This window comes from Rattus norvegicus, chromosome 2 (assembly GCF_021556685.1).
Source record: "Rattus norvegicus strain SHRSP/BbbUtx chromosome 2, alternate assembly SHRSP_T2T, whole genome shotgun sequence".
Classification (NCBI taxonomy): Eukaryota; Metazoa; Chordata; class Mammalia; order Rodentia; family Muridae; genus Rattus; species Rattus norvegicus.
The window spans coordinates 161,306,487-161,450,665 of record NC_141535.1 but is presented as its reverse complement, the minus strand read 5'-3'; the positions used below and the strand labels follow the sequence as shown (position 1 = coordinate 161,450,665).

At 36.2% G+C, this 144,179-nt stretch overlaps 1 pseudogene; it reads right to left on the bottom strand.

The window, feature by feature from the left end:
- Positions 1-99,307: 99,307 nt before the first annotated feature.
- Positions 99,308-99,410, bottom strand: LOC120101354 (small nucleolar RNA SNORA17; annotated as a pseudogene).
- Between the last annotated feature and the right edge of the window lie 44,769 nt (positions 99,411-144,179).

Genomic DNA, 144,179 nt, shown 5'->3' with positions numbered 1-144,179 from the left:
GTTTTTAATAGCTAAGTAGTAATTCATTGTGTAAATGTACCAAATTCCTTTATCCATTCCTCTGTTGAATGACATCTAGGTCCTTTTGAGCTTGTAACCATTATATATAAGACTAATATGAACATGGTGTAGCATGTGTCCCTATTGTATTTTGGAGCATATTTTGGTTATATGCACAGGAGTGGTATAGCTAGGTCCTCAGGTAGTAACATGTCCAATTTTCTGAGGAACCACCAAACTGATTTTGAGAGTGATTGTACCAGTTTCCAATCCTACCAACAATGGAAGAGTGTTCGTCTTTCCCCAAATTATCGACAGCATCTGCTGTTACCTGAATTTTTGAACATTTCATTCTCACTGGTGTAAGGTAGAATCTCAGGGTTGTTTTTATTTGCATTTCCCTGATGACTAAGGATGTTTAACATTTCTTTAGGTACTTGTCAGCTATTCAGTATTCCTCAGTTGAAAATTCTTTGTTTAGCTCTGTAGTCCATTTTTAATAGGGTTATTTTATTTTCTGGAATCTACCTTATTGAATTATTTGAATATTAACCCTCTATCTGATGTAGAATTGGTAAAGATCTTTTGATTGCCATTTTATCCTAAAGACAGTGTCCTTTGCCTTACAGCAACTCTGCAATTTTATGAAGTCCCATTTGTAGATTCTTGATCTTAGAAAGTAAGCCACTGGTGTTCTCTGTTCATGAAATTTTCCCCAGTGCCCTCTTTTTCTTCTATTAGATTGAGTGTATCTGGCTTTATGTGGATATTTGCTTAATAAAAACGTTTTAGTTAGTACTTCTTGGACAAGATAAGTTGGGACATTCCAAGTTAAAGGTCATCTGACCATCTCTCAATTAGAACTGCTAATTACTGAGAAAAATGAAGATTTGTATAAAGTAATAAGTCAAGAACATGAAGAGTATTTCTACTTTCACTTCCTTGGAATATGTCAAGGAGGTATTGTAAACATTCAAGGACATTGGTTATCTTCCAATTCATAGAAAGTGGGACTGTCCTAATCTTGGATACACCAGTTTTACCTAAGACCATGTAACAAAGGCTATTTCTCAGTAAAGAATATATTCTGTATTATGTACATCATTACTTCAATCAATACACGTGTATTGTACTTAGGCTAAAACATTGTGTTCTATAGTATGTAAATAAAATTAGTTGCAAAGGAGTTAGGGTTACTTTGTAAACTATGTAAATTTAAATAAACCAGCAGACACTTCTTTATTTTCTTCATACTTAACTAAGTTTTATATTGAATTACTCATACCTTATATAATGTAGACAGACGTGAATTGCAATGTTTTAGAGTCCAAAACAATTGAAGATTGCTGTCTTGTAGGGAATTGAAATCCATTTAAAAAATTCTACATACTAGGCAAAACATAAAATATATGGTCAGAATGGAAAGAGAAGGATGATATAGAATGTATCTTATATAATAGAATAATTCTCTTAATTTTTGTAAAATATTCTTGAAAATTTTCTGCATTCTTCCCTCATAGAATAAATCCTGACCACATTTGCCCGTTCATTCTCTCCTATCCTTTCAGTACCACCCCATCATCTCTTTTCTCCCCCAGATCCATTGGTATTCCTTTCCCCTTCAGATGTGATCAGGTCTTTCAGGGATATCAACCAAACACACTGTCATAAGATGTAAAAAGACTAGGCACAAACCCTAATAGCAGGTCCACTAGGAGGAGAGTTACAAACACAACACATGTGAAAGAGTCAGAGACACCACCATTCCATTTGTTAGGAGTCACACAAAACACCAAGCTCATTTGTTGAATTTTCAGAGTACCTAAGGCAGACCCATGTTGATTCTGATTGCTGTATCAGTCTCTAATAGCCCTTATAAGCCCTGCTTAGTTGATACCCTAGGCTGTGTTCTCCTGTGGTGTCCTTGACCTCCATGGCTCCTACAGATTTTATCCCTTTCTTTAATCAAGTTCCTAAGCTCCGAGTAGTGGAACACAATTGAGATTTCCAATGTTGGCTCTCTACTAGGTTTGGTTGTTGGTCTCTACATTTACCTGCATCAATTGCCAGCTCTTCTGGTGATGATTGTGCTAGGTTCCAATATATGAGTTTAACAGAATATCATTAGGAAATATTTTATTAATTTTTTATCCTTGGTCTCCATGATATCCAGCTTCAATTCTTGGTCACTCAGGTAGTGTTGGGCACTGGCTCCCTTTCTTGGCATAGGCCTTCATTTCTTAGCCCATCTTAGGAGTGCGGTAGAATGTAGGATGAAAATTTTGTGCTACAATTGTTGTCCCAGTCTAACCACTGAAATATTCTGGATTATAGAAGATGGCTAGGTCAGGCTCTGTATCCTCTATTATTAGGTGTCTTTGATAGAGTTACCCTCAGAGAATCCTGGTAGTTTCTACTGTATTGAGTTTCTACATTGTCCCCAAATGCCCTCCAATTCTATTCATCTCTTTTTCTCATCTGTCCCTCCATTTCTTCTCTTTTGATCCCTCTTATTCCTATTCCCACCTGCCTCCAATCCACTCACAAAATCTATTTTGTTTTTCCTTCCAGGGAGATCCATGTATATCCCTCAGAATCCTCTTTGTTACTTAGTCTTTCTGGTTCTGTGGATTGTAGTGTGATTTTTTTTTATGCTCATATGAATAGATTTGGTTTCTTTTAGACAGGTTATATATCCATTCTTGTATCAAACTTGTGATCCCTATCTTCATTTTTCTGTCTCTTAAGTGCTATGTTATAGGTGTACAACACTACATGTAGATATGAGTAGACAATTTTCTTCAATATATTTAAAATTATTAAATTAGGATTTTAAAATACCGTCACGCTTCTATTTTAAAAATAGCATGTACTTTATCCTTCCTAAGAGAGTTTTTTGTCAGTGACATGAGCTGTTTTACTTACTTTCTTCTTCTTTTTTTTTTTATGATACTGCTTTTCTTTAAACATCCGCACAACCCTTCAAACCATAATGTTACAGCAAGCATTGTAGGGGAAGGGATTGAGCATTGGACTTTTGCAATGAAAGTGAAGATTACTGTGGATTTCTACCAGTTAATGAAAAACATTCCTGGGCAGGTAACCTGGAGTAGTGCCACTATGGTGTAAATTAATAGCTGGTATCATCAGCTCTTAGTTGACAAATGAATAGAGATTCTTTGGTGTACTGTTTGCAAGAAAGATGATTTATTCTTGACTCACGGCAGTTTAGCTGCTGGAATTTTATGTATGAAGGAAATTTCAGTATTTTACTTGCCAGTAGAACTATGTCTTAGATTGATAGCCAGGCTATATAATCTCACAGAGTGAATAGTGACAACAAAATTACAAAACAAACAAATAAAAAACCAAAAATAACAAACATACAAACAAACAGAAAACCTAAACAAAATTGTTCCAGTTAATTCTTATATTTTAAACAAATTCAAGTTTCTAGCTCAATTTGAAACGTGTATCATGTCTTCATTTACATCAGCCATTGCTGGCTAGCTTTTCTTGGCTATGATAGAACTTTTGCTTTGGTGGCTTTAGGTACTGTGCAAACTGAGTTAATAAAAGGCCTCTCTTAGGAAAAGGCTAAGATTTGTGTAGAGGCCTGAATGTTAATCTTTCTAACTCAGATCATCAGTGGGTAAATAACTATCTAAAAGCAAAAAGAATAATAATCTTCTGAAAAGTGCGTGTTTCAAAACAATGAACATTTTCTGGTAAAAGCTCTGATGTCAAGCAAGCTGATGGCACAGGGACTGTTTACATTCCATTGTTAAGTGCATTTTCAACCTTATGCCAAGTCATCCCATTTCCAGACAGACTTACATTTAATCCTTTCTCTAAAGAACTTCACAAAGAACAACTGAATGAACTTTCAACCCCTCACTCTGTCTTTTTGCTTATAGGTGATACTAATTTTCTATTTGGTGTGCTGAAGTTAAAATGAGTTTTGGGAATACGAGAACTTCTGTTTGCTTTTGGAAATGAAACTAATTCAGGAAACTCCTGTAAGCTCTAAAATGATGCTCTTGGTAGAGTATGTGGAAAGCTAATAACACCTTAGTGAATAAAAGCTCTGCTCTAGCACAAAATTTAACATGATTGGTGTCACGTTTCTTAAGTTTAAAATAAAATAAGTTTAATTTAATGTAGCTTTCATCAGATATTTTAAGAGTACCTTTTCTAATTTTCTTATTTGTGTTTGTGTATGTGCTTACATGCACAAGCATTTGCATTGACCAGTAGGAATCAGAGACTGAAATTAAGTTTCTCCCTCTATTTCTCTACTTGATTTTTAGAGACCTAGCCTTTTTGAAACTTAGACTCAACCTTTCAGTCAGACTAAGTGATCATCAATCCTCAGGGATCAGTCCATCTCTGTCCCCTTGGCATCGGTGTTACAGATGTCCTCTCCAATGCCTGGCTTCTTTATGTGTGAACTCAGATCCTCATATTTACACAGCAAACAATTTAGCCACTGAGCCATATAACCACTCTCTCTAATTGTTTAAAACAACTTTACAACTTTTGGGTTGGGTGTAATTCATATCTCTCCTTAGGCCACATGGGACCTTGGGTTGATCAAGCCTGACAAGCTAATTTGGAACTTGTTAGCAAACAATTGTTGACTGACACTTCCAAGCTTCCCAGAATCTTCCAAATTCTAGGATCACAGGCATATACTACCACACCCAGAAAAAAAATCACTGAAGAGTTTAGGCTAATTTTTTGGTTTGCTTTACTTTGATGGAGGAAAAGTCATACTTAGCCCCGAGCTGGCCTTAAACACACTCTGTACAGTAGTATTTGAATTTAAAAAATATATAAAATAAAAGGTAGAGGACATGACTAGCCGTAAAGTATGGAGAAGACTTTTATTGTAGGTACAAAACAAAGGCAGAGGGAAGAGTCCAGACTGAACATGGCCAGCACACTAAACCTGACCACTAGAAGAGAAAGAGGGAGGGAGAAAAAGAGGAGACTCTGACCAACCTACCAACCTGGAGTCACTTAGGGTCAAAAGATCAAGAGCTCACCAGATCTTAACAGGTTAGAATAGCTTGCTGTTTGTTACTGCCAATAAGAAAGCAGTTGGGGACTTGAAGGGCACTTTTTATGTTCAGAAAATATCTGCTATGTTCACAGTGCTATATCATTTATTGCATTGAGTTTGTAGATGATGAATACAACAAAATGAACCCTAAATTGATTAATATTGCACATTAGAATGCCATTAATTTAGTACAATGGAACATATGTCTCCCGAATCTGATATCTGCTAAAACTCTTCTTTCTTTGGGAATAGAATATTAAGAATCCCATAATTTTAACATTAAGGGTGAAATAATAGGGATTATAAAATTATTAAACCAAAATTCAACTAAACAACAGACATTTCTGTCAATTTTTAGTAGCTGGTAAATCTTTAGCCATGCCAGATTAAGTAAACCTTCCTTGAGAATCAGATCCCATTTGCACAGAAGAATGTAATATGTAAGATAGTCTTAGGTATTTATTTATTAAAATTTAGTAGATAAATGAAAAATTCCAAATACTTATTTGCCTCTTCTTGCCTCTAATGTCTTTATGTTTGATTTTAGAATAAAATTATAGAGCAGAATGTAACTTTATTTCCTTCACTTATATTCAGTTGTTTTATATACATTGGAGACTACATATGATGCAGACAAAAATCATTCTAAACATGGAAAAAGGCCATTTTTATTTATTGCTAATTAATTATGCTTCTTTTTTCCCATCTGTAAAATATACATAAAGGTTGAAATGGCCTGTGATTAAATGGGGGTCACATTTGTAGAAATAACCAAAATTACTATTAAAACTGAAATGTGTATTTAATAAATTGTTAGTTGAATCTGAGTTCATGCAGTTTATTTCTCCAGCATGTTAAATAAGAACATTATTTTTCAACTCATTCTGACACTTTTTCTCTTCATACATTTACTATGTCAAATAGAAAACAATTTCAGAGGATCTCAATTCTCGAAAAACCCAGTTACCCATGTAGATGCTTAACTTCAGTAAAATCTATGTTGATCATTATTAAATTTACACAGAATAATTTCATTTATGCACAATGATTTATAATTTCTGATGCTAAATTACAGATATATCCAGTTCTTATGGTCAATACACTGTATCTGGTGCATCTGGTTGATGGCAATCAGTTTTCCTTATGACTTTCTACATCATCATTCCATAAGTTCCATAAGTTGTCTTTCTTTTGCCATGAAAGCAGTATTACTATCTTAAAAAAATCATCAGATATTACAAGTCTGGATTATGCCAGTTCATACCTGCTACATTTTACCTCAACTACAATGGGGCAAAAAACAGATATGAGACTGTGCCTTGTTCTAAACTTTGACCCGCACTAGAAGTTATGCATCAAGAGCAGTTATGTCAGAGAAATAGGGCAAGAGGACAAATGAATGATGTAAATCACCATAGTTTATGCCCAAGACATTGGTTGAAAGTCAAATTCAATAATCTGTTAAATCTAATCACACATTTATAAATGTGAAAATAGAAAGTTTGTTAATAGCAATTATTACTTTGATGCAGTGAAATTAACAAAATTTAATTCAACCCTATGAGGGTGGCTGACTATAAATTTTTAATTTAGGAAAGAAGTTTGCTTGAATTCTGTTTTCTAAAAGATTTGGGAATTTTTCTAGATGTGTTACCTAATAGGAGTGATAAATTAATTTGTAAATATGTTCTAATAAAGAAATATTTGATTTTAGAAGGAAGACTATTTAGGAGATTTGTGAGGGAAGGGCTTATTTCTCAGATTGACATGGGACTCAGACTTGTCTGAGAGCATACTGATGATTTGGGGGAAAAAAGGATCATGTCTGAATAAAGCTCCTGTCTTTTTGCTAAGTAATGTCATATGAAATGGTGAAGTCATAGCCAGGGTGCTGTAAATACCTCCTTGAAAGTTTGAAATTAGACAGAAGAAAGTTCATTCATGTTACCACATTATTTTTCTTTTTCCCCCTCCCCCACATTATTTTTCTCAACATTTGTCAAAATCAATAAAGTTTATCTCAAGAATGTACACATGCTGAAGAATAGTCATGCTGTACTATTTAAGAAACTCGTAGTAATACCATAAGTACATTGGAAGTACCAACAGAAGGGCACAGTTACTAGCTGAAATAAATAAAATGCCTGCTCAGGAAAGCCAATACCTGCTTGAAGAAGGAATACGCAAGTGCCTGGTGGATTAGATGCCTCTTGGGGTCATGTCGTGTCTAATACTGTTTGTGGTTTTGCTGTTATTGTTTTTATTAGATGCCTCTTGGGGTCATGTCGTGTCTAATACTGTTTGTGGTTTTGCTGTTATTGTTTTTGTTTGTTTGATTTTAAGAAAAAGAAAAGGAAAAATTAGCCAGGTATAATGATTCATGCCTTAATCCCTGTACTTAGGAGGCAGAGCAAGGTGGATAGTTATGAGTTTGATATGTGCCTGGTCTATGTGGTGAATTTTATTCCAGCTAAAGCAAGATGAGAGCCTGTCTTGAAAGAATCAATGAAACAAACAAAAAAGCACAGCTAATCAGATGAAGTAATTAAAATAAAATTGTGCAGATGGGTTAATTAGCACAATGTTTGCTATGCAAGTATGAGGACTTGAGTTCTAGCCCCTAAACTCAGATAAAAAATGCTGGATTGGTGGTACATAATTGTAAACCCAGCGTGGAAATGGAAGATATAGGTTGATTTTTCAGAATCTCTGGAAAACTAGCCAGTATAAACCAGCTGTCTCCAGGACAATTTCAAAACACAAGAAGAATTGTGTTGTGACTGACTTTTGGATTCTAAATATACATCTACACCTATACATACATCTACACTACCTGTTCAGCCCCACATGAACATGTACACATACACACATAAATGGAAAATTTTAAATGGTATATAACATTGTCTGATTTTTATAATGTTCCATGGAATGACCTAGTTGATTAATGTGCAAATTAATTCATATAGTTATGATAATATTTTACTCATAGTATCATCATCTACCAAGAATATAATATAAATTAATCATATTCTTAGCCCTAGTTGCTTTATTGTCCAACAGGTTTTGTGACATTACTCTTATTGTATAAATGGAAAATTTTATCCTGTAATTAGTAGCTCTCAACCTTTGCCATTCCATCTCTAGTTTATAGTAATCACCATCCAATCCAATGTTCTTTCCTATGAGAAAAACTTTTGTAGATCTAGTTTAAGATTAAGGTCCTGTGCTATTTGTCTTTGGGTATATGATACATTTCACTCATTACAGTATCTTACATATTTTTTTCACATAAGTATGAAAGGCTGTCTTACTCCTAACACACAGCAAAGGCTAAATAACATTCTTTACATGTGTGCCTGTAGCATTATTTCTTTATCTACTCATCAGTTAATGAACACTAAGATTAATTATAATCTTGTAATAAATTTAGCTGGTGTTGTAATAAACATATTTCTACTACTGACTTCATGCTTTTGTATATATTACTAATGGTGTGGTAAGTTAGATTTATTTCTTTAAAAAATAACATTTTTAAAATTGAGGTTTAGAACTCTCAAGTAATAGATTTACAATTTTAATAGTAGTGTGCAAGTGTTTTTTTCCCCTTTACATTCTAACCAACAAATATCCATTATCATTTATCTTTTTTTATTGTTTATTCTTTTTTTACATTTCAAATGTTATCTTCTTTCCCAGATTCACATCCATAAACCCTCTATCCCATTCCCCCTCTCCCTGCTTCTATGAGGGTGTTCCCCCACCCATGCACCACTTTTTGCCTCCCGATTTGTCTTTTTATTTCATGAAAACCACTGAAAGTGATTCATGTTTAGAACTGCAGAGATATTTGAAGATTCTTTTGTAGGCTATGCTTACTTAGAAAGATTGTGGAGGAAATAGCAGCCTTCAAATATAAGCTCTCAATTGTTTCTCAAACAATGAATTTGAAAAGGAAACTGTGGAAAGACCTATAATATCAACTTTATGAGAAAATGTGTATTATATGTGAAAAGCTTGTACCAGTGACTGACACACATCAAGATTCTATGAGCTTCAGTTATTGTTTTACCAGAATGTTTACTGTATATATTTGTAATATGACTAGAAACTTGTTTCCTGGTTTTCTGGGTGAAGTATGGCAGGACATTTATAAGTTGGATGAAAACACAGGGAGAATTGTTTTGGGCATAGTGCAGTGTAAATGGCTTTGGGTGTGGAATAGTTATGAGGATATTGGTGCCATTGGTGTTATTTGAGTCTAGTAATGAAGCTGTTGGTACCATTGGTGTTATTTTGGGTCAAAAAGTATAATGTAGAAAAATAGGTTATAAATGTAGCATCTCCAAATTTAATTTAATTTTTACCTTCAACAATATCAATGTAAAAGTTAGTTTTCCAGAAATCAAGATGTTGAACTTAGTAGATTATAGACCTGAAATGACCCTACGTGAGCTGGAGATAATAAAAAAAAAGTATACCGAGCATTAAGATCCAGTGAAACTATGTTTCAAATAAATAGGGTTTTTGAAGACAGTGTGCATATTTTCTTGAAAAATATTACTGGAATATACTAAATGTCAGGTGATGAAAAAGCTGTTATTTGTACATGAAGATGTCCCTGCATCACTAGAATGCTTTTCTAATATTACAGTTGTAACATGTTGTGAATACCATTCTATGTTAATATTATTCTATGTCAAAAATGGATGGATCATGAAAATATAACCAAATTATTTTTTGTTTTCTTTTGTTTGGCAGTAAGCATGTTACTTTATAACTGGATTATAAAACTGTACTTGATTTACATACTTGTCTTTGGGAAAATGTCATGACTTATAAATTTTACATGAAGGACTTCAAAAAGAAGCTAGAGTAAATTGGAAACTAGAGTCATAAATTAGAGTCCAGAAGGAATAATAAATTAGATATAAAATTGAAAATGAATTAGAAATACAAAAGAAAACAGCAAAATAACAAAGTGAGAATTATTTATTTGGGCAAGAAGAGATTCTTTTCCTTGAAATCTAGGGTGTCATTAATTTTCATGGGAAACTAAAAAATTAAAAAATGACTTAATTATTTATATATACACATAGATTATTGGGTTGTATCTTTGTTAAGCAGACTGTGAAAGAACTGTTGATATCTGCTGAATATGATTTTCTAGGAAATTGCAGGGATTGGGGCTCTGTGGATCTGATCCTTTACAACCAGTAATTGACTCTCAAAGCACAATAAATCTTTTAAATCTTTTGCCTGACTTGTTGGTTATTCCATGTTTGTGATGATAGGATTTTTTTTTCTTTTGCTCTCATTCCTTATCGCAGACTCCATTGTATTAAGGCATGTATTTATATAATAGTTCTATTAATCTTTACACCTGAAATATATGAAAGCCAATTGTGGCTCCTCCAGTATAAAATCATCCTACACATCTCAATTCACTCCTGACTCCTGACATGGGTCTTTGTTAAAAAAAAGTTACTGGTGTTTATCTATTGTGTTATATCTATTGAAAGATGACAAGGATGTTGCTGCTGAGTGCTCTCCCATGACTCACAGACAGAGTTGCCTAGTAACTATCCCAAAATAACATTGCTGACATACATCAAAACAGAGCATCCTGGGTTTCTGTGTCTCAGAATGAAAGGCACACAGTCAGTGCCTTCTTTTTCTTCTCATTCATTGTAACAGTTTAGAAATGCTGTGACCTTCAGTCATTGGTCTACATAGAGAATAAAAATTTGTAGTACATAACATTAAATCTGTCAGCTTCCTCTTTTTTTCTTCTATCACTGTGTGTGGTATATGCTTTGCTAAAGTTTTATCCAATCATGAATGGCCAGAGAATTACATTGAAGCCAGAACAACGAGTCATCTCAGTAGTTTAAAGTAGAGCATGAATTTTTCAGGTTTTGGGACGTGAATTGTTTTCTATTTTATTACTTACAGAAATAAGACCTGTCCATGGTTCATGGATGTAATTTAAAAGTTCCATTGTTATATGATCTCCTGTACTCTCTGTATGTGTGTGAAATGGTACTAAAGATACATTCAGAGACAGAGAGATTGTCACACACACACACACACACACACACACACACACACACACACGGGGGGGTGAAGAAAGCAAATTAGCCCATCAGTCAAAAACTGTTCTTTGAAGATCTTGGTTAAGAAAGGGACACATTAGAACAAATCAGTCTAGTCAGGGAATCAGGTAAGCAATCTTCACTTTCTCACCCTACCTCTAATACTAATCCCTTGTCCCACCCCCATATGTATACCTCAGTCAAAGGAAAAGTTAAATATGGAAAAGTTCAGGCACAGAAGCCTCTAGTAAATATTGGACAGTATGAAAAGAACAAATCTAAAAATAATAGGAATAACAGACAAAATCAAACCACAGAAGAAAATTCCTTCATCTTAAAGTGAGTATGCCTGTTCAAGTACAAGAAGCATAAAACACACCAAGTAGACTGGAATCAAAGTTAAATTCCACCACTCCTCGAAAAAACCCATGATAATTAAAACACTAAATATATTAAGCATAGAAATAATATAAAAGCTAGAGAGTAGAAAAGTAAAAAAAAAAAACTCCACAAAAACATTACATATAACAAGTAGTATATTATATACTACACTTGATCTTAGCCAAAAGGCCAAGAAATGATAAAAATAGCATATTAGAATAACACTTAACTTTTCAATGGGAACTGTAAAAGCAGAAGGGCTTGGATAGATGTCCTACAAACTCTAAGTCAGTACAGATGCCAATTCAAACTCCTATACCTAGAAATTTTTCCAAGCATCGTAGATGAAAAAGGAAAGTCATTCTACAGTAAAAACAAACATAAGCAGTGTCTACTACTAATCTAGCACTTGAGAAAGCTCTAGAAAAAAATACTTCTTTTTTCTGTTTTCTTTAAATTTATTTTTCTTGGATAACTTATGTATATACATTTCAATGTTATCCCCTTTCCCCTCTCTCCCAAACCCCCTTCCACCTCCCCCTGCTTCCATGAGTATGCTCCCACTCATACCCACTCATTCCCACCTCAATGCCCTGGAATTCCCCAACACTGGGGAAACAAGTCTTCACAGGACCAAGAACTTCTCCTCCTGTTGAGGCTGGACAATGCATGCTCTGCTACATATGAGGTTGGACCCATGAGAGCTCTGGTTTGGTCTGGTTGGTTGATATTGTTGTTCTTCCTATGAGGGTTGCAAACCCCTCTAGCTTCTTCAGTCTTTTCTCTAACTTCTCTATTGGCTTTCCATGCTCAGTCCAGTGGTTAGCTGCAAGCCTCCCTATCTGTATCAGTAAGGTTCAAGCAGAGCCTCTTAGGAGACATCCATATCTGGCGCCTGTCAGCAAGTATTTCTTGGCATCAGCAATAGTGACTAGGTTTGGTGGTTGCAGGATAGATGCTCAGGTGGGGCAGTCTGTGGATGACCGTTACTTGAATATCTGCTCCAGTTTTTCCCTGGATTTCCTCTAGTGAGTATTTTGTCCTTCTTTTAAAAAGGACTAAACTAATAGGAGAGAAAGTGTGGAAGAGCCTCAAACATGTAGTCACAGGGAAAATTTCCTGATCAGAACACCAATGGATTATTCTCTAAGATCAAGAATCGACAAATGTGACCTCATAAAATTAGAAAGCTTCTGTAAGGCAAAGGACACTGTTAATAGGACAAAAATAGCAAGCCACAGATTGGGAAAAGATCTTTACCAATCCTACATCTGATAGAGGGCTAACATTTAATACATACAAAGAACTCAATAAATTAGACTCCAGAGAATCAAATACTCCTACTAAAAAATGGGGTACAGAGCTTAACAGAGAATTCTCTTCTGAGGAATATGGAATGTCTGAGAAGCACCTAAAGAAATGTTCAACATCTTTAGTCATCAGGGAAATGCAAATCAAAACAAGCCGGCTGGAGCTAATGATTTCATAAACAAAATGCATCTAATACATATAGAAACATTTCATCAAAACTCTAAGAATATAACTTCTTCTCAGCACTTCATGTAAGTTTCTTCAAAAATGACCACATACTCAGATACAAAGCAAGTTTCAATAGATAGAATAATATTGAAATAAGGCCCTGTATCAATTTATTTTCACAGATTTAAGCTGGATATAAAAAACAACATTATAAACAGAAAGTTTACAAACTCTTTGAAGTTGGATAACTCACTAATGAATCAAGAAAGAAATTATAAAATTAAAATCTTTACAGAAACTAAAAATACAGTGTACCCCAAATTATGAGACAATAGAAAGGCAATTGTAAGGGGCATATTTCATAGTAGTTGTGTGTCTTCATTAAAGATTAATAGACAAGAAGGACAACAATATATGCCATCCAGAGCCCCCAGAGCTCCCAGGGACTAAACTGCCATCCTAAGATAACAGAGGGATGGACCTGTGGGTTGAGGACCATCTCCTCCCTCAAATTTTAGAACAGCTATAATAATAAATGTAGCAAATTATTGTCAAAAATAGGCAAGTTGAGCAGTGAAATCAAATTGAAAAACCAGAAATAAATCAATACACCTACAGACACTTGATAAAAATGTCAGAAATAGACACTAAGGGGAAAAACAGTATATTCAACAAGGGGTGCTGGTCAAACTAGAAGGCAGCATGCAGAAGAATGCAGAAAGATCTATAACTGTCATCCCACTTAAAACTCAACCCCAAATGGATCAAAAACCTCAACATAGGCCAAATACATGGTCTGGAAGAATAGAAAAGCAGAACACTAAGTCCTTAATTAAATGTTTTCATTAAATCTCCCCTATCAGGGCTCAGGAAACCTGTGAACAAGGAAGCAGAAAAATTTTACCATCTATAGTTGATGGAAGACACCATGGAAGCAGGCCATCTAATCACAGTAGATCAATCTACGTATGAACACACAGACACTGTGGCTTATTTCATGAGTAGGAAGAAATTGTCTCAGATTTTTTGTTACATTCCATTTAATGAACCATAATAATTACAGAGTAAAAATCATAATAATTGTTACTATATTTATAAATTGCAGCTGATACTTTATTTAGTAGTGAAAATAAACTCAAAATTAAATTTTAATGAGTGGTGCTTTTGAAATTCAAATTGAATATGAGATATGTCAGGAAATCTCCTGAGAAGAGATATAAAGTAGGTATATACTAATGGAATTGAGTGAAAAAACAAGACTGTTTCCATTGATCCCTGACATACATTTCCTTATGTGAAATACATATAAAGTTGTGGGGAAATAAATAAATGTCCTTATCAATCCATATCCTGAAATCAACATAACTGAACATTAATAGATTTCCCCAAATTTCATATTCGTGTTCTAAATATTTATTTTAAGGACCATGATAAAATGTATGATTCAGAGTGATAATTTTTAGCATTCATTTCATCTTAAATTCAGAATTTGTCTCCTATAAATGTCACATCAGGAAGAAATTAAATCATGGTCATTACAGAATGTCAGAAGTTTAGGAGCTCAGACAGCAAGAAATAACCACCAAATTGTTTCATTCAGAAGCCTCTTTAGGATCTGGCAGCACTTTTTTTTTCAATTGCTGTGAAGTTTGACAACCAATGACTTCAAACTAACTTATTTTCTCGAATTGTCTAATTGAAAGGGAATAGTTGTAGTGGGGTAGTACTTCCTTTCCAAGGAAGTTCGATGTGCCTGGTCAGTGTGAGTGGTGTCCACCTTGCTCTTCATTTCTTCCATGTAATATTGGAACAATACTACAAGGACAATCACAATCACAGGACAATCACCAGGTCAAAGAACTTAAAACAAGTCAGTATCTACAGTGACCATGTTTTAGCTTTAGTGGTGTTTCCCTATTCTTTGTACATCTGCCTGACAACATAACGGTCTCATAATCTATAGTAGATGACAGAAAATAGCACTGCCACATCTATCACTTTAATGACATATATTTGATAGGAAAATAAGATATTACAGATGATTTTTTCAACTAAGCAATGGAACATAAGAGTAAAAATGAAACCCAGATGATCATAAAAACTTCCAGTGCACTAAACTATTTCTATTGCTTAATGGCAAATTTTAGTAATCTTTAGCTATACACCTCACCATTACTTCCTCTCTCATTGAAATCCCTGAAAGAAATACTATGCATAAGGAACAGTTACTGTTAAATTAACTGGCTTAATTCTCTGTCATTTGTAAAATACTTACATTAACTTTCTCAATGTGCTCTGTGAAGTGAAAGTCATGTAACATCATGAGATTTTTGTTTTTCTTGTTACATAAGTTACACATTCAAATGTGCGGCTAAAATGACCTTATTTGTGGATTAATTCTATGTTCTAAGATTATATATATATATATACATATATATATATATATATATATATATATATATATATATATATATATATATATATCATGTTTTTCATGTGCCAATGAAGCCCCAGTAAAACATGAGACTAACTCATCCTTTTTTCTGCTACTTCTTCATTCCCTATAATATTTATTCCTTCAGAATTAGAAGAACCTGGAAATAACATCAAAAAAACTCTATTACTTTGAGTATTCATCATCTTAGAATCCTCTGTAGAGTTCATTATCCTAGAGTAATGTTGTAAATCCCCCTAGATCATGTGTCAAAATAGAAGAGCTATTTCTACCTGTATAGCATAGATGTAGCACTTTATTTTTAGAAGAAAACCAGGAGTAATTTCCCTCAAGCTTTTTCAATGTCTCTCTAGCAGACTTCTTTCAATTTTGACTTACTACCAGGCCAAACCTATATCAATTTCATTAAAAGTTATGGGGTTTATTTTTGTATTTCTTTGCTGTAAAGTAAAATAAATGTCAAAGTGTAATTAAAAGTGACTTTTCAAGAGTGTGTGCTGAGTGACATCAAAGGAATTTTATTAGAGAAGAATCATTTCATCTCACTGAGTCTGGGACACCAGTGTTGAATTTTTTGAATATATATATATATATATATATATATTACAAGAATATATGTATGCTAAAACAAAACCAATAAAACACTCTTTTCTAATGCACTAGGATTTCATATCAGATTCCAAAATGGAGAACCACTTCTTGAATTCAACTCATAGATAAGGAGCATGTATTTAAACATAGTAATAGATAACCAAGGGATGAGTATAGGATTGGGTGCCAGAGTATCTGAGTGAAAATGCACACTGCAAAGAACTTTATGCCATCAAGGGAACATAAGAACAATTATATTTAAATTGTCTGGTATGTAAACAAGGAAAATACTTAGAAACCATGGGGATTCCCAATGAGCATTAAACTCCTTATCAGTTTGAAAATATCTCTCATTTGGAGAAATCAGTTGATGAGTGGTTTTGATTTATTGCTCAATTTTCCTTACTTTTTAAAAAGCCAACACTTAGGAACACATTTTCAAATTAGTCTTCTATAAATCAAAGATCTTAAAACTCATTAAATTTAAAGACTCAAAGAAAACACAAATTACTCTGAAACATCATGGACAGAGTTGTTTCTTCCAACTAGAATGAAACATGAGTCTTTTGGCCAATGGTAGAGAAGGCTTTTACTAAAGGCTTATTTTTAATGCAGCTTGAGAAGAATTATAGCTATCATTGTTGTGTGCTATAACTTATGTACAACACAACCAAGTTTTGTAAAACTTTTAATTTATTAACTATAAGTAATCCTGAGCTAGGGATAAAAAGGATTCTTCTGAAAATAATCCTTATTTGTAAATAATATTATTCTATTCTCCCATAAACCAAGGAAATTGCTAATAAGTTCATGAAGCTATATATCTAGCCTTGGTTGCTTACCCACAGTTATGTCCTACAGGCAAAGAGTGAATGGATTGTAGTTTTTATAAGTTATTGCTCATGTAATTTCTTTGCTTAATATTATGTTGACATAAAAATTCGTACACAGATATGTCTATTTCTTATTATTCCTTTTACTATCCTTTCATATAAACTTTCAATGGAAGATACTATGAAATACTAGATTTTTTTTAGAAGAATTAAGTCACAGGAGTCTCTGTCCTTGCCTCAAGCTTGTGCATGTAAATAAATTGCGATTAGATTTTTGATGACTGAATAAGATAAAGATGGGATAATCTAAGTGACGTTGAGTTACATTATCTGGTAAAATTTTATTATTAATGTCTTGGGCTATTCATAATTATTTTTTATGTGTTTGTGTGAAAAATAACAGAAAGTATAAAGGTATAAAATTTTAAGTATGCTTTTCTATCCACTTATTTTGTTTTGCAACTTTTGTTAAATAATTTATTTTAACCTGAAAAATTTTCAACATGTAAGGCTTACTTGATGAAAAGTACTGAAAAACATAAAATAAACTTTAAATGTCTTTCAGTTTTTTTTTTACTCCTCTACAACTCTGGGTATTTACAGTGTATTTTTTATATTACTTTCAATTTGTATTTGCAGATATGCACATCCTGTTTCTCTGTATATCTACTTTTATTTCATAAATACCATTTTGTTGTACAAATTCTTAGTTTCTCATCCTAAAAACTACTCTATAGTTATCTTTACATCTTCATTAGTAATGGTTTTTCATTGCTTTAACAAAGTGCCTGGCAAAGTAATTTCAGAAATGACTATTTAGCTCAGAATTTGAAGTCAATGAGAACAGGAAAGGATTAGTGGTGAGGATAATAATTTCATTTGTGGTGGCCAGGATTATGAAACAATGTTCACATTATATCTATGATCAGAGAGGAGAGTGTGAGAAAGGCTGGTCTTCAGCTTGCTTTCTCCAGTTTGTTCATTCCCATAGTCAAGCTCACTGAATGAGAGAACCATCTCATCTTTGGTAAACATCTCTGGAATCATGCACATCAGATAATTTATAACTATATGCACACCTTATAATTTATAACTATAGCAAAATTACAATTATAAAGTAGCAACAACATAATTTTATGTATAGGGATTCACCGTAACATATGGAAATGTATTATTGGTTTTCAGCACTAAGAATGTTGAGGACCACTGTTTTTTATAGCTTTGTGTCCTTGGTAATTCTGAATCTCAAGGTGACACTCAATATTTATTATCACATTATGTGAATCAGTTGAGGTGCCTTTGGCAGTTCTGATAGATACTTCCTATTACAATTATCAATGGTAAAACTATTATTGTACCAATAACACTTTCTTTTTTTTTTTTTTTTTTGGTTCTTTTTTTCAGAGCTGGGGACCGAACCCAGGGCCTTGCGCTTCCTAGGCAAGCGCTCTACCACTGAGCTAAATCCCCAACCCCAACACTTTCAATTTATGTGATTATGACAGTTAATGATCCTCAAAATCATGCTATACATGTAGAAGCCCTTAAAGAGGAAAGAAATATGGGAAAACACAAGCATACAGGTGAAGGAATTGCATAAATAGTCCAAGACATAAAGTGGAAGTAGAAACAATAAAGAAAACACAAATGGAGGAAATGGAAAACCCAGGAAAGAGGACAGGAGTTACAGATGTAATTATTACGAACAGAATACAAGAGATAGAAGAGAGATTCTCAGGTGTAGAGGATAGTGTAGAAGAGATTGACACAATGGTCATAGAAAATTTAAAACATAAATAACTCCTAACCCAAAACATCCAGGAAATTCAGGACACAATGAAAATACCAAATCTAGGAATAAATGGAATAGAAGAGAATGACGATTCCCAGCTCAAAGGATCTGAAAATGCCTTCAACAAAATAATAGAAGAAAGCTTCTCCAGCCTAAAGAAAATATTGGCCAAAAAGGTTCAAGAAGCCTACAGAAGACTAAACCAATGGTACAAAAAGAAAATCCTCTCATCACATAATAGTGAAAATACTAAAATAACAGAATTAAGAAAGAATATTAAAGTCACCAAGGGAAAAGGTCCAAGTAACATACAAAGGCAGACCTATGAGAATTAAACTAGACTTCTCAAAAGAGACTGTGAAAGCCAGAAAAGCCTGGTCAGAGGACATGCAGATCCTAACACAATACAAATATCAGCCCAGGATACTATACCCTGCAAAACTCGCAATTAATATAGATGGAGAAACCAAAATATTCCAGGACAAAACCCAAATACAAACAGTATCAATTGACCAATCCAGCCCTCCAGAGGAACCTAGAAGAAAAAGTCCAATACAAGGAAGATACCTATACCAAAGAAAAGAGAAGATACTAAGCATCTCACAACAAAGCCAAAAGGAGAAAACCACAAGCACATGAAGCTACCTAAAAAACAAATATAACAGTGACCATAGTCATCTATCTTTAGTACTTGTCAATGTTAATGGACCCAACTCATCTATAACAAGACATGATCTAACAGATTGGATGTGCGAACAAGATCCAGCATTTTTCTGCACACAAAAAACAAAAATGAAAGCAGTGCTAAGAGGACTAAGCACTAAGTACACTGGTAAAGAAACTGGAGAGGTCTTACACTAACAACTTAACAACACATCTGAGAGATCTAGAACAAAAAGAAACAAACTTACCCAGGAGAAGTAGGCAGGAAAGAGTCAAACTCAGGGGTGAAATCAACTAAATACGAACATAGAGAACAAGACAATAATCAGCAAAACCAAAAGCTGGTTCTTTGAAAGAAACAAGATAGATAAACCCCTAGCCAAACTGACTAAAGGGCCCTGAAGCAATATCCAAATTAACAAAATCAGAAATGAAAAGAGAGACATAACAACAGAAATGGAGAAAATTAAAAACAAAAAAAACATCAGATCCTACTACAAAAGACTATACTCAACAAAACTGGAAAATCTAGATGAAATGGATAGCTTTCTAAATAGGTATCACATATCAAAGATACATAAAGAGCAGGTAAACTTTGTAAACAGGCCCATATCCTGTAAGAAAATAGAAGTCATTAAAAACCTCCCAACCAAAAATAAGCCCAGGGCCAGATAGATTTATTTCAGAATTCTACCAGAACTTCAAAGAAGACATAATACCAATATTCGTCACATTATTCCATAATATAGTAACAGAAAGGACACTACCCAATTTCTTCTATGCAGCCACAATTCCTCTGATGCCCAAACCACACCAAGACCCTACCAAAGTAGAGAACTTCAGACCAATCTTACTCATGAATATTGATGGAAAAATACCCCATAAAATTCTTGCAAACCAAATCCAGGAATATATCAATACTATCAGTCAGGATGATCAAGTAGGTTTAGTCCCAGGGATGCAAGGTGGGTTCAATATACAAAAATCCTTTAACATAATATACCATATAAACAAACTCAAAGACAAAATCACGTGATCATCTCCTTAGATGCAGAAAAAGCATTTGGCAAAATACAATATCTCTTCAACTTAAAAATATTGGAGAGCTCAGGAATTCAAGGCCCATATGTAAAAATAATAAAAGCAACTTACTGCAAACCAACAGCCAATATCAAATTAAATGGAAAAATACTTGAAGCAATCCTACTAAAATCTGGGACAAGACAAGGATGCTCACTTTCCCCATATCTATTCAATATAGATATCAAGTGGTAGCTAGATCTATAAGACAACAAAAAAGAGATCAAGGAGATACAAATTGGCAAAGAAGAAATAAAGGTATTACCATTTGCATAAGACATAATAGTATACACGAGCAACCCCAAAAGTTCTACCAAAGAACTTCTTCAGCTGATAGACAACTTCAGCAAAGTGGCCAGATAAAAAATTAACTCAAATAGATCAGTAGCCTTCCTTTATACAAATGATAAACAGGTTCAGAAAGAAATTAGGGAAACAACTCCCTTCACAATAGCCACAGATAATATAAAATATCTTGGGGTAACTCGAACAACATGATGAAATATATTTATAATAAGAACTTCAAGTCTCTCAAGAAAAAAAAAATGAAGATCTCAGAAAATCGAGAGATCTCCCATGCTCATGGATTGGCAGAATTAACATTGTAAAAATGGCCATCCGGTCAAAGGCAATATATAGATTCAATGCAGTTCCAATCATAATCCCTATACAATTCTTAAGAGACATGGAAAAAGCAATTCTCAAATTCATCTGGAAAGGCAAAAAACCCAGAATAGTGAAAAAAATTCTTAGAGATAAAAGAACGGCTGGGTGAATCACCATCCCTGACCTCAAGCTCTACTACAGAGCAATAGTCACAAAATCTGTATGGTATTGGTACAGAGACAGACAGGTTGATCAAAGGAATAGAATTGACAACCCAGAAATAAAACCACACACTTGATATTTGACAAAGAAGGCAAAAACATACAATGGTAAAAGAAAGCATCTTCAATAACTGGTGCTGGCCTAGCTGGCTGTCTCTATGTATAAAAATGAAAATAGACCCATATTTGACACTATGCATAAAGCTTGAGTCCAAGTTGATCAAGGCCCTCCTCATAAAACCAGATGCATTCAATCTAATAGAAGAGAAATTGGGAAAGAACATTGAACTAATAGGCATAGGGGAAAATTTCCTAAACAGAACTCCAATGGCTCCCAGTCTAAGATCAAGAATTGATAAATGAGACCTCATGAAATTGGAAAGCTTCTGCAAAGCAAAGGATATAGTCAATAAGGCAAATTAGCATCCTAAAGATTGGGAAAAAATCTCCACTAACCCCACATCTGCTATATAAAGAACTCAAGAAGCTAATCACCAAAAACCCATACAACCCAATCAAACAATGGGGTATAGAACTAAACCAAGAATTCACAACAGAGGAATCTCAAATGGCTATAGAGCACTTAAAGAAATGTTCAAAGTCCTTAGTGATCAGAGAAATGCAAATGAAAACGACACGGATACCACCTCAGACCTTAGGATGTCTAAGATCAAAACCTCAGGTGACAACACATGTTGACTAGGATGTGGAGAAAGAGGAACACTCCTCCATTGCTGGTGGGATTGCAAACTGGTACAACCACTCTGGAAATCAATTTGAAGGTTCCTCAGAAAATTGGAAATAGACCCACCTAAACGCCCAGCAATACCCCATTCTGGGGAATATACCCCAAAGATAGCTCACCATGTTGCACTATATTCATGGCAGCCTTATTTGTGATAGCCAGAAACTGGAAACAACCCAGATGTCCCACAACAGAAGAATGAACACAGAAAATGTGGTTCATTTCCACAATGGATGAGGAAAACCTGAGTTTTGCAGGCAAATGGATGGAATTAGAAAATATCATCCTGAGTGAGGTAACTCAGACCCAAAAGTACATGCATGGTATGTTCTCAGTAATAATTTGCTATTAGCCAAAAGAAAAAAATAAAGTATAGAATACCCAAGATACAGTCCACAGAACTCAAAAAGTTCAACAAGTAGAAGGGACCTAGTGAGGATGACTCAATCCCACTTGGGAGGGAGAAGAAAGGGTGGAGGGAGGGAGGTTCAGGGGAGGGAAAGGGGGTAGAGACAGGGGAGATAGGGAGACATGATCTAGTATTGGGTGGGGGAAAAGGACTGAAGCCCTGAGGGCCAGCAGAAAGAATGGAAACAAGCGACTTCAGGAGGAAGGAGGTTGGGATGACCCTCCAGAATGTACCAGAGACATGGAAAGTGAGATACTCTCAGGACTCAAAGGGTGGACCCTATAGTGGGGAGAGAGAACTTGTAGAGTCCACCTCCAGCAGAGAGGTATGAGAGGTATGAGATTGCTATTTCACAGTTAAAGCTCTGATCCATATTTCTTTCAGTCTAAAAGAAATGCAGAGAAGCCCTTGGTCCTGCCAAGGTTGGATCCCCAGTGCACGGGATTGTGCGGGGAAAGAGTGGTGGATGTGGAGGGGAACACTGTTATAGAAAGGGAGGGGGAGGGGAGGTGTTAGGGGGCATATGGACAGGAAACCTGGAAAGGGAATAACATTTGAAATGTATATAACACATATCTAATTTAAAGAACATGGAAAAAAAAGACTTAAAAAACCCACGAGATTATATATTTGCATAATATTCATAACTTCTGGAAGAATAGTAGGAATGTTGAATGGCTAGAATAATGGTAGAGATCAAAATCATACAATCACAAAAAAAAAAGGAAAAGAAAAAGAAATCAGAGATTGGGGAAGAGCCTGAGGAAAAGATGTTCAAGAGGCAGGCCCAAAGTAGTATCAAGCTCAAGGGGAGGCCCCAAGCCCTGACACCATTACTGGGACTATGAGGTGCTCACAAAAATGAACCTATTATGACTGCCTTCCAAAAGACCCAATAAGCAGCTGAAAGAGTCGGATGCAGATATGTGCACCCAACCAATGAACAGAAGCTGCTGACCTCTCAGGTTGAATTAGGGAAAAGCAGGAGGAAGCTGAGGAGGAAGGCAACCCTGTAGGAGGACCAGCAGTCTCAATTAATGTGGACCCCGAGATCTCTCAGACACTGGTTCACCAACCAGGCAGCATACACCAGCTGAGATGAGGCCTCCAACACATACACCGTAGAGGACTCCCAGCTCTGGGTTCAGTCAGGGAAAATGAACCTAAATCTAAAGAGACTGAAGGTCCCAGTAAGTTTAGAAGCCTGGTGGGGTGAGTTGGGTGGGCAAATCCTTGTGGAGGCAGGAGCTGGGAGGGAGGTGGTATGGAATGTTGAACTTTGCGGGTGGGTGGGGAGGGCTTGGACTGGTACAGGAATAAAATCTGGAGTGTAAAAATAAATAAAAAATTAAAAAGAAAAAAGTCATCAATTTGAAAAAGAACAAGGAGCATTATTTGGGAGGGTTTAGACAGTGAAAATTTAACCTGGATGGGAGTTTATAATTATAATCTCAGAAAATATATGAGGTAATAAAAACCACATGTATTTTTTCATTTATGTTAGTGTTTTTCCTGGATACATGTATGTGCACCCCAAGTATGTCAGACTACTATTATTGTCAAAGTTCATCAAATTCCCTTAGAACAAGAGGTAGAGATGGTTGTGAGTTTCTCTGTGGGTGCTGTGATCTCATCTAGGTCCTCTGCAAGAATAAGCTCTGTTAACTAGAGAGCCATCTTTCCAGCTACAAAAATTTGTCCTCTGAGCATTGGTTCAGTCACAATAGTCTTTTTTAAAATGTATATTTTTTTATTTACATCTCAAATGTTATTCCCTTTCTTGATTCCCCCTCCGGAAATCCCCTATCTCATCCTCCCTCCCCTGGATGCTTCCCCACCCACTCCTGTCTCCCCACCCTCGTATTCTCCTACACTGGGGTAAAAAGCCTTCATAGGACTAAGAGCCTCTCCTCCCCTTGATGTTCAACAAGGTCATCCTCTGCTACATATGCGTCTGGAGCCATGGGTCCTTCCACGCGTTCTCTTTGGTGGTTTAGTACCTGGGAGATCTGGGAGGTCTGGTTGGTTAATCTTCCTATGGTTGGTTGTTCTTCCTATGGGGGTTCTTCCCTTCAGCTTCTTCAGTCCTTTTTCTAACTCCTCCATTGGGGACTCCGTGCTCAGTCCAATGGTTCATTGTGAGCATTAGCCTCAATAATTTTTAGTCTGTGGCAGAGCCTCTCAGGAGACAGCTATATCAGGCTCCTGTCAGCAAGCACTTCTTGGCATCTGTTGTAGTTTATGGGTTTGGTGTCTGTAGGTTGGATGGATCTCCATGTGGGGCAGTCTCTGGATGGCCTTTCCTTCAGTCTCTACTCCACACTTTGTCTTCGTATTTTAGGTGAAGGATTTGAACAACACTTTCCAGAATCTAAGAATGATTCTTTCATCAGTATACCCAAACATATTCAGATAGAAACTTATAACCTCTCACTCTTTGAGGAAGAATGAATTAAGACAGTCCCAACCTTTATGGATCCCTTTAAATAATTGAGCTTGGGATAGACAGAAAGAGAAAGACAGATAAACTCTTGTCAAAATAAAAGAAATGTATACATTCTCCTTCCAGTAGTGATTTCATTTCTAATCCAATCAAGTTGCCGATATCTTCTTTCCATTCTGAGCTACAGTTCCTCAGCAAGATCAGTATTTCAGGGTTTTCTTGAACCAGACTTTGGGATCCAAGGCACATCAGTTGGAGACACATTACCTTTGATTATAATTCCGGGTTTTGAATTATTTAGTTGATCCGGCTGTTGCTTAAACCACAGATAAGTTTTTGAACATTCCACTTCAATCAGGGCCATTTGCTTTTGGCTGTAATCATAATGTCTCAAAGTAGTGTTTGATTTCAACAAGTTATAGGGAAGTTTTTCCAAGCTAATGAGATTAAAGCAAAATTATTTATAGATTTTTGAGTCATTTTTGCATTATAAGATGCATAAATTCAAGCCACAGTTAAATTCAATTTTGAGCCTTTGTCTTAGCTGCCAAACTGAGAGACACCTGGCACCTGTGGATTCACTGGTAACACTGTCCTGGGAATCAGTAAAACAAACAATCTATATACTTCCAGATATCCTTTCCAATTTTCTGGTCTCATCTCAGCCCTCTAGCAGACCACCTACAGGGCCTGGTATTGATTTTATGTTTTTATGTTTTCTCTATTTCCTGGTAAACTGGCAGGTCTTCATGGAAAACTCCACTTTTTCCCTCCTGTTGAATTATTTAATCCCACACAGCCAAGCCTGACTTCATAATGTGAACTTCCTGTGCCTAGAAATAAGTCCCCCCACCCAATAGCCATACTCGACAGGGATTAAGACGCATTCCCTATCAGCCAACCTATTGTCACCACACTCTACTTAGAGCCAAAGAGAGCAATGGAAATCAAGAAATGGAACACTAAACCAAACAAGACAAGACTACATATTATCACCTAGAACTACAACCATCCCAAAACCTTGATGCCTAGTTTTCTTTGTTAAAATAATATAAAATAAGAACAAAAATAATCAGTAAGAGCTAGGACATGTCTCCATGAGAACACAATAATTCTACTATAGTAGACCCTGTTAAATGCAATATAAATGAAGCAAAAAGCATGATTTTCAAAATGGATGCTAGGACTCTATTCAGAAACCTCTAAGAGGATACTGATAAATCTAGTAGTAAAACCTATGAAAATACACAAAGAAACAGTGGAATAAAATAAAGAAAAGAGTTTAAAACAAAGTATAAATGAAATCATTGGAGAAATATCAAACTGAAGGAAGACTGGAAATGAAAATTTTAGGAATCTGAACAGAATCCTCAGAGCCCCCCATCCCCAACCGAAAAGATGGGAGAAAAGAATATCAGTCAATGAAGAAAAGAGAGAATGGATACCTCAGTCAAAGAAAATGTTAAATGATGATGATAATGAGGACGAAAATGACAATGACCACCATCATCCAGGTTCAAGACATTCAGGAAATATGGATCATTATCTAAAGACCAAATCTAAGAATAACATAGGAGATGAAGGAAAAACCCATTTTAAAGGTGTAGAAAATACATTCAATAAAGCCTTAAAAGAATGATTTCCTAAGCCATAAATGGAGATCTTATCAAGGTAAAAGAAGCATATAGGACACCAAATAGACTGGACCAGATATAACTCCCTCATCATATTATAATCAGATCACTAATCATGTAGAACAACAACAAAATAAAAGCCTATTGAAAGCTACAAGTAAAAAGAAAATGTAACATGTAAATGTAGATCCATTAGAAAAATACCTGATTTTCTTTCATGGAGGGTCTAAAAACCATAAGAGGGTAGGCAAATGTTCTAAAAATTTGAAGACAGCATAGATACCAGTCCAGATTCTTATGGCGTGCTACAATTTCAATCATGATCAAGAAAGAAAACCTTCCACAATTAAACTATATTTTAGCATTATCTATTTACATATCCAGCTTTACATAAGGCTCTAGAAGAAAAAAATTTGAAGTGGATCTTTAACAACACCAAAGCAAACACAAGAAATAAACAAACTCAAACCAGTGAATCAATTTAGGGGAAAAGAAATCTTACCACAACAAGAAAATAACAATAATAATCAGATACCGGTCATTGATAATGCTCAGCATCAAGTATCCCAGTTCCCTAAGAAAAAGACACAAGTTAACATACTCAATTATACAGCAAGCTCGATCCTTGTGCTGAATCCAAGAAACATATTGTAATATCAAGAATAGACATCCTCAGATAATAGATTGAAGAAAGATAGCACAAGTAAATGGACTCACGAAGAAAACCAGTATGACAATGAGAATATCTGACAAAACAGAAATCCGAAAAACTGGGAAAGGATATTATGTCATCATTAAAAGAAAAATATACCATGAGGGTATTGAAATTCTTAATATGTATGTACAAAACATAAGAGCAAACACATTTATAAAAGAAAATCTGATACAGCATAAATTACATATTGAACTTCACACAGAAATACTGGGTAACTTCAGTATCTTATTCTCACCAACAGACTAGTCTTTGAAACAATATTTAAATAAATAATTGTTGAGCTATATAACCTCTCATGAGCAAAGCAGATTTATCAATTAACTATAGAACAGCTCACCAAAAAGAAAAGAATATATGTGCTTCACAGCACTTTATGAAACTTTGTCCAAAGTTGGTCAAATATTGGAGACTAGAGAAGTCTCAACAGAAGGAAGAAAACTGACATATGTCTGTGTATTCTATCTGACCACCATGTATAAAAGCTGGGCGTGAAGAACTATATTAGAAAGCTTAAAAACTCATGGAAACTGGACAATTCAACGGAAAAATGAGGCAAGACAGGAATTAAAAATGAAATTAAAATATTCCCATATTTGAATTAAAATGAAAGCACAATACCACAAATTTATGGAACACAATGGTGTCAGTTTTAGAACATAATTTTATATCACTGAATGCCTAAATAAAACCTGGAGCTATCATTCAGCCACTTAGTGGTACAAATGAAACTTCTACTACAACAGCAGCAGCAGCAAAAACAAAGAAATGATATGCCAAAGGAATAGATGGTAAGAGATAATCAAGCTCAGAACTTAACTCAATAAAAGAGAAAACAAACAAATATAAAACAAATAATCAGCGAAATAAAGAGTTGGTCCTTTGAATGTATCAATAAGACTGGCAAACACTTAGTCAACTTATCTAAAAGGCAGAGGGAAAAGGTTTAAGTAAAGTTTAAACCTAATTAGAAGTAAAAAGGGGACATAATAACAGAGCCCAAGGAAATCCAGAGAATCATAAGGACTTCCTTATGCTTCTTTAAAAATCTTAGCAATGTGGAGGATCTAAACAAACTGGATAATTTTGTGATACAAATTGCCATTTAAACAGACTAGTAACACCTAGTGAAATCATTGCAGTAGGTAAATGTCTCCCAACCAGAAAAAGCTCAGTGCCACATGAAAACAGCACTGAATTCTACAAGTGTTTCAAAGGAGAATCATGCCAATATTCCTGTACTTATTCCACAAAATAGAAACAAAAGGAAAAGTGTCGAATTCCTTTTACAAGGTCCTAGTTACACTGATACATAAATCCTATGAATAGCCAACAAAAGACAATTCCAGAACAATTCCCTCACAAACACGGATAAAAAATTTCTAATAAAATATCTTCAAAGCATATCTTAGAATACATCACAAATATCAAGACCAAGTATTATTTATCCTAGAGATCTACATATGGCTCAAATTTCATAAATCAATAAAAGTATTCAACCTTATAAATATATTGGAATGTGTCTTAGAATTTTACTGCTATGAACAGACACTCTGACCAATGCAACTCTTATAAGGACAACATATAATTATTGCTAGCTTACAGATTCAAAGGTTCAGTCAGGAATTCAAGGCCCATATATCTAAACATAGTAAAAGCCATATACAGCAAACCAGTAGCTAACAAATAACTGAACAGAAACTTGAAGCAATCCCACTAAAATCAGGGACTAGACAAGGCTGCCTACTCTCTCCCTACTTATTCAATATAGTACTCGAAGTCCTACCCAGAACAATCAGAGAACAAAAGGAGGTCAAAGGGATACAAATTGGAAGGAAAGAAAGAAAAATATCACTAATTGCAGATGATATGATAGTGTACTTAAGTGACCCCAAAAGTTCCATCAGAGAACTACTTAACCTGATAAACAACTTCAGCAAAGTGTCGGAATATAAAATGAACTCAAACAAAACAATAGCCTTCCCCTACTCAAAGGATAAATAGGCTGAGAAAGAAATTAGGGAAATTACACCTTTCACAATAGTCCCAAATAATATAAAATATCTTTGTGTGACTTTAACTAAGCAAGTGATCTGTATGAGAAGAACTTCAAGCCTCTGAAAAAGAAATTGAGGACAATCTCAGAAGATCAAAAGAACTCCAAAGCTTATGGATTGGCAGGATTAATATAGTAAAGATGTCCATTTTGCCAAAAGCAATCTACAGATTCAATGCAATCCCCACCAAAATTTCTACTCAATTCTCTATAGAGATTGAAAAAGCAATTTGCAAATTAATTTGGAATAACAAAAAACCCAATATAGCAAAAAGTATACTAGACAATAAAGGAATTTCTGGGGGAAACCACCATTGCTGACTTCAAGCAGTATTACAGAGCAATAGACAAAAAAAAAAAAAAAAAAAAAAAAAAAGGTATGGTATTGGTACAAAGACAGACAGATAGATCAGTGGAACAGAACTGAAGACCCATAAATGAACCCACACACTTATAGTCACTTGATCTTTGACAAAGGAGCTAAAAGAATCCAATGGGAGAAAGATAGCATTTTCAACAAATGATGCTGGTACAAATGGAGGTCAGCATCTAGAAGAAAGCAAATCGATCCATTCTTATCACCCTGTACAAAGCTTAAGTCCAAGTGGATCAAGGACCTCTACATCAAACAAGATACATTCAAACAAAAAAAAAAGGAGAAGAAAAAGTGGGGAAGAGTCTTGAACGCATGAGCACCAGGGAAATTTTCCTGAACAAAACACCACTGGCTTTTGCTCTAAGATCAAGAATCGACAAATGAACCTCGTAAGACTACAAAGCTTTTGTAAGGCAAACTACACTATAATTAGGACAAAATGGCAACCAACAGATTCTGAATATATCCTTACCAATCCCACATCAGAGAAGGCTAATCTTCAAATTATACAAAGAACGCAAGAAGTTAGACTCCAGAGAGCCAAAGAACCCTATTAAAAATGGGTTACAGAGCTAAACACAACATTCTTAGCTGGGGAATATCGAATGCTTGAAAACACCTAAAGAAATGTTCAACATCCTTAGTAATCAGGAAAATGCAAATCAAAACAACCTTGAGATTCCACCTCACACCAGTCAGAATGGTTAAGATATAAATCTCAGATAACAGAAGATGCTGGCGAGGATGTGGAGAAAGAGGAACACTCCTCCATTGTTGGTGGGATTGCAGACTGGTAAAACCATTCTGGAAATCAGTCTGGAGGTTCTTCAGAAAATTGGACATTGAACTACCTGAGGATCCAGCTATACCTCGCTTGGGCATATACCCAAAAGATGCCCCAACATATAAAAAAGACACATGCTCCACTATCTCATCCTGAGTGAGGTAACTCAATCACAGAAAAACACACTTGGTATGTAGTCATCGATAAGTGAATTTTAGCCCAAAAGCTCAAATTACCCAAGATGCTATCCACAGACCACAGGAAGCTCAAGAAGAAGGATGACCAGAATATGGATACTCCACGTTCTTCTTTTTTTATTTTATTTTTTTAATTTTATATGGAAATCTAGAAAGTCTTTAATTTCTTTACTTCTATCTTGACCTACTTTTTAAAAACAATTTGTTAGATATACTTCTTTACTTACATTTCACATATTATTCTCCTTCCTGTTTTCCTGTCCAAAAGGCCCCCTCCCTTCCACTCCCCCTCCCCCATATGGGTATTCCCCCCAATACATTCCCCTTACTGCCCCCCCATATATTCCCCTCATTGGAGGTCCAATCTTGGCAGGACCAGGGGCTTCACCTTCCATGGGTGCCCCAACAAAGTTATTCTTTCTACATATTTATTTGGAGACCTTGGTCAGACCATATGTTGTATTTGGTAATGGTTTAATCCCTGGAATCTCTGGTTAGTTGGCATTGTTGTTCTTATGGGGTTGCAAGCTCCTTCAACTCTTTAAATCCTTCCTGTAATTCCCCACAAGGGGGTCCTGTTCTCAGTTCAATGATTTTCTGCTAGCATTGACCTCTGTATTGGACATGCTCTGGATGTGTCTCTCAGGAGAGATCTATATCCGGTCCCTTTCGGCATGAAATATTTAGCTTTATCAATCTTATCTAGTTTTGGTGGCTGTATATATATGGGCCACATGTTGGGCAGTCTCTGAAAGGTCGTTCCTTGATTCACTGCTCTAAACATTGCTTCCATATCCCCTCCTATGGATATTTTTCCCCTTTAAGAAGGAGTGGGAACATCCACATTTTGGTCATCCTTCTTTTTGAGCTTCCTGTGGTCTGTGGATTGCATCTTGAGTAATTAGAATTTTTTGGCTAATATCCACTTATCAATGAGTACATATCAAGTATGTTTTTATGTGATTGGGTTACCTTACTCAAGATAATATTTTCTAGTTCATTCCATTTGCCTATGAATTTCATGAAGTCATTGGTTTGATAGCTGAGTAGTACTCCATTGTGAAGATATACTATATTTTTTGAATTCATTCCTCTCTTGAAGGGCATCTGTGTTCTTTTCAGCTTCTGGCTATTATAAATAAGGCTGCTATGAACATAGTGGAGCATGTGTCTTTGTTGTATGTTGGAGCATCTTTTGTGTATATGCCCAGGCAAGGTATAGCTGGGTCCACAGGTATGGGAAAGTCCAATTTTCTGAGGAACCTCTAGACTGATTTACGGAGTGGTTGTACCAGTTTGCAATCTCACCAACAATGGAGGAATGTTCCTCTTTCTCCACATCCTCGCCAGCATCTGCTGTCACCTGAGTTTTTGATCTTAGCCATTCTGACTGGTGTGAGGTAGAATCTCAGGGTTGTTTTGATTTGCATTTCCCTGATGATTCAGGATGTTGTATATTTCTTTAGGTGCTTTTTTGCCATTCAACAATCCTCAGCTGAGAGTGTTTTGTTTAGCTCTGTACCCCATTTTAATAAGGTTATTTGGCTGTCTGAAGTCTAACTTCCTGAATTCTTTGTATATTTTGGATATCAGCCCTCTATCAGATGTAGGATTGGTAAAGATCTTTTCCTAATCTGTTGGTTGTCGTTTTGTCCTAATGACAGTGCCTTTTGCCTTACAGAATCTTTGCAGTTTTATAAGGTCCCATTTGTTGATTCTTGATCTCAGGGCATAGGCCATTGGTGTTTTTTTTCAGAAAATTTTCTCCAGTACCCATGTTTCAAGACTTTCCCCTATTTTTTCTGCTATTAGTTTTTAGTGTATCTGGTTTGATGTGGAGGTCCTTGATCCACTTGGACTTAAGCTTTGTACATGGTGATAAGAATGGATTCATTTGCAACTTTCTACATGCTGACCTACAGTTTAAACAGCACCATTTGTTGAAAATGCTATCTTTCTTCCATTGGACGGTTTTGGCTCCTTTGTCAAGATCAACTGACTCTAGGTGTGTGGGCTCATTTCTTCTTCAATTCTATTCTACTGGTCTATCTTCCTGTCTCTGTACCAATACCATACAGTTTTTATGACTGTTGCCCTGTAATACTGCTTGAAGTCAGGGATGGTGATTCCCACAGAATTTCTTTTATTATTGAGTATATTTTTTGCTATCTTGGGCTTTTTGTTATTCCAAATGAATGTGCAAATTATTCCGTCTATATCTGTAAATCATTGAGTAGGAATTTTTATGGGGATTGCATTGAATCTGTAGATTGCTTTTGGCAAAATGGATATCTTTACTAGGTTGTTCCTACCAAACCATGAGAATGGAAAACCTTTACATATTATAAGATTGTCCTCAATTTATTTTTCAGAGTCTTGAAGTTCTTCTCATACAGATCTTTCACTTGATTAAAGTCACACAAAGATATTTTATATTATTTGGGACTATTATGAAGGGTGCCATTTCCCTAATTTCTTTCTCAGCCTGTTTATCCTTTGAGTAGAGGAAGGCTATTGATTTGTTTGTGTTAATTTTATACCCTGACATTTTGCTGAGGTTGTTTATCAGGTTACATAGTTCTCTGGTGGAACTTTTGGTGTCACTTAAGTACATTATCATATCATCTGCAAATAGTGATATTTTTATTTCTTCCCTTCGAATTTGTATTCCTTTGATCTCTTTTCTCTGTCTGAGTACTCTCACTAGGACTTTGAGTACTATATTGAATAAGTTCGGAGAGACTGGGCAGCCTTGTAATTGCTTCAAGTTTCTGTCCATTTATTTTGATGTTAGCTACTGGTTTGCTGTATATTGCTTTTACTTTGTTTAGTTATGGGCCTTGAATTCCTGAACTTTCCAGGACTTTTATCATGAAGGGATCTTGCATTTTGTCTAATGATTTCTCAGCATCTAATGAAATGACCACGTCGTTCTTATCGTTGAGTTTGTTTATATGGTGGATACACTGCTGGATTTTCATATATTCAATTATACCTGCATGCCTGGGATGAAGTCTACTTGCTCATGATAGATGATCATTTTGATGTGTTCTTGTATTAGGCTTCAAGTATTTTATTATTTTTGCTGTAATATTAACATGAAGTTCTCTTTCGTTTTTGGGTCTTTGTGTGGTTTCAGTATAAGAGTAGTTGTGGCATCGTAGAAGAAATTTGGTCGTGATTCATCTGTTTCTATTTTGTGGAATAGTTTGGACAGTATTGGTATGAGGTCTTCTATGAAGGTCTGATAGAATTCTGCACTAAACCACTCTGGTCCTGGGCACTTTTTGGTTGCAAGACTTTCAATAAGTACTTCTATTGCTTTAGGAGTTATGGGGTTGTTTAGATGGTTTATTTGTTCCTGATTTAACTTTGGTACCTGGTATCTGTCAAGAAGATTGTCCATTTCCTCCAGATTTTCCAGGTTTGTTCAATATAGGCTTTTGTAGTAGGATCTGATGACTTTTTAAATTTCTTCAGATTCTGTTCTTATGTCTCCCTTTTCATTTCTGATTTTGTTAATTTGGATATACTCTCTTTGACCTCTGGTTAGTCTGGCTAAGGGTTTATCTATCTTGTTGATTTTTTCAAAGAACCAGCTGCTGGTTTTGTTGATTCTTTGTATAGTCCTTTTAGTTTCTACTTGGTTGATTTCAGCCCTGAGTTTGATTATTTCCTGACTTCTACTCCTCTTGAGTTTATTTATTTCTTTTTGTTCTAGATCTTTTTAGGTGTGTTGTCAAGCTGCTGATATATGCTCTCTCCTGTTTCTTTTTGCAGGCACTCAGAGCTATGAGTTTTCCTCTTACCACTGCTTTCATTGTGTCCCATAAGTTTGGGAATGTTGTATCTTCATTTTCATTAAATTCTAAGAAGTCTTTAATTTCTTTCTTTATTTCTTCCTTGACCAAGTTGTCATTGATTAGAAAATTGTTCAACTTCCATGTATACGTGGGCTTTCTCTCATTATTTTTGTTATTGAAGACCAGTCTTAGTTTGTGGTGTTCTCATAGGATGCATGGGAATATGTCTATCTTTCTATATCAGTTGAGGCCTGTTTTGTGACCAATTATATGGTCAATTTTGGAGAAGGTTCCATGAGGTGCTGAGAAGAAGGTATATTCTTTTGATTTAGGATAGAATATTCTATAAACACCTGTTAAATCCATTTGGTTCATAACTTCTATCAGTTTCTCTATGTCTCTATTTAATTTCTGTTTCCATGATCTGTCCATTGATGAGAGTGGGGTGTTGAAATCTCCTACTACTATTATGTGAGGTGCAATGTTTGCTTTGAGCTTTAAGTAAGGTTTCTATTATGAATGTAGGTGCCCTTTCATTTGGAGCACAGACATTTAGGATTGAGAGTTCATCTTGGTGAATTTTTCCTTGGGTCCTTCCTTATCTTTTTTAATGACTATTGGCTTAAAGTCAAGCTTATTTGATATTAGAATGGCAACTCCAGCTTGTTTCTTCAGGCCATTTGCTTGTTTCCTAGCCATTTACTCTGAGATAGTGACTGTCTTTGTCTTTGAGGTGTGTATCCTGCATGCAGCAAAATGCTAGGTTGTCTTAAGTTTCCAGTCTGTTAGTCTATATCTTTTTATTGGGGAATTGATTCCGATGATGTTGAGAGATATTAAGGAATAATAATTGGCGCTTCCTGTCATTTTCATTGTTAGAGGTGGAATTATGTTTGTTTGTCTCTCTTTTGGTTTCATTGCAAGGAAATTATATTCATGCTTTCTATATGGTATAGTTTCTCTCCTTGTGTTGGAGTTTTCCATCTACTATGCTTTTTAGTGTTGGATTTGTAGAAAGATATTGTATAAATTTGGTTTTGTCATGGAATATCTTGGTTTCAACATCTATGTTAATTGAGAGTTTTGCTGGACACAGTAACTTGCACTGGCATTTGTGTTCTCTTATGGTCTATATGACATCTGTCCAGGATCTTCTGGCTTTCATAGTCTCTGGTGAGAGGTCTGGTGTAATTCTTATAGGTCTGCCTTTATATGTCACTTGACCTTTTTCTCTTACTGCTTTTAATATTCTTTCTTTGTTTTGTGCATTTGGTGTTTTAACTATTTTGTGATGGGAGGAATTTCTCTTCTGGTTCAATCTCTTTGGAGCTCTGTAAGCTTCTGGTATGTTTATGGGCATCTCTTTTTTTAGGTTAGGGAAGTTTTCTTCTATAATTTTGTTGAATATATTTGCTGGCCCTTTAAGTTGGGAGTCTTCACTTTCTTCTGTACCTATTATCCTTAGCTTTGATCTTCTCATTGTGTCCTGGATTTCATGTGTTTTGGTCCAGGAGCTTTTTGTGTTTTACATCATATTTGACAGTTGTGTAGATGTTTTCTGTGGGATCTTCTGCTCCTTAGATTCTCTCTTCTATCTCTTTATTCTGTTGGTGATGCTTATATCTAAGGCTCCTTGTCTCTTCCTTATGTTTTCTATATCCAGGGTTGTCTCCCTTTGTGCTTTCTTTATTATTTCTATTTCCATTTTCAATTCATTTACCTATTTGGTTGTGTTATCCTATAATTCTTTCAGGGATTTTTGTGGTTCCTCTTTTAGGGCTTGTACTTGTTTATTTGTGTTTTCCTGCATTTTTTAAATGCAGCTAGATTTATGTCTTTCTTAAAGTCCTCCATTTAAATCTAAATCTTGCTTTTCTGGTGTGTTTGGATATCCATTACTTTCTTAGGTGGGAGACCTGGGCTCTGATAATGCCAAGTATTCTTGGTTTCTGTTGCTTAGGTTCCTGCCCTTGCCTCTAGTCATTGGGTTGTCTCTGATATTTGCTTGTCTTGCTGTTTCTGAGAGTGACTTGACCCTATCATAGGCCTCTGTGTCAGCACTGTAGAACTGTTTTCTTTTAGCCTTTTCTTTGAACAGGTGCTCTGATTTCAGGTGTGTCAGAGTTCCTGGAGACTGTCTTTCACCTCTAGGCATGGGCAGGAATCAAAGGGTCCTGCCCCTGATTGCTCCTAGGTCCTTGCACCCAGCAGGCACAGTTGGCACTAAGTGATTCCCTCTTGGGTCTGGATTGTGGGCAGAGGGTAGTCTCTGACTTCTCAGGAGTATCCACACTTCTGAGCATCCAGCTCTCTCCCTCATGGGTTTTGGTTGCAGGGAGCTGTTTGGACGGTTCAGTTCCATCCTGGGCAGAGACCAGAACCGTGGCTACTGGTGGCTGTTTTTTCCTGTATCCTGTGTCCAGAGACACTGTGCAGTTTAACCTTGGATAAGGCATGTGGGCAGAGGTATGCAGAGGTGGCAGTCTGTCCTGAGGTCTCACGATGTCTGCCCCATTTCTTCTTTAAAGGGGAAAAATATCCATAGGAGAGGATATGGAAGCAAAATTTAGAGCATGGACTGAAGGAATGGCCATTCAGAGCCTGCCCCACATGTGCCCCATATATAAACAGCCACTAAAACTAGATAAGATTGATGAAGCCAAAAAGTGCATGCTGAAAGAGACCAGATATAGATCTCTTCTGAGAGACACATCCAGAACATGTCCAATACAGAGGTCAATGCTAGCAGCAAACCACTGAACTGAGAACAGGACCTCCTTGGTGGGAATCAGAGGAAGGATTGAAAGAGCTGAAGGAGCTTGCAACCCCATAAAAACAACAATGCCAACCAACCGTAGTTTCCAGGGACTAAAAATCTACTGTAAGACTATACATGGACTGACCCAGGGCTCCAACTGTATATGCAGCAGAGAATAGTCTTGTTGGGGCACCAGTGGAAAAGGAAGCCCTTGGTCATGCCAAGGTTAGACCCCCCAGTACAGGGGAATGTGGGGGCAGGATTGGTAATGTGGAGAACACCCATATGGGGGAGGGGGAGAGGATGTGGCTTATGGACAGGAAACTGGGAAAGTGAATAACATTTGAAATGTAAATAAAGAAATATATCAAAAAAACAAAAACAAAAACAAAGGTTCTGTCCATTATCATCAAGGCAGGAATATGTCATCATTCAAGCAAATGTGGTACAGGAGGAGCTGAGATTTCTACATTTTCATCAGCAGGCTGTTAGCAGAATACTTGCTTCCAGGCAGATATGATGAGAGTTTCAAAGTCCATATACACAGTAACACACCTACTCCAACGAGGCTAGACCTTCTAATAGTGCCATTCCCTGAGCCAATCATATACAAACTGTCACATTTCACTCCCAGTGCATCATAGGCCTGTTCAAACACTTGAATCTATGGGGGCCATATATACCCATAGCATAATAAAAAAGACATTCAGTCCAACTTCTAAATGTCCCGTAGTCTATAGCAGTTTCAACAATGTTTAAAGTCTAAATTTCAAGGTCTCTTCTGAGACTCCTCCAATCACTTAAGTATAATCCCCAAAGAAAGACAGGAAACCAGCTAGGTAAACTCCAAACTTTACATCTCCATGTCTGGTGTCAGAGCGGTCTTCAGGTCTCCAATTCCTTTTATATCTTTGTTGAGTACAACACGCTTCTTTCTTTTGGGCTGGTTCCATTCACTGTTAGCAGCTTTCCTCAGCATATAGCCCAGGGCTCTGTCATCTTGAACATTTTGGGGTCTCCCAGGCAACTTCAATATTATAGCTCCTTGTTTCAGTTTCTGGGATCCACACATGATCTTCTGAAATACTCCCAAGGGCTGGCATCATTAGTTTTTCCCTCTATAGAACTCTAAGCTCCAGTTGATCCATTTATTGCTATTATTGTTGGTGCTGGTCATCTCACAATACTGACATCTTGAAGCTGGGGTATTCTGATGCAGCTAGACTTTACCAATCTTTACCAATAGCTTATCATAGACTCTTTTCATGCGCCCAAGCCTCAAATCCATTGCATGACACTTTCAGTCCTGGGCTGTCAACTGCTGCAACTGAAGATACATCTTCACCAATGGCCTTTCATGGCTTCTTACAGTGCCAAGCTTCATCTGTTCTTAATGACCTATTCATGCATTCAAAACCAGTACACACAGGTAACTCTTACACATTACCAAGTACAACTGCAGCATGAGGTATAACCTTGGCTATCTCTGGAACACAGCTTCTTTGTGCTCTCAGAAAACACTTCCCAAAAGATTTCACTTCAGTGATGCTGGTATTTTCTTAATCACCTCTAATTTCTTAGCCTTAGGTAACAAGCCTCAATTGTTCCAGTAGTACCTTCTATTCTTGACTTGAAAGCCAGAGCCATAAGGCCAAAGTTGTGTAGTTCTGTTGCTTGCTGGGCCTGGAACTTGGTCCCCTTATTCTATTGCATTATCACTTTCTGTTTTCTAACTCCTGCACTCCCTAAACTTGACTCTCCTAGAACTTATTCTGGAGATTGACCTTGAACTCAATAGATCTGTATGCCTCTGTATCCTGGATGCTGGGACTAAAGGATTATACCACCATGCTTGTATTTAAGCTTTCTTTCACCTATAACTTGCTCTGTCCTAGGGTGGCTTTGAACTTAGAGAACTACCTGCCTTTGCCTCTTGGGATTAAAGGTTTGTATTATCATGCCTGTACCTAAATTTAGCTAAGTGGGATCTTGCCCTAAGATCAGCACTCTCTTAATTCAATTTAATATTCCTGCACATAAGATTCAGCTCCATGGACTTATTGGTACTTTAATACTTGAACTATTTTATTTTTTAATTGGACATTTTATTTATTTACATTTCAAATGTTATCCCCTTTCCCAGTTTCCTCTCTGGAAACCCCCTATCCCATTCTCCCTCAAGCTGCATCTATGAGTGTGCTCCCTCACCCATCCACCTACTCCAGCCTCCCTGCCCTGGAATTACCCTAAACTGGGGAAATGAGCCTTCACAGGAGTAAGGCCTCTCCTCCCACTGATGTCCAACAAGGCCATCCTCTTCTACATATGCGGCGGGAGCCATGGATCCCTCCATGTGTACTCTGGGTGGTGTTTTAGGCCCTGGGAGCTCTTAAGTGTTTGGTTGGTTGATATTGTTTTTCCTATGGGGTTTCAAACCTCTTCAGCTTCTTCAGTCCTTCCTCTAAATCCTCCATTGTATATGCCTGTCCTCATTCCAATGGTTGACTTTCAGCATCTGCCTCTGTATTTGTTAGTCTCTGGCAGAGCCTCTCAGAAGACAGCTATATCCTGTCAGCAAGCACTTCTTGGCATTGATGTAGTGTCTGGGTTTGGTGTCTGTATATGGGATGGTTCCCCAAGTGGGGTACTCTCTGAACTATTTCTTTTTATGTTTTTTCCTTTCTAAGCTGGCTATACTTGTTCAAACCACTCTTCATGATACTTGACCAGAGAATAGTTGCGGCTGGCCTTTTGTAAGACTTCCTTTGTTAATGCAATTAATATAAATTTCTATATCTTAGCCACAGGTAGACTTTTCATATGGGGCAAAAAGCAGTCACATTCTTCACTAAAATGCCAAAAAACACTCTCTAGGCCACATTCTTCTCCACAGAAAGCTCTTGTTGCAGGTCTGCACAGCTCAAGCTACTGTCAGCAACAAAGGCTTCCATATTCCTACTAGGATAGCTCATTAAGCTCCACTTAAAGCATCCTATTGGTTTCCAAATCCAAAGTTCCAATGTCTACACTCTTCCTGACAAAAAACATGGTCTGGCCTATTAAAACAACACCCCAGTGTCTGATACCAACATCTATTTTAGTTAGGGTTTTACTGCTGTGAAAAGACACCATGAACAAGGCAACTCTTATAAGGACAACATTTACTTGTGGCTGGCTTACAGGTTCAGAGGTTCATTCTATTATCATCAAGGCTGGAACATGGCAGCATCCAGGTAGGGCATGATGTAGGAGTTGAGAGTTCAACATCTTCATCAGAAGGCTGCTAGCAGAATACTTGCTTACATGCACTTAGGATGAGAATCTCGAAGACTATGCTTACAGTGACACATCTATTCCAATAAGGCTAAACTGCTTAATACTGCCATTCTCTAGACCAAGCATACACAAACTATTACAGGAGGCAAAATTCTCACTATCATATTATATAAAAGGTCTTTGATAAAGTCAACATCCCTTCATGATAAATGTCCCATAGAAATTAGGTATGCAAGAATCATTTCTAATAAAGGAAATTTACAGCAAGTTCTCAGCTAACATTAACTCAAATTAAAACACAAAGCAATTCCACTAAAATTAGGAACAGTACAATGTTTTCTACTTTTTTAATACAAAGTAAATATGGAACTTGGACTTGAACTCTTTTTTTGTTGTTGATCTTGTTGTTTGTTTTGTTTTAAAACAAACTTTAGTCATGGTGTTTGAGAATATAATACAATGCATTGAGCAACTTAAAACAATACATAGCTTTACTGAATCCAGAACTTGAACAAAGTGTCAAGAAGTTACATTTCCCCCCACACTCCAGTTACCTCATAAAGTCAAAATTACAACCAATTGTGATATCTTTCCCTCTCCTCAAAATACTAAATTTAGTTTATCAATGTCATTTAAATGGATTTGTTAAAAAACGAGCAGATTGTAGGTTTAAAAGATACACAAATAAATACGGTTACCTTTGCTTTTTTTTTCTCTTAAATAGCAGCATCCTGGGCAGCCAATACTATCTCATGGTGATAAGCTAGTGTGACTTGGGAGAGTCCAAACTTCCTGCCGGTTTTCCCAACTGTGCTTTTGCAATGCATGATATTCATGTCAGTTGTAAAGTGGTTTTTGTTGTCTGTTTGAATTTAGGGTCACTTAAGAAAGGGACAATTAAAAAAGGCAATGCCTTATATAGAGCAAAGTTCTAAAATGCCAAAATCTTTTTTTTAAACCACAACCTATTTTTATACTTATATAAAAAAGTTAGCACTGGGGGCAGGGTAGGAGTTGAATTGGCTCAATAGGACTTGAACTCTTAGCTAGAGCAATTAAAAATTGAAGGAGACCAAGGGGATACAAATAGAAATGAAAGGATTCAAGATATCATTATTTACAGATATATGATGTGATTATTTAAGTTCATTATTTAAGTAAATGTCCAAAAATTCTACCAGGAAAGTTCTACGCTAGTAAGTACTTTCATGAAAGTTGTACCACAGAAAAGAATCAGAGAAAAATCAGTAGCTTTCCTAGATATAGATGACAAATGTACAGAGGAAAACATCAGGAAAGCAATATATTTCACAATAACCTCAAAAGTATTTTTTGGGGCAACTCTAACCAAGCAAGTGACAGATTTGTATAATGAAAATGTTGAGACACTGAAGAAAGAAATTGAAGAAGATATCAGATGATGAAAAGATTTCTTATACTCAAGAATCAGAAAGATTAATATAGGGAAAATGTCCATCCTACCAAAAGTAATCTTCAGATTGAATGAAATCTTTGCTAAAATTCCAACAGGATTGTTCACAGATATTGAAGGGAAAATTTTCAGCCTCAAAAAAGTTCTAGACAGCTACAACAATCCAAAATAGTAAGAGAAGTGCCGGAGGTATCACCATCTCTGACCTTAAATTGTACCATAGAAGTAAATTAATGATCATATACTATTGGCAATTAATTGTAGATCAGATGCATGTCTTTGCATATATGGACACACGATTTTAATAAAAATAAACAGAAATACATACTGGGGAAAATAGCATCTTCAAAAATGGTGCTAGACAAAATGAATGCTTGCATGTAAAGGAATATAAGTGGTATGTGTCCATTTCTCTGCACAAATATAACTCTAAACCATTTATAAACTTCAGCATAATTCCAGCTACATTGAATGGGACAGAATAGAAAGTGAAGAACTATCTTCCACTAACTGGCTTAGGAATATACAGATACTAGGATAAAAATTTAATATATAGGACCCCAGGAAATTGCAAATCTTCTGTATGTCAATAGAATCATTCATTCATACAAATTGGCAGGCTAGAGAATTTTTTTACCAACCATATATACAATAGAAGGTTAATGTCTTAAATATATAAAGACTAAACATGTGGAAGATCAAGAGTACAAATAGCTCAATTAAAATGGGGTACAGATCTACACAGAGAATTCTCAAAGGAAGAAAGACAAACGTGTGAGGAGTGATTAAAAAAAAAAGTTCATCCTTCTTAGTCATTGGTGGAGTACAAATCAAAACCACTAAAAGACTTCATCTTATACTGTTGGGCAGTGGTCCATGCCAGGAAACTTAATACGTTTCAGTAGTCTCAGGACCCTGTCACGTAGGTATCCACCTAAGATGCTAGTCATCTCCTGCTTCCTACTGTTGTCCTGACCCTGAACACGTGACCTCACTCCCCACATCAGTCACTTAGCCCAGAAGAGAGTTCTCCATGCAAATAAGGAATCTAGAGGGCGTGAGGGTTTAGCCAATAAGCTTCCCTTCCTAGGCATTCTTCCTGCAAAAGTTAGTCTCTGGTACATCCTGAGATGGTGGTATGCACCCATTGTCCACAATGAACAGTATGGATAATCAAGGACTGTTTCTTTCATCACAAACTGCCATGTGGAGTAAGGAGAAAGCCTTTGACTAAGGATTCACAACCTACATAATCTGCAGAAGGCCTCTTTGCACTTCTAGACTGAGAACTTTGCCAGTGAGCTAAGCCAGAGTTCCCATTCCCCAACCTTGGGCTCCTCATAATCCTCAGCCTATGGGTCCGGATTCGTTGAGATGTATCAGTGCCTGTATGCTCTAGAAGGTTGAGAGCCCCTGGTCCCAGCCTCCTAAGAGTCTGTGAACCCTTGAGTCTTCATTGCTGACTCCTTTGTGCAATTTTTCCTTGGCAACTGAATGCCTAGGAGTCAGGGGAACCCCAGTTATGGCCTTTCACATCCTAGTTTGAGTTTTCTCACCCCGTAAAGAGTATTTTAGTGCTTTCTTAAAGCCTAGCACCCAATAGCAATGGAAAAGGGTAAACAGAGTCTAGCTCTTCCCCCATTTTGCCTCCCCAGCAGTGCTTCCATGCCCCAGTGGCAGGGCAGAATGTGGACCACATTATACCAGTCAGAGTGGCCAATATATGCAAACAAATAACTTATATGCTTATAAAATGTGGAGTAAGGGAAACATACATTGATTACTGGTGCAAGTGTAAATAAACTTAAACACTCACTATAAAAATCATTGAGTCATGTTCTCCAGTTGTTGATTATAAATCTCTATTCCAATAACCAGCTGTACCACTATTGAGAATATAACTAAAATGCTCTATACCACACTACAAAGATGATTGCACATTCATGTTACTTGCCTATCTACTTGTAATATCCAGAACTTGGAAAATGTCTCTATCCCTAAGAAAGGGGAGATAGAGTATATATTTATGAGTGGATGTGGTTGTGGACAAAGATTTAATTGGGTGGGTCAAATGGAGAGGCTGAGAGAAGAGTGAGAAAAAGAGGAAAAAACGAGATGAAAAGCTAAAACTAGAGGCTATTTGAGGAGTTAGATGCCAGTTTGTTATCTATTGAGAGAGAGAGAGAGAGAGAGAGAGAGAGAGAGAGAGAGAGAGAGAGAGAGAGGAAAAGAAAAAGAAGTCATAGAATTGAATAGGACAGAACTTTGAGATGATCTCTGGAAAGTTGAGAGAGCAGAAACTTTTATCAAAAAAATGTAAAATCCATCTTTATTCAAAGTAAAATAGGGGGAAATCTCTATTCTGGGGGGTAAAAGCTCAGATAGTATCAGTGCCTACTTTATTGTGTATCATGAAAGGTTATTGGCAAACATCTTTGAAAGCTTTTTACTACATTAAAATAGTTTGGATTCAACCAGGTAAAACATAAAAAGAATTGAACCATAAAATGTTCTAGTACTGATTTTATTGCTGAAAATGAATTGTGTACTCTATCCCTTCACCTAACATTCAATACAATGTATTCAAATGATTCACTGGATTTCAGTCAGTTGTGGCCTTTGTTTCACTTCTTGTTTTCTCCATAAAAATACACCTTTCTTTAGTATCCAGAAACTGTTGATTTTTTTTTGTTGAGTCCTTTTACTAGATTTTAAAATTATGTGACATTCTTTGAGGCTGTCTGTCCAATTCTTGAAGTTCAGTCATCTGCAAATAAGACAGGGACTACAACAAGGAGCCTAATTTTTAGCTGAATCTGTATTCTGACCCTAATGACTTATAGTTGGTATACAGTCATTTCCCTAATTCTTCCTTATAGACAAGCAGTAAATTGGAAAAAGCCATAATTTGGCTATAACATGTAATCAACAGCAATCCTCATTGAATTTTCTAAAATATGGATGTTAATATTCTTTATATTTTCTTCCACAAAACATAAAATTATTAATATGCCATCCATACTGATGTGCATGATATGTACTGATATGTATCAACATCTGTATGCATCTGGGATGGACACTGGCAAAAACACAACACTTCTTTTTTCTTTTTTTTCATCTTTATTGACTTGAGTATTTCTTATTTACATTTCAATTGTTATTCCCCTTCCCAGTTTCCGGGCTAACATCCCCCTAACCACTCCTCCCCTTTTCTATGGGCTTCCCCTCCCCATCCTCCCCCCATTACCACCCTCCCCCCCAACAATCACTTTCTTTGGGGGTTCAGTCTTGGCAGGACCAAGGGCTTCCCCTTCTACTGGTGCTCTTACTAGGCTATTCATTGCTACCTATGAAGTTGGAGCCCAGGGTCAGTCCATGTATAGTCTTTGGGTAGTGGCTTAGTCCTGGAAGCTCTGATTGGTTGGCATAATACAACACTTTTTTTTAATGAGGCACGTCTGTTCATTTTTTTAAATTACAATAATAGCAATAGTAACAATATAAGGATTTTCTTATTCCAATAATGATCTGTTCACATGAGGTTGTGAAAAGAAGCACCATATTTGAGTATATGGCACTTTGATATGCATCAGGGGAACTTTGCCTTTAAAGACCCCAAATTATTGGTGACATCAGTTTGCCTTTTTTGACTCTGTAAGGTTTCATTTATTATTCTAGAAGGTGCATCTCCCTGATTTTCACTTCAATAGGAAGTATTCCCCAAACTAGATCATTTTCAAACTTTCAAACAAAGCATAGAAAAACTTCTTTTTATAAGGCTAGGCACAGGCTCAGCTCATGAAACATTTATCTGTGTCAATGCAGAGAAAGTAGGAAAAGTTAGAATGGAATCTCCTAATGGGTTCAGATGATCAATTTTTTCAGGTTGAACAATTGATTATTTTCTTTACCTAATGTTCATACGGAATATAGGGACTTTTTACTAGAATATCAATTTTGATTGAGTGAAAATTTAAATTTCATCAGTTAGGATTTCTTTTTCTTTTTTTTTCATATTTTTTGTAATGCTGATGGAGTGCAGCCAGGACATTATACATGCTAAAAAAGTGCTCTTATACTGGGATTAATCTCCAAATCCTTGATTTAGTAGACTAAATTTAGGATTAAGCATTCTATTAAAATCTTTTGAGATGATATTGCTGCTTAGTAGACAAAACATCATATAGAAAGGCTTCAGAACACACTTCATTTCTAGTATGTCAGCCTCATTAGCCATAAGCTACATTTCTGTCTAAGTTTTAATTAGCTAATCTAACACAATTTTGCTGCTGAAGTCAACACATTAAATTTAGAATTCTAAAGTCACTCTGGAGGGAATTGTACACATCAGGCTTTTTATTCTTCTTCATTGTTCAATCACTCTTACTACCCATTTAAATACAGATTCATGAAGTTCTGCATCCCTGCATTCTTTTTCTTAGTAAAAATGATCTCTTCATGAATCATTTTACTTGTGTATTCAAGCTATTCATTGATCTGATTATATTATGTGTTTAAATGCTTTTAGTTATTAACTGTCACTGGAAATACTGAAAATTTCTTTGCAGAAAATGCTGGTTCCATTGCAAACTGAAACTTTTGTTTAAACTATTAATGATTTTAGAGTTGCCTACAATGTGCATGAATCTTTCAGTGTTTTACTCATTTCCTACTAGTGTCCTTGGTTGGCTGAATTGAGCTCTCAATATCTCTGTTATATTTAGTTGTTAGGCATGGTCTTCTGCCAAGTCACTTTCACAGCTGTAAGAGATAAAAATTCCTACAGAAGTTTTCTAGTGGTCTACTGTCATTTTCTGATTTAGAGGCATGTATCTTGACTTCCTCTTTATGTCTTATACATTCCCCAGGAATTCAAAATGTAGATTATACCTTCATTTCAAATGATATTTTGGCTCTTGTTTGGCAATAAGAACTAAGGGTGGTAGCTATTTGAAAGCTTATCCTCTTCTCATTGTCTAACACATTATTTTAAGGGTAACAGACTGTTGTATTTCATACCCCACTTACCAGCCAAATTCACCTATTAAAACTTATTATGAAATATGTATGATCAAAAGTGTAGAGACCACATGTTAGATTTCAATCCTTCCTGTGTTGTATGAAGAGACTAGAAACTTTATCTGACTATTGTTTTTAGAGGTGGCCTTGGTGAGACTGTGCTACTATATAAGCTCATCAGGGAAGAGTTCTATGATTGAATGCTGGTGGTTACATATAAAGACTGAAACCAGAACTGTAACACAGAGGAAATTTCGTGTGTCTTTCTATGAATCCTTTATGCTACCACCCCAGGACTCTGCAAACAAGAAAGCCATCATCAGACATAGGACACAAAACTTCATAATTATTATCTAAATAAATCCCCTTTCTTTACAGATTTATGTAGCATTACATACTTCATTGATATATGAACTAACAAACTGAACTATTATAAGGCTTGAAAAGTTGTTACCTTTAAACTTATTCGGAAGTAAGTTTAAGTGAGACAATATTCTAGTTTACTTAGTGTTGTGATAAAACATTGACTAAAACTGACTGAAGAACATGAAGCTAAGATAAAAATCTTAATCCAGGAACCCAGAGTCAGGAACCTAGAAGCTGGAAGTGAAGAAAAGACCAGGACCAATAGTGCTTACTGACTTGCCCCAGAATCAGGTCAACTACTGTGCTGATTACTTTTATGTCAACTTGATATAACATAAACTTCTCTAAAAGAAGAAAACCTTACTTAAGAAAATGTCTCTATACGATTTTGCTATAGAACATGTTCTTTTTTTTTTTTTTTTTGGTTCTTTTTTTTTTTTTCCGGAGCTGGGGACCAAACCCAGGGCCTTGCGCTTCCTAGGCAAGCGCTCTACCACTGAGCTAAATCCCCAACCCTAGAACATGTCCTTAATAAGTTATTGATGGAGGGAGGAGTAGCACATTATGGGTGCTGTAACCTCTGGGATGATGGTCCTAGGTTCTACCTAAAGTCATAGGGAGCAAACCAGTAACCAGCATCACTCTATGACTTTTGCACCAGCTCCTGTCTTCTGTCCTTCTTTGTTTGAGTTCCTGTTCTTGCTTCCTTCAGTGATGGACTACCATTTAAAAGCATAAGCCCAGTAAACAATTTTCTCCCCAACATGCTGTTTGCTCATGTTGTGTTTCACAGCAATGGAAATGCTAACTAAGACAGTCACCTTAATTTATACACCCTAGACTGCCTGCCTGGGGTGGCACTGCCCATAGTGACCATATCAATAGTAATTAAGTAAATGAACCACAAATAAAGTCAAAGTTAATTTAATAAAGATTTTGCTTCTCAACTGACTCGAGTTTCTGTCACGCCAACATAGAGGGCAAGGCCCTAAACTTAATAGGCCAGATTCCTTTATGAGACAAGAAGGCAAATGATGTATCCCTTTTAGTCCTGTAAATAACAGCAAAGAAAGGTTATGTGAACCTCCAGTTTCTGCCTGCCTCCAGAACAGACACAGTCCCACAGATCTCTGTATACAAACCCCATGGGGAAAGAGCTGGACTCTCAGAAGTGCTGACAATTCTGAAAGACCAGGGAGGACCACCACTTCTGTTCAAATTCCTGGCCTAAGAGGAACCTGCCAGGAGACCTCTCGACAAAGGAACAAAAGATTAATAAGAGAGAGGATCCTCCCTGTCTCTGCCTGCACCCAGAGCAGAAAACCAGTCACCAGGAGCACTAACACACTTGAGAGCAGAGGTAAGGCCACCACTTCTGCTCTTAGACCCACTTGAGCTCTCAGGACACAGGAATCCAGAGCAGTCTGGTTCTTCCTGTTTCTGAATTCGCCAAGAACTGACCTGGCCCCACAGTTCTCTGTACCCAGATCCTGCTGAGAGAAACCCAATCACCAATAGTGTTGACAGTATTACAGAGGGTTGAGCCACTGTCAGATAAAGTAAGACAATCTAACAACACAGACAATCAAATGGCAAGAGGCAAGCACAAGAAAGTAACAGAAACCATGACTACTTGGCATCATCAGAGCCCAGCTCTCCCACCAAAAAAAAAAAAAAAAAAAAAAAAAAAAAAAAACACTAGTTATCCCGAAATACCTGAAAAGCAAGATTTGGATTTAAAATCAAAGTTCATGATGATAGAGGACTTTAAGAAGGACATAAATATCTCCATTAAAGACATACAGAACAACACAAGAAAACAAGTAGAAGCACTTAAAGAAGAAACACAAAAACCCCTAAAAGAATTATAGGAAACACAACTAAGCAGGAGAAGGAATCAAACAAAACCATCAAGAAACTAAAACTGGAAATAGAAACAATAAAGAAATTAAAAGGGAGACAATGCTGGAGATAGAAAACCTAGGCCAGAGATCAGGAACAATATATACAACTATCACCAACAGAGTACAGGAGATAGAAGAGAGGATCTCAGGGGCAGAAGATACCATAGAAAACATTGACAGAACCATCAAAGATAATGTAAAATACAAAAAGCTCCTAAAACAAAACATCCAGGATATCCAGTATACAATGAGAAGATCAAAGCTAAAAATAATAGGTATCGAAGAGAGTAAAGATACCCAACTTAAAGGGTCAGTAAATATCTTGAACAAAATTATTGAAGAAAACTTCCCTAACATAAAAAGACATGCCCATAATCAAACAGTAACCCTTCAGAACTCCAAATAGATTGGACCAGAAAAGAAATTCGTCCTGTCACATAGTAGTCAAGACACCAAACACATAAGACAAAGAAAGAATATTAAGATCAGTAAGGGAAAAAGGTCAAGTAACATATAAAGGCTGATCTATCAGAATTACAGCAGACTTCTCACCAGAGACGATGAAAGCCAGAAGAGCATGAGCAGATGTCATACATACCCAACTAGAATACAAATCTCAGCCCAGGCTACTATATACAGCAAAACTCTTAATCAACGTAGGTGGAGAAACGAAGATATTCCATGACAAAACAAAATTTCCATGATGTCTTTGTACAAATTCTGTGCTACAAAGGATAACAAGTGGAAAAACTCCAACACCTTAGAAAAAGCAAAAAGTAATCCCATTGGAATGAAATCAAAAGAAAAGAGCCACACAAACATAATTCCACCTCTAAGAGCAAAAATAACAGAAACTGACAATCAGTATTCCTCAATATCTCTTACCTTCAATGAGCTCAATTCACCAATACAAAGACTTAGAATAACATACTGGATATTTAAAGAAGACCTAGCATTCTGTTGCATACAGGAAACATACCTCAGTGACATAGACATACATTACCTCAGAGTAAAAGGATGGAAAACAATTTTCCAAACAAATGGTCCAAAGAAACAATCTGGAGTAGCCATTCTAATATCAAATAAAATCAGTATAAACCCAAAAGTTATCAAAGAAGTTAAGGAAGGATACTTCATGTTCATTAAAGGAAAAATCCACCAAGATGAACTCTCAATCCTGAATATCTATGTTCCAAAGGCAAGGGCACCTAGATTCATAAAAGAAACTGTACTAAAGCCCAAATCAAACACTGTACCTCACACAATCATAGTTGGAGACTTCAACACCCAACTCTCATCAATAGGAGATCATGAAAACAGAACCTAAACAGAGACATAGCGAAATTAAAAGAAGGTATGAGCCAAATTGATTTAACAGATAATTATAGAACATTTCATCCTAAAACAAAAGAATATACATTATTCTCTATACATCATGGTACCTTCTCCACAATTGATCATATGATTGGATACAAAACAGGCCTCAACAGATACAAGAAGATTGAAATAATCCCATGCATCCTATCAGATTAATACTGACTAAGACTGGACTTCGATAACAAAAACAACAGAAAGCCCACATATATGGAACTCGAACAATGCTCTACTCAATGATAACTTGGTCAAAGAAGAAATAAAGAAAGAAACTAATGGCTTTTTAGAATTTAATGAAAATGAAGGCACCACATACTCAAACTTATGGGACACAGTGAAAGCAGTGCTAAGAGGAAAACTCATAGCTTTGAGTGCCTTCAAAAAGAAACTGGAGAGAGCATGCACTAGCAACTTGACAGCATACATAAAAGCTCTAGAACAAAAAGAAGAACATACACTCAAGAGATGTAGAAGGGAGGAAATAATCAAACTCAAGACTGAAATCAACCACGTAGAAACAAAAAGGACTATGCAAAGAATCAAGAAAACCAGGAGCTGGGTTGTTTCTTTTCTTTTCTTTTCTTTTCTTTTCTTTTCTTTTTTAAAGAAAATAAAAAAGATAGATAAATCCTTAGCCAGACTAATCAGAGGGCACAGAAAGTGTATCCAAATTAACAAAATCAGAAATGAAAAGGGAGAGAGACCAACAGAATCTCAAACAGAAAATTCAAAAAAATCATCAGATGCTACTACAAAAGCCTGTATCAACAATACTGGAAAACCTGGATGAAATGGACAATTCTCTAGATAGATACAAGGTACCAAATCTAAATCAGGATCAGATAAATCCCCTTAATATTCCCCTAACTCCTAAAGAAATAGAAGCAGTTATTAAAAGTCTCCCCACCAAAAAAGCCCAGATCAAGATGGGTTTAGTGGAGAATTCTATCAGATCTTCATGGAACACCTAATACCAATACTGTTTAAACTATTCCACAAAATAGAAAGAAAAGGAACACAACGTAATTCCTTCTATGAAGCCACAATTATGCTTATAACTACACCACAGAAAGACCCAACAAAGACAGAGAACTTCAGACCAATTTCCCTTATGAATATCAAGGCAAAATAATCAATAAAATTCAAGTAAACTGAGTTCAAGAGTCAACAAAATGATCATCCGTCATGATTAAGTAGGCTTCATCCCAGAGATCTAAGGATGTTTTAACATATGGAAATCCATTAACGTAATCCAAAATATAAACAAACTCAAGGAAAAAAGAACATGATCATTTCATTAGGTGTTGAGAAAGCATTTGATGAAATTGAACATCCATTCATGTTAAATGCCTAGGAAAGATCCAGAATTCCAGGCCCATACCTAAACATAGTAAAAGCAACATACAGCAAACCAGTAGCCAATTTTAATCTAAATGGAGAGAAACTTGAATAAATCCCACTAAAATTGGGGACTAGGCAAGGCTACCCATTCTCTCCCTACTTATTCAATTTAGCACTTGAAATCCTAGCCAGAGCAATCAGATAACAAAAGGAGATAAAGGGGATACAAATTGGAAAGGAAGAAGTTAAAACATCACTAATTGCAAGTGATATAATAGTATACAAAAGTGCCCAAAAAGTTCCACTAGAAAACTCTTAAGCCTGATAAACAACATCAGCAAAGTGACTGAATATAAAATAAACTCAAACAAAGGAGTAGCTTCCTCTACTCAAAGGATAAACAGGCTGAGAAAAAATTAGGGAAACAAAACCCTTCACAATAGTCACAAATAACATAAAATACCTCAGTGTGGTTTTAACCAAGCAAGTGAAAGATCTGTATGACAAGAACTTCAAGTCTCTGAAGAAAGAAATTGAAGAAGACCTCAGAAGATGGAAAGATCGTCTATGCTCGTGGATTAATATAGTAAAAATGGCCATTCTGCCTAAAGCAATCTACAGATTCAATGCAATCCACATCAAAATTCCAACTCAATTCTTCAAAGAGTTAGAGAGAATAATTTTTAAATTCATTTTGAATAACAAAAACCACAGGATGGTGACAACTATAATCAACAATAAAAGAACTTCTGGGGGAATCACCATCTCTGACCTAAAGCCCCATTACAGAGCAACAGTGATAAGAAAAACAAAACAAACAAACAAACAAAAGAAACAACCTTTGTGGTATTGGTACAGAGACAGGCAGGCAAATCAAGGGAATAGAACTGAAGACCCAGAAATGAACCCACACACCTCTGGTCACTTGATGATGGACAAAGGTGCTAAAACCATCCAATGGAAAAGATTTAGCATTTTCAACAAATGGTGCTGATTCCACTGGAGGTCAGCATGTAAAAGAATGCAAATTAGTCCTTTCTTATTGCCCCATACAAAGCTTAAGTCCCAGTGGATCAAGGACCTCCTCATAAAACCAGATACACTCAAACAAATAGAAGAAAATGTTGGGAAGAGTCTTAAACAAATGCGCACTAGGGCACATTTCCAGATCAAGTCACCAATGGTTTATGCTCTACGATCAAGGATCAACAAATGAGAACTCATAAAATTGCAAAGCTTAGTAAGGCAAAGGACACTGTCATTAAGACAAAATGGCAACCAAAAGATTTGGAAAAAATCTTTACAAACCCTACATCCAATAGAGGGCTAATATCCAATATATTAAAAAAAACCTCAAGAAGTAAAACATCCTTAGTCATCAGGGAATTTCAAATCAAAACAATCCTGAGATTTCACCTCGTACCAGTCAGAATGGCTAAGATCAAAAACTCAGGTGACAACAAATGTTGGAAAGGATGTGAAGAAAGAAGAACACTCCTATATTGTTGCTCAGATTACAAGCTGATATAACCACTCTGGAAATCAATCTGGAGTTTCTTCAGAAAATTGGACATTGAACTACCTGAGGACCCAGCTATACCACTCCTAGCCATATACCCAGAAGATGCTCTAATGTACCACAAATACACATGCTCCACTAAGTTTGTAGCAGCCTTATTTATCATAGCCAGAAACTGTAAAGGACCTGGATGCCCTTCAACAGAAGAATGAATACAGAAAATGTGGTACATCTACCCAACAGTGTACTACTCAGCTATCAATAACAATGACTTCGTAAAATTCATAGACAAATGAATGATGGAGCTATAAAATATCATCCAATGAGATAACCCAACGCGCGTGTGTGCGTACACACACACACACACACACACACACACACACACACACACACACACACAGACATGGTATGCACTCACTGATAAGTAGATATAAGCCCAAAACCTGGAATTACTCAAGATACAATGAACAGACTATATGAAGCTTAAGAAGAAGGGCAACCAAAGTGAGGATACCTCAGTCCTTCTTAAAAGGGGAAACAAAAAGTTTCATAGGAGAAGATATAGAGACAAAGTTTGGAGCAGAGCTGGAAGGAATGACCATTTAGAGCCTGCCCCTCATGGGGATCCAGCCCATATACATTCATCCAATAAACCAAGACAATATTGCTGATGCCAAGAAGTGCATGCTGACAGGAGCCTGATTTAGTGGTCTACTGTGAGGCTCTCAGAGCATGACAAATACAGAGGTAGCAGCGAACCACTCCACTGAGAATGAGGTCACCCTTGGAAGAATTAGAGAAAGGATTGAAGGAGCTGAATGGCTTTCAATTCCATAAGAACAATAATACCAACTAATCATAACTCCTAAGGAATAAACCACCACCCAAAGTATACACATGGACAGACCCATGGCTCCAGCTGCACTTGCAGAAGAGGATGGCCTTTTGGGCACCAATGGGAGGAGAAGTTCTTGTTCTGGTTATGGATGGAGCCCCCCAGTATAGTTGAATATCAGGTCCAGGAGGATGGAAGGGGTGGGCTAATGGGTGAGGGTACCCCCTCATAGAATATGGGGGGAGTGGTATAGGGTGTTTATTGAGGGAAACTGGGAAAGCAGATAACATTCAAAATGTAAATAAAAATTACAATTAAAAAAATCAAAAAAAGGTTATGTGAGAACCTGACGAAATGTCTACCTCTCTGAAAACATAGCAAACTTTTTTCAGAACCATGGTCTTTCAGTTTCCTACATTTAAAAATGTGTTAGTCTAATTTCTTTTACTTTATCCTTTAACCTAGGCTGTATTGAGTTGTTTTATAGAAAATTAAATGAATTCCATCAAGCCACCATGTGTGACATAACTGAATTATTGTCCTACCAACAACTGCTGAAGAATACTCACTATGCATTTTTCTTGTGCCAAAAGATTATTCCTACATTTTCCAAATATATGACATTCAGTCACAGAACTGAATTTTAATATTTGTCTTGCGTCCAGTGTTGCCTGCAATTGATTTTAATAAAAGCAATCAGATGTTAAACTCAAAAATTTTCAATTTAATATAGGTATGATAGAATGTTACTTACTGCTTTTGTGGGCATTGGGTTGAGGAAACCCCAGAGACAGTGCCTTCCATTTCTAGAGATGAGCATAAAAGAATAGAAATGGTTCCTAATGGTTCCTATGGTAAACAAAGACTATGTTGTGGGTAGGATTTTTGAGAGAACCTGATGCAAGGAACTTAGTCATGCCATGGCAGCACTGAAGGGAGAGACAGAGTGTCATAATTCCCTGTCTTTCGGGTCATCTTATCACTTGTCATTCAGGTTCTTTTCTACAATTGTTACATGGATTATTCCAGAAACAAAAGAATGGAATTCATTTTTTCTGATCACCATCTTTGTAATGAACATTCAGTATACTATCACTTGGATATTAATCATCAAAGCTTTATGCAGTGTTCCTATATTTTATGTGTCAGGTGGGTCAGAATAGATGCAAAAACTTCCAAGTGGGAAGTTTTCTTAGGAAGTGCTATTCCCCTGTAGGATAGAGAGAAGGAAATGAGGGTTGTTGGAGTAGGTTAGCCTGGATTTCATTATCTTTGGTTCCTCAAACCTTACTGTTACCCTGACCAGACAATACTGGGGCTAAGAGATGTTTCTTCCACCAATCTCTCTTTTCTAGTGAATTGAAAACTGTTTCTCATGTGAGGGGAGAAAAGTGTTATGCATGTTTACATTGGTCCTTCACAACTCAATTCACCTATATTTCTGTTAAACCTTGACACTCATTGATAAATAATTCCTGTATCATTAAGCTCATTCCATTTGAATGCCATGTCTTTCCTTTCAGGACCCTGAAGATGCTTCTGTTAAGCTGTATCATCTCCCAAGTTGATCTGAATCTCTCATAATTCTAATAAAAATAATTATAATCTTTTACATAGGAATTCAGTATGCATCTTAATAGACTTTTACAGAATCATATTATTAATAACTCAAGATCTTCTAATATATGAATTAAAATGCATCATATCATATGTTTCCATATCAGTTTTCATCTCATATCATAACATTTTCTTCAAAGATATAATTTTTGGGCATATTTCACAACACATGGGAAGCTTACTTATCCTGCAATGCTAGGTTGGGGTGCTTGAGACAAGTGTATAGGTCATGAGACTTCTGAATGAATCAGCTGTGTAATTTACTGATAGATGATTCAGAACACAATATTGGCATCATTTAGATTTAGAATATCAAATATTTTGGCCCTTCCTGCATCCAGAATTATGAGAAATAAGGGCCTCTTGTTTGAGTGCTTCCTGTTTTTGATACTTCTTATAGTAGCTGTAACTGACCACAGTACTACTTTCAAGATTTCTGTCCATCTTCTCCATTGTTCTCTTCTTTCTTAAATTACTTTGACAAAACACAAAACTCTGCAAGAGTCACAAACATACCAATGCCATCTGAACTGTGACCTTTTTAATAATTCTTTTCTGGACTATATGACCATTCTCTTCCAACCTTGACTAACCTCACTTTGTTTTTAAAAATGCCATGTTGTCTCTCTCATTCTAGTTACTATTCCTTTTTATTTATTTTTTGTTTTTATTGGAAATTTTAATTATTTACCCTTCAAATGTTGTCCTCTTTCTCAGGTTCTCCTCTGGAAATCAACATCACATCCTTCCTACCCCTGATTCTATGAGGGTGCTCCTCCACCTACCCTCTTAATCCTTCCTGCCTTCCCAGTCATGGCATCCCTTTACATTGGAGCATCAAGCCTTCAAAGGACCAAGGGCATCTCCTCCTATTGATGTCCAAGAAGGCCATCTTCTGGTACATATGTGGCTGGTGCCAAGGGTCACTCCAAGTATACTCTTTAGTAGGTAGTTTAGTCTCTTGGAGCTCTGGAGTAACTGGTTGATTGATATTGTTGTTCTTCCTATGGGGTTGCAAACCTCTGCAGCTCCTTCAGTCCTTTCTGTAACTCCTCCATTGGGGACCCAGTGCTCAGTCCAATGGTTGGCTGTAAGCATCCACCTCTGTATTTGTCATGTTCTGGCAAAACTTCTCTGGAGACAGCTATATTAGACTCCTGTCAGCAAGCACCTCTTCCTCTCCTGGCTATGGGAAAACAGTTGGTAGGTTATATTATGTATCTTACCTTATTTCCTAACAGGAATTCTCTGCTGACTTGCCTTTTTTGTATTTTTCTCTACCTGGACTATTCCAACTATTCTATATCGAGCCCTTAACATTAATCCTAATTACCCACAATGTATTAATTTTATCCTGAAAACATCAGAGAAATATATACTTTCTCAATTTGAGCATATTTCTAAATTATCTATGTCTGGTAATTACTGAAAACCTCTATTATATGCCTCACATTAAACCTTTCATTCTAATGAATCTGAGTTTAGAATAAAGGATTTCTATTAAAGATGTAAATCTTTAAATCACTTATAGAAGTGTTGTAAAAATGCTACAGTACTTCAATAATGTCATGCACACATTATAATTAATAATGATATCGAATATTCATCATAAGTAATGGATAATTCTCCCCAAATCATGCTTGTAGGTTATCTAAGTTATTAACCCATTTAGACTCTTCTGAGGTATCTGAAATCAAAGATTAAGCTAACTGTCACAGTAGCTATTTGTAGCTGTCTTAAACATAGGGTATCTATGTGGCTCTTTGCTATTATGTTAGTTCTCTAATAATGCTAAGCAGATTTTCTTTTTTAATTCCATTTTTTTAAAAATATTTTTTATTTATTCACTTTACATCTCATTATGAACCCCCTTCCTCCCAGCACCCCTTCCCACAGATCGTCCTCCTATTTCCCTCTTCCTTTCTCATCCCAAGCAAATTTCCTTGTTTCCTGTTTTGAATTGTTTTCCCTAATTGTCTTCATTAGGAAGGAAAACCTCTGATATATTGCACTAATCTTTCTGCCATCATAAAATTTAACAATTTACATACAATGCCTTTCAAAGGTTCCAAGTAGTAAATAATAGTTTCCCTAATCCTTTACAGTACACTCATTTCAATAATACGTATGGGTAAATGCATTGATAGTGCAGTATACATTGAACTTTTGTATTTCACAATCAAAGATTTTTCTGTCATTTTAGATCTGGCATATTTAAACTCATAAACAATTCATTTGCAGAAGAAAGAAGGCATTCTGTTATCCCACTTCTTGGAGAAGCAAGGGCTCTATCTGAGATAATGAGGATGTACCTCATTTGAAATACAAATTTAGAGTAAACACGTGAAAAAATTGCCTTAGATGTAGGCCATGTTAGAAGCTTTTTCAATGTGTATTCTGTGTATGTGATAATTGACCTGTCTGGGGAGGAGAGGACAAATTCTCCTCAGCAAATATATGAAGAATGTTGTGTGTTATAATAAACATCGGGATTGCCATCTATAAGGATGAAAGTCTGGTAATACAAAAAAGTAGAAAAAATACAGGTAGATCAATAAACACACACAAAAAGAAAAAAATGAGAACAGAATAGTAAAATAAAGTGAAGATCCATCTGCTGAGAAGGAAAAACATTTCCTAGTCACATCGAGCTAGCCATTACTGAATAACAGGGTATATTATACAGAAAAAAAATGCTTATTTACAATTTTGCATTTGACTATGTAAACTTACAGAGTGTCAATATCAATTAAATTAAAGCATTGCTGATTGCAACAACAAACAACTGAATTGAATTAATTAATTAATTAAATTCAGGTTAGGGAAGTATTTTAAATATTTTAGTGAGTCAAATAGAATCTATGGTTCATACAATAGATATTTAGGTTTATATGAGGGAAACATTCATTCTGGATTGTGTTTTAGTCTTTTGTTTTATCATAAAGTACCAAATGAAGAGCATCAAATGAGATTTGGGGTTGATCTGTAGAAAACAGAAAGCCCATGATGAACTTGAGGATATGAATGTTATCAACAGATTTTCATTTTAGTAATAAATCAAGTTTGGTATTTAGTCATGTTTGAAAGAAACGCTTGCTTGCTATATTTAGGAATCAAGAATGATGAGAGCACTATCTAGCAGTATAGGGAATTGATAGCCTTATTTTAAACTTTTATATTAACTTTTTTATTGGCACACATTCATGATACATGGCAGAGTTTCTTGAGAACACTTTCAAGTAGAGTGTGAAATGATACCTGCTCTTCTGTCCACACTCCTCCCACACACCATCTCTCTGTCTCTCTCTCTCTCCTGGTCAATTTCAATTTTTCTTTTCCTAAACAGGTTCATTTCTTCTTTCACATTATTTGACACATAAATGATTTCTGAACTGTGTACAGAATTTGGCATTTGTATATTAGAGATGTAATGCAATATTTGTCTGAGTCTGATTTTGTTTGGTCAATATAATTGTTATATTGTATACATGTTTTTGTCAATTTTACATTTTCTACAAGGCTGAATAAAATTTCATTATATATCTATACCACTTTGTCTTTGTATGTTTTTGTGTTGTTAGATATCTATGTATGTAGGCTCACTGCATAACCTAGTCATGGTGAATTTATTGGGTTATAGAAAATCGAATCTTAGTTTTAAAGACTTTCTATATTGTTACAATCCTAATCTTTAACTGTTAACATCTAATTTACTCATCTACAAATAGAATCAACAATAGGTCAGTTTCTATATTAAATACTAGGGATATTACAGGAGAAAATATATGAAAAATCCTTCCATTTGACTTACTGTTAAAAGTAACAGTTCCTTATCAAAAGTAGTGAGTAAATGAGTGTCAAACAAGAAGGCAGGAGCTGATAAAGAGGCCATGGAGGTTTGCTGCTTCCTGACTTGCTCTCCATGGCTTTATGACTCTGTTCTCTTATACAACATAAAAGTACTATTCCAGGTATAGAACAGCTGATAATGGGCAGGGGCCTGCCCCATCTATAATTAAGAAAATGCCCCATAAGTTTGCCTACAGCCTAATATTATGGAGACATTTTCTCAATTGTGGGTCCCTCCTCTCTGATGATTCCAGATGGTGTCAAGTTGACATAAAACTATCTAGTGCAGTTTCTGAACATCTTTGTTACTCTTTTGATAGAATACTAGAAAATATATTCCAGGAAACAGACCACTGTTCACAACCCCGATACTTGAAACTGAAGTTTCCAAGTAAAATCCGTATATGGTGCCATCAAGGTCAGCGTTCTCAGCTCTTTGACAATACTATTTTATAGAGACTGCCCAGAGATTGGTAAGAAAAGATAAATAGGATCAGACATGGCTGAGAAAATGTAGATTATATGATAGTGAGTAAACATGACCTGGAGTATCCTTTCTGCTTCATTTGCATATGATCTGTCATCAGGGATCCATAACCACAGCACTTTAACATAGTACGAACATTAATAACTTACATTTCCCACGAGCTTGTAAGGTAGAGTGTTTTGATATAACTACCATATCTGCATCTCATATTCCCCTGAGATGTAGGCAGAATTCTTTTTTCAATGAAGTAAAACAATATCCCTAAATCTTGAAAGACTGCTTAAGGCCATTCAGCTGCCAAGTGGTAATGCTGCTATTTGAATCAGATCTCAGTCCCCCATTTAGAACCTTATATATAAATTTCCTCTGCAGACAAATGACTAATTTCTTCATCAGACTTTGCAAAATATAAAATATAAGACTTGTGTTCAGTAAATTATTACAAAGTATTAAATGTATAAATTAATATATATATACATATTAATAATTTATTAATTATGCTTCCTTTTAAAAATATATTTTAAAAGTTAATATTGGCATGCATATTTTATATTTGCCTTGAAGATGGTTCCTGCTATATGAACCATAAGTTCATATAGAGAGGCATAAGTTTGGGGTAATCAATGAATTTATACAGGAATATACATTTTAATATAAAACAATAGCTTATCCATCTCTATTCAAGTAAATAACTCAAATTATCAAATGATAAGTATGACTTCATTTCCTTATATGACAGAGATCTCCCTTATATTTGTGACTGTAGAAGATTGTTTAATGTTTGGTACCTGTTACAAATATAATTAATATCTTTTCTTAAAAATTATATAAAGTGCTGCAAAACAATGATGATTTTGGATTTCAATCAGTGGATGAGTTTGTATATCAACCATAAACTGTTGCATGTATTCTGACTATTTAACAACAAAATTGGCAACTCGGGTCTGCACTGATTGTGATATATTAATGTAATTGACCTGGGGGCTTGGGGCTCCTGTGTGGAATAAGCAATTCAGGTAGTTAAAAAAAAAGTTTACTTAAAGCATCCCAAATCAACTGACATGTAAACCTTTAAAATGTTAGAAGAGTTCTGGGAATTGATGTTGGTATTTTTATAGAATGTTTAAAGTCAGGCATAAATATTTTAGTGAACTGTGCTGCTCAGTCATCTGAAGTTTATGACTTGGTTCAAAACCATTTATCTAGTCAGGAGGGAGTCCCAAACTATACTTTACTATTTCTGTTCCACAATTGCACCAAGGAAAGATTAGCAAGTCTTAGTGTGAATAGCTGAAATCATGTTGCAACTATTAAAGATGACTAGCAAATTGATATAAACATGGTTATTTTGGTGATGAAATAATAATTTATAATTTGTCACTACCAGAATTGTATGCCTTTAAATATTTTCTCTATGATAAAATAGGGACCTTCAGCAAAATCTCACAAAACAAAGAAAGAAGGATATTCATATTAGCAGAGCTGTTTGCATGAGTCATAGCTAAATTTATGCTCTCAATAATAACAGGTACGCTCTCCAAATTTCTAGCACGGGGAAGTATGAGTTTATTAATGCCTATAATTCCACAATGCTGCTCAGTTTTATCAGGGAATGATATATTAAAATCATTGGAATGTGAACATTTCTTTAGTTTCCAACTTGTGCCTTATTTCAATTACTCTTTGATTTTGAAAATCTCAAGCTTAAACAGCTAGCTCTTTTGAGGTATAACAATATATAACTAAAGTTACATTAAAAAGTGAAGGTTTGACTCAGACTCCAGATAATCATGAGGTATCAATGCAATCATTCTCCTATTGAAGTATAGGAAGTATCGTGGGCTCCAGAGAGGATAGGAACTTTACAGGAAGACCGAAAGAGTCAACTAACCTGGACCATTGGGGTTCTCAGAGCCTGAATCACTAACAAAAAAATATACATGTGTAGTAGATGAACAACTGGAACACAAGCTATCCCAAAAGCTGTTGCCTGTATGTGGGATATGTTCTACTAGCTGGTCGGCCTTGTCTAGACTCAGTGCGAGAGGCATAGTATAGCCTTGGAGAGACATGTAGTGCCAGGGTGGGAAGGATACCCTAGGTGGGTGGGGCACACACTCAGACGAGAATGAAGAAGTGACCAGGGTTCTCTTAAATGACATGTTTTCTCTGTCTCAAAAGAGACTTACATATGTGTTATTAAAGAGACTTTCCGAGGGCAAGGACTTTGTATTTTTCACCGACTGTGCACCTAGTACCCAAAACTAAGTAAAGAGATTACTAGAAGAAAACCTTTCAGTGAATTAAAAGATAATTATTATAAATGCACTCTAATTTATGTTTACACTATGTTGTCTTAGTTATGTCTCTATTGCTGTACTAAGACACTATGACCATGCAAGTTGTAAAGGAGTTTATTGGCTTTCAGTTTTATAGCGTGAATCCATGACAATCATGTCAGAGAATTTGACAGCAGCCCGGAAGGCTTAGGGCTATGGCAGTAGCTGAGAACTGAGAGTGTACATACTGATAAAATAACCACAAGCCTAGGTGGTTGTGTTGTTGTTGTTGTTGGTGGTGGTGGTGGTGGTGGTGGTGGTGGTAGTGTTGATGGTAAATGCAATGAGGACTTAAAATTTTTAAATCTTGAAGGCCAACTCCAGCAACATACACCACCAAAGATCATATCTACCTAACTATTATAAACAACTGTGGTCAAAGCATTCACATATATGTGCCTATGAGATCATTCTTACACAATCCACTACACATGTAGAAACACAGGGGTGTATATTTGTTTCACAACTCAAAATACTTCATGACAGCACACCAAGGAGAATGAATTGATAACCAACCTCCCCTCACTGATGTTCATTTTAATGAATATGCCTATTACTTTTTGTGATCCAATGAGTAGAATCTTAGCCATATTATATTTCATGTCATTAGCTTAGGGACTTAAAAATCCAATGCTAGTTTTACCTCTGAAATATTTTTCATCCAGATAAGTAATTTCCATTTCAACTACTGTTTTGTTGGCCTTATATAGAATTTATTCATTCTAACAAGAGTAATAAGGACTTTTATCACCTTTTTCTCAATTTCTATTAGTTTGAAGTCACCTTGAAATTGTAAGCATTTGCAGTTCTGCTGATTTAGACTAGATTGTGACAGAATATGCTGTAACAAAAAATATATAAAACCAAACATTGAACAAGTTCTTTTGTTAAATATATATAGAAAATCTAGAAGTAGTATATTTTGGTATTGGATTGGATTCTTGTGCCTAGTGAGAACTAAATTCCTTCTAGATTACTGTTCTATCTCTCAGGAGTAATCTTAGGATCTAAAATTACTTCAAGATCAATGTCCTGCATCGCTACCCTCCAGACAAAAATAAGAGAGAAAAGGTGAATCTATACTGTGGGAAATATCTTGTATAAATTAAAATATAGTCTTCATACTCACATTGTCTTGGATGTTGCAATGTGGTTACATCAAACTCCACAGAAGTCTTCAAATGAAGCGAGCCTGAGATAAAGCTGCTGTGATGATATTTTGGTTTCTCTGTCAAAACAAATATAGCGTAGATGATATCTTAAACTGTTGCAATAAACACAATTTAGGAGCTATTGATTTTCTAGTGTTCAAAATACAAATTTCTTGGATTTTGGATTGGTTAAGTGATGACTACATGCCTGCAGCCAATGCTTGTTGCTTTCCTGATGTTTTTGCATTCTCTTATGTTACTTTGCTCCTTTCAGGAAGAAACATGATCTTAATTTTATATAAACTAATCAAAAATTGTATAAAAGAATTAGTTAGCTAATGGGTGAAAACAAAAGATTAGCTTAATTAGAACTTCTTAGTTTTAGTCAAGTGTCAATCAAAAACTCATTAGAATATTTGTCTTTTTCCTTCCATGTTAATGTTATGTGAGAAACACAATTAATATAGCTCATTTCTCAACTGCCAATTAAGTAGCAAATGATATAACATAGTGGTTGAAAGTAAAAACAGAAATAATTCATAGTTTAAAAACTTTGATGTATTAATGGCAGCAAAGATGCTACTTGTCCATCTTGATGGTTGATTAACTGCATTAACCAGTTAAGTGTTTTAAAAATCAGGCAGCAGTGAATAATAAGATATACAAGTGTGACTAGAACATTCAAGACTGGAGGGATTGCCTGAGAAACCATCACTGAACAGATGATGGCATCTTGAATAACCAGAGCCACGACACTCCTGTTTTCAACTCTTTACAGGAAACATGGAAGAGAAGATGTTCACTTTTGGACAAAGTCCCAGAAAATAAATTGTATCCTGTTGAATATTTTAAAATTTCTTGTTCTGCTCTCTTGTCTTAATATGATGTAACTGTCAACTTGCCACAGTCTAGAGCAGTGGGTTTCAACTTTCCTAAGGCTCTTACCCTTTAACACTGTTTTTTATTAATTTGGTAAGCCACCAACCTTTAAATAAATTTCAGTGCTGCTTCACAATTCTAATTTTACTACTGTCATGACTTGTAATGTTAATGTTTGTGTTTTCCAGTGGTCTTAGCTGCCCCTTGTGAAAGGGTCATATGATCCTAAAGGTGTCATGACCCACAGGGTAAGAATAAGCCAATGGTCCAAAGTTACTTCAAAGGGAGTTTCAATTGAGAGTGTTCTGAATTGCCCATTGGGTATATTTCTGTTGTATCGTCTAGCTTGTTAATTGATGTGAGAAGGCCCACACTTTTCACTTACTTGAACTGCATAAGAAAGCTATCTGAGTGTGAGCCAGGTTGCAAGCTAGTAGGCTGTATTCCTGTTAGATTTCTGTTTGAAATACCTGCCCCAATTTCTTTTAGGGATGGACTGTGTCATACATGTGTAAGCCAAATAAATCTCTCTCCACTGAGGTCCTTTTGGTCAGACTGTCTTATCATAGCTACTGAAAGACACAGTGCATGCTTCCTTTCTTAGTCCAAGAGCTTTTTATAGAAAAATCATTTCTCAATCATGCTTCAGGTGCGGCTGAGTACCACATCCCTCATCTAAATAAAGTGTTTCATCTCCTTCTCTCATTAACTCACACTACTTGTTCATAAGAAGTGGTGCATTACTGATATTCAATCACATTTTCTTATAAGAAGGAACTATATAATTGTTAACACTTAAGGACCCAGTTAATTAAAGAACAGTTGAATACCCAACATGCTTAATTTAGTACAAATCACTAATGATTTAATAGGTATGTTTTAAAACAACAAAATTATGGCATTTAGAATAATTGTCTTCTGTGCTTTTGTGATTATCCATTCCCCTGTGTATTTGACATCATATGTAATTAGCAATAGAGTCATTTGTTCTTTGTACTCCAACAGGCAATAATATTTGTGAATTTCATTAATTAAGTTTTTCTCACAACTATGTATCATGGCGAGAAAATTTTATATTAGCTTACACAATTGACGCTTCTAATTAAAGAGGATTTAGAAAATGAGTATGATAAATCTGACTAATATCTGGGATATGTGGAGACATCCTAGAAGTAACTAAGTATATGCAGGGGTGAGCACAAGGCAAGGGACTTTGATGAAGTGCTAATGGACACTGGATGAGTAAAAATCTTGCTTTAATAGTTCTTCAACAGATTCATCAAAGAGACAAAATTTGAATAGATGTGAATGTGTGTGTGTGTGTGTGTGTGTGTGTGTGTGTGTTCTTTGTTGTTTTGCTTTTTAAGATTCAGCTACTAAGATTAGGATTTGGCATTAGCTATTTCTTCAGAGATCTTCAGGAGAGTTTGCAATGCATTGATCCACCAATCCCATCACAGCTAGATATGCCTGCCATCCCAGTTGGGTCTGCCCAGGATACAGCCTTCAAAGTAGGCTCTGCCTCAGTTACATCCAGCAGTGTTGGGTTCTGTGATCTCCACTGATGGTGGCTCCCTCACCTTCCTGAGAGGCTCTTCTGCCATCAGGACCATGTAGTCAATAGCATGGAAAACCAGAAGCCTAAAGGACAGCTTAACAACTCAAGAAATAAGATCCAGGGCAATATAGCATTTCTAAAGTCCAGTTATCCTGCTACAGCAAACCCTGGATATCCAAATGAAACTAAAGCACAGGAGAAAGATGTTAAATACAATATTTTAAAGATAAAAGAGACCTTTAAAAGGGTAAATGGATAAATCCTTCGAGGAAATACAGAAAATGGATTCAAATAGGTAGAGGAATTAATATCTCAACAGTTGTTTAACCTCTAAGGAAATAGAAGCAGTCATTAAAATTCTTCCAACCAACAAAAAACAAACAAAACAAACAAAAAGAAAACAAAATGAAAACCCAAAGCATTAACAACAAAACACCTCTGAGCCAAATGGTTTGAGTGTAGATTTCTACCAGAGTTTCTAAGTAGAAAGAATGCCAATATTCCTCAAAAATGTGGAAAACACATTGATCAATGGAATCAAATCAAAGATCCAGAAAAAAAAACATACCTATGAACACTTACTTGATTTTTGACAAAGAAGCCACAAACATAAAATGGAAAACAGAGAGAATATGATAGTATTCATATGTGACCCAAAAAATTCTACCAGTTATCTCTTATAGCTTATAAACACCTTCAGCAAAAGAGCTGAAAGCAAAATTAACTCAAAGAAATCAGTAGCTTTCTTCTACATCAATGATAAATGGCCTGAGAAAGAAGCTATGAATTTGTCACAATAGCGACAAATAACAAAATATTTTGATGTAAATATAGGCGATTGACCTATATGACAAGAACTTCAAGTCTCTGAAGAAAGAAATTGAAGAAAATATCAGAAGGTGGAAAGATCTCTCTTGCTCATGGATCAGTAGGATTTACATAATAAAAATGGTCAAAAACAGTCTGCAGATTCAATGCAGTCTCTATCAATATTCCAGCACAATTCTTCACAGACTATGAGAGAACAATTCTCAACTTCATAGTTAAAAAAAGATAGAGAAAATGATCTTGAACAATAAAACCTTCTGGAGGTATTTCTGTCCATGACTTCAAGCTGTACTAAAGAGCAACACAATAAAAATTGCATGGAATTGATACCAAAACAGACACACTGGTCAATGGGTTCAATTAAAAACAAACAAACAAACAAACAAACAAACAAACAAACAAACAAACCAAACACACTATGAGCACTTGATTTTTTACAAAGAAGTCAAAACATACAATGGAAAACAGACAGAACCTTCAACAAATGGTGCTGGTTCCAGTGGATTTCTACATATAGAAGAATGCATCCATATTTATCAACCCATTCAAATCTCAAGTTCAAGTGGATCCTGGCGGTAGCTCCCTGGCATTAGTTCTGGCATCATAGGGCCATATAAAACTAACTTTAATTTATCTCAGTGGCAGCTGACTTCAGTAAGGCACCATGCCACATTAGCCTAGCTATCTTCTGGCACCAGCAATCTCTCTGCTCCCATTGCTACTCATCCTGGCCAGCCCTGGACAGCTGGGAACTCTGGCTCCAGCTACCCAGTAGCATCAAAACAACCAGATTTATATGTTAAATACTCAATGTACAATACTTCCACACCATGAACTTACAACCAATTAATAAGGCTATAAACCACCCACCCAGATAAGACATAATTTGCCCATCTAGACGCAAAAAATCCTGTACACATCCATCCCTTAAAAATAGTCATAACAACCTGTAAATGTGCAGAGAGAAATCTTAACATTTGCCACATGTTCTATTTGCTGCTCCCTTCTCTTGTTCAGGTCTCCTCCCCTCTTAAAAACTTTTCTCCTCTTATCCTTCGTTCTCATTCAGTGACGGGCCTTGTTCTATCCTATACCACCCTTCACCTGCATAATGACATCAACCTACAATGAAGTGTATGTCATGCATTTCCAACTTGTGGTCTGACAGAATCCAATGATAAATTGCTTGCTTACCTCAGATTGGGCAAATATATGTAGCACAAATTTTATGTAAAGTCAATATGTATCCATAGCTTACAAATGAAAATTGTAAATAATTCATATTGTACTTCATTGAATATATGTATATATTAAAATTTATCATCAAAACCAAGTCCATTAACATCTATTTTTTTCCTACAAACTTCTCTTAATTATCACTTAAAGACACTGCAGATTTATGTGTCTCTATTCTGACAACTCTTTTTACTTGTGTGACATTTAGTAGGTACATCCAATACTCTCTTGTTCTGTTCTAATACTCTCTTCCTTGGAATGCAGAACAGCATACTTTAGAACTAGAGAAAACTAGACTTCATTCTCACTATGCCCCTTGCTTTGTCGTTTGTTGAAGCTGTTTAATTAATTTATGTTTTTTATGCACATGTAAAGTACAAACAGACTATGGCATATTAGTTTCTTCATATGTACAGCTTTTACAAAGCTCTTAGCACAATGCCAGCCATCATTAGAAATTCAGCATCTCTACATTGAAATAAATGAATTTTAAAATACAAATCTCGCTTACTTTGAAAAGAACTTTACTTTTGTCAGGAAACTTTGAACTAATAATCATTTGCAAAGTCTGTTCTTTCTTTTATATCACCCAGAGTTCTAAGAAAAAAAAGAAAGAAAATATTGTGGTATTCAACAATAATATACCTATTGTAGGAATTGATATGTAAACCGTGCAAATTGGTGAGAAAACCAAGCCAAAGCTGTTTCAAGGGAATAGTCTATACATTTACAGTAGTCTATAACCCTAAGGGAAGGGTTCAAAGAGGTTGAAACCTACACCTTAGAGCGTGAATCCTGACTGTTGTTGTTGCTAATGCTGCTGCTACTTCTGGGTGAGTATTTGAAATGAGCCAGGGGTTGCTACTGAATCCTGCTATTTACTTCATATCTCCCTTTAGTGTCCTTCACTTTCAGAACTGAACAGAAAGCTATCAGGCCCAATAGAAATATAGTTGGCAAAGGGCCAGGCCCAGTAGCACAAAGCACAATGTTAGATGGCTTATTCAAAGTTGACAGGCAATAGGTTAATGATGAGCAAAATTAAATGTCAGGCCACTGAACAGCAGTAAGAAAACTTCTGTGGTTATTTGAACTTCAGCATAATAACAGTTATAACACAATTCTCCCTTGTAACAGGGTAGCTATGCTGTAGCATGAGCATATGAAGGCATTGTTCTTTATAGAAAGAAGAAACAAATTATCAATTGTCATAGAATTTCATGGGGGACTTCCTAAAAGAAAACATAGAACCTGAAGCATCATTAGACTACCTGTAAACTTCACTGTAGTCATAGAACAGAAATCTGAAGGGAAAGTTTTAGGAGCAAAAGTGCCCTAAGTTTGCCGTGCTACTGGTATATAAGAGTAGTCAGTCCTTGCCCTTCATTAAGGAAACTGTTACAGAAAATCACAACCAATCAAACTGAAAGACACATGTTCCAGTGGATATATCTAGACAACATTTTCCATCATCAGACATCCAAGGAACAGTAAGGAAAAAAGGAGGAAAGAATTCTAAGCACGAAGAATCAGGAAATTTGTTATGATAGTGTGCTTCCTAGTTATTGCAGAAGCTACACCCATGAAGTTTCACTGATATGAGACATGCCTAAGCATGAACTTAACAAAGGTAACAAGAGGGGCGGTGCAGATCTTCCTGGTTGCTGCCGCTGCAGAGAGCTTGTAGGCAGCACCCCACGAGCAAACTTGAGCCTCAGGACCACAGGTAAGACCAACTTTTCTGCTGCAAGAGACCTGCCTGGTGAACTCAGGACACACAGAAGCAAAATTCCTCTAGGACCGGGCACTTCCGCTGTTTACCAGGAGTCCCAAACCCACAGAACCCGGCCCGCAGCAGCTCTCTGCTCCCAAACCCCGTGGGAGAGAGACCTCACCGCCTGGTCAGGTGGGCACTCCTGAGGCTGCAGAGCGGAAGAGAACCACCAACACTGCCCACCCCTGCCCACATCCCTGGCCCAAGAGGAAACTGTATACGGCCTCTGGGTTCCCGTAGAGGAGGGCCAAGGAGCAGCAGGACCGCTGCGCCTGAGACACCGCCATAATCTAAAGGGACCTACTGGATAAACAGTTCTCTGCACCCAAATCCCGTGGGAGGGAGAGCTAAACCTTCAGAGAGGCAGACAAGCCTGGGAAACCAGAAGAGACTGCACTCTGCACACATCTCTGACTCCAGAGGAAAACACCCCACGAGCAAACTTGAGCCTCAGGACCACAGGTAAGACCAACTTTTCAGCTGCAAGTGACCTGCCTGGTGAACTCAAGACACAGGCACACAGGAACAGCTGAAGACCTGTAGATAGGAAAAACTTCACGCCCGAAAGCAGAACAATCTGTCCCCATAACTGGCTGAAAGAAAACAGGAAAACAGGTCTACAGCACTCCTGACACACAGGCTTATAGGACAATCTAGCCACTGTCAGAAATAGCAGAACAAAGTACCACTAGAGATAATCTGATGGCCAGAGGCAAGCACAGGAACCCAAGCAACAGAAACCAAGACTACATGGCATCATCGGAGCCCAATTCTAACACCAAAGCAAACACAGAATATCCAAACACACCAGAAAAGAAAGATCTAGTTTCAAAATCATATTTGATCATGATGCTAGAGGACTTCAAGAAAGACATGAAGAACTCCCTTAGAGAACAAGTAGAAGCCTACAGAGAGGAATCGCAAAAATCCCTGAAAGAATTCCAGGAAAACACAACAGTGGAAGGAATTAAAAATGGAAATAGAAGCAATCAAGAAAGAACACATGGAAACAACCCTGGATATAGAAAACCAAAAGAAGAAACAAGGAGCTGTAGATATGAGCTTCAACAACAGAATACAAGAAATGGAAGAGAGAATCTCAGGAGCAGAAGATTCCATAGAAATCATTGACTCAACTGTCAAAGATAATGTAAAGCGGAAAAAGCTACTGTTCCAAAACATACAGGAAATCCAGGACTCAATGAGAAGATCAAACCTAAGGATAATAGGTATAGAAGAGAGTGAAGACTCCCAGCTCAAAGGACCAGTAAATATCTTCAACATACCCATAGGCATACAAGAAGCCTACAGAACTCCAAATAGATTGGACCAGAAAGGAAACTCTTCCCGTCACATAATAGTCAAAACACCAAACGCACAAAATAAAGAAAGAATATTAAAAACAGTAAGGAAAAAAGGTCAAGTAACATATAAAGGCAGACCTATCAGAATCACAACAGACTTTCGCCAGAAACTATGAAAGCCAGAAGATCCTTGACAGATGTCATACAGACCCTAAGAGAACACAAATACCAGCCCAGGTTACTGTATCCTACAAAACTCTCAATTACATCTGGCTCCTGTTGGCCTGCACTTCTTTGCTTCATCCATCTTGTCTAATTGGATGGCACTATATGTATGGGCCATATGTGGGGCAGGCTCTGAATGGGTGTTCCTTCTGTGTCTGTTTTAATCTTTGCCTCTCTATTCCCTGCCAAGGGTATTCTTGTTCCCATTATAAAGAAGGAGTGAAGCATTCACATTTTGATCATCCATCTTGAGTTTCATTTGTTCTAGGCATCTAGAATAATTCAAGCATTTGGGCTAATAGCCACTTATCAATGAGTGCATACCATGTGTGTCTTTCTGTGATTGGGTTACATCACTCAGGATGATATTTTCCAGTTCCGACCATTTGCCTACGAATTTCATAAAGTCATTGTTTTTGATAGTTGAGTAATATACCATTGTGTAGATGTACCACATTTTCTGTATCCATTCCTCTGTTGAAGGGCATCTGGGTTCTTTCCAGTTTCTGGCTATTATAAATAAGACTCTGATGAACATAGTGGAGCACGTGTCTTTTTTATATGTTGGCCATCTTTTGGGTATATGCCCAAGAGAGGTATAACTGGATCCTCAGGAGTTCAATGTCCAATTTTCTGAGGAACCTCCAGACTGATTTCCAGAATGGTTGTACCAGTCTGCAATCCCACCAACAATGGAGGAGTGTTCCTCTTTCTCCACATCCTCCCCAGCATCTGCTGTCATCTGAGTTTTGATCTTAGCCATTCTCACTGGTGTGAGGTGAAATCTCAGGGTTGTTTTGATTTGCATTTCCCTTATGACTGAAGACTGACCCTGGACTCTGACCTCATAGGTAGCAATGAATATCCTAGTAAGAGCAACAGTGGAAGGAGAAGCCCTGGGTCCTGCTAAGACTAAACCCCCAGTGAACTAGATTGTTGGGGGGAGGGCGGCAATGGGGGAAGGATGGGGAGGGGATCACCGATAAGAAAGGGTAGGGGGGAGGGGGATGTTTGCCCGGAAACTGGGAAAGGGAATAACACTCGAAATGTATATAAGAAATACTCAAGTTAATAAAAAAAAATAAAAATTAAAAAAAAATCAAAAAAGCTATTTTGAGGATTTCATGTATATTATAATTTCAAAACCTGTAAATATAGTTTATGCATATCTTCCACAAGAAACCCTCTCAATTAACATAGATGGAGAAACCAAGATATTCCATGACAAAACCAAATTTACACAATATCTTTCTACAAATCCAGCACTACATAGGATAATAAATGGTAAAGCCCAACATAAGGAAGCAAGCTATACCAAAGAAGAAGCAAGAAACTAATCGTCTTGACAACAAAACAAAGAGAAGTGGAGCACACAAACATAACCTCATATCCAAATATGAATATAGCAGGAAACAATAATCACTATTCCTTAATATCTCTCAACATCAATGGCCTCAACTCCCCAATAAAAAGACATGGATTAACAAACTGGATATGCAAGGAGGACCCTACATTCTGCTGCCTACAGGAAACACACCTCAGAGACAAAGACAGACACTACCTCAGAGTGAAAGGCTGGAAAACAAATTTCCAAGCAAATGGTCAGAAGAAGCAAGCTGGAGTAGCCATTCTAATATCAAATAAAATCAATTTTCAACTAAAATTCATCAAAAAAGATAAGGAAGGACACTTCATATTCATCAAAGGAAAAATCCACAAGATGAACTCTCAATCCTAAATATCTATGCCCCAAATTCAAGGGCACCTACATACGTAAAAGAAAACTTACTGAAGCTCAAAACACACATTGCAACTCACACAATAATAGTAGGAGATTTCAACACCCCACTCTCATCAATGGACAGATCATGGAAACAGAAATTAAACAGAGACGTAGACAGACTAAGAGAAGTCATACACCAAATGGACTTCACAGATATTTATAGAACATTCTATCCTAAAGCAAAAGGATATACCTTCTTCTCAGCTCCTCATGGTACTTTCTCCAAAATTGACCATCTAATTGATCAAAAAAACGGGCCTCAACAGGTACAGAAAGATAGAAATAATCCCATGCGTGCTATCGGACCACCAAGGCCTAAAACTGGTCTTCAATAACAATAAGGGAAGAATGCCCACATATACGTGGAAATTGAACAATGCTCTACTCAATGATAACCTGGTCAAGGAAGAAATAAAGAAAGAAATTAAAGACTTTTTAGAATTTAATGAAAATGAAGGTACAACATACCCAAATTTATGGGACACAATGAAAGCTGAGCTAAGAGGAAAACTCATAGCGCTGAGTGCCTGCAGAAAGAAACAGGAAAGAGCATATGTCATCAGCTTGACAGCACACCTAAAATCTCTAGAACAAAAAGAAGCAAATACAATCAGGAGGAGTAGAAGGCAGGAAATAATCAAACTCAGAGCTGAAATCAACCAAGTAGAAACAAAAAGAACCAGAGAAAGAATCAACAGAACCAAAAGTTGGTTCTTTGAGAAAATCAACAAGATAGATAAACCCTTAGCCAGACTAATGAGCGGACCCAGAGAGTGTGTCCAAATTAACAAAATCAGAAATGAAAAGGGAGACATAACTAGAGATTCAGAGGAAGTTCAAAAAATCATCAGATCTTACTCTAAAAGCCTATATTCAACAAAACTGAAAATCTGCAGGAAAAGGACAATTTCCTAGACAGATACCAGGTACCGAAGTTAAATCAGGAACAGATAAACCAGTTAAACAACCCCATAACTCCTAAGGAAATAGACGCAGTCATTAAAGGTCTCCCAACCAAAAAGCGCCCAAGTCCAGACGGGTTTAGTGCAGAATACTATCAGACCTTCATAGAAGACCTCATACCAATACTATCCAAACTAGTCTACAAAATTGAAACAGATGGAGCACTACCGAATTCCTTCTATGAAGCCACAATTACTCTTATACTTAAACCACACAATGACCCAACAAAGAAAGAGAACTTCAGACCAATTTCCCTTATGAATATCAACGTAATAATACTCAATAAAATTCTGGCAAACCGAATCCAAGAGCACATCAAAACAATCATCCACCATGATCAAGTAGGCTTCATCCCAGGCATGCAGGGATGGTTTAATATAGGGAAAACAATCCACGTGATCCATTATATAAACAAACTGAAAGATCAAAATCACATTATCATTTCATTAGATGCTGAGAAAGCATTTGACAAAATTCAACACCCCTTCATGATAAAAGTCCTGGAAAGAATAGGAATTCAAGGCCCATACCTAAACATAGTAAAAGCCATAGAGCAAACCAGTTGCTAACATTAAACTAAATGGAGAGAAACTTGAAGCAATCCCACTAAAATCAGGGACTAGACAAGGCTGCTCACTCTCTCCCTACTTATTCAATATAGTTCTTGAAGTTCTAGCCAGAGCAATCAGACAACAAAAGGAGGTCAAGGGGATACAGATCGGAAAAGAAGAAGTCAAAATATCACTATTTGCAGATGATATGATAGTATATTTAAGTGATCCCAAAAGTTCCACCAGAGAACTACTAAAGCTGATAAACAACTTCAGCAAAGTGGCTGGGTATAAAATTAACTCAAATAAATCAGTTGCCTTCCTCTACACAAAAGAGAAACAAGCCGAGAAAGAAACTAGGGAAACGACAGCCTTCATGATAGACCCAAATAATATAAAGTACCTCAGTGTGACTTTAACAAAGCAAGTAAAAGATCTGTACAATAAGAACTTCAAGACTCTGAAGAAAGAAATTGAAGAAGACCTCAGAAGATGGAAAGATCTCCCATGCTCATGGATTGGCAGGATTAATATTGTAAAAATGGCCATTTCACCAAAAGCAATCTACAGATTCAATGCAATCCCCATCAAAATACCAATCCAGTTCTTCAAAGAGTTAGACAGAACAATTTGCAAATTCCTCTGGAATAACAAAAAACCCAGGATAGCTAAAAGTATCCTCAACAATAAAAGGACTTCAGGGGGAATCACTGTCCCTGAATTCAAGCAGAATTACAGAGCAATAGTGATAAAAACTGCATGGTATTGGTACAGAGACTGACAGATAGACCAATGGAACAGAATTGAAGACCCAGAAATGAACCCACACACCTATGGTCACTTGACTTTTGACAAAGGAACCAAAACCATCAAATGGAAAAAAGATAGCATTTTCAGCAAATGGTGCTGGTTCAACTGGAGGTAAACATGTAGAAGAATGCAGATCGATCCATGCTTATCACCCTGTACAAAGCTTAAATAAAAGTGGATCAAGGACCTCCACATCAAACCAGACACACTCAAACTAATAGAAGAAAAACTAGGGAAGCATCTGGAACACATGGGTACTGGAGAAAATTTCCTGAACAAAACACCAATGGCTTATGCTCTAAGATCAAGAATTGAAAAATGGGATCTCATAAAACTGCAAAGCTTCTGTAAGGCAAAGGACACTGTGGTTAGGACAAAATGGCAACCAAAAGATTGGGAAAAGATCTTTACCAATCCTCAAACAGATAGTGGCCTTGTATCCAAAATATACAAAGAACTCAAGAAGTTAGACCTCAGGGAGACAAATAACCCTATTAAAAATGGGGTTCATAGCTAAACAAAGAATTCACAGCTGAGGAATGCCAAATGGCTGAGAAACACCTAAAGAAATGTTCAACATCTTTAGTCATAAGGGAAATGCAAATCAAAACAACCCTGAGATTTCACCTCACACCAGTGAGAATGGCTAAGTTCAAAAACTCAGGTGACAGCAGATGCTGGCGTGGATGGGGAGAAAGAGGAACACTTCTCCATTGTTGGTGGGATTGCAGACTGGTATAACCATTCTGGAAATCAGTCTGGAGGTTCCTCAGAAAATTGGACATTGAAGTGCCTGAGGATCCAGCTATACCTCTCTGTGGCATATACCCAAAGATGCCCCAACATATAAAAAGACACGTGCTCCACTATGTTCATCGCAGCCTTATTTATAATAGCCAGAAACTGGAAAGAACCCAGATGCCCTTCAACAGAGGAATGGATACAGAAAATGTGGTACATCTATACAATGGAATATTACTCAGCTATCAAAAACAATGACTTTATGAAATTCGTAGGCAAATGGTCGGAACTGGAAAATATCATCCTGAGTGAGGTAACCCAATCACAGAAAAACACACATGGTATGCACTCATTGATAAGTGGCTATTAGCCCAAATTATTGAATTACCCTAGATGCCTAGAACAAATGAAACTCAAGACGGATGATCAAAATGTGAATGCTTCACTCCTTCTTTAAAAGGGGAACAAGAATACCCTTGGCAGGGAATAGAGAGGCAAAGATTAAAACAGACACAGAAGGAACACCCGTTCAGAGCCTGCCCCACATGTGGCCCATACATATATAGCCATCCAATTACACAAGATGGATGAAGCAAAGAAGTTCAGGCCGACAGGAGCCGGATGTAGATCGCTCCTGAGAGACACAGCCAGAATACAGCAAACACAGAGGCGAATGCCAGCAGCAAACCACTGAACTAAGAATAGGACCCCCGTTGAAGGAATCAGAAAATGAACTGGAAGAGCATGAAGGGGCTCGAGACCCCATATGTACAACAATGCCAAGCAACCAGAGCTTCCAGGGACTAAGCCACTACCTAAAGACTATACATTGACTGACCCTGGACTCTGACCTCATAGGTAGCAATGAATATCCTAGTAAGAGCACCAGTGTAAGGGGAAGCCCTGGGTCCTGCTAAGACTGAACCCCCAGTGAACTCGATTGTTGGGGGGGAGGGCGGCAATGGGGGGAGGATGGGGAGGGGAACACCCATAAAGAAGGGGAGGGGGGAGGGGATGTTTTCCCGGAAACCGGGAAAGGGTATAACACTCGAAATGTATATAAGAAATACTCAAGTTAATAAAAAAAAAGAAATTCCCCATCATGTATAACTAATATATTTTAATAAAATATGCAAATAACAGAAAAAAATATGTAAATAGTCAAATGAGGAAAAAAAAAAAAAAAACAAGGATAACAAGAGACAGGCCAAAATAGATGGAGAGAAGGCCTTGAGACCTGAACCACACACATAGAACAACAGCCAACTGTGGAATCCTGACATTGGAAAAAAAAAACTTTTTCACAGAAGAACACACTAGTTGGTTATCTAATAGCAGGTGGTCAACATGGTCCTTGCAGGCCAACATGGTACTGGAAGAACCAATATCTTTACATCTTGATCTGAAAGCATAAAGTTGGTGAATCTCTTCTGCAGGCTGCAAGGAGGGGGACTCTCTTCTACATTGCATGGATTTGAACACAAGTAGACCTCAAATCCTGCTTTCTCAGTGATAAACTTCCTTCAGGAAGACTACACTTCCCAATGGTGCTATTTCCTATAGGCTAAGCATATTGAAACCACACACACACACACACACACACACACACACACACACACACACACACACAGAGAGAGAGAGAGAGAGAGAGAGAGAGAGAGGGAGAGAAAGAGAGAGAGAGACAGAGACAGAGACAGAGACAGAGAGACAGAGACAGAGAGACAGAGACAGAGAGACAGAGACAGAGAGAGACAGAGATAGACAGAGAGACAGAGAGACAGAGACAGAGACAGAGAGAGAGACAGAGAAGACACATTAATTAATTAATCAAAATTAAAAAGGAGAGCATACATTTGAGAAAGACCAATGAGGGAAAGGGATTCCAAGTGGAAAATGCTTCTTTAGGAATTTCTAGATTAGATTAGCTCTTTGTTGCTGTCACTGCAATATTTCTGGAACACTTTAGCAGGTGTATTTGTATGTGCCTGTCATGCAGCTTTATCATGCAGCTGGTTTGGACTAGGCCTCTAATGTCAAGCAGGAGACTGAGAAATCACAAATGTCATTTCTACTGGTTGCAAAGACAAGAATTGAGCTTTTCTATGGTTTTAGTAATTGCTAGGGAAAGGACCCTTGTCAATCTTCTTTAAAATTATTAACAACCAGACAAACAAACAAATGTGTAAAGAGGAAAACAAAAGTTTCAAGTAGCGAAACAATGGCCAATGGTTTATAGATAGCAACCTGTAGTAATATGAAATTAGTGTTTTGATTGTAGTTTTTTGTCCTTGGACACTTACCATGCAAAATAAAAAAATAAAAAAAACCAAAAAAGCAAAAACAGTGGTTTATTTCTCCATACTGCACAGGGAAAGGCTTTAACCAGATGATGTGTCAGGGATGTAATAAGAGATTTCAGATTTGTGAGTCAACATATCATCTGGAGCTTCCATGAAGCACATGTCATGTTCTCATTCTGATACATTAGAATAGAAGAAGTAGATGCTTTAAACTTCAATTTTTTACTATTGTATGTATTTTGACTGCATATATGTCTGTGTAGTTCATGTGTGCCTAATGCCTTCAAGGACATGATAGGGCATCAGTTCTGTAAGTAAAGTTACAGGTGTTTGGAACCTGCCATGTGAATACTGCGAATCAAACCTGGGTCCTTTGCAAAAGCAACAAGTATTCCTAACCCCTTATTATCTCTCCAGCCCTAAAAGTGAAATTTTTGAAGAAAAATCACAAGGTATGATAATCTGATATCTGAAGCTAGGTAGCCTAGTGTTAAGGAGGACATCAAAGTAGTAAGGCTTCCAACTTTGAAAAGGTAACTATGAAAAAAAAAAGGAGGAAGAAAAACTTTCCCAAGCCTCACTTTTCTTTAAAAATTCAGGAGTTCAGTTTCATTTCTGAATGAGATTTCAGGGATATATAAAGATGATGATTGAAGCTGAGGAGAGAAGCAGAGATATCTAATGACATTAAAAGGGTACAAGCTAGGTGAGTGAATATGTACGACACTTATTCTTAAGGACTGGGATGTGGAAAAGGGGAAGTTCATAGATTTGTTTTTAAGGTTGTAGAAGAAAACCATTAAGACAAGGGTGGGAAGCAAATGCTGACTTTAGTAACAAAGAGAATTTGGGAAACTTAATTGAGAATAATCTTTCAATTAACCTGTAGCTTTCAGATTACATCACAAATATCCTTTTTCCTCCTTTAAAAATTTTACCTTCCTTTTAATAGATGACCTTGTTGATTGAAACATAAATTATCTTTTCTTTCTCATAATTTTTATCCCTTGATCACCAGCTGGTAACATTATTTCGAGAGGTTGTGAATCATTTAGTGGTTGGTCATAGATTGAGAAAGAGGTTTTTTTTTTAGTGATGAAAGTGGTGAGGGCTGAAAGTTATAGTCCTGTCCTGCCTCAGATCTTCTATTCCCTGGTTCATGAAAGAGCAGAGTGTATAAGTCAGTATTTATGCCTCTATGAGCTCTACCATGCCTCAGTACACAGAGAGCTCTATCCTTTAAACAGTGATCCAAGTAAGAATCCAACCTGCTTTAAGTAAATTATTATCAGGAATTTGGTCTCACACAAGACAACAATACAGCAATTACCCATTCATTTATTGCTTACATTAGTAATGTGGTTATCAGAGAGCTTTTATTAGCTGGCTTAAGTAACCAAGGGACAAAGGTCAAATTAAGCTTATCCTGGGTTTCTTTGTTAATTAATTTGAAAGTTGAAAACTTTCATTTAAATATATATATATTTGTTATTTATGTTCATGCTTATAGATATGCACACAGTTATGCAAGTACTCATGGAGAAGAAAAGAGAGCCTTTCATCTCATGGTACTTGAGTTACAGGGAGTTGTGCTATCTAATGTGGGTCCTTGTAACCTAACTCAGATCCTCTGCAACAGCAGAAAGCAATCATTCCAAATGAATCATGTCTCCAGGGCCTAAACAGTTACATTTAAGTGGCTATATCAGTGTTTTTATAATGTCTACTTTTCCCTCTTTCTGTCCTCAAAATCTACAGTATTTAATTGAGTGTGTGACTCTAAAGTTTGTAGACTCCAGGTTCCTGATTTACAAAGGGAAGTTAAAGAAGCAAACTGGTTAAAAGACTTCGAACTATCAATCTACCAGGTACCTTAACTGCACCAATAGAAATCAGCAAACACACCACACATCATTTCTAGAAAAGAAGACAAAATAAGCTCTGTGAATGAGTCGCATTTTGAAGCACAGATTTATGAACTGCCAAATGAAATGTGAGCTCACCCTAATGACGGAAATTTGGAAACCACTTAAGAATTATCTTCTGAGTTAGTCTTTCACAATGTTATAAAGTCAATAAAAATCAATAAAATTCCTTAAATCAAATAAATTATCTAGATGACATGTTTCTGGCTGTAACATGATCATAACTGAGTTATACACATGTAGACTGGGGAAGTGAATATTTTGATAAAATTTTATAATTTAAATGCAAAATAGTTTCTAATTTTTGGTATAAATGTATGTGAGTTCTTATTTTAATTCAAGAATGAAATACTTTAGGATGTCCATAAAAGTTTAAATGTACAGAAAGACAGGCCTTAGTCCATTTGTTACATTGGCTAGATTTTCAATCAGTATCACAAGTAATTAAACGACTCACTTTTTGTAAAATAATAAATAACAACCACATCCTTTCTCTTCAGCTCCATAATAATGGTCTCGTAGTAGATGTGTTCTGTAAAGCATGATTTTTTTATAACATAGAGATTATATTAATGGAAAATGGGTACTGATGGGTGAATACATGTTATGATACAAACTTAACCAGACTTTGAGTACAGTAGTAAATGTAAAGTCTAAGTATTCAGACATCATAAAGTAAAGCTTATATTCATAATAAGCTGTACCTAATAAATTTCATGTACAACTAAAATTTTTCACACAAAATGACATCAAAATTATTATCAGTTATATCAGTATTTTAAATAATTTGTTGCTGTGTAAAAATTATTTACTGATTAATTTTTAAATCCTTGACCATTTTCTTTTTTATGTCTTTTCTATTGGAATTTTTTTATTTACATTTCAAATGTTATCCCCTTTCTCTGTTTCCCATCCCTAAACCCCCTATCACATCTCCCCTCCCCTTCATCTCTGAGGGTGTTCCCCCACCCATGCAACTCCCGCTTTCTGCCTCCTCTCCCTTACACTGACCTACACTGGGAGCATCGAGCCTTAGCAGGACCTTCCATTGGCGCTCATCAAGGTCATCTCTGCTGCATATGCAGCTGGAGCCATGTGTCTTCCCATGTGTACTCTTTGGATGGTGGTTCAGTCCCTGGGAACTGTAGTTCATTGGTATTGTTGTTCTTATGAGGTTGCAAGCTCCTTCAGCTCCTTCAAACCTTTCTCTAACTCCTGCAATGGGAACCCCATTCTCAGATCAGTGGTTGGCTGCGAGATTTCACCTATCTATTTGTCACACTCTAGCAGAGACTCTTGACTCTCAGGAGATAGCTATATCAGACTCCTGTCAGCATGCAGCTCTTGACATACATCCCCAAAAGTGACTTGGTTTGGTGGCTATATGTATATGGGATGGATCTCAAGGTGGAGCAGTCTCTGTATGGCCATTCCTTCAGTCTCTGCTCCAAACTATGTCTCCATATCTCCTCCTATGAATATTTTTCCCCTTTTAAGAAGAAGTGAAGCATCCAAATTTTATTCATTCTTGGTCATCCTTCTTCTTGCACTTCATGTGGTCTGTGGATTGTAATTTGAGTAATCCGAGCTTTTGGGCTAATATCCACTTATCAGTGAATGCCATACCATGTGTGGTTTTTGTGACTGGGTTACCACACAGGAAATTTTCTACTTCCATTCACTTGCCTATGAATTTCATGAAGTCATTATTTTTAATAACTGAGTAGTACTCTATTGTGTAAATGTACCACATTTTCTGTATCCATTCTTCTGTTGAAGGACAACTAGGTTCTTTTGAGCTTCTAGCTATTATAAATAAGGCTGTTATGAACATAATGGAGCATGTGTCCTTGTTATATGTTGAAGCATTTTTGGTATATGCCCAGGAGTGGTATTAGGTGGGTCCTCAGGCAGTACTATGTCTAATTTTCTGAGGAACCTCCAGAATGTTATCCAGAGTATTGTACCAGTTTGCAATCCCACCAACAATGGAGAAGTGTTCCTCTTTCTCCACATCCTGGTCAGCATCTGCTGTCACCTGAGTTTTTATCTTAGCCGTTCTGACTGGTGTGAGGTGGAATCTCAGGGTTGTTTTGATTTGCATTTCCCTTATGACTAAAGATGTTGGACATTTCTTTAGGTGCTTTCAGGCCATTCACTATTCCTCAGCTGAAAATAATTTGTTTAGCTCTGTATCCCAATTTTAATAGGGTTATTTGGTTTTCTGGAGTCTAAGTTCTTGAGTTCTTTGTATATTTTGGATATTAGCCTTTTACCAGATGTAGGATTGATAAAGATCTTTTCCCAATCTCTTGGTTGCCTTTTGTCCTAATGACAGTGTCTTTTAGCTTACAGAAGCTTTGCAGTTGTACAAGGTCCCATTTGTCGATTCTTGATCTTAGAGCATAAGTCATTGGTGTTTTGTTCAGGAAATTTTCCCCAGTGCCCATGAGTTCGAGACTCTTCCCTACTTTTTCTTCTATTTGTTTGAGTGTATCTTGTTTGATGTAGAGGTCCTTGATCCACCTGGACTTGAGCTTTGTACAGGGAAAAAAGAATGCCCATGGGTTTGATATTCTTCCCCACTTTTTCTTCTATTAGTTTGAGTGTATCTGGTTTGATGTTGAGGTCCTTGATCCACTTGGACTTAAGGTGGATCAAGGTGATAAGCATGGCTCGATCTGCATTCTTCTACATGCTGACCTCCAGTTGAACCATCACCATTTGTTGAAAATACTATCTTTCTTCCATTGGGTGGTTTTAGCTCCTTTGTCAAACATCAAGTGACCATAGGTGTATGGGTTCGCTTCTGGGTCTCCAATTCTATTCCAATGATCTACCTGCCTGTCTCTGTACCAATACCATACAGTTTTTATCACTATTGCTCTATAATACAGCTTGAGGTCAGGGATGGTGATTAGCCTAGAAGTTCTTTTGTTGTTGAGGACAGTTTTCGATATCCTGGGTTTTTTCTTATTTCAAATGAATTTGCAAATTTCTCTTTCTAACTCTATGAAGAATTGAATAGGAATTTTGATGGGGATTGCATTGAATCTGGAGATTATAAAGCATTATTCTTATCTCATGTTTTAGCAACTGCATGCTTGTCAACAATTTCAGTCTCATAAATTCAATGACATAAATTGCATTTTCAAGATTTTGGGAGACAGAGCAATCTACTGGTTTGTAGATTGCTCCTTTTTAACATGTTTATTATTAATATAAATAGTAAGAATAATGTATGAAATAATGTGAATGAAATTACCTTAAATTTCTATTTTGTATATAAAAATATTAAAAGTGCATTAAATACATTTAGTAAATGTACACTAAATATATAAGCACTTATTTAAGAAAGAAACAATTATAGTTAAAATTGTGAATTTTGAAATTAGTGTCATAATTATAATATTGTCATAATTAATAAGTATCAGTAAAGTTACTTCCATTTTTATTGGGTATGGTAAAAATCTTCTTTAACAGCTCTCTCATTTTTAAGTATAATACAAAATAATAGTAATTTAAAAGAAATTTCAAGCATGAAACATAAACATGAAATTAACTTAAGCTTTAAAGCAAATGACAATAATCAAGATGCCATCATTCCACATGAAATAATTTTAAAAGTCTGTTTAAAAGTCAGGAGCAAAACTAATTAAACTGCACTGATTAACAATGGCCATGATATAACTGTATAGCATAACGTATTACCATCTGCTATGTTCTTGGTGCATTTGTGCACATATCATTGTTGAAATTCTAAACTTTCATGTGATAGATAGTAAGAAGTGATGTTTATGGAAGCTGATTATGAAGGAAGTCCTTATGTTTGAGTTAGGGACCCTGCAGTTTTAAGACAGAGAAAAAAATTTCTTTTGCTATGCACTATATTTGATAAAGTGCTATTGACCAGCAAAGATATCTTTACCAGAAAGCAAATCCACTTGATTTTTGACTTGTCGACTCAAAGAACTATGATATATACTGTGTTTATGAAATTGCAAATTTTCACCAAGTGAATTCACTATGTTCACAAAATCACAATTTTGAAATAGGGACTAGTGTAATCAAGTTATATTAGTGGATTTTATTAGATAAAATAAAAATTAGAATACAATTTTACGATATTCCTCAATTTATTAATATCTGTGCTAAATAATATAGAGATACATTTTTTTGTTTTGTTTTGTTTTTTGTTTTTTGTTTCTTGTTTTTGTTTTTTTTTTTTTTGGCTCATGGTCTTAGTCTGTGACTGGCTGGCTCCATTGCTTGTAGGTTAATAGTAGAAAGGCACAAACATCACAGTGGAGGGGATGATAGGTAACAGTTCACATGTTTTGGATGTGAGAAAGGAACCAGAGAGAGATGGGAATGGACAAGAATAATACATTTTCCCACTGACCTACTTGTTGCAACAAGACACGGCCTTTATTTTTCCTCATCTCTCTCTGACGATGTTGCCAACGTTTTAATTTACAAATTACTACACTGATGAATCGAAGATGTTGCTACCCAATCACTTCTTCAAACTCCACTTCTGAATTAATAAAGAGCTTTACACAAATTATCTTTGGGTGAACATTTTCTCTAAATAGTAATCTCTCTTCTACTTTCATGGTATTTATACATACATGATTTCGTGCACCTGAGTAATATCTAGGCCCTACAAATAGTACAAAACCTGCAGAATCTGTCTTTTTGCATTTGTTTTCAGTCACTTAATTTGTTTATCTTCTGCCACATCCATTTTCCTGCAAAGGATGCATCTTCATTCTTTATGGATAAAGAAACACCACAATATTTCTAAACTAAGTCTTTTTTTTATTAATCCCCTCCACCACACTATCTTAACCTGTCTTTTCTAAGCAGTATGATTTGTTTAGCCTTATACAAAATTTAGTTTTCAGTGACAATAAAGTATCCTGAAATGGTGAAATGAACAGGATAAATAACTTCCCTTCTGGAACCCAGAAGTTCTCCAATACATAGAGTTGAATGCATATACTTGCCTGATGACAAAATTACATCTTGATTTCTCTTTATTTTGATAGCTGATATCAGTAATCCCATTATTTTAATTATTTATGCTTCTCTTCACTCCCCATTTTTTCTCAATACTATCTCACCATGCTCTAAAAATCCAGTATTCTCACATCTTAAACTGTAAGCCAAGGTGACCTCAAACTTTCAGCATTCTCTCCTCCTATCTTAAGCTCCTAAGGATTCAGAGCACAGAAATACATGGCCATACCTCCTCCTGCTTTTATGAGGGTGCTCCCCCACCTATCCACCCTCTCCTGCCTCACCTCCCTACCATTCTCCTACATTGGGGTATAGAGTCTCCTCAGGATCAAGGGAGTCCCCTTCCATTGATGCCAGATAAGGCCATCCTTTGCTATATAAGTAGCTGGAGGCAAGGGTCCCTCCATGTGTAATCTTTGGTTGGTAGTTTAGTCCCTTGGAGCTCTGGGAGAGGGTGTCAAGTTATTGCGTTGCAAACCCCTTCACCTCCTTTCAGTCCTTCCCTTAACTCTTCCATTGTTGTACCAGTGCTCAGTCTGATCGTTGGCTGCAAAGATCCGCATCTGTAATTGTCAGGTTCTGGCAGAGCCTCTCAGACAATAACCATATGAAGCTCCTATCAGCAAGTGCTTCTTTTAATCTGCAATCCTGTTTGGGTTTGGTGTCTGCAGATGGGATTGATCCCCAGGTGCGGCAGTCTCTGGATAGCCTTTGCTTTAGTTTCTGCTCTAATCTTTGTCCCTGCATTTTCTTTAGACAGGAACAATTTTGTGTTAATATTTTTGAGATGGGTGTCCCGCCCCCTCAACCAGGGACATTGTCTAACCTCTGTATATGGTCTCTACAGGTTCTCTCTCTCCTTTGTTGGGTACTTCAGCTCTTGTTTTGCTGGCATCTGTACTTTCATGCTTTTTTTTTAAATTGGCACTCTGCATTTTATTCATTTTATGAGAATGTTGGGTTTGTGATATTTACCTTAACTATGCAGCCATTCTTATAGCAAGAATTAATGAAATAAAAATGTAGAATGTTGCTGTCCATGTTTGTGTCAATGAATACAAGCCAAATTTTAAAATGTAATTTTTGTTTTTTCATCCTAACCGTGCTTCTTTTTTTCTTTTATTGTATATTTTTATTGACATTTCAAATGTTATCCCCTCTCCCTGTTTCCCCTCCAAAAACCTGCTATCCCCTCTTCTATTAGGGTGCTTCTTCACTCACCTGCCCACTCCTTTCTGCCTCTCTGCCCTGACATTTCCCTACACTACTGGGGCATTGAGTCTTGACAGAACCAAGGGCCTCTCTTCCCCTTGATGCCCAGCAAGGCCTATCCTCTGCTACATATGCGGCTGGAGCCATCGTCCACTATGTGTACTCTTTGGATGGTGGTTAGTCCCTGCTTGCTTTGGGGGGTCTGGATAGTTGATGTTGTTGTTCTTCCTATGGGGTTGCACATCCCTTCAGCTCCTTCAGTCCTTTCCCTAACTCCTCCATTGCTGACCCTGTTCTCAGTTCAATGCTTGGCTGCAAGCATCTACCTCTGTATTTGTCAGGCTCTCGCAGAGTCTCTTAGGAGACAGGTATTTTCTTTTCTTTTTTTTTTTTTTTCGGAGCTGGGGACCGAACCCAGGGCCTTGCGCTTGCTAGGCAAGCGCTCTACCACTGAGCTAAATCCCCAACCCCGAGACAGGTATTTTCTAATGGCTACTCCCATTTCCCCATCCCCTACTGCTACATAACTCAGTTCAATTTCTTGAGCCTCTGTACTTCTCCCTTGTCTCCTCCCACACCTTATCCTGTCCTTCCTTTCCTCTCCCTCTTACTCTAACTCCCATGATTATTTCACCCCTTCTAAGCAGGACTAAAGAATCCATACACATTCGTCTTCATTCTTGAGCTTCATATGGTCTGTGAGTATTGTGGATATTCCGAGATTTTTGCCTAATATCCACTTATCAGTGAGTACACACCATGTGTGTTCTTTTGTGATTCGGTTAGCTCACTCAGGATGATATATTCCAGTTTCATCTGTTTGAAGTTAATTATGTTATTGTTTTTAATAGCTGGGTAGTACTCATATAGCATACATTTGTGTGGGCCGATAATCATTATTTGATTGGCTTTCTAGACAAAACTTGAAAAGATAGTTGTTTCAAATTCCTGTAAATGAAATGCTTTCTGAACAGAAGATACATTTTCCCATTAACATAAAGAGTGTCTTTGATTCAAATCAAATCAGTAATCAGAGAAATAATGCCCTGTGAAATAATTATTTGCCAAGGCAGAAAAGCCAGATGTGCCCAGGGGAACTTTTGCTTTATGGAGTACTCAAATTTTTCTTCCAGCCAAGTTTTGCTGTTAAACATTTACATTTTTAAAGAAGTTGAGAGTCTCTGAGATCCAAAAAGTACATTTTCAAGAATGTGGTCTTCTGATATGGTGTCAGCAGTACATAAAAGAGAAAACACAAGAAATGCTAGGTTGAGAGAAATCAGTAGTTTGCCAACATTGTTGATGGTGGGACAGTGCAACAATATATATACTTCCTTAATAATTTCCTTTCAAGTTATAGAAGAACTTCAGAAACATTCAAATATTTAAAAAGCTTTATAGAAACAAAGCTGTACCTTGCCTGCCTTTGCTCAAACCTGCACTTATTTTAAAATTTCCAAGAGTGTATATATTATAATGAAGGGTTATTTTCTTTGCTAGATAATAGATTGGTCTTTAGGAGGATACTTTAGTGAGGATGCTTTTGGTTTTTGATCATTAAAGGGTAAAGTTTTGGGTTGTTAAAGTTTTGTTTATTTGTTTGTAATCTTTAGACTTTCATCAGAGTTATGCACAAATACAAAGTATTTTCCTTTTATTTTATTCCTACTTTATTGCCAAGGAAACTGACAATCAAGAAGATTCAAAGACACAGAAAACATAAAAGAGTAAAAAAGCTTTATGTGGAATACAATTGTCTTTATTTTAAAAGCACTATGTATTACCAATAATACTTGAAATGCTTAGCTAGTAAATACATGAAGGAAAATTGTCTTTTAAAGGAATCTTAAATAATAATGACTTTTGTTATATCTTCATTTAAACTGTTTTTGTGTTAACATTTTAATGTATCTTTAACAAGATTATCCAAAGCAGGAAATTAACCTTGACAATACTGTTAACTGAAGTGCAGAATTTATTCATACTTTGTTAGTATTTTTCACTGGTACCCGCTCTCTTTCTGTATTGAAGACAACAACACACTTTTTGTGCTCCCTTTAATTTTTTTAGGTCTTTGGGTCATTGCTCGTTCTTACAACCATAATACTTTTGAAACATATTGTTCACTTATTTTCTAAAATGATTTTATATTGGGAGTGTTCTGTACTGTTCAGATTAATGTTATGTTTTATGAAAAAGAATATGCATAGCTGAGATCACTTTCTTAGGAGGAAGAATGTATTTTATATATTAATGTAAGTTTACACTTCCTTTCTTTCAACCAGTGTAATTCACTGCTTGTGAGTCAGTACTTTTCCTTTCTATAAATACATGAGAAAAACAGGTGTAGAGAATAAAAAGTCAATGAAATAAAAAGGTATGCAGGAAAATGAAATAAAGAAGGGAGGCAAAAGTCATGCTAATGATCTTAAAATACAGACATTTTAACCTTTATGTCAGGATTTTTTTTTATCACATAGACTTCTAGCAAATATCAACAGCACTGTAGTCAAGTGAGTTTCCAATATAGACTTTGACAGTTCTGTGCAATGTAACTCAAAGTGTAAATTGGTGAATACTTGGAAAATATGCTTATTTTAGAAATGGATACTTACAACATTGAGAAGAAATATAGATAAAGCACATACCTTAACTTTTAAATTGGCATATATGAAATTCCATAAAGTTGAGTTTCTTTCTTTCCTTCTTTCTTTCTTTCTTTCTTTCTTTCTTTCTTTCTTTCTTTCTTTCTTTCTTTCTTTTTTGTTTTGTTTTTTGTTTTCCCCTGGAGCTGAGGACCGAACTCAGGGCCTTCCGGTTGCTAGGCAAGCGCTCTACCACTGAGCTAAATCCCCAACCCTTGACTTTCTTTCTTTGTATTTGATTCCTTGTTGAGATTATAGATGTAGTAGGGTGATAGGATGTCCACTTAGGAATACTAATTAAATGATTTTGTGAGGTTGCCCAAGTTTACTTTCCTATCTTCGGTTCCTTCTTTTCTTTTTTTTTTTATAGATAACATGGTTCCATTAAGTCTGTAAATCTGTACTGCTTAATAAAAAAGAAAATTCATTATTTTCTCTCAATTTTTTAGTTAACCATGATTACCTTTAAATTTTTCCACACACACACACACACAGGACACAGCAGTAAGAGAAAATTTCTTCAAGTTGTTTGTATGAAGAAAACAACTTGAATCTTGACACAGAGACAGGAGAATGCACATTACAGTGTATCCTAAAATGTTCTTGATACACTATAGAATTAGTATATCAAGAAAGAAAAGATTGCAAAATGTTTATAAATCCACAGGAGTACAGATATGACTAATTTATGGATGATATACTAATTGTATAAATTTTGAATGATATTGTAAAGATTTAAATACAACCCATTTGTCTTAGTTACGGTTTCACTGCTGTGAACAGACACCATGAACAAGGAAACTCTTATAAAGGACAACATATATTTGGGGCTGGCTTGCAGGTTCAGAGGCTCAGTCCATCATCATCAAGGTGGGAACATAGCAGCATCCAGAAAGGCATGGTGCAGGCAGAGCTGAGAGTTCATCTGAAGGCTGGTAGAAAATGCTGGACTCCAGCAACTAGGGGAAAAGTCTGGTAACCCAAACCCAGAGTGACATACCTATACCAACAATGCCACAACTACTCCAAAATTGTCATGCCTTCTAAAGATGCCATTCCTTGGGCCAAGCACATACAAACCATCAACCCATTCTTAATGCAAAAGAAACTATTCACTAGCTTTGTAAGAGTGAAAATTGTTCTTACAGCTGTGTTTTGGACATTTTACATCAGTGCTTACAGACAAAATGTGACATGATTGAGGTTGAACCTGTGCACATGAAAATTTTTGGATGGAAAGTTGCAAGGTGTAAGACAATGAAAATTTGCTTAAAAATACAGAAACAAACATTCACTCGGGTAAAATGGGATATATGAACTTACCCATATAAACTGCATGATATTCATATAATAAATACCTCTTCCTAGCCATTTAACATTTTTGACAGTCTTTGACTTTTCCACATTTTAGTAGTATAAACAAGGTTTTTAAAGTAGGTAATTAATAAAAAATATGAATCAAGTAGACTTAACAGGTATTAATAGAACATTTCATCCTAAAACAAAAAGGATATTCCTTCTTCACAGCATCTCATGGTACCTAACAAACAAGGCATAAACAGATACAAGAAGATTAAATTAATCCCATGCATTCTATCAGATCATCACATACTAAGACTGGTCTTCAAACAACAAAAAAACTACAGAAAGCCCACAAACTCATGGAAGTAGAACAATGCTCTACTCAATGAAGAAATAAAGAAAGAAATTAAAGACGCTTTGGAATTTAATGAAAGTGAAGGCACAATATACCCAAACTTATGGGACACAATGAAAGTAGAGCTAAGAGGAAAACTCATAACTCTGAGTGCCTGCAAAAAGAAACTGGAGAGAGCATATATCAGCAGCTTGACAGCATGCATGCAAGTTATAGAGCAAATGAGGCAAATACACCACGAGAAGTAGAAGGCAGGAAATAATCAAACTCGGCTGAAGTCAACCAAGTAGAAACAAAAAGGACTATACAAAGAATAACAAAACCAGGAGCTGGTTCTTTGAGAGAGTCAAAGATAGATAAACCTTAAGCCAGACTAACTAGAGGGCACAGAGATTTTATCCAAGTAAACAAAATCAGAAATGAAAAGGGAGACATAGACATAACAACAGAATCTGAAAAAATTCAAAAAATCATAACATCTTACTACAAAAGCCAATATTCAACAAAACTGGAAAATCTGGAGAAAATGGGCCAATTTCTAGACACATACCAGGTACCAAAGTCAAATCAGGAACAGATAAACAATCTAAACAACCCAATAGCTCCTAAAGAAATAGAAACAGTTACTAAAAGTCTCCCAACCAGAAAAAGCCCAATACCAGAGTTTTAGTGCAGAATTCTATCAGACCTTCATAGAAGACCTAATATCAATACTGTTCAAACTATTCCACAAAATAAAAACTGAAGGAGCACAAACTATTCCTTCTATGAAGCCACAATTACACTTATAACTAAACCACACAAAGACTCAACAAAGAAAGCGATCTTCAGACCAATTTCTCTTATGAATATCGAAGCAAAAATATTCAATAAATTTTGGCAAACTGAATCCAAGAGCACATCAAAATGATCATCCAGCATGATCAAGTAGGCTTTATTCCAGGGATGGCAAGGAAATCCATCAATGTTATCCAGTATATAAACAAACTCAAAATTGGGGGGAACACATGATAATCTCAGTAGATGATGAGAAAGCATTTAACAAAATTCAACAACACTCCTTAATATGAAAAGTCTTGGAAGGATCAGAAATTCAAGGTCCATACCTAAGCATAGTAAAAGCCATATACAGCAAACCAATAGCTAACATTAAACTAGATGTAGAGAAACTTGAAGCAATCCCACTAAAATCAGGGACTAGACAAGGCTGCCCACTCTCTCCTTACTTATTCAATACAGTATTTGAAGTCCTAGCCAGAGCAATCAGGCAACAAAAGGAGGTCAAAGGGATACGCACTGGAAAAGAAAAGGAGAAAATATCACTATTTGCAGATGATATAATAGTGTACTTAAGTGACCCCAAAAAATTCCACCAGAGAACTGCTAAGACTGATAAACAATTTCAGCAAAGTGGTTCGGTATAAAATTAACTCAAACAAATCAGTGGCCTTCCTCTACTCAAAGGATCAACAGGCTGAGAAAAAAAATTACAGAAATGACACACTTCACAATAGTCACAAATAACATAAAATAACTCTGTGACTCTAACCAAACAAGTGAAAGATTTATATGACGAGAAATTCAAATCTATGAAGAAAGCAATTTAAGAAGACTTTAGAAGATGGAAAGACCTCTCATGCTCATGGACTGGCAGGATTAATAGAGTAAAAAATGGCCATTTTGCCAAAAGCAATCTACAGATTCAATGCAATCCCCATCAAAATTCTAACTGAATTCTTCATAGTTAGAAAGAGTAATTTGAAAATTCCTTTGGAATAACATAAAAGCCAGGATAGTGAAAACTATCCTCAATAATTAAAGAACTTCTGGGTCAATCACCATTCCTGACCTCAAGCTGTATTACAGAGCAATAGTGATAAAACTGTATGGTATTGGTACAGAGACAGGCATGTAGATCAATGGAATAGAATTGATGACCCAGAAATGAACCCACACACCTATGATCAGTTGATGTTTGACAAAGGAGCTAAAAACCTTCCAGTGAAAAAAAGGTAGCATTTTCAAAAAATGGGGCTGGTTCAACTGGAGGTCAGCATGTAGAAAATGCAAATTGATCCATTCTTATTGCCCTGTACAATGTTTAATTCAAAGTGGAACAAGAACCTCGACACCAAACCAGATACACTCAGACTAATAGAAGAAAAAGTGAGGAAGTGCCTAGAACACTGGGGCACTAAGGAAAATTTCTTGAATAAAATGCCAATTGCTTAGAATCTATGATCATGAATGGACAAATGGGACCCCATAAAACTGCAAGGCTTCTGTGAGGCAAAGGGCCCTATCATTAGGCCAAACGGCAACCAACAGGTTGGGAAAAGATCTTTACTAATCCTTTGTCCAATAGAGGGCTAATACCCAATATATACAATGAACTCAAGAAGTTAGGTTCCAGAGAAATAAATAACCCTTTTTAAAAAGGGGCTACAGAGCCAAACAAAGAATTCTCAGCTAAGGAATATCTAGTGTCATTTAAATACCTAGAGAAATGTTCAAGATCCTTAGTCATCAGGGAAATGCAAATTAAAAGAATTCTGTGATTCCACCTCACACCAGACAGAGTCTCTAAGATCAAAATCTCAGGTGACAACAGATGATGGCAAAGATGTGGAGAAAGAAGAACACTCCTGCATTGTTGGTAGGATTGCAAGTTGGTACAACCATTCTGGAAATCAGTCTGGGAGTTTCTCTGAAAATTAACATTTGTACTACCTGAGGACCCAGCTATATCACTCCTGACCATATACCAAAATCATGGTCCAAAATACAATAAAGACACATGTTCCACTATGTTCATAGCTGCCTTATTTACAATAGCCAGAAGCTGAAAAGGAGTCAGAAGCCCTTATATAGAGGAATGGATACAGAATATATGGTACATCTACACAGTAAAGTACTATTCAGCTATCAAGAACAATAACTTCATGAAATTCATAGGCAAAGGATGAAACTAGAAAATATCATCCTGAGTGATGTAATCCAAACACAAGCACACATGGTATTTACTCCCTGATAAATGGATATTACCCCAACAGCTCAAATTACACAAGATACTATCCACAGAACACATGAAGTTTAGGAAGAAGGATGACAAAATTGTTGATGCAGCAAAGCTTCTTAAAAGAGGGAACAAAAATATTCGTTGGAGGAAATATGGAGATAAAGTTTGGAGCAGAGACTGAAAGAATGGCTATTCAGTGCCTGTCCCACCTGGTGATCCAGCCCATACAGCCATCAAACCTATGCAATATTGATGAAGCCATGAAGTGCATGCTGACAGGAGCCTGATATAGCTATCTCTTGAGAGGCTCAACCAGAGCAAGACAAAGACAGATGTGAATGCTAGAAGCAAACCTTTGAACTGAGACCGGGGTCCCCATTGCAGGCGTTAGAGAAAGGATTGAAGGAGCTGAAGGGGCTTGCAACCCCATAAGAACAACTGTACCAAACCAACCAAAGCTTCCAGGGACTGAACCCCTACGAAAAGACTATACATGGACTGATCCATGGCTTCAGCTGCTTGTATAGCAGAGGATGGCCTTCTTGGGCAGGAATGGGAGGAGATGCCCTTGGTCCTGCCAAGGCTGGTTCCCAGTGTTGAAGAATGTCAGGGCGGGAGGCAGGTAATGTTTGTGGTTTGGGAGGGGGGAACACCCTCTTAGAAGAAGGGGGAGTGCGATGGGATAGGGGGCTTATGGACAGGGAACCGGGAAAGGGAGTAACATTTTAAATATAAATAAAATATATACAATAAAAAAAAGAAAAGAAAAAGTTAACCTCAAGGCTATACTGATAATTATCTAACTATATCCTTCATTAATACAGAAATGGTCTTTCTTTAGGGTTTGTGTGTGTGTGTGTGTGTGTGTGTGTGTGTGTGTGTGTGTGTGTGCATGTGTGTGTTGGAGGTATAATTTATGGAATAATAAAAAAGTCACACAATCCTTCTATATTTTATTTATCAGGCCCTTTGGGTTGATGTTTAGTATTCTTATATTCTCAACTGTTAAGCCCCTGGGAACAGTTTGAGGAGATTTGATTCATTTCCTGAGCAGTGACACTTTGCTTTCTTATGGACTAACCGTTCTCTAATTAAATGATTATCCTTAAAAATATTTCATCACAAAATGGAATTCTGTGGGTAAAGAATATTGATACACCTAAATTTGGAAAGATACTATTTATTGATGCATATTTCTTTCCTTTTAATTTGTAAATAACGTTCAATTTAATCCAAACTACAAGTCTGGAATGAATTATGACAATATTTATGAACTGTCTAGCTTTCCTTAATCCTTGAATTTTATTTAATCTTTTCTATCATGAATGTGTCTTATTTTGAGAAGTCAAGGATAATTTATATTTTTAATAAATTCTATGACTTTTGTTTTTTATTCTGTATACCATAAAAGTAAAAATAATTATTTAGATGTTGTCCTTTGCAAATGTCACACATAAATTGTTCTTATGTAGTGTAAAGCCATTGAAATAAATGAATCTGGTGCAGTGTTGTGTTTATGGTTTTATCTACAGAACTCAGACTGTTGAGCAGTGGTTGGGGGGAGGTATAAAGACACTGAAAGGGGGACCAGCTTGGACCAGCAGGTCACTAAATGGGAGTCTTTCAGTGCTGCAGTCCTGCTTTGTGTGTTTCCATTAGATCAACACATTTTTCTCTACTGCATGTTTTCTACCATGACTTTCAGATGCCTCTAAGCCTGAGGTGATGGGATCAAATCACAAGAGCTGATATTTAAAGTTGTGAACCCATACCAGATATTTGCTGTTTTAAAAAATTGGTTTTCTCAGTTATTTTGTTATTTGTGGTGGGAAGCTCACTGACACCCATAGCTTCCCAAAGAGATTAGTTTGTGAACAAGTGTATGCCATCCAACTATGTTACAGTTTCTTTACTGATTGTCGATAATAAGATTATATTTTAGTTAAAACATTCCCAATAGGAAATTATTAAGGAACTGTGGGTAAAATAAGCATGTAGCTTTTCACTGAGTAAATTTGATTCAGAATTAACCCCATAATACCTAAATCTTTGGGCATATTCCTAAATATTTTTATTCTACTAAGTATACCTCAAAGTTCCTAATAATTAATGCCTTGGGCATATAGAAAATAATCAAAATGATTGTCAACTGTCAATTGGTAACACACAAAAGAAAAACTGAGAAATGCCAGATTACAATGGCTGTTTCAGGAAGCCTTTCAAGAAGTAAATAAGAATTTCTCTTCAAGAATCATGGGAGGCAGAGGCAGGTAAAAATCTCTTTGAGTTTAGGGCTAGCCTGATCTACAGATGGAAATCCAGGATAACCAGGGCTACATAAACAAACACCATCTCAAAAACAAAACAAATAAACAAATAAAAATTCTAAAAAATCCTATCACAACTACCATAGGTGTGATCCTGGATGGTTGCTTTGTGAAAGCAGTCTTCTTCAGCTGTGCATAAATTACCCATATAAAACATAAAGCCTCTGGGGCCAGTAGTAACTGTATAAGAACTTTGCCCTAACTTGAGGAATTGTACAAGAAAGAAAACCATGTGAACATAGGTTCAAGGGAATTACAAATGTGATGCCTGAGGATGTGTTTTTTTCTCTTGTTTGACAATTACCTTACAGTTTCATGTGTTTTTCTCCCCCACATGCATGCATTTTGATGATTTAGTGTGATTTTGAAAAGCATCATTGATACCCTGGGGTAGTGTAGGCAGCCTGCACTCCTACTTACTAAGTTATTATTTTCCCTCCAGAAAGGTGATTCAAATGAAACCTAAGGCCAAAGTCTCAGTCTTTGGTTTCCCTTCAAGATTTCATAAACTTAGTTTCTCATTAATGATTAACAAGTAGATAACATTTCAGAACAGGGTAAGTAAGCTTCCTTTCTAAATTCTCATCTAGCCTTTCTTTATATGTTTTTAAAGTGCATACATTTCTGTTTCTTCAGTGCCTGTAAATGTATCTCCCTACGGAATAATAATTATATCATTTAACTGTAATCATAGAAGAACTTATTATATTTTAATTTTACCATCTACTCTCTATCTATCTATCTATCTATCTATCTATCTATCTATCTATCTATCTATCTATCCATCTATATATCTATTTTTGTAATACTAGTGAAGGCTATGGAGAAGGGATTGGTTTCATGCCAGCCTTATTATTTCAAGGGCAATGACTACCCCAGAGCACCTGGCATGACAGGTGTCTAAAACTCTCTTTAGAGCCTCTAAGGAGCTTATATTATCCAGCAGCTGTGAAAGCTGATATAAACCATTGTGAAATGAAAATCCAGGATCTGCACAGGCAGTCTGCATCTTTCCCTTGGTGGCTGGCATGAGAGCACTGGTGCACCCCAGCAGGCCGGAAGGGAAGGTCTGAGAAAAGCAACCATGTCAAAATTGGTGCTTCCAGAATAGTGTGTGATCATCACTTTGATTATTATAATGTGAAAGTGTTGAATAAGAAATCCCAAAGAGCAACTGAAAAGTCATTTTTTGTAGAATAAAAAATGAATTAAGGCTCAGTTTTATTGAATGATACATGGATTGGTTCATTAAATAGTTTACTATTTTTCAAGTGGAGAACTAAAGCTCAGAAACCTTGTAGAAATTTTCTTTACCATAGCATTATTCAAACAGCTAATTTGATATCACACTGAGAGTACCAGGAATGTTAAATCATATAATGGTGTACAAAGGGAGTGATGTCTAATAGAAATATAAAATAGATATTATCTGTCAGAATTTAAGCATGATTTTAGTCAGCTTAGTCAGTTACCAGACTTTAATAGTTTATTGGGATATATGAGTTATTTGTTTACAACTGGTTAAAATGTAGCACAACAAATACAGAACTATTTATTATTTGTGCAGAATATATTAAACTGGAAAATCTCAGATTAATTTTAAAAATAGCATGTATTTGCATGTACACTGACATGTAATTGTTAGGATTGTTGATCATTTTGGCTCCTCAGCAACCCCATCCCCCCTCCCCAACCAGGGCCAGCGGTTTACTGACCAGGCAGAAAAGCCAGCACTCCTGAGTGTTATAACTGAGGAACATGGCCAGTTCTACTCTCATGACTTTGGGGACAGATCTTGCAGCTTCCATAGATTGTAATGTACAAGGGAAAGAAAAGGGGTGTCTTTTCATCATCTATGTCACCACTGCACAGCAGAAAAGTGGTGGGGGTCCCTCAGGGCTGGCTCACCAGGGCTCCAGCCACCAGGGACTATTGGGTTGCCAAGGTGAGGCACAGGGTGGGAGGCAGAGCCATTTCTGCCCTCATGACCCCAGAGACAAGTCTTCTGCTGTCAGCAGGAGGTGAGGGTTGAGGAGGAAACGGTATTTCTCTCTGACCTATGCCTCCACGTGGGAGAAAGTGATAGGGCAAGCTCTTTTATGTTCATATTCTCAGGTCCTGCTCAACTGCAACTCTCCAGTACTACAGCTGGCTAGGGGCAGAGTCAGCTCTCCCATTATCCTGCCTCCAAGGCTGGCTCTTCCATAGGTGAATGCTGGGGCCAGTACTGCACAGCCTTAAGATATCAACATGGTTCTGGACTACAACCCAGACCACAGAAATCCATTTGAACTTTGGTAGTAAAAGACCTTTCGTTTTGCAGGGTCACAAACCCAGACATGTCCCCCAAATGGCAGCAGAGGACAGGACCCCAGCATGCTTTCATGTGTTATCATCAGCTACTCATACCAGGCTGTTTCTCACTACTCTTGAGTCTCCAGGTCTGCCTTTCTGTATTGTGTGCATATCCTTTCGTTTCTCTTTCTCTTTAATTTCTCAAACCTGTGCTTTTTCCTCGTATTGGCCCAGGGTTTTCTGGGAATCTTGGGTCATTTCACGATGGTCTCAAGAATTCTCAGACATCATCTACTCTCCCAGGCCAACACAACACCAGAATGGTGGTCATCTCAGGCTTGCTATTCTACTAGTCTACCAGAATGGCCCTTTGCAAGGTCTTAGGCTCACTCTTGCTGAGGGCCCAAGGTTCATGTTTGAGTGGTTCTAGTCTTTGGCTTGCTTCCTATCCTGGAAGACTTTCTGGGCCTGACTGGAGCCTGATTGGAAGTCGTATCAGGCTAGCACCCTATCAGGGCAACTTGGCCTTGATATAAAAGTCATATCTTGCTTTCCTTTTTATTTCATGGAATATTAGGCCAATAATCATTCGTATGTTCATAGGTCTTTCTTCTGTACCTACTGTTGCATGTATGACATAGCAGCCACACTTGCATAGCCTATAGGGGCAGAGAAATATTCTTATTAGATGGAAAAACAAATAGCAACAATAATAACACCTTCCTACCTTTAAAATTTTTGACCCACAGTTGTTTCTGTCTGAAAGAAAAGGAGAGACAAAAATGGAGCAGAGACAGAAGAAAGGCCATCCAAAGACCAGCCCAACTAGGGATTCATCTCATGGGCAGGCATCAAACCCCGACCACTATTACTGATGCATGTTATGCTTGCAGACAGGAGCCTAGAATGACTGTCCTCTGAGAGGTTCTACCAGCATCTTACTGAGAGAACTGCAGATACTTAGAGCCAACTATTGGGCTGAGGTCAGGGACCACTGTGGAAGAGTTAGGGGAAGGATTGAAGGAGCTGAAGGAGTTGGCAACCCCATAGAAAGAACAATAGTATCATCTAATCCAGACTCCTCAGAGTTCCCAGAGACAAAGGCACCAATAAAAGAATATACACAGGCTGGTCCACAGTCACTGGCACATATGGAGCAGAGACCTTGTATGAGCTTAGTTGGGGAGGATGTGGCTAATCCTGTAGAGATTTGATTCCTCAGGGAAGGGGAATGCTGGGGATGTCAGGTTGGATGCGTAGTTGGGGTCACAATTTCACAGGCGCATAGGGAAGGGGAGATGGTGTGGATCACTCTAGCAGCATCAAACCGGAGAAGTACATTTGGAATGCAAATTTAAAAAAAGAAAGAAAAGAAAAGAATACAGCTTTAGATGAGTCTGTGCTGTGGCAGAAGACAACTTCAGAGACATTGTGTGTGTGTGTGTGTGTGTGTGTGTGTGTGTGTGTGTGTGTGTGTGTGTCCACATTGGTTTTGTATTTGAAAAACAAAACAGTTATAGCCAACAATATTCCCTTCAGGAAAACCAAGTTCTATTTGAAAATTAAAAAGCAAAGATGTAGAACATTACAAGAGATATCTGATCTACAAAACAACTCCTATACCTAAGGCTCTGAAAGTTTTCTGCGAGATTGTGTTTTCTATTAATAGCAGAGTCTATGCCAATAAAATCTTGCCAACATGACTGTTGAAACATGAGTAGAACAAGGACAACAATAGTTATAGTAATATTGATGAGTCAAAGAGCAACAAAATATCAACTGATCATATTGCTTATATATTTAGGACTATGTAGCTATATATTCATATATACCATATGTAAAAACAAGTAAAAAAAGAGGTTATGAATTAGAAAGAGAGTAATGGGGGTTATATAGAAGAGTTTGGAGGTAAGAAATGAGTAGATGGGGTAATAATGTAAATTATATTATAATCTCAAAATATAAAAGGCATATGAAAAATTAATAATAATAATAATAATAAACATCTGTTGGAGTTGTTTGTCAGAGCATATCTTTTCCTCCCTTTGTCTTCTTCAAAACTTTTTCCTTTTTAACACAATAACTATTGTAGTGGCTTCTCAAACAATATTGGATCTTGTTTGTCATATGAATTTACTAAAACTATTCCCTTTGTTGGAGTTACTCTGGCTTTGGTGAAAACACAGGCTGTCCTTTAAAACTGAGCACTTTCATTATGAAGATGGTTCTATCAATCATAGTGCAAAAGGAACATTCAGCTTTGTTCAAATATTCATGTTATTATTTATACCAGATACATCATGTTTATATTATCTAGGAATGTAAATCACCCATAGACTAGCTGCTTCTAAAGACTGCGATTTTCCAAGAGTGGATATGCTCTGCATGTTTTGCATTCATACAGAATGCCTAGTAGTGGATGCATCAGATTGAAATCTTCCTTAATAATATAGATATCATTTTTTCCTTTGGAAAGTGTAATACATGTCACTGATGAGTGACCAAGAACCTCAATCTAGACTACTCGGGGACCTGTGGTTAAATCAAATACTACTATCCTAAAAAACAAAAACTATTTATATTTATTTTTCCAATTTAAATTTGACTATAGATGAAAGGCTATTGATAACATATTCCATATAGATATTTTAAATACAAATACTATATAATTATTAAACATTACTTTGCAGTTTATATTAAATATACAACGGTAAATATTATCATTTTAACAGTAAATCTCCTCCAGATATATGTAATAATTAGTGATAGATGACATTCTACTTCAGACAAATATACTATGATTGATGGTATAATGCAGAAGGCACATTGACTTTCTTAAGCATGAAAGGCAGGATGTCCACAACATCACCTCTCCTTTTGTGATTATATGATAGATTATGTTGTGCAAAACCCCATCCAAGATTAACTTTTACATTTTTAAATAATTGATAGTAAAAGACATTTCAAACTTTGTCATATTTAATTCTTTCAATTTTGTTCATTTTTGCCTAAAATTGTTACTAGTCAAATAGCATGTCAAATTTTCAATGTCAAACTAGAAAATAATAAAATTATCTCTGTGTCTCTTGGCATAACTACTTAATGACAAGATCATAAAAGATGCAGAATCACATTTTATGTTGCAATGAAAGCCCCGAGAACCATCAAAGACTGAATTATTCTTAAATTAAAAGAGTAAAAATCTTTAGGATTATTGACATGAATGGAAGAATAAATTGGTAAGCATTTATCAAAGTGAATACCTTACAATGTAGCCTAATACATAAAAAATGCATAAATGCATTTTGTATTTTATTCAATGCTCTTTGCCCAATGAATAATATATCTTTATTTATAATAATTATAGAATCATTTAAAATATTTGACTTTATCATAAAATTGCTTTCATTGATTTTTGACTAATAATTTCAGTGCCTTTATGTCCCTAGCACTGCTGGTAGTAGTACGATGATAAACTCAGCACAGTTTTTGAAAAATTCTTTGTTAATTTCTTACAGATAGTATAAAAGGAAAAACAAAAAGTAGATATTGTGTTGATATGTGATTATTTCAAGAAGTAAATGGAGAATGCCTTTTGATGGAGGTCACTGTCAACAGGAGAAAGTAAAGCAGATGATAGGGTTCCTTACAGATGATGTGGAGTGTTACATTAAATAGTACCAAAGATTATAGATCTGAATCTATATTAGATTTTAAGTATAGTTAAAATTCTATTCAATTTTGTAAATAATATAATTTGTACTGTTTGAGTCACTTGAGTTGATGCAATAAAGAAGCACTATATTCTACAAAATTCTTTCCTCTCCTCTATTCCTACCTAAAGTAAGATACAAGCACTTAGATACTTACCCACCCGAGTAAGATACCAGTGCTTCTGAAGTTAATCACAATCCAGTTTCCTTCCTCTACAATCTCTACTTTGCAGTTTCCCAGCCATGCACTATAAAAAACTTCTCATTTGTGCTCTGTCTTTTGGTTTATTATTTTTGTTTCTATGATACTAGGAAAGCTAAATTAGCTTTCTGACTTTTCTACTCTGATGTGGTATGCACTGCAAACACTAATAAATTTGTTGCAAAAATATGTAAATGACTCAAATTCATCAGAAATCAGTTACTAAACCCAATAATGAAGACAGAAGTAGCACAAATTGTTTCTTCAGCTAGGTTTCCACGATACATCACTGGACCACACTATGTACACCAGACTTGCCTTGAAATAAGACATTCATTTGTTTCTGCCTCTACAGTGCTTAGATAGAAGGCACGAGCCAATCAATACTGTAATCACAAAGATTTATTTGACTGTAAATACTGAAAACTTGTATGAAAAACACCTCACCTTTTGTATTACAGCACTGCTAATTATGGAGAGTATTTTTCTCTGATCATATTTATAAAGATATAGCAAGCTGATATTGTTTTTCATAGTGACAGCCAAAGAAACTCTGTATTGTCAGGCAATGGTCTAATAAATGATATATACAACCATAACTGTTTCTCTGTATTATGAATGTCAATATGAAATAAATTGTTCCTAATGTTAGCTAAAATAAATGATCATATTGAGGAAATCATAATGAGAACAATTAAGACCTTAGGAATATTTAACATCAGAATATATTTTCTCACTCAAGTTTTGTTTTAAGCTATTGAAGCAAGACAAATCCACTTGGTCTTATGAAATTTTTTTGATAGCTAAGAGTTTTGATTTTGATGAGTGATATGCAATTCCCTTTGAAATGTAGCTCAAATGAATTTTAGTGATGTTGACATTTGTTGAAACTGTATATTTGATAACATTTTGTGTGCATTTTGAATTTTTATTACATATTGTGGGGGTTAACTGATTTATGGTTGTTTGTCTTGGGTCATATTTTTCCCTAATATCTCATATAGTCAAATGAGGATTTAGAGATTAAGTTTGCACAGATGGATAGAAGTTTAATTACTACCCTCAAAAAGAAAACTAATGCCCCAGTATTATTAAGTTGATCCAAATAAGCACCTATAAACATACATATTGTTTTGTGTACATTGTGCATTAATTTTTTAAATTTATTTTTATTGGATGTTTTTATTTACATTTCAAATGTTATTTTCTTTCTGGTTTGCTGTCCATAAGCTCCCTATTCCCTTCCCTTCCCCCTTTTTCTATAAGGATGTTCCCCTCCACAACCACCCCCTTTCCTGCATGCCATATGACATTCCCCTACACTGAGGGAAGGGTCTCCAGCCATGGCAGGACCAAGGGTTTCTCTTCCCATTGGTGCCCAGCAGGGCCATCCTCTGATACATAGATTGCTGGAGACTTGGGTCTGTCCATGTGTACTCTTTCGGTAGTGGGAACTCTGGTTGGTTGGTATTGTTGTTCTTATGGGCTTGCAAACCCTTTCAGCTCCTTCAATCCTTTCTATAACTCCTCCAATGGGGACCCTGTTCTCAATTCAGTGGTTTGCTGCTAGCATTTGCCTCTGTATTTGTTATGTTTTGTACTGTGCATTATCGATCATTTTAATTAAGTAGATAAAGTAATTGCAATAATAGAGTTGACAATTTTAAATATTTAAATGATTGTTGGAGTTTCTATGTCTGAGTTCATTAACATGTGTTTATATGTGCAGCTATGTGACTGTCTGAGCATAGAGTCCAGGAGCACATAGGATTTGTCAATTTGGAGACATATTGAGGATTTAGTGCAATTTTTCCTTGACTTGCTATATGCATGCTTGGATAGGATTGAGGGACTAATGATTAAACATTAAGTGCCCTTTATCTCAGAGTCCTTTCCTAGCCCAAAGTTTGGAGTCATCACAAATAATTTTATACGATACAATGTGATATTTTGCTATATATTTCTGCCAGATAATGCTTAATCCTTCACTTAGGAGATTTTTAATTTCTTTAGCAAGGGCATAAAGAAACTTTTGATTTTGAAATGGCCAGACAATTTTTGTTAACTAGAGTTCCTGAAGAGTAGCAGTACCTAGAGCCTCCAGATTTCTATAAGAATGTTTGCTTTTCAAATTCTTAAAGAGTGACATATAGGAAATAGAAATTAGGCTACTTCTCTCGATTTCCATATAGTCAGGGCACAAAGTAGTCCTTTAGAACATAGTTGGTATATTTTGTTCTTTTAATTCTGGATGTAGAATAGGTGACTGCATCTATCAAGTTGTACTTAACATTATAATTCTTGATTGGGAATGTAGAAAATAAATTATATGTGAAAAGGCAGAGGCTTTCTTTTATAAGGAATTGATTATTGTAGGAGACTTATCTGTTTATGATACACAACTTGTCCTCCATGACACAGGCTTCCCATTATATATGCCTCCAAATATGTACATGTATGATAATAAAATGCCTTGTATGACCTAAATCTATTCACCTACCTGGCTACCTTTCTGAATGCACTGAATGGTTTTACACACATGAATGGCCTAAGGCTTTTAGAATTGGCATAGTGAGCTGGTGCATGCGGTGCTGTAATCATGTAGTGAATAAACAGCCGGCAGAGTGGGGGATGTCCTTACTTATTTCTGGCTATAATTCCTGTCCCGAGGCACTACTAAAGCACTGGGTAATGATTGCTGAATGTCCATTCATCCAATGGAACACATAATATGTGAATCTGCCTGGGGTCACAACTAGTGAAAATGACACAACCAGCTAAAATCGTTTGGAGTCATGTAATATGCATTGAGCTTGACAAAGATAGGAAGCTGGTCATAAGCTCAGGCAGAGGATAATTGGCTTAGGACAAAAAAATTGATGAGACTAGGTCACGGTAAAGAATCTGGATAATATACCCTCCTCAGTTAATGGTTTTATTCAATCTAAGCTAGCATGCAATATCATACAGTACTTCTTTTGTTTCCACAATACAGAAATTCTAGAAATATAACAAGGTGATGCTATAATAAAAATAACAGAAAAAAAGCAAGGAAGAGATCAAGAAAAAACTTCAGGTGCCAAAAATTCATTTTCTGGGCATGCATTTTAATGTAAGCTACAGGGAGCATTATGACCCCCCCCAGTGGCAGAGAGCTGAGATGTCTGTGCTAGCTGACAAAATATGAGAACTTCCAGACACTCTAATTAAAGTCAAGAGCAAAATTTACAGGCAGAAATTTTTGAAATCTACAGAGTCAAGGGTCTCATATTTTTCTTTGTATGGGGAATTTTTTCAAATACATTGATCAAAAGCAGAAAGTCTTAGTAGAAAAGAAGGTTAATTGGCATGCAATTCACAGTATCTGACAATAAAGGGTTTTCCACAATACATGATGAATGCTTAATAAATAAGTACTCCGAGTATGTACTGAGTGAACCAGCTTAAAATACTGTATCCATAAGGAAAGTGTCCAGCATACCCTTGATCATTTGTGAATACAACTGCATTCTCTTTGGCCAGGAGTAGAAGCTCGCAATTGGAAGTCACAATTTGCTTTCAGAGTTGGCTCTGAAGCAGCACTATTGGTTTTTTTTTGATCCCTTAGCTGATTGTACAAGTGTAATTATATCTCCTTGAGATATAATCGTTGACACATGGACCATAGTTGATACTCTGTTATATTTTGTCAAGATGACTGAGGGGTAAAAGGAGAGTAAGGATGACATAATGAACATTCACATCTCAAGATAGCATTTTCTGAGATTCTCACTTGGATCTGTTGATAAAACACTGTATCAAATCTGGCTGTCTATGCTCATGATTTTCTGAACAACATCAACACTGCTGTTAGTACATGCTATTATTACACATATCAGAGATTACTTTCAAGTGGTTTGGGAGCAATTCTCTGCTGGGAATTGATAAATTCTCCACTTATCGATGAAATATAATATCTCAGGCTAGTTTGAGTTGTTTTATATTACATTTTTCATCTCTGTTTATCATTCTCTATGATTTCAATAACATCATGACCCTGTATTTACTTTGGCAAAAATAAGAAAGCTAATGGTATAAACTGGTTATGCTAAAGTATATTAATTTTTGTTTGTGGCTTAGGTTTGTCATTTTCAAAATCATGTCAGGCCTGGAGAGATGGCTTTGTGAGCAGAGCACTTGCTGCATAACTTAGATGACCTGAGCTTAGATATTCAGAGCTCATGTGTAATAGGAATTGGTACAAAATGTCTACTATCTTATTGGTCCTGAGTTAGAGACTTTCTGGAATGTTGACTGCCTGGTTACTCTGTGGCTCACAGCAGCAAAGAAGTTATCCTGTTATAAACAAGGTAGAAATGAGAAGTTACACTGCAGTTGTTCTCGGACATTCAGACATAAGTTTTTGCACACTTATACTGTGGTGCACATGGATCTATATTCATACACCTGCATACGCACATAGAGCACACACACACACACACACACACACACACAGAGAGAGAGAGAGAGAGAGAGAGAGAGAGAGAGAGAGAGAGAGATACAGAGACAGACGGACAGAGACAGACAGAGGCATAGAGACAGAGAGAGACACAGAAAGATGGAGAAAGAAAAAGAACCAGCATTTGAGTTTGTCATTTTTTCTTTTAGATAGCACATCTAATTTCTGAGATTGCTCTGTTTCACAGAAGTAAGAGGTCAACTTTTGATATATCCACAGGATTGGACAAAATCCAAATGGGTTATATATCAGAGCTACTTGCAGGTTTATAAAGAAGACTCTTTCTGAAATTAGATGAAATATTAAAACTTGGCAGAAAAGAGAACATATAACTTCTACATATAGAGAAGCTGAAAAGGGATAGGTTTACTTTAGTACTGTGCATATGATTCCCTTGATGTCATTCCCATAACACAATGCAACTACTTGGTCATCCAAATGCCCTTGACATGGGTCTGTGACCAAGCAATATCTATTTAATATTAGTTTTATATAAGTAGCTTGTAGAAATATAGCCCACCATAGATCAGTTATTTACTAATATGTACTGAAAAAATGAGGAGAAAAGATTAGGCTTTTGGTCTCATGAGGGAAAATTTTTCTCTAAACATAGTACTATTTTCCTTCAGTATAGACACAATACCCAAATTCATGGAATGAGATAGTAGGGTGTGCCTTTGCTCCGTGTTTTTCCAGCTGTGGTGAAACTAAGCTGGTGCTCGTGGGTCTATCTTTCTAAGTAAGCTAGAATATCTGGATGGTTATATGATTGACTTTCTGTTCAAAGATGATGCTCAACTGAGAATGAAACAGCCTGGTTCTACTTGATCCTTCTGCCATTTTTTCGCAGGTGTATTGTAGCCACTGACACAGACACCGGCTCTTTGCCAGTGAACTTTTGCCATGATAGCATTTGTGTTGTTGTTCAAAGTTATGGTTTTACACAGTTTTTTCATAGCAGAAAATTCCTCAGGTAAAGCACTAATTAGATATACAGTCAGATACTACTTTCTTCTTCTTGTCCTTTGCTTAAGGACAAGAGCATTTCAGTTTCCAATAGGAACACATTTTCTTCTAAAATGAGATTTACCTAGGAAATCATGTAAGGTGTAATTTAGGAGAAACCAGCTCAATATTATAACAGGATTTTCTTATCACGCTCTCTCCAGATGCTACAGCTGTCACTTAGGCCATGCCAATGTCTGGTGTCATGCCAGTTTGATGTAAGTTGGTTCCACATGTCACCCTTTCAATTTCCCAGATGGCCTCAATTTTAAAGGGCATATTAGCATTATCAGAGCATCTTAAAGATGTGTTTTGGCTTGACTTTAAGCTCATTTTGTTTCTAAGTCACAAAGTAAAATGAAATACCAGTGAGATAAAAAAGTATTATATTGTCTCTATATGCTATCAAACACTCTAATCTCTGACCAAATTATTGAAAAATAAATAGATATATAAACAAGATTATATGAAGCATACTGCAGTGCAACACCAAATAAAATTAGAGGTGCTTTTTAAATATACTGGGCTGAACAGGTAAAGGGGCTCTTTCCTTTGTTCATTAAAAATAAAAACATGTTTATTGTACTTACGGAAATACTTTAAATGTTAATTTTTGTAAGAATTCAAATCTACATGATGAAATAGAAATACTTAAAACAGTATGATATTCTAAATCAAATTATAAACCAAGAAAATTACTTTGTTAATACTTAATGGTCTGTTAATATCCTCAAACTTTTCCAAACTATAAGGGTTTACTTCAGTATCTTTAGATGACAACTACCTGTATGTTGTATTATTGCTTAGTATCACATGGTTTGGTCTATAATAGGCATGCTTGCTTTTAAGATAAAGGATCATTAGTTTCTAAGAGCATTATTTGGGTCCCTTAGTTATACCTAAAAAATCTGCATATATTTATAAAGAAATACTAGAATGATTTTGAGGGGTGTAATTTGAGATAGCATCTCACAATAGAGCCCAGTTAGGTCTCCATCTTATAATTTCTTATTTCAGCATCTTGAGTATTGTGATTATAGGTGTATTCCATATCACCTGACTAGCAACATCTATTACTATTTTTCTGTGTATCACTTTGACACCTCTCTATTATCCTAGAAACTCAGCGTTTTATTTTTTTCTTTCATAAAATAGGACAGTGATTCACTGTTCATTGGGTGACTGTGATGACATAAATATAATAAAGCTAAAACAGATTCCTTGTTGATGGTGCAATGTGGTCAAGAGGTCACAGTAAACCCATTTTCTAAAACAAAGATCTCATTCATTTCAAAATCACCAACAGTGAATTTTAAAACTTCAGAAAAAAAACAAATGCTTTTCCTATAGGAGGAAGTGGTGAACTGTGTCTGTCTTTATACCATTATTAAAGGCATATCTCATTGTTGGAATATTTTCAAGTCTACAAGTCCACCACACAGCATTAGAAGAAAATAAGTTGGCAATATACTAGCTACTTGAGTTTGGCTATTGTCATTTGTTCCTGCTATGAAAATAACAAGAATACTCCAAACGGATTAAGAAAGGCAAGGAGGAATGAGATCAGTTTGTAAAAGGGTTGTTTCCATACTGAATATTTATGGATGAAATCATGAAAATGTTTTTGTACAGCTGAGTGCAGAGATTCGTATTTTAGGAGTATGATTTCTCTAACTGCAGTTCTGTTGCCTCTAAGAAAAGTTAAGGTAGTACAAAGAGATTAAAAATAAAACAAAACAAAAAAGAACAACAACAACAACAACAACAACAACAACAACAACAACAAAAACCCAGACACTGAAGGAGAAGCATCGAAAGAAATAGACAGACACTGTTAGTGTGTTGACAGAGACTGTATGGAAAGACACTAAATAAGGACATTGAAAGACTTTACTCCTAAACTGAACTTTTAATTCTCATTGCCTTTTAATCATGCATAGAAAAATATATGCACATTACCTATTCTCTGACACTGATGCTTTTTCAGGACTAATGTATTAATAGGTATATAATAGTATTCTAATAATTAAAAAAATATAGACATCAATTTTTGAGTCATGTCTCAGATAGAACTCATTGGCTACTTTACAAAATTTGTCAAATGAGGGATGGGGCCACTCAACCTTCATAAAATTTTAAGTCAGAATTGCTTCTGTCTAAAGCAAGGGGACTAAAAGTGTAGCAGAGGCTGAAGGAAAGGCAATCCAGAGACAGCACACTACCTGGGGATCCATTCCATATGCAGCCACCAAACCCAGACACTTACTGATGCATTCTTGAATTTTCTGAATTCCTGAGCTTGAATAAAATTTTCTTTATCTTAATAACTTGTATAATTTAGAAGACTCTGCTATTAAAAGTTATATATTTACAATAGTTTATTTTTAATTTCAGCATAATATTCCATCCATTATATGAACACTAATTTTCAGATGAATGATTTTTTTAAAAAAATTAATTATTGAGATAATAATATCATTACATAATCTTATCCTTTGTTCTCCTCTCTCAAAGCATTCTTAATTATTTCTTTGCTCTTAACATTATCCAATACCACTCTAATCATTTAGAATTGCCTAAAGTTATAAGTATAGTAAATACCTGTATGAAAATGACTTTAGCCAACATGACTTAATAAAAATTAATACAACAAAGTGTGCATTCTATTACATTGGAAAATGTAATAGATGAATTTCTAGATTCTGTATTGTTACATATCAAAATTAAATCAAGTTGAGGTAAATAATTTCAACAGACCCATGACAATCAATGATTTAGACACAGATTTAGACACAGTCATATGAAACATTCCAAATAATTAATATATACAAAATTCTCAATATATACAAAATTCTCAGTAAATTAACTGCATACCAAATTTTAAAATCACATCAAAAGTATGTTCCAGAAAAACCAACCTAGATTTAGTCAAGAGATATAGGAATATTTCAACATTTATAAATCAATACATGTAGTAAACCATGCAAATGAAAATAAGGATAAAAACCACATGATTATCTCATTAGATGCATAAAGGACTCTGACAGAATCCAATATCTCATGACAGAAATCCTTTGAATTATAGGAATGCAGGAGACATAACTGAAACATCAAAGAAGCCCACAGCCAACATCATCTTAAGTGAAGTTAATCTAAAAGAATTTCACTAAAAGCAAGAATAAGAGTAGAATGTTTACCTTTTCTACTTTTGTTTAAAATGGTGTTTGCATTTTTTATTTAAGGGTGATGCATGAGAGGTTGACATCGCTATACTGGCTGACACCATATTCAGCAGTATAAGCACAGCACATATTTGAGACTATGAGTTATTAAATAACACTGGACATGTAGTGTTGATCTTGTGGCTAGGGAAATGAAAGTAGATCTGAAAGAAGTTAATGCCAAGAAGAATGAGCCGAAACACAGACTTGCAAGACATGGTCCTTATGAGAAGAAAAAGACTCCCCAAAACAGCAAAAGAAATGCAAGAACAGAATGAAGAAGGTCTGGGGGGATGCCAAGGTCAATGGTGGTGCTGGCAAAAGCCAAAGGAGTAGTTCTGCAGTGACTTGATCTCTGATGTGCAGATTTCTGAGAGGTCAAATAACGTAAAATGTTTCTAAAAATAGCTGTAGCTGGAATTAATGTAATGCAAGTACATCGTATGACATTTGAAAACGATTTTTTTTAAAAATTACTTAAAAATCTTAGGTTGCCTACATAAACCACTTTTAATTTTAAATACAAGTTGAAGCTTCAAAATAGAGAATTTTGATGAAGAGATGACAGAAGTAACATAAGAGGAAGGGCTTATTTTGGCTCATATTTCCACAATAAGGCCTATTATACTACAGAAGTCACAGTTGTGAGAATTTGAGGTACATGGATACATAAAATATATAATTAGGAGCAGAGAAATAAACTCATACTAAGTGTGGTGATTTGAATAAAAATGGCCCCCTTAGGCTCACACATTTAGATGCTTACTCACCAAGCAGATTCACTATTTGAGAAATATTAATGAGTATAGCCTTCTTGAAGCTGGTGTGGTCTTTTTGAAGAAAGTGTGTCACTGGGTGTGGGCATTTCAAAGCACATGAGGAGTTCAGCTTCTCTGACAAATTCTATCTCTCTGTCTCTGTATCAGGATGCATCTCCCAAGTACTCTCCATCACCATGGTGTCTGACACCATGCTCCCCTCTATGAAGATAATGGACTAAACCTCAGAAGCTGTAAGCAATGAAGGAGTTAAATGATTTCTCTTATAGGATTTGCCTTAGTCATGTTGTTTCTTCAAAGCAATAAACAGTGACAAAACAGATTGTTTTTTTTTTTTTTTTTGGTTAGATAGGATTCTTTACTCAGGAAATAAATAATCCCAAACACAACTAAGATGGGCTTTTCACATCAATTTACCTAATATAAACAATGCCCTATGTATGTATGCCCAGAGGCTCTTTTTCCTGGTTATCCTAGTTTCAATCAAGTTGACAGCACTTGCCATCATCATATGGAGCTCCACAAAGCTTGGAAATGAAGGATATGTGTGTGTGTGTGTGTGTGTGTGTGTGTGTGTGTGTGTGTGTGTGTGTGTGTGTGTGTCTATGTGTGGGTTGTTTTACTTAAAACAAATTGTGCTCATTTGAGTATTTGAGTAGTTTGATCACTTTGAAAGATTATGGAATTTTTGGCTCCAAGAAAATTTCCAATGTGGTTCCACAACCCTGTACAGTCACTCTTTTTCTTACTTGTGTGCTGTGTTCCTCCCAGTACAAATGGTGAAATTCTGATAGCCAGATAATCAAAATTCCACTATACATGGCAACTGGGTTTTAAAGTAGGGAGAAGGTGAAAATCATTATTAGTGTGATTCCCTAGTTATTATTTACTTTACAATCCTGGGGAAAAGAAGACCCCTGGGCCCATGCATGTATAACTAAAATGATTTCATGAAGAACAAGGAGGAGATCGTCAAATACTGGACAGGATGGAGTTACAGGTCATAAATTTGCTTTCTAGCCTTTTGAGGAATAAAATTCTCTTATTTTGAAGTTTTCTTTGCGATATGTGCCTTAAGATTCTGTAGCTGAGTGTAGCAAGTCTCTTGTATCTTATTATGAAACAGTTACCTAATAAATATATGTACTAAGATTTCCAAGTAAATGAAGTATTTACAGTGTTGAACTCTGCAAGGCTTAAGGAATGTAGTAAGCTCTATGTCCATCACTTCTGTTACCTTCAGATGCATTTGTCTAATAGTCTAAGTGACTAAGGGCAGTCTTTGACAGATGAATTTATTGGACTTCATTTAACAAGGAAGTACAAAATAGTGCCACTCCATAAATCAAAGGGCTGTATGGCTTAAAGTGTTACACCAGAGAAGAAAGTCTATGGACATTCTGTTGAATATAGAGGTCCCAAACTCAATTCATCAAAGCCAACTTTCTTTCTTCATTGTGGGACAGAAAGTAGGATATTGGTACAACCACTAAGTTGAAAAGATATTTTCAAATTGTATTATGCGAGAAAAACCTTGATAGTTCGAGGATTTTTTAAGTGTTTGCATAAATCAGAATTTCCACTTATTCTTTTCCACTCAGAAGTACTTAAAAGAGAAATATAAGCCAAATAGACGTGGTCATGTCTGCTAAGATATGTAAAAAGAAATTGGAAATATAAACAGATTCTAAGAAATGTGTAATTTAAAAATATCAAAGTACCATTTTACCATATAATCACTTGTGGTTAATAATGTATTTTGTTTTGATAGTACTAATAAATATACATAAATCATAAAAAACAAAGCGAAAAATGATGCCCCCTTTTTCCATGTGTCCTCTTATCCCCATAGATGCATTCCCATTTACCCATTTAGACACAACTTTAAATACATTTGAATGTATGTCTATCTGGATATACATTTTATATAACATGCATAATCACAGTGCCATAAGAACTTAGTTCCTGTGCTGGATAGGTGAATGCCTGACGCCCCCTGGCAAGCCAGTCTCATGTCACAACGATGAGTATTTTAAGTGGTTTATAGTGGTTGAACTCAGGTCTTAATGCTTGTACAAGAAACACTTTACCAACTAAACTAACTTCCTAGCCTCTTATATACATATAATATAGTTCTACAGGCACAGGTTTGTATGTGGGTAGGAAACATATGCTGTATATTATATTCCTAAATGACAACCAGTGGTAGTTTGCCTGGTTATTTAGGTTAACTAGACTTTCAGAATTCAACCGTCATCGTTTTATTCCAGGTAGAATGTTTTCAAATCTACTTTGCCTGGCACAGACTGTTCCCTTTGAGATCTATTCATATCAAAGGAACTTTGTAGTTAAACATAGCATCAGATTTTCATGGCTACAGTCTGTCTGCTAGGAAAATAAAAAGTTTGCAAAGACTGATCATTTTCCTTTTAGGCTGAAAACACAAATATGTTACCATTTGGACTTTCTCTATCATATTAATTTTATAACAAAATAGCTATTCAGCATTTTGCACTTCATACTTTGATATTACATTAGTGAACTTCTGGAATTAATTGACTCAGAAACCTGTTATTTAAGTGGATTCAGAAACTCGTTAGAGGAAGATGAAACTGGTATTACTGAAAGTTGGTGCACTAATTGGTCTGAGACAATTATAATTTAGGAATTAACTCTTACATCATTACATCACTAAATGTGGCTAATGTGTCACTAATACTGTGTGGAATAGAACAAGTCACAGAAATCAAGTGCAAAGCTATGATGCTTGATGATATTTAAAATAAAAATAAAAGAGTAAACTTGGTTTTCATATAGTGCATATCCATTTGTCGAGACCCATTCTGACTACATCTTTGAGGTAAAATAATATTGGCAGTCACTTTTAGGCCACTCAAGAAGTGTAAATTTGATTTCAAGCGCATAAAATGCTAAACCTTCTATTGAGCAATGTTTATTGTACATAATATTGAGCTTCACATGGTCTATTTATTTGAAGGACAATATGTATGTTGATGAAACTCATCCTCCGTTGGCTTTGGTGTTACAAGTATAAGCTTCAGAAAAGTATTTTAATCTTTTAAGATTTTCTTTTTTTGCTGACAACGTCACTATTTCTTCTTTTTATCATGGAGACTTGAATAAGCATCCTGTAAATTGTATATAAAACTCTTAAGAGTGGATTGAGAAAAGAATACAAGATTACAAATCCTACCTAGTTAGTACTTTTATGTACACAGTGTTTTTATAGCTATTTACATGCTGAGAATATGTCTGTTTTTTGCTATCTTTCATGTTAAAAGATAATTTACAAAGATAATTTATATTTGTGCTTCTCAATATTTTTATACTTGTTTATGTTTTCCTCTCATCATGATTTTCTAATATTCCATAATAATATTTTGGGGTGGACAAACTCTACGATTTCTTCCTCTAGTTTTATGCATATATATATATATATAATTATTTGAGGACCAAGTTTTGGAGATAAGTATGGCAGTATTTCAAAAACCATCAATATTTGAAGGTCTATTCAAAGTATTTTAAATATCCATTCTCATCATCAAAGTAATGTTTTATTGAAAAATTTAATTTCATATTATTCTAATTTCTGAGATCAAGCCATTCTGTTTGCAGTTTATTAAGAAACTATAGTATGCTTTCAAGTTATTTGTTGAAGGAATTCACATATTCATGGTGCGAGTGCTTCCAACCATGATGATTTATTGTGTGTATGATTTGTTTTGAATATTTACATCAGATTTACCTGAAGATTGGTGGTATTGTTCTGACAGCATTGCACCATCCCCCCAATCTGTCTGCCTTCTCTTCTTTTCTCATTCTCATCAGTGACCAATGAAAGCTGCTTGGTGATGAGCCCAGTCAAAGTGCTGACATTGAGTATACTTCTCTGCAATACAATCATAGGAAAAAAATTTCTTGAGATTTTCAGGATGTTGGATTAGGTACATTCTGTAAGTTTAAGAAATTTCGTTCATTTTGACCTAAATGGTGCAAACAAGTAGAAATAAATTTTGAATTTAACCCAAGGAACTTAGAAAGTAGATCTTTTATTGGTTTTTAAAAAATTTCTCTACTACTCTTTTTATTTATTGTCTTAATGGGTCAACAATTATCATTATTCAACTTCCTTTACATCAGCAAAAAGTAGTAAACAAAGCACATTTTTGCTTAAGAATATATACCTTATGAAGAAGTATTTGCTTGGTATTATTAGGAGTAAATTTACTTGGTGGCATATACTCTTTTTTTTGAGGCATATTTTTAGTTTTGTGTCTTGACAGCACAACTGAATTGAAGTTTTATATCTCAAAGACAGGTTACAGACAAGCCAGAAAGTGGACCCTCAACTGAGCTAAAAGCAGCACACTGCTTGTTGGTTCCCCGACCCTAGAGTTTCTCTGGTCAAGTCTGAAAGGACAGAACTGCAAGATGAAGTCAAGGCTTGGTACAATTCCTTGGTGGAATGAGATAAAAACATTGAGCTGGTCCTATGTTGCATTCCTTGACATTCAAAGATTGAAGGAAAAACATTATCAATTGTGGCCTGGTATTTTTTTTTCAGCCACAAAGACAAAGAAACTAGGGAGAAAGCATACTGGTGCTGCTCAGCGACGTGATCCTCTAATAGAAAGTGTAAGAACTAACATGCATTCTGAAAAATGTATCTGTGCTAAGTGGTATATACTCTTTATCAGTCCCATATTTATCTATGTTAAAATTATTTTTGGCCTAATTTGTCAATGAAACATTTTCCTAAAGCAAATTCCCAAGGAATTATTTCCCAGTGTCATTGTGTGGCTTTCTTTTAAATCCATTACTTTATACTGCTGGTATGTTGTTAAGGATCAGAGAGAAAGCATGGATTTGTCTGAATATGGAGGTAAGAAAGCTCTTGGAGGAGTTAAAGGAAAATAAATAATAAGATCAAAATGTATTGTAAGTAAAAATGTAGTTGAAGGACAAAATACTCACAGGAGGAAATACAGAGACAAAATGTGGAACAGAGACTGAAAGAAAGGGCACCCAGAGATTGCAACACATGGGCACCCATTCCACATGCAGTCACCAAACCCAGGCATTATTGGGGATGCCAGGAGGTGCATGCTGACAGGAGCCTGATAAGGCTGTCTTCTGAGAGGCTCTGACAAATACAGAAGTGAATACTTGTAGCTAACCATTGGACTGAGAACAGGGTCCCCAATGGAGGAGTTAGAGAAAGGACTAAGGTAGCTGAGTGGTTTGCAAGCCCATAGGGAGAACAATAGTATCAACTAACCAGATGGGACTAAATCACCAACCAAGGAGTACACATGTAGGGAACCATGACTCCCGCTGCATGTATAGAAGAGGATGGTCTTGTTTGGCATCAATGGGAGGAAAGGCCCTTGGTCGTGTGAAGGCTTGAAACACCAGTGTAAGGGAATGCTAGAGTGTAGAGGCAGGAGGGAGTGGGTGGGTGGGGGAACAACGTTATGGAGGTAGGGAGGGGGGATGGGATAGGAGGTTTCTGGAGGAGAAATTGTGAAGTGGGATAATATTTGAAATGTAGATAAAGGGTTGGGGGAAAGAGCTGGACTCCCAGAAGTGTGGAAAATCCTTAGAGCTCAGAGGAGACAACTACTTCTGCTCACTTTCCTGTCCCAAGCAGAACCCACCGACTGCCTTCGGGGCCCTCTGGGCTCAGTAACCTAGGAGCAGTCAGGGGCAGGACCCTTCAGGTTTCTGCCTGCACTAAGAGCTAAACGCCAGTCCCCAGGAACGTTGACACACCTGAGAGCAGATTTAAGTCCAGCTCTTCAGCTCCAAGCAACCTTCCTGGTGGCCTTAGGACACACAAAGGCAAGAACAGTCAGTCTGGGACAGAACACTTCTGTTTTCTTCCTGAGCCTGGAGCTGAACTGCTCCCACAGCTCTTTGTATCCAAATCCTGTGCAGAGAGAGCTGGATTCTCAGAAGTGTAGACAATCCTGAGAGCTCAGGGGAGACTGCCACTTCTGCTCACATTCCTGGCCTGAGAGGAACCTGCATAGTGCCCTCTAGATACAGGGACATAGGAGCAATCAGACACAGGACCCTTCCAGTTTCTGCCTGAACCTAGAGCTGAAAGCCAGTCACCAGGAATTCTGACACATCTGAGAACAGAGGTGAGACCAAGTCTTCTGCTCCAGGCAACCTGCCTGAAGGCTTCAGGACATATAAACACAGGAGCAGCTCTCTGTTCCCAGATCCAGCTGAAAGGAAACAGGTTTTCAGGAGAGCTGACACACAGGCTTACAGGATTGTCAAGCCACTGTCAGAGACAGCAAGACAAGCTAACACCAGACAGAATCTGATGGCAAGAGGTCAGCTCAGGAAACTAAGCAACAGAACTGGCATCATCGGAGCCCAGTTATCTCACCAAAGCAAATACTGAATATCCAAACACACCAGAAAGTAGGATTTGGATTAAAAATCATATCTCATGATGACAGTAGAGGACTTTAAGAAGGACATAAATAATTCCCTCAAAGAGATACAAGACAACATAGGTAAACATGTAGAAGACCTTAAAGAGGAAACACAAAAATCCTTTAAAAATTACAGGAAAACACAACAAGTGAAGGAATTGAATAACACCCTACAGGATTTAAAAATGGAAATAGAAACAATAAATAAATCACAAAGGGAGACAATCCTGGAGATACAAAACCTAGGAAAGAGATTAGGAATCATAGACAGACAAACATCACCAACAGAATACAAGAAATAGAATAGAGAATCCCAGGGGCAGAAGATACCATAGAAAACATTTACACAACCATCAAAGTTTATGCAATGAAATGTAGATAAAGAAAATATCCAATAATAAATGGAAAAAATTAACTTATCTGTGAAATTTTCCACAGATAGGACATTCTAATTGAAGCTACTATTTTTAGAAGAATTTATAAAACAAGTATTTATATACTCTATATAAATTTTTTTCAAATTACTAAAATTTTTTGACAGATTTCAATTACAAAGATACATTATTGAAAATAATTAGATCTGGTGCAATCATGTATAAGGTTCATTCAAAATTAGACACATGTAATTTTGGTTATCACTTTATAGATTAAGATATCTTTACAGATTCATGAATTGGTTTTCTGACTTCAAAATATGGTCAGATTGAGATACAGATAGATTTATGAGATCAATATTCTACAGCATGAACTATATTTACACAAGTCCTTCTTAACTTACTATGGTTTTACATCTCAATTAACTCATGGTCAACTTGAAAGTATGAATAAGGGCTAGACTAATATGTACCTTATGGCTATTTAACGTGAACAAAACCCTGAGTTTAAAAAATTGTAAAGAAAAACTATTTGATACACCTAGCTGACCAAAGGACAGCAACACAGCATACTGTAGTATATGGGTCCTGCATATGCTTGATAGTGGACATAGTCATAAATTATGGTTCACTGTTTCTGCTCAACTCTCAAAGAAAATGTTGTTACCTTCAGAGAAAGTCAAACCTTGTAGTATGGTTTGTTATGAATGCATATTTCTCTAGCAAGCATGTAAATTTGAATACTCTTTACTCTAACCATTATGACTGAGAGAAACTTTGTCTGTATTCTTACTTCTAAAATGATAATGGCAAGTTGTTTATTTTCATCCTGATACATTGATTAAAAAGTAACACCCAAAATTACTTATAATGTGAAATTTTAAATTTTTAACACATTTGCAAATAATTATCTGTAATAATTTCTAAGGTTTAAGAAAATTGCAAGAATTCAAAATTAACTGACTTAATTATGTTGTTATTACCAACTTCACTTGGTAACTAAATTCTAACACCAGAAATATTTATATTTTTATTCATGTACACATAGCAATTAAAGACAATTACTTTCTTTTATAGAGTAGGCTAGCATTAAAAAGAGCTGTGAGTGCAAGATTTTACCCTTTAAAGCATGGAGCAGGAAAAAAAACTGTTTTTAAGTAAATGGCAAAGAAAAAGTTTTGGCAGAAGCAAAAATGATACTAACAGCACAGCACATGTAAGGAGCTTTCTTTAAGAGAAATATTTGTTTAATTAGAGAGTCAGTTTGTGTGAAGTTTTCCAGCATGTAATTTCTGCCATGTAAATGAGGAGGGTATAGCTTGGTCAGAATTCTGTCCTGAGCGGTTAGGTGACATTCTACATGTATCATTTCCAATTAACTCAATGTTCCCCATGTAAATATGGGTCATGTAGACATGGTAGCCTTAGTTGATCTTTTTTTTTTCTAGTGATTGAATCTCATGTAGAGGGAAGCATCAACCTGCAAGGTTGACATCTGGTAGTATGGCTACATGTTTGGTTTCTGTTTCATATTCTGAATCAAGCTTATGACAATCCTCTGTTGAGGACCTATTGTTAACTTTTCAGGTCTGTCTCTCTCTCTCACTCTCTCGCTCTCTCGCTCTCTCACTCTCTCGCTCTCTTGCTCTAGCTCTAGCTCTCTCTAATTTTATTTTTTTTACAGTCCAATTGTTACCCCTCCTTCTGGTTGGCCCTCCCACAGTTCCTCATTAAAAACACTTCTGTGGAAATGATGATGTACAGCTTCATTCACACAGCTCATTGTGGGTACAGATTGCATGTTTCTGTGAGTTCCAGCTTATCCTTGTCTGCATAGCCAATTCTAGGTTAACCGAGGCTACATAGTGAGACCCTGTGTCAGAAAATATTTAATGACATCAGCAACAAGATAATGGCTTCTCCTTCATGTTTCTTGGCTGAAAGTCTGTCAGATTTTTTCTTTCTTAGAAAATTAATGTTTCATTCAGAAATACATGTACAGACAAAGTTTACAGAGCAAGTTAAAAGAAAAAAATTGTGTGTGGTGAATAGCTATTATACTTTCAGGAGGACATATCACCATTTGATCCTGAGATGAATGATGTGTGATAACAATTGTAAGCCACACCATTTATAAGATAAAAATAACTTATTTATTTATCTGGTTCAGTGTGATCAATAATGGTGAACGTCTCCCTGGATTAAATCTTAGGGATTTTTGATTGAAGATAATTTTGTTCTTTGCATCACATATATCTATTCCTATTGTATAAGAAGATGTCTTGTGCATTATGGCAATTACTGATGTCAAATACATGCATAAACCTTGTGTTAGACAATGAAACAAATACACTCTCTTAAATCTTATTGTTCTTGAATTTTAATTTTGCTTGTATTATTGTTTCACTAGATGCATCATGCTCTCTCATCCTGAAGTATCTGAGGAAGGAAGAAGACGGTGTCAGATTCAATGGAATTGGAGTTACAGACCAAAGTGGGCCATTCTGTGGCTATTAGGCATCCAACCTAGTTCCCCTGGATGAATAGCTAGTCCTTGAACCACTGCAGCATCTCTGCTGTCTGTTCTTATATTTCAACCCAAAAGGGAAAATGCATGTAAAGTTTCAATTTGCATGTGCACACACAATTATATTCTAATTTACTCCTGGAATGATTGAGAACAAAATATGAAAAAGTCATGATACCATTTTTTCTATTTGAAAATGAATGAGTAGATAGTTACAGAAGTAAAGCAAAATGAAAATGTTGCATATGCTTCCACTAAAAAGAAATGATGAGACTTTCACTTGTTTCTCAAGTAACAAAAGTAACAAGCCAATAGAGGGCATGAGTGCACTGTTGCAGCCATTGATGCTGGTCATGGTGATTCTGCAACACTTCTTCTCTGATATTCCTAAACCACTTAAAGTAGCATAAGAGCTGCCCCTGGCACTTGCAATTCTTCACAGGAACTAGTTGGTTCAAGTTAGCACATTAATAAAATGCTGGGTTTCTTGTAAGCTTAATGAATCATGTATTCTCATTAGAAAGGCATGGACAGGGGAAAGAAATGAACGCAGAACACAAAGTAAAACTCTGACATACAAATGACTATTTAACAGAAGACAGCATGTGCCTTTAGGGCATTTGCCCTGTAACCAGAGGGTCACGAGCCAATTGCCTGACTCTGCTTTCACACTTGTTACTATAAAGACTGTCTCCTATAGTGAGAACTGAAAATGTCTAAGAAGATTCTACAAAAAACAACAAAATATGGGCTGAATCCCAGATTCACCATCATTTAAGAGAAACCTGAGACTGGTAGAAATTTTATAGCAAATGTTACTAATTGTTATTTCAAGATAGAAAAATTAATAAGTCCTGTTTTCTAAATACAGTCAAAAGTCCTCAGAATCTTCATCACCCGGAAGAGTTTCTGAGTAGAACTCCTACCATGAGATTTCCCCTGAATTTTCAAGAAAGGTTTGCTTCTCTTGAGTATGGGAGGCCTACATGGTATGAATTGTTTGTCGTTGAATAAAATATATTGAAATTAGGTGAGGGGTCCAAATTCAGGCTCAAAGAGACAATGGCACATTTCCAACTCTGGTGGTTGTTTGGGGTTCTTAAAGAATGAATTCCACTAGGGGTCACTCATTCACTAGTCTTCCTCTAGATTTCTGTATAACTGTGGTATAGTGAATATTTACTAGTAAGCTCTACCTTTTTCACTCTTACATTTCTCTTAGAATAACACATCATAAAATGACAATTAGGAAAATAATAGACTACCTCTGGATCAATTGACCTTTTGAAGTCACTGCTGTGGAATACTTGATAAAAATTTTAGCAAAGGAAAGTTAACATTTAAGGTAACGATGTCTGAGGGTTCAGTCAGTTATGGTAGGAAGAACAAGGAGGAATAGAATGGCTTACCTTGATAGACAATAAATAGTGGCACAGTAAGAAGATGAGAATAGACAAAGTTAATGCCAACAGTATTTCCTGACGTGACCTGTCTCCTCCAAGCAAGTTCTACTTTCCATATTTCTACTATTTCCCAACAGTCTATTCAAATGTTGGATACATCAATGGAGTGAACAATTCATTGAATCAGACCCTTATTTCTTTAAATGACCAAATGCATACACACTCAGAGCTATATTTTCCTAATATCTGGGGCATTTGTCAGAGCAATCAATCAAATTTCACCATCATATGTACCCTATTTAATAAATGTGTTGAGTATGTAAGAGATAAATATTCTTAAGATCCGGGTTGGAGATGCTTGAAAATTCTGTCTTCTAATAAGGCAATTATATACCTGTTTCTCTTATTATTCTATAATAGATGTGAGCAAGAGTTTGTTTAGAACTTCCATGCTTTTATTTTTAAAAGGATTCCAAGCCCTCATAGGATTAGCATAGGCTTAGAACCCAGGACAAGGCGAAGCAAGGGTCTGCCTGGATTGGTTGAGTAAATAATGAAGCAATCACCTGCTCTTTACCACTGCAGTTCACTCAGTGGCTTTCTTTTCTGTGTTTCAACTTTTCTCTTACTTATTCTTACCCACTTATCTATGGAATTGAGCTAGGATAACTGTTCTATTGGGCAATTGACTTGCAATCTAGACTTCATTAATAAGACACTTCAACATGCTGAACTAGCAAGCCCAGATAACAAGCTAAATTCTGTACAGAGCTCCTTATTTATTACCTTTTCCTTTTAGGGGTTCTTCATTATTGCCACTTTCACCAATCACCAGCTTCTAAATAATGAAATTGGAGCTCCCATTTGGGAGAAAATTGTAGAATATTGTGTACTAGTTAAATTCAAGAAACAAATCCATAAACATGTATCAAAAGAAGTATAATACCAAATGCTCTTGGTTAGCCACTGAGAAAACACATTAGGTACATCCCAAGAGTTAAATTCCTACTCTTATGGGAAAAATTGGAAGGGGAATATTTCTTCAGCTACTTTACCAATATTCTTAGTGAAGCTCGTTTTCAGCTCCATCATCTGATTGCTGACTTCACTGTGTACTATACTGTATGCTACGATATGCAGTCATGCATATGAACTCTGGATTATATGTGAAACCCAGCTCTATACTTGTATGACTAATCTGGCCTCCTAACATATCTGAGGCTCAAATCCATCATGTCCTAAAATCTGACTTTCTAAGTGCCATGTGTAAACAACATCAATCCGTCTGGGATTCTTACTAATTAATTCAGTGTTATACTCATTAGTCAGCAGTGTGAACAGGGCCTAGTTCTTTCTTTCCCTAAATTGCCAGGCATGGATAATAATAGATCGACTAAATTTTATTCATTTTAATTAATTAACATTTGACACATATGCATTTGCAAATTCCCTAGACATTTGCTAGATGAATGTTTTATGATGAACCATATTGACAACAAATATTGTAGCTGAAACATTTTAATAGACTGATAATTTGAATGTATTATTGACATGACTTTACAATGTATTAGCGAAGATGATATTTTGGAGTTGAGAAGAGTTGATTATAGATTAAGAGTGTCTCCTAATTCAGTTTATTTCACAGTATTGTTTTGTGGATTGAGACAATTTAGTAGATAATATATTAGAATAAAATAAACACTGTTGTAATTGATTATTATTAATCAGCCTGCTATTCAAGTTCTGGAAGATGTTTTGTTTCATGTATGACTTGAATCGTAATTACCAAGCTATTTTATTGGAGGACAAAACTAGATTGTCTTTTAGAAGATATGTAGAACGAACAACTTTGATGTCCTTTCGCACATGGTAGAGAAGCAAACTTCAACCACAATGATTGTTGGATCTTTATTATAGGATGTAATCATTGAAATATATGGTCTTTGAGATGAGAACTAAAACAAAAGAGCTTACAGGGGTAGCTTATGAAAGGCTAATATTCTGCTGGAAACAACAAAAACAATGGTCATGAGAGAGCATAGTAGGGATGCAGCATCATGTAGCATTCGGTATGACAGATCTCCAGGGAAACAAACTGCAATATCACCTTAATGTTAAACTTCTAATCTTTGTAACTGTGAATAGTTGTGTTTCTGAGTTTTATGCCTTGCAGTATGTGGCTATTTGCCATGAAAGCCTAAGGTGATAGACCAAGATTCAATCAAAGTTAAAATAGTGCACCTCCATATTAACAAATTCACACCTAGCTAAGACATCCCTCACTTTGTAGGTATCAAAGCTCTGGCTTCCTCCTTATGCAGTGTAGGTGATGTTGTATTCTAACTGTATTGGTAGTCGCATACTTGGTAGATGCTTAAATTATTCGAGCCCTCTCTTCAGAGTTGCTAAAACCACTGACCCAGAGCTGGTATTCAATTGCTTTAAAATTAGCTCCCTTTTCCGGACATTCTCAAAGATAAATATTGGTTTAGAGCCTCACTTGCAGAATTTCTCCATATTATTATTGAACCACACTGTTATTACTTTCTCTGTTCATTTAATGTGACATAAATGAAACCTTGGGTCATGCTCAGGAGAAGCATGCAGTCAACCCTGGATCATATTCCCTGACTTGATGAAGTAGTTTTAATTATTTTATAACCTTGACTTAATTTATTCTCTCTCTCTCTCTGTCTCTCTCTCTCTGTCTCTCTCTGTCTCTCTGTCTCTCTCTCTGTCTCCCTCTGTCTCTGTCTGGCTCTGTCTCTGTCTCTCTGTCTCTCTGTCTCTCTGTCTCTCTCTCTCTCTCTCTCTCTCTCTCTCTGCGTGTGTGTCTGTGTATGTGTAAATGTGTGTGAAGTTGTGTGGAAGTCAGAAGACAATTTTTGAGAGTTGCTCTTTTTCTTCCTTCTACCTGGTGGTTTGCAAACTTTGTCAGACATGTGTCTTTATCTGCTGAGCTATCTTACAATCCCTCATTCAGGATTGCTGAAAAGTTTTTGGTTAATACTTCAAGGACCAATAAGACCCAGAGTTCAAGATTACTGTACAATTTAAAAGTGATGAAAACAACTTTATAATTGATGTGTGTGTGTGTGTGTGTGTGTGTTCTGTGCATGTGTGCATATGTGTGTGTTAAAATACTTGTTTTAGAAATATCTAGTGGTTGTCTTTTAAGATTGTAGAAATCTCTTGAGCTATGAAAGAGAAATAGATTTTGTTGTTCAGATTTGTTTTGATTTTTCAATATGAGGGATGATACCCAAGGTTTTCCTGATGCACTATCTGCTAAATTACAGCTTCTAGTCAGAGAGAGTTTTGGAGTTAATAACATTAGTTCCACACTTATGACATTTGATGATTTACTATCTGGTGCGCTGGCAATGGTCTTTCTTTCACTGTTTGGAGGCAGCAATGCCTCGCCTCCTCTGCCCCTACCCCCCGCCCCAGAAAATAAACCCAAACAAACAAACAAACAAAACCAGAAACTAAAGAAAACTCAGAAATTCTAATGTAACTCTCTATGTTCTTCTGCACTAGAGGTCCTGCTGCACAACAATAACAATGACTTTAGAACAGTAATTTGTTTCCATTCAAATTATATGAAGCTGAAGAAGGTGAAAAATGCAACTGATTTTGCTTGATGCTGCCCAGGTGTTTTGGTAGTAAATTCCTGTGTTTATCTTTCTTTTACTCCCTACAAGACATTGTTTTTATTTCCAAAAGTAGCCTGTGACTATATCTCAGCCTATGATACATTTACATGGGAATCTGACATCATTTCTTTTTATTCACATTTCCATCCTATAGCAAAGAGGTTGACTATGAAAAACCCTTTTCTTATCACTCATGCCTTGTTTTAAAATATATATAGCCATGTGTTCATTCCTTCATTCTTTTCATGCTTTTTGAACCCTAGAAAAGTTCTCGACTGAGTCAATCGCCAGCCCCAAGTATTACCTTCATGTCACTGTATCTCATCATTAGCCAATCTAGAAAACAATTCTTTCTGTGGACAGTTATTCCACAGAATAACTGTGAAACTTTTTCCAAGTCATTATGATTCAGTTAAAAATTAATTGATTCACTCAGGATGATATTTTCCAGTTCCAACCATTTACCTACGAATTTCATAAACTCGTTGTTTTTGATAGCTGAGTAATATTCCATTGTGTAGATATCATCCTGAGTGAGCTAACCCAATCACAGAAAGACATACATGGTATGCACTCATTGATAAGTGGCTATTAGCCCAAATGCTTGAATTACCCTAGATCCCTAGAACAAACGAAACTCAAGACGGATGATCAAAATGTGAATGCTTCACTCCTTCTTTAAATGAGGAAAAAGAATACCCTTGGCAGGGAAGGGAGAGGCAAAGATTAAAACAGAGACTGAAGGAACACCCATTCAGAGCCTGCCCCACATGTGGCCCATACATATACAGCCACCCAATTAGACAAGATGGATGAAGCAAAGAAGTGCAGACCGACAGGAGCCGGATGTAGATCGCTCCTGAGAGACACAGCCAGAATACAGCAAATATAGAGGCGAATGCCAGCAGCAAACCACTGAACTGAGAATAGGTCCCCTATTGAAGGAATCAGAGAAAGAACTGGAAGAGCTTGAAGGGGCTCGAGACCCCAAAAGTACAACAATGCCAAGCAACCAGAGCTTCCAGGGACTAAGCCACTACCTAAAGACTATACATGGACTGACCCTGGACTCTGACCCCATAGGTAGCAATGAATATCCTAGTAAGAGCACCAGTGGAAGGGGAAGCCCTGGGTCCTGCTAAGACTGAACCCACAGTGAACTAGTCTATGGGGGGAGGGCGGCAATGGGGGGAGGGTTGGGAGGGGAACACCCATAAGGAAGGGGAGGGGGGAGGGGGATGTTTGCCCGGAAACCGGGAAAGGGAATAACACTCGAAATGTATATAAGAAATACTCAAGTTAATAAAAAAAAAAAAAAAAAAAAGAAAAACTATATGGAAAAAAAAATTAATTGATTCATTTAATAAAAAAATGGGAAAAATTAATATAAATGAACAGTTATTTGGCCATACACAGAGGGAATTATATATAGGGTATTTTTCAAATTAATTTTTAGGTTCTGTATTTGTGTCAAGTGTCTCCAATTTGATTACTTGAGAGTTGTAGGAGTCACCTGTGCATGACTCCACACTGCTTTCTCTATAGAAATATTCTTGTATTTTTCCCTCTAAGTGAGGAATAAAGCTGCTTGCTTGCTCTTGTAAGTGAAAATGGTGCATAAAACCAGATAGAACATCAACCTTAATTTGATAGTTACATGTTTTTTTCAAAATTGATAATATTTCTAAAAATGCTATATGATTGCATATATTGAAACATTTTCCCATTAACAGAGCTGTGTGATTTCTCTAGGGTAGTTATAAAGAAATGATTATTCATCTTAGAGAAGTTACTGGCAGACCAACGCAATATTGAACCACAATGAAACAATGAGTTCAATTATGTTGAAGAATTAGAGGCAGCTACATAATTAGGATAGACTGGTTTATAACTGGGTGGCTTCTATCTGATATACCACAGATAAATCCTGCCCTAGTCACTTATTTAACTCATCGACAGGTGTAGAACTCACAGAGGGCAGGGCATATGGAGATCTTCTGATTCATAGAAACATCTGTAACCCTAGAGTATCTTGAGAACCTCTGCCTTTTCTCCAATAATGTATAGTAGTATTCAGAAGTCTCCCAACAATCTGGGTCATCATAACTGCTCTGCTTCAACACCACTGCCAAATGAAAAACTGTATCCAATTTCTGCTGGTACCCTCTTTTACTTAGTATATGAACTTCATTTCTTCTTTATCCAGATATTCTTGAATGTTTACTTGGTTTGTTTCAGACATTTTCCAAAATGGAATATATTATCTGTAAGAAAAATACTCTCAAGATTAGATAGGAAAAAAACAACAAATAATAAACAGCAAACAAACAAAGTGAGTTTATGATTTTAAAGTTCTGAAGATACTAAAATCTGAATAGTCATGACAAAGTATAGAAATAAATCTTGTTTTAAGCAGTTAACTCAGACAGATACAGACACCCACAGCCAAAGAGTAGATGGTGCTGAGAACTCTTATGGAAGAATAGAAGGAAGGATTGCAGACACAAAAGGGGATAGTAATTTCACAGGAAGACCAACATGGATCCTTGGGGCTGTCAGAGACTGAATCACTAACCAAGGAACATAGAAGGCTAGACTTAGGCCTTCCCTCTCATATAGCAGACATGCATCTTGACCTTCAAGTATGACCTGAACAACCTATGGGGGCTATCCCAAAAGCTGTTGTATGTATGTGGGATATGTTTTAATAGCTGGGCTGCCTCTCTGAGTGGTTGAGGAAGATCCTAGCCCTGCAGAGGATTTAAGTGCCTGGTTGGGACAGGAGGGATACTCAGGGATGATACCACCAGCTCAAAGGAGAAGAAGAGGAGGGATGGGGGAAGGGTTGTGACCAGAAGCATAGTGAGAGAGATATAAAGTGATTAAGTAAAATTAAGCAAAAATAAATTAAATTAAAAATACAAAAGATCAGAATGATATGTCTGATGAGGCAATTCTTAACTCAGCAGCAAAAGACTTGGAAGAAAGTGTTAGACATATGTTCAGTAAAAATGAGGGAAGCAGCAAATACCATTTCTACTCTTGTTTTTGCTTTCTATAAAATATCATGTTAACTTTTTATAAAAAGCAGCTCCTCAGGCTGCAGTTTTCTCCTACAGCTGATGTTCCTTGCTATGGATTTTGTTCAGCATCAAACACCAAGTAAAATGGTGTTCTGTTCCTAGCAGCCTGTCAGACAAGTCACACACTGAAAACTAGAATCAATCGTAAATCTGACAACATAGTGGGATGCTCACTTAAATTTAAACTGCCTATGAGAGAACTCAAAGGAGTTGTGGATGGCCTCTTCACTTTTCCCAGAAGCCTCCTGTGAATTATTTGAGGAAGTTCATAGGAAAATGAAAGAAGATTTTCCAGGACAAGCAAGTAAATTTAGGTTTTGGACTAGCTTCTTCTTTATTCATCATTTTGCAAATAGTACCCGCCAGCTGGCTTGAAATGCTTTATTGCATGTTTCCTTTGGTCTCTACATAGAGGTTATATGTGGTCCTCATATTTACCTGTATGAGCAAGGTCGTGCTTGCAAAATCAGTAATGCTCTAGAGGAAAGTTCAGTATTGAATACATTAGGTAGCTTGAAGTTAAAGGCATATATATATATGTATATATATGTATATATATGAAGGGTCTTACATCTCAGGTATTCCATAATTCTGAAGACTTTGTTCAGAAATCAATCAGATGCATAAATCATGCTAGGATTTATGATGACAATACTACTACTATTACTATTAACAAAGGAATAGACACACAAATGTGTATGCATGTGTAAATACATGTTATAGACATATATATGTACATAATACTTATTAAGCAAACTTAAAATATTTTGATGAAATTATTCTCAATATTCATGTCACTGGAGTAAAATAGTCTTACTTTATAAGCATTTTCTTCAAATACAATTGTCAGTAGAAAAATTATCAGTCATGAAGGTATTCCTTATTCATGATCAAACCTGTTCAGGGAAGGAGGTAAGATAATTGTAGATCTTTACCTGTTCTTTAGCAAAACCAAGTTCAATCCCCAGTGTCATCTACAGCTCTGAAATGGGCTACCTGCTACCTAGTCTCTCCTACTCCTGAACTCCATTCCAAGTTCATCACAAGATCTTGCACTAGTAGCTTTCCTCTTTCAACTTACTGTTTTACCACTGTCTTCAACTTTAAGAAGCATTTCCTGGGAAACACAGGCAGGGAAAATAGGCAAGCTAGCTTTGTAACTTCATCTTTCTTTCAGTTCTTCCAAGTCTGAATCCCTGGTATCATCCCCAGTTCTGAACCAGATCATCTGCTTTGGCTTCTTCTTCCTTTCTGTCCCTTTCTCTAGTAGTCACACAGATCTTTTAGTTCAAATCTCCACACCCAATCATTTCTCTATCACAGATGCTATCACAACAGGCATTGCCTGGGAATCTATAGGCTGCTTCAGCCAAAAAAGCAAGTAGGCCAAGTGCATATCTTCACTACACGCCCCATCCCTTTATGTCCTACCACATATTATCATCCTCAAAAATTGCTAGCAAATCTTCTGCTATGACCTCTCCTTACTCTTGGATCTCATTCAAACTAGACTAAGAAAATTCTGATGGAACACCCTAATTTCATCTCTTAAGTGTACACACTCAGACCCTCGCCCACCTTGTAAACTAGCCCTATTTCTAAGTGCCAGCTCCCAATATCTAGAAAGACACTTTACATGGAAATCTGAGTGGTAGCACATATCATGATACCAGAAACCTTTCTTACCAGGAAACAAAATGGAACCATACTCTCCAAAGGACCAGAGAGGGCAACAAAAGCCAAAGTAAACAATATTCATGCATCAAAATAAAAACAGATTATTCGTATCCAGAGTCAGAAACTTCTCAAAGCAGATGCCTAGACAATATCAGGAAAACAGAATGTGTAAAAGTCAGGAATATAGACCTCCATAAGAGGCTGAGAACTCTATCACAGAAGCTCATAAATCTGTTAACATAGAAGAACCAGAAGCAAAAAAACTTGAAATTAGCCTTAACACATATGATAGGGGTCACTAAAGAGGAACGGATTAAACCACTTAGAGAAATCTATGAAAACATAAGCAGTGGAAGGAAACACTTGAAATGGTTCAAAATTTAAAAGTGGAAAGAGAATAAAAAAAATCCTCAGAATACAGCAAATACATAGGCGATTTCCAGCAGGAAACCACTGAACTGAGAACAGGACGCCCGTTGAAGGAATCAGAGAAAGTACTGGAAGAGTTTGAAGGGGCTCAAGACCCCATATGAACAACAATGTTAACCAACCAGAGCTTCCAAGGACTAAGCCACTACCCAAAGACTATACATGTACTGACCCTGGACTCTGACCTCATAGGTAGCAATGAATAGCCTAGTAAGGGCACCAGTAGAAGGGGAAGCCCTTGGTTCTGCCAAGACACATAGTGAATGTCATTGTTGGGGGGAGGATGGTCATGGAGGGAGGATGGGGAGGGGAAACCCACCTGGAAGGGGAGGGGAGGGGTTAGGGGGATGTTGGCCCAGAAACCGGGAAGGGGAATAACAATCAAAATGTAAATAATACTCAAGTTAATAAAGATAAAAAAATCCTCAAATGAGGACATCTTGAAATGAAAATTTGAGGGAATTTTCTTAGTTAGACTTTTACTGCTGTGAACAGACACCATGACCAAGGGAAGTCTTATGAAGAACAACATTTAATTGGGACTGACTTGTTGGTTTGGATGTTCAGTCCAGTATCATCAAGGCAGAAACATGGCAGCATCCAGGCAGCCATGGTGCAGGAGGAACTGAGAGTTTTACATCTTCATCTAAGCTGCTAGGAGAAAACTGACTTCCAGGCAGCTAAGTTAGGCTTTTAAGACCATACCCACAGGAATATACTTACACCAACACGTCCAGATCTCCTAATAGTGCCACTCCCTGGCCCAAGAATATACAAACCATCATAGAAATAGAAGAGTAACCTCAAATTAAAGCCTTATGGAATAGAAGAGATGCAAAATAGAATCTCAGGCATTGAAGATAAAATGATTCATCACTCAAAGAAAATATTGTCTAAAAATATTCCTGACATAAAACATCCAAGAAATCTGGGAAACTATAAAAAGTCTAAATTTAAGAATAACTAGAATAAAGTGAGTGGAAGAAATAAAGGTCAAAGAAAAAGAAATATTTTCAACAAAATCATAGAAGAAATTTTTCCTAACAAAATGGAGGAGATTTCAGTAAAGATACAAGAACCATATAGAATACCAAGTAGACTGGACCCGGAAAATTTTTTTTCTTGACCCATATTAATTAAAATAAAAATGTAGAGAAGAAAAGAAAGAGTAGTAAAAGCTGTAATGGGAAAATAGAAGTATCATTTAGATGCAGACCTATTAGAATAATAAATGAATCATCTAATGAGACCCTAAAAGCCAGTAGAAGCAGGACAGACATTTTACATGCTTTAAGAAACCACAGAGGTTAGCACGGGTTACTATAATCATTAAAGTTTTCAATCAATCACAATAAGTGGAGGGGAAAAAGACATGTGATGGGAAACTAAATTTAAATAATATTGATCTATAAATCTATATCTTCAAAGCTGCTAGATGGAAAATTATAGCTCAAAGAGGTTAACCATCACCAAACTACCACAGGGTATAAGTAATCCCAGAACATCAAATCAAAAGAGGGGAAAACACACACACACACACACACACACACACACACACACACACACACACACACAAATGCACACTAATTCCTGGACACAAAATAATAGGAATCAAGAAATATTGTTCAGTGGCATCTCTTAACATCAATGGCCCCAACAATCTTCCAATAAAGAAAGAGACTAACATAATGCGTACATCTGTTGCATCCAAAAAGCACACCTTAACATCAGGATAAACATCCCTTCAGGATATAAAGATAGAAAAATCAATTCCTAGCAGATGGACCAAATTAGCAACCTGCCATAGTTGTTCTTTAAGTCTGGCTATATAGACTATAAACCAAAACTTATCAGAAAGATAGGGAAGGACACTAAATAATCATCAAAGAAGAAATCCACTAAGAGGACATTGCAATTATTAATATTCACTCACCAAACTCAAGCGCAGTCAGATTTATAAACACGTCTACACCTTAAAGTGCATATTAACCATCACAAACTGATGAAGGAAGACTTTAACAAGCCAAACTCCACACCAGAGAGGTCATCCAGTAAAAAGTAAACAAATACTGGAGCAAAGAGTCATTATAAACCAAATAGGCATAACAGACATTTACTGAACATTTCCTCAAAACACAAAAGAATATATGTTCTTCTCAGCACCTCATGAAATTTTCTTTAAATTTCACAACACACAAAGACACAAAACAAATCTTAACAAACAGAAGAAAATTAAAAGAAAACTTTGTATTCTCTCTAAACACCATGAATTAAAGCTGGATATCAATAACAGTAACAACAGGAAAGTCTCAAAGTCATGGAAACTGAACAACTCCCTTCTAAATATAAAGTGGGTTAAGTCTGAAGTGAAGAAAGAAATGAAAGACTTTCTGGAATTGGAGAACAATGAATAGAAAACATACATATTATGGGACAAAATGAAGGTGGTTCTTAGAGGCATATTCAAAGCACAAAAGACCTAGACTAAAAAAAAAAATAAGCTGAACAATTATCATGCTAGACAATAATACCATACTGAAATCTCTAGAACAAAAAGAAGAAATCATATTCAAGAAGAGTAGATGGCAAGAACTAATCAAATATAGTGATTTATTATTTATAATTAATAAAATAAAAACAATAAACAGAAGTTAAAAAGCACATGAATAGAGAGTTGTTTCACGTGGCTGCTCTTGTAAAGTTCATGAGTTCAATTGCCAGCAACCACATGGTGGTACATAACTGACACCCTCTGCTGATGTCTGAAGATAGTGACACTGTACTCATATACATAAAATTAATAAAATTTTAAAGAATTTTCACCTTTTGGGGCTGGAGAGATGGCTCAGCATTTAAGAGCACTAACTCCTCTTCTAGAGGTCCTTAGTTGAATTCCCAGCAACCATATGGTGGCTCACAACCATCTATAATGGGATCTAATTCACACTTCTGATGTGTCTGAAGACACTTATAATGCACTCATATGCATAAAATAAATAAGTCTTTATACATAAAATAAATAAATATTTTAAAAATAGGAAAAAAAGTTAATTCTTTGAGAAATGAGAAAGATTGACAAAAATTTATCAAAATAAACTAGAAATCAGAGAGAACTGGAAATGAAAAGGATATAACAACACACACTGAGAAAATCCAGAGAATCATAAGTTAATACTCTATACTCTACCCAATTGGAAAACTCAAAGGAAGTGGACATTTTTTTAATATGTTAAACTTACCACAGTCCAATCAAATTCACACAAACTATTTTGCAAGATCTATAACTGCTAGGGAAATAAAAACAAACAATAAAATTATCCCTTGGGTAAGAAGAGCCAATGAACAATAGTGACATGACTTTGGTGACAAAATTCTACAAGTGTTTTAATGAAGAGTTAATGCAATTACTCTATAAGCTATTCCAAAACTCCAAACAGAAGAAACACTGCCCATTCATTAAAAGAGACCAGCGATTTCCTGACAGCTAAACCTCAAAAATACCGAACAAAGAAAGAAATTTTGAGACCAATTTTCATTATGAACATAGATGTGCAACTTCTCAACAAAATACTTGCAACATGAATCCAAGAATATATCTAAAATTCTTCCAGTATTTTCTTTTTTTTTTTTATTAACTTGAGTATTTCTTATATACATTTCGAGTGTTATTCCCTTTCCCGGTTTCCGGGCAAACATCCCCCTCTTCCAGTATTTTCAAGGAGGATTCATTCCAGTAATGCAGGAAAGGTTGAATAAATGTAAATTGATAAATATGACCAACTATATGAGCAAACTGAAAGACTAAAACCATGAGATCATCCAAAAAATTTCAGAAAAGGTATTTAACATATTCTACTACTCCTTCAGGATAAAATTCTAGGAAGTTGATAGATAAAAGGGAGAGCTGAATTAAGGCAGTTTATAGCAAGCTTATAATTAGTACCCATATAAATGGAATCTCAAATCAATGCCACTGAAATCAGGAACATGACAAGAATATCCATTCTCCATATCTATCTAATATAGTATCTGGTCTTAGCTGGAACAATAGCACAACTGGAGGAGCTCAAGAGGATATAAATTAGAAAGGAAGAAGTCAAAGTAATACAATTCACAGATCATATAGTATTCCTAAGTGCCCCCGCAACTTCTACCAGGGAAGTCTTACACCTGATAAATTCTTTCAGCAAAGTAGCTAGGTAGAAAATTATCTCAATTATCTCAGAGAAATCAGTTGTATTCCTGTACACAAATAACAAATGACCTGAGAAAAAAATCAGGAAATAACACATTTCACAATAGCCTCAAATAATATAATAAAGTCCTGAGGTAATTATAACCAAACACGTGAAAGATTTTCAAGATAAACTTTTAAGAGTATAAAGAAAGAATAAAGCCATGCTCATTGATCAGTAGGATTAATAGAACAAAAAATGGCCATTCTACCAAAAGATATCCCCATCAAATTTCGAAAATAATTCTTCACAGATCATGAAAGGCCAATTTTCAATCGTATATGGGGGAACAGATTCTCTCTCTCTCTCTCTCTCTCTCTCTCTCTCTCTCTCTCTCTCTCTCTCTCTCTCTCATTCTCAAACACACACACACACACACACACACACACACACACACTCACAGTCTCTCACACACAGGATAACTAAACATTCATGAATAATAAAAGAACTGTAGGAGGAATCTCTATCCAAGATTTCAAGTTGTGTTAGAGAGACCTGTATAATAAAGAATCCAGATGTCCATCAAAAGAGGAATGTATACACAAAATGTGGTGAATTTACACAATGGAATACTACTCAGCTTTTAAAAACAATGACTTTTTGAAATTCTTAGACAAAAGAATGGAACTAGAAAGCATCATCCTGAGTGAGGTAATCCAATCACAAAATACACATGATATGCACTCACTAATAAGTGGATAATAGCCCCAAAGCTTCAGACCTTCTTAGAAGGGGGAACAAAAATAATCACAGGAGGAAATACAGAGACAAAGTGTGGAGCAGAGACTGAAGGAAAGCCCATCCAGAGACTGCCCTACCAGGTAATTCATCCCATATACAGACAGGAAACTCAGACAATTTTGTGGATGTCAAGAAGTGCATATCGATTGGACATAGCTGTCTCCTGAGAGGCTCTGCCAGAGCCTGACAAATACAGAGGCAAATGCTAGCAGTCAATCATTGAACTGAGAATGGGGTCCCCAATGGAAGAGTTAGAGAAAGAACTGAAGGAGCTGAAGGGGTTTGTAGCCCTATAGAATAACAACAATATCAACCAACCAGATCCCCCAGAGCTCCCTGGGACTAAACCACCAACCAAAGAATACACATGGGGTGAGCAATGACTCCAGCCACATATTTAGCAGAGGATTGCCTTGTTGGGCATCAATGGGAGGAGAGGCCCTTAGTTCTGTCAAGGCTCGATGCCCAAGTATAGGAGAATGCCAGGGCAGTGAGGTCGAAGAGAGTGGGTGGATGAGTGAGGGAGCACCCTCATAGAAACAGATGGAGGGAGAATAGCATAGCAAGTTTCTGGAGGTGAAAGAGGGGAAGGGGATAATATTTAAAATAAAAAAGAATAAAAGAAAAGCTAAGATATTAAAAAAAGCAAATAAAGAACAGCAATATGGTATTGAAACAAAATCTGACCAATAGAATTGATCAACAGAATTGAATTGAAATCCCAGAATTTAATCCACATATCTACAGTCATAATTTTAAAAAAGCAAGCCAGAAATACACACTGGAAAAAACAAAGCATCTTTACCAAGTAGTGCTGGTCAAACTGGATGATTACATGTAAAATAATCCAACTATGTAAAGAAATTTTAATCCAGCAGCATGGCTTCTCTGTCAAGGGATCACATCCAAAGCCATTTTAGGTCTATATGATTAAGCTGGAATGCAAACATATCCTGGATTATATAATCTAATGGAAATATAGACATGCCCTTAGAACACACCTTTGATCCCTAACAATAAAGGTAAGTTTAGTTTGCAGAAGGATGCAGCCATGTTTGAAAGTGATGCCTAATTGAGTGGTAGACAAATTGACAAATAAGAAATAGATTTGACAGAATGATTCATAGACAGGATATGTTCAACCTTCTATGAGAACAGCACAGAAAACAGAGGCTACTTAACAGAAACATATGAAGAGAAAAAAAAACATTAGGGTTTGGTTAGCATTTTTACAGAGTAAGTTTCAGAGAAGAAGCTAGACAGAACTGAACACCGAATGACACAAACATGAAAAGTCCCAAAAGGTTACAACATATAATCAAAGTCAGTATGAGGTCCTATGTTATTAAATATTTAATAACTCCGTTAGGTTTTAATATGATCCAGCCAGCCCCCCAGTAATCAAGATCAGCTTTAGAACAATTACTGGGCAATAACCTCTAAACTAATTTTTTATAATAGACAGGCTATTCCCAGCTGTGCTCCCGAAGTTGCTTGCTGTTAGTCTTGCATGGGTTATTTGTACTCTTCAGAATACACTGTTCTTCCTCATCCATCTGCTCCTGACCCATCCAGTCCTGTGTTCTCTCTGTGTTATTTCTCCTACTCTCTCTTTTTCCATCCAATTTTTGTGCTCCCTACCTGTATCCCACAATCCAGTAACCAAAGCCTTACCTCCCTCTATTCTTCCCACTCTTAGCCATTTTTATTTAACCAGAGAAGATTGGCAAACGCAGTATATTCAACATCATTGGATGTATATGAGGATATGTTCCTCTAGAATATGACCATATGGTTGGGGTGAATATTTTGCATCTGAACATATTACACCAGATCCACCTTCATCATCCAAGCAGAATAATTCTATCAGAAGCCAAGAGATCCTTGTTTGAATAGCTTAGGTTGAAGAGGAGTTTGGGCCACATTAGCTGAGTTGAACTGGCCAGCAAGAGTTCAGAAACAACTAGAAAAGGTGAGATTTGTCAGCAGAAAGTCATGGAGGCTGAAATATTCTAGGTCTAGGTTAGCAGACAAGAGCTAAAAGCTGCAGTATTCAAGATTCAAACTAGCAGAAGATTAGATGGTATAGAGGCTAGTAGCTGCAAGGTGTAGGCCTTGGGAAAGATAACAGAGAAGTAAATGCTCTGGACACAGCTCCAACTACACATTCATAACGTTTTGATGTGGTCCTCATGCTCTTCTTCATGTGAGGAAATAATAGCAACATTTACACAAGGCCATATTTATCATTTGCAAAATGATAAATCAAACTCAAACTCAAAACAAAACTCAATCCCAAATGGCTCAAAAACATCAACATAACAATAGATACAGTAAATCAGACAAAAGAGAAAATGGGCAATAGCTTTGAACTCATTGGCACAAGGAAAGATTCTCTAAACAGAACACTATCAGCATAGACACTAAGATTAACAGTTAATAAATGGACCTAAGAAGCTTCTGCATAGCAAAGGACACAGCCATGGAGACTAATCTACAGCCTACAGTAAGGGAAAGTTGCTTTTTGTTCTGTTTTTTGTTTTTTTCCCTAAACACACATCTGATGGAGGGCTAATATGCAAAATCCATTAAAAAACTTAAGATATCAATAAAACAACAACATTTTAAAAATGAAGTACAGATCTAAAGAGAAATCTCAAGCAAGGAAATTCAAATGACTTCAGACATCTTAATTACATTTGCAACATCTTTAGTCATCAGGAAAATGCAGATCAAAACTACATTAATATTTCACCTTCCAGATATCACAATGGTTAAGGACAGTAAAACATGTGACATCTCATGCTGCTAAGGATGTCAAATAATGGGAACTTTCATCTGTTGTTAGTTGGAGAGGTAAATCCACGATGAGAATCAGTGACAATATATTAGGAAGATGGGAATCTAAATCAAGAACCAGATATACCATTCTTGGGCATATATCCAAATGATACTCTATTCTACCACACAGTAACTTGGTCACCCATTCTTGTTGCTGTCCATAACAGACATAAATTAGAAATGAGCTTAATGTCCATAAACAAATGAAGAATAAGAAAAAATGCATTACATTTACACAATGCAATATCACTCATTATAAAAAAGAAATTATAAAATTCACAGTTAAATGAATGGAAGTAGGAAAAAAATTCTAAGTGAGGTAACCTAGGCACAGAAAAATAAATGTGGTATGTATTCACTTATGTGTGAATATTAGCTATTGATACATTAGTAAACAAGCTGTAATTAGTCGAGCAACAGAGATTATGTATAGAGTAAGATATTGGGGAAGACAAATAGATTTCCTTACAAAAGGGAAATAGGGTAGCTCTAAATGGATGAGTGGATGTGAATAGAGTAGAAGGAACAAGCTCAGAGGGAGGAGGGTGTAGAGGCTGAAGGAGGGAATCCCGAGAGAGACCATATACATTAAGCACCACTTAGTTGTAGGAGAGTATGGAATCTTAATACAGGAGAAGGTTCCTAAAACATACACATATATGAAGGTGATCTGACTGAAACCACTTAGTAATGAAGGAGCCCCGACTGTCCATCTATTATGACAAATGAAGCTTCCAGCACAGGATTTCTGTTGCATCTAATTGAGATACTGGCTAAAGGGTTTTTGTGGGAAGACTCACACAACCCAGGTATTGTCATGGTTGCTCTGTACAAACTGACAGCCAGAACAAATTCCTGAAGATTACATCTGTACAACTCACAGAACATTAGGAAGTCAAGCTGGTGCCTACATAGAGCCTTCACCACTATGTCCTAGTGTCTTTGGTATGGGAAGGTACTCTGAATGCTACCAAAGAAAAACTAAAACCCAGCTATGGGCACTTTGGTCTACAGTAGTATCCTTGCCTGCAAGATATGCTAATGCATTGAGGGCACCAAGCTAGTGGGAATAACCAACCTATATCTGATTCTATTTGAAGACCAAGGTATAGAACCCATACCTTGACCCTGCTTGGATGATCAAGAACCTTAGATTTAGATAGCCCGGGGATCTATGTTAAAACTAAATACTGCTGTTTTACTAAACTTTACAGATTATTACTAAATATTACAGTTTTACTAAAAGAAAGTAGCAGTAAAATGATTTATAATGTCATTCAACTCTACTCATGAATCAATGCTTTGCTGAGTCATCATTAGTGAGTCTCTGTACTTTGGACTCAGGGAAACTTGCAGAAGAAGAAGCAGAACGTATTTAAAAACCCAAAAGGATGGAGGACACAAAGAGATCAAGACCGTCTAAATCAACATGATCATCACATGCATGAATTCACATTGTCTGAGGTCTTTTGTGTAATAATGGCTTACAACTAAGCATCCTATTGGTATTTCTAAGTATGCAAATAAATGTCTGTACCTGTTTCTTGTGCCTTTTCTTGGGCTTTTTCTGTTTTGTCCCATTCGTGTGAATTTTTTAATGTTATTTTACTAATCTTTATTACTGTCCCTTAGAAGCCTGTTTATATCCCAATGATAGGCAGTAAGGGGGTGGATCCAGATGGGAGGTAAGGTGGAGAAGAACATGGAAGAGATGGAAAAGTATATGGGGAGAGGAATTGTAAGCAGGATATAATTTTAAAAGTACAAGAGAAAAAATTTTCAATAAAAGGTAAAAAAATTATTTCAAAATATTACTTAATTTCTATACATATTATTAGTACATACATATGTGTGGAAGAATATTGAGATGTTAAAAACAAGCCATTGAAAGGTAGTATGGATGACTCAGCATTTAAGAGCACTGGTTTCTCTTTCAGAGGTTTCAGGTTCAAGTCCCATATCCCACGTGGTGCCTCAGAATGGTCTATGTTGGCAGTTCAAAGGGATCCACCTCCCTCTTCTGGCCCTGTGGGAACAGGCATACTTGCAGTATATAAATGCACATTCAAACAAAATATTGATAAAAGTAAAATATTTTTTGTGGAAGTCAGTTCTTTCTTTTTTAATTGGATAGTTTATGTATTTATATTTCAAATGTTATCCTCTTTCCCAGTTCCCTCCTTTCCTAACCTCCCTACCCCTGCTTCTCTGAGAATGCTCCCAATAAGTTTTAAAAAGTTAACTTATGTTGAATTAATCTGTGATCTATATCAACTAAAAGAATAAATTTGAAGAGGTTATCCTTTCTTATCTAGCACAACAGATGAAGTCTTCAAAAAATTTCTCCCTAAGCTGTAGGTGTAGTTACTGTGAATCGAATCACACTAACTATAACCTGTCCTTGAAGCTGACAGTAAGGGTAAAGTATACTGGGTTGCTTTGAAACTCACACAACCATATCTTCAACACCTGCTTCTAGGGAGTATACAAGAAAGAATTGATTGAGTGTGTAGTTATCCTTTGAATCTGCATAGCAATGAAAACATTTAATCAATAGGTATTGAATAAGTCATTTGTATATGGGCTACTAAAGAATAAATGGGTTGCTGACACATTCTTTTAGAAAGGTTAAGCATTGTCTTTCCCAATCATTTTCAAGAACAATTTAAGTTTTAATTAACAGAATCTTACTTTATTTGGCAAGATTTTTAAGCATTCATTTAGAAAAAATAATCACTGAGTTTTCCAGTTAGTACTGATCTTTTTGGTGAGAGTCATTTAAAAGGAAGTAAAATTAAAGCTACTTTCTAGAAGCTGTATCATTTATACCTTATAATTTTTCTTTGGCTACAATAATTTTTTATGACCTCAAATAGTGTACAGTTTTGAATATGAAATAGATAATCAATTTAAAATACCTATCGATTCCCATTTATGTGTAAAGAATATATAGCCTTTTAAAACATTCTTGTGTTTTATTAATATTATAATTTCATAGTTTTGAATATTTTAAGATTATTAATGATGAACTGAAAATTGCTAGTAATTTGAGGTAATTACAAAATAATATACAAGAAAAGGAAAGAAGGTGCTTATAATTGGAGACTACAAGATAGACCATCTATTAGTTTAAAATTTAAACTTTAAATAGTTGTACATTTACTTGTGCAAAGTATGAAAAACTTCAAGTAAGCCAAAATCATACATTGATCTGAGCTTAGCTCGAGTTACTTCAGTAACTTGTGAGATCCCTTTGCTAATTGATTAGCTATAGTGATTGGTGGCCATAAGGGAGGGAGAATTTTACTTCTTTGGGGTTGTAGTCATTGATAGTTTGTCCATTTCTTGGTACATGGTGCCTATACATGTGTGATGGTTTGTATATGCTTACTCTAAGGAGTGGCATTATTAGAAGATGTGGCCTTGATAGAGTAGGTATTATCTTATTGGAGAAGGTGCGTCACTGTGGGTGTGGCCTTTAAGACCCTCACCCTTGTCCTAGGTGCCTGGAAGTCAGTCTACCACTAGCAGCCTTCAGATGAAGATCAAGATGACTCAGCCTGCATCATTCCTGCCTGGATGATGCATGCTACTCCTGCCCTGATAATATTGTACTGAAAGCCTGAACTTGTAAACCAGCCCCAATTAAATACTTCCCTTTTAAGCCTTGCTTTGGTCATGGTGTCTGTTCACAGCAGTGAAATCCTAACTAAGACAACATACATATATGGGCAACACTAATTATAAACAGTTATAAAAATAAAAGGAGAACAAAGTGGTCACAAAGATAGAAATGGACATGATGAGGGAAATTTTATGTCATTACATGTATGAAAATTTCAGGGTATCCTTCCATGATGTGTATTTCACTTTAAAAATGATTGCTTACATAGTGATTTCTCCCTAGTCCTCTTATTTCTTTGAAGTCTTGCCTTTTTGTTTTTTAACTTATTTTTCCCAAGGTATAATATAATTTCATCATTTTCCTTTCCCTTTCTTTCCTCCAAACTTTCCAATGTACATGTATGCCCACCTATTCCCCTTCAAATTCATGACCTCTATTTAATTAACTGTTGCTACATATGGCTATGTGTGTGTCACTAGATATATAACCAAAATATGCTTAGTTCTAATAATGTCAAATGTATGTCCATGTTATTTTCACAACTGACCAAGTGGTATGCACTCCCCTGGGGAAGACAATTTCTTCTACTCTTACTATTCCTCTTGTTCTTTGTGTAGAGTTGAGGCCTCCTGGGAGTTCCCTTGTCTATCTTTACAGACTCTTGGTGCTATTTTTTTTCACATCACATTAAATCAGTTGAGTATGACAAGATATGATCTAGTTCAGAAAGGCATTTCTTCCTTGTAGACCATTCCTTGTGGAGTGAGGGGAGTGCGCTCTCTCTTCTGTCTTCTACATCCCAGTCACAATATGAACTGTGAGTCACGTTCTTTCTTTTCTTTAGAAGAATTGACTCCCAATTTTGAAAAATAGATCTGAAGCTTAGGTAATTAGATAGACATATTTGTGCGCCACTATTTTATCCCATCATTGCCTTTGATTACTGTAACCACAGTTTGCAG